The 121,896-nt window shown below is 44.1% G+C and overlaps 18 protein-coding genes and 1 pseudogene across 23 annotated transcripts; 8 read left to right on the top strand and 11 right to left on the bottom strand.

Annotated features, from left to right (window-relative positions):
- LOC8083314 (LIM domain-containing protein PLIM2c) lies at positions 11,252-12,762 on the top strand. The gene is made up of 5 exons (XM_002448183.2): positions 11,252-11,467; positions 11,627-11,726; positions 11,829-11,854; positions 11,971-12,060; positions 12,223-12,762. Exons 1-5 carry the CDS (start codon positions 11,333-11,335, stop codon positions 12,481-12,483), a joined length of 612 nt encoding a protein of 203 aa, XP_002448228.1. The 5' UTR covers positions 11,252-11,332; the 3' UTR covers positions 12,484-12,762.
- On the bottom strand, positions 12,878-15,001 carry LOC8083313 (salutaridine reductase). The gene is made up of 5 exons (XM_021463626.1): positions 14,961-15,001; positions 14,628-14,871; positions 13,842-13,910; positions 13,458-13,652; positions 12,878-13,348 (listed from the first exon to the last, which is right to left on the bottom strand). Exons 1-5 carry the CDS (start codon positions 14,999-15,001, stop codon positions 12,962-12,964), a joined length of 936 nt encoding a protein of 311 aa, XP_021319301.1. The 3' UTR covers positions 12,878-12,961.
- LOC8083006 ((+)-neomenthol dehydrogenase) lies at positions 18,303-20,196 on the bottom strand. Of its 2 annotated transcripts, XM_002446802.2 has the most exons (5): positions 19,900-20,137; positions 19,501-19,744; positions 19,353-19,409; positions 19,065-19,259; positions 18,303-18,894 (listed from the first exon to the last, which is right to left on the bottom strand). In XM_002446802.2, exons 1-5 carry the CDS (start codon positions 19,920-19,922, stop codon positions 18,514-18,516), a joined length of 900 nt encoding a protein of 299 aa, XP_002446847.1. In that variant the 5' UTR covers positions 19,923-20,137; the 3' UTR covers positions 18,303-18,513. The 2 variants fall into 2 exon arrangements, with proteins under 2 accessions (XP_002446847.1, XP_021318384.1); XM_021462709.1 differs by having other exon boundaries at positions 19,065-19,409; positions 19,900-20,196.
- On the bottom strand, positions 20,761-26,530 carry LOC8082885. The gene is made up of 9 exons (XM_002446800.2): positions 26,387-26,530; positions 26,036-26,279; positions 25,880-25,960; positions 25,523-25,717; positions 24,940-25,316; positions 21,872-22,115; positions 21,717-21,788; positions 21,378-21,572; positions 20,761-21,273 (listed from the first exon to the last, which is right to left on the bottom strand). The coding sequence occupies exons 1-9, from the start codon at positions 26,419-26,421 to the stop codon at positions 20,893-20,895; spliced, it is 1,824 nt and encodes a 607-aa protein (XP_002446845.2). The 5' UTR covers positions 26,422-26,530; the 3' UTR covers positions 20,761-20,892.
- LOC110436230 lies at positions 26,643-27,499 on the bottom strand (annotated as a pseudogene).
- On the bottom strand, positions 36,740-42,750 carry LOC8082884 ((+)-neomenthol dehydrogenase). Its single transcript, XM_021462710.1, has 6 exons — positions 42,541-42,750; positions 39,635-39,878; positions 39,258-39,332; positions 38,114-38,308; positions 37,597-38,000; positions 36,740-36,926 (listed from the first exon to the last, which is right to left on the bottom strand). The coding sequence occupies exons 1-5, from the start codon at positions 42,573-42,575 to the stop codon at positions 37,617-37,619; spliced, it is 933 nt and encodes a 310-aa protein (XP_021318385.1). The 5' UTR covers positions 42,576-42,750; the 3' UTR covers positions 36,740-36,926; positions 37,597-37,616.
- LOC8082883 (uncharacterized short-chain type dehydrogenase/reductase y4vI) lies at positions 45,126-50,408 on the bottom strand. The gene is made up of 11 exons (XM_002446798.2): positions 50,155-50,408; positions 49,819-50,065; positions 49,220-49,285; positions 48,652-48,846; positions 47,829-48,208; positions 47,356-47,390; positions 46,768-46,828; positions 46,440-46,683; positions 46,266-46,343; positions 45,868-46,062; positions 45,126-45,716 (listed from the first exon to the last, which is right to left on the bottom strand). Exons 1-11 carry the CDS (start codon positions 50,187-50,189, stop codon positions 45,333-45,335), a joined length of 1,920 nt encoding a protein of 639 aa, XP_002446843.2. The 5' UTR covers positions 50,190-50,408; the 3' UTR covers positions 45,126-45,332.
- On the bottom strand, positions 52,789-55,396 carry LOC8056046 (L-type lectin-domain containing receptor kinase IV.1). Its single transcript, XM_002446797.2, has one exon. The coding sequence runs from the start codon at positions 55,077-55,079 to the stop codon at positions 53,004-53,006; it is 2,076 nt and encodes a 691-aa protein (XP_002446842.1). The 5' UTR covers positions 55,080-55,396; the 3' UTR covers positions 52,789-53,003.
- Positions 56,510-58,941, top strand: LOC8082882 (L-type lectin-domain containing receptor kinase IV.1). The gene has a single exon (XM_002448182.2). It carries the CDS (start codon positions 56,677-56,679, stop codon positions 58,702-58,704), a length of 2,028 nt encoding a protein of 675 aa, XP_002448227.1. The 5' UTR covers positions 56,510-56,676; the 3' UTR covers positions 58,705-58,941.
- Positions 59,905-64,929, bottom strand: LOC8056045 (tRNA-dihydrouridine(20) synthase [NAD(P)+]-like). Its single transcript, XM_002446796.2, has 10 exons — positions 64,625-64,929; positions 63,805-63,910; positions 63,235-63,373; positions 62,986-63,094; positions 62,761-62,897; positions 62,434-62,570; positions 61,984-62,090; positions 61,678-61,805; positions 61,133-61,223; positions 59,905-60,323 (listed from the first exon to the last, which is right to left on the bottom strand). The coding sequence occupies exons 1-9, from the start codon at positions 64,667-64,669 to the stop codon at positions 61,169-61,171; spliced, it is 963 nt and encodes a 320-aa protein (XP_002446841.1). The 5' UTR covers positions 64,670-64,929; the 3' UTR covers positions 59,905-60,323; positions 61,133-61,168.
- Positions 68,327-69,276, top strand: LOC8082881. Its single transcript, XM_021464109.1, has one exon. The coding sequence runs from the start codon at positions 68,456-68,458 to the stop codon at positions 68,750-68,752; it is 297 nt and encodes a 98-aa protein (XP_021319784.1). The 5' UTR covers positions 68,327-68,455; the 3' UTR covers positions 68,753-69,276.
- On the bottom strand, positions 69,803-72,336 carry LOC8082880 (elicitor-responsive protein 3). The gene is made up of 5 exons (XM_002446795.2): positions 71,988-72,336; positions 71,722-71,787; positions 70,979-71,105; positions 70,456-70,570; positions 69,803-70,083 (listed from the first exon to the last, which is right to left on the bottom strand). Exons 1-5 carry the CDS (start codon positions 72,055-72,057, stop codon positions 70,060-70,062), a joined length of 402 nt encoding a protein of 133 aa, XP_002446840.1. The 5' UTR covers positions 72,058-72,336; the 3' UTR covers positions 69,803-70,059.
- On the bottom strand, positions 75,855-77,783 carry LOC8056044 (probable galacturonosyltransferase-like 3). The gene has a single exon (XM_002446793.2). The coding sequence runs from the start codon at positions 77,517-77,519 to the stop codon at positions 76,491-76,493; it is 1,029 nt and encodes a 342-aa protein (XP_002446838.1). The 5' UTR covers positions 77,520-77,783; the 3' UTR covers positions 75,855-76,490.
- Positions 80,062-83,856, top strand: LOC8056043 (probable beta-D-xylosidase 6). 2 transcript variants are annotated; one of them, XM_002448180.2, is made up of 6 exons: positions 80,065-80,834; positions 81,143-81,309; positions 81,456-81,553; positions 82,141-82,491; positions 82,573-82,989; positions 83,083-83,846. In XM_002448180.2, exons 1-6 carry the CDS (start codon positions 80,166-80,168, stop codon positions 83,679-83,681), a joined length of 2,301 nt encoding a protein of 766 aa, XP_002448225.1. In that variant the 5' UTR covers positions 80,065-80,165; the 3' UTR covers positions 83,682-83,846. The 2 variants fall into 2 exon arrangements, with proteins under 2 accessions (XP_021318482.1, XP_002448225.1); XM_021462807.1 differs by having other exon boundaries at positions 80,062-80,834; positions 82,141-82,989; positions 83,083-83,856.
- Positions 84,920-88,823, top strand: LOC8056042 (thioredoxin M2, chloroplastic). Its single transcript, XM_002448179.2, has 2 exons — positions 84,920-85,307; positions 88,232-88,823. Exons 1-2 carry the CDS (start codon positions 85,067-85,069, stop codon positions 88,549-88,551), a joined length of 561 nt encoding a protein of 186 aa, XP_002448224.1. The 5' UTR covers positions 84,920-85,066; the 3' UTR covers positions 88,552-88,823.
- LOC8056041 lies at positions 91,966-96,920 on the top strand. 4 transcript variants are annotated; one of them, XM_021463852.1, is made up of 8 exons: positions 91,966-92,313; positions 92,794-93,178; positions 93,257-93,641; positions 95,487-95,592; positions 95,752-95,823; positions 95,996-96,103; positions 96,222-96,278; positions 96,435-96,920. In XM_021463852.1, the coding sequence occupies exons 2-6, from the start codon at positions 92,805-92,807 to the stop codon at positions 96,058-96,060; spliced, it is 1,002 nt and encodes a 333-aa protein (XP_021319527.1). In that variant the 5' UTR covers positions 91,966-92,313; positions 92,794-92,804; the 3' UTR covers positions 96,061-96,103; positions 96,222-96,278; positions 96,435-96,920. The 4 variants fall into 4 exon arrangements, with proteins under 4 accessions (XP_021319527.1, XP_021319526.1, XP_021319525.1 ...); XM_021463851.1 differs by having other exon boundaries at positions 96,211-96,278; XM_021463850.1 differs by having other exon boundaries at positions 95,996-96,278.
- On the top strand, positions 99,253-102,788 carry LOC8082878 (E3 ubiquitin-protein ligase RMA1H1). The gene is made up of 2 exons (XM_002448177.2): positions 99,253-99,555; positions 101,620-102,788. Exon 2 carries the CDS (start codon positions 101,672-101,674, stop codon positions 102,452-102,454), a length of 783 nt encoding a protein of 260 aa, XP_002448222.1. The 5' UTR covers positions 99,253-99,555; positions 101,620-101,671; the 3' UTR covers positions 102,455-102,788.
- LOC8082877 (syntaxin-81) lies at positions 103,240-106,511 on the bottom strand. The gene is made up of 7 exons (XM_002446792.2): positions 106,243-106,511; positions 106,036-106,119; positions 105,842-105,946; positions 105,057-105,206; positions 104,208-104,465; positions 103,978-104,109; positions 103,240-103,484 (listed from the first exon to the last, which is right to left on the bottom strand). Exons 1-7 carry the CDS (start codon positions 106,318-106,320, stop codon positions 103,338-103,340), a joined length of 954 nt encoding a protein of 317 aa, XP_002446837.1. The 5' UTR covers positions 106,321-106,511; the 3' UTR covers positions 103,240-103,337.
- On the top strand, positions 106,648-109,946 carry LOC110436525 (vicilin-like seed storage protein At2g18540). The gene is made up of 8 exons (XM_021463706.1): positions 106,648-107,360; positions 107,864-107,909; positions 108,023-108,072; positions 108,197-108,238; positions 108,328-108,438; positions 108,710-108,788; positions 109,531-109,602; positions 109,689-109,946. The coding sequence occupies exons 1-8, from the start codon at positions 106,786-106,788 to the stop codon at positions 109,737-109,739; spliced, it is 1,026 nt and encodes a 341-aa protein (XP_021319381.1). The 5' UTR covers positions 106,648-106,785; the 3' UTR covers positions 109,740-109,946.

Below are 121,896 nucleotides of genomic sequence, written 5' to 3'. Positions count from 1 at the left end.
GCTTGTATATATCTAATCAATAATAGCAGAGAGTTGTATTTCAGCAGTCATTTATACACTTGCAGACAAATATGGGCATCCATTGTGCAGAAAGGAACTGCTCCAAGCGGCACCGTCCATGTATATGTATTACTCCCTCCGTCCACGAAAGAGCTAATTTCTAGAGTTGTTCTAAGTCAAACTTTTTAAACTTTGATCAAATTTCTAGAAAAAAATGCTAAGATTTATGGTATCAAATTAGTATCATTAGATTCATCATAGAATATATTTTCATATAATGTGTATTTTATATTATAGATGTTGCTATTTTTTTTTTATAAAGTTAGTCAAACTTTAAAAAATTTGACCGGCATGGATCCTAAGAATTAATTCTTTCGTGGACGGAGGAAGTATATAGTAGATATGCTTTAGTTAGCCAGAATGGCAGGATCTCACTGGGTCACAAACTAATGCTCAATACAGGATAGCATATATCGTCGGATGCACCAACTTTGTCTCATCATGCAGAAATGAACAAAAAAAAAACATGTCGCCTTGCAAGGACTTTGGACGGCAGTGGTCTTAATTAGCTTGGATTCATGCTAATTATAAGTCGTTAAATGTTAAATGTTACTCTCTTCTGCTCTAAATTTATAATTAAGTTATTTTAGCTTCCAGATATATAGTAACTAGAAAAACCAAAACGACTTATAATTTAGAAAAAAATGAGTACTTATTTTAGATCTACTACACCGTTCTTTCCTACAAGAATGTAAGTGCACCAATTTAGAGACTGAGCAGTGTAGTGATTCAGAGTAGTTTTTTGTTAGTGAACACCTGTATTATGTAGTTGTAACTGCTTGCTGAGGTAGCCAAGGCTGAAGGAGATTCAAGGCTACGCGACATTGACTGGTTTACACAATCCGAATCGTGCAATTGTTTTACGTGACTAAAAAGAATCCTGTGAATGATTGGGCATGCAGGACAGTGGTAATTTTTTTTCGGAGATTTGGGTGGGGGCGGGGGGATAATATGAAATTAAATGATCGATACACATATTCATTGTTCCTGTCCGCTTGCTTGGTCATGGTATGACTTGACCCAACGGAAAAGCATACCAACTAAAATTTAGGCCTTAGGAGGTGAAAAGTTTTTAGCATTTTTATTCTTATTTAGTAATTATTGTCTAACTATGAACTAATAGGTTTAAAAGATTTGTCTCGTAAATCAAAGACAAACTATGCAATTAATTATTATTTTTATATATTTAAGCCTTTGACGGCCTGCTCTACAAACAGGAATGTACCATCTGTCCATGAACAAAAGATTACCTGTCCTGAACTATCTTAAATTTTGATTTGTGAGACCAAGCTTGCGAAGGGTAGTCTCAGCAGGGTTTCTCTATTCCGTTTTTCATTTTTTTTTCCCACTCCCGAGAAATCACCGACAATTAGTGTACTATTTTTTTCTCTGAAAATTTTTACTCATTTTGATCTTTTTATGCTTACTAAATGTTCTATAGAATTGATATATAGTTACAACTGATTATGCAGACTAAAATCACCGACACATCTCTTGTTTTATCTCTGAAGAGGCTTCTTGTTCCCTAAGCAATGTACTCTTACATAATCCGCTCACGAGGGTCATCAATGCAATTGATCTACCAATTCTATTCCTCCTACATAAACATATAGCTTGAACTATGTGTGTTTGAGATACAAATTGGTACATATGCAGGGTATTTTTTAAATTATGAAAGATGTACATGTAACCTAGATGCATATTTAAGGATTCTTTATGTTATTCTAATAATAACAAAGGTGATATTATTTCTTATAATGGTGAAGGTGGTTAATTTATATGTGGGTTTGCTTTAATTTTTTTATAATATAAAAGGTGGATAGTTTAGATGAAATTTAGGGGTTATTTTAGATTAGTGTTTATAATAAAATACTTTGGTAGCACTTTAGGATTTTTTTCCATAATAGTGGACAAGGTAATTTATAAAATCTCTAAAGGGGCCTCTAATTACTAATTGTAATATTGGGCAGGCAGTCCTAGTTTCAAACTTAAATTCTCAAGTTCTTTTTATTGAAAATTTAGTGGAAGAAATTGTCAGTAAAATTAGTGTCCAATCCAGAAATCTCAATCCAAAGATTTTTTTGCGAATTACATAGTAAGATGCAGATACTTATAAATACGTACTTACACACACAATCCTACCCCTACAACTAAAAGTACAACACCCAGAAAATATATGTGCATAAGCATGTTCCACTGTAGAGAACCTAACCAATTCCACGCTCGTTTGCTTGTGCTTGCAAGATAAATGTTTCTTTTTTTTGCGAGCAGCAAGATAAATGTTTCTACAAGTAGCTAAGGAGTTTACTAGCTTATTCAACATATATGACACTGTTTAGTTCAAGTTTACTACTTCTTTCTACCAAAAGCATAGGCAGAGCTAGCTAGGTGGCTATATGGTCCATGACCACCCTAAAATTTGGTCAAGATTAAACCACTATAGATAAACTCTTTAAAATCATAAAATTTGCATATGAGTCACTCTATAATTTAGTTTTACATTTAAGATAAATCACCCCTGCTCTAGATTCTAGCTAGACGTAAGCTGACCAAAAGTATATTTTCTCGTCTGATATTTTCTCATCTAATATTTTCTTGTTCACGTACGAAAAACAAAAAATTTGGACGAATTTTGGTGGAAACATTGAACCCTCGGCTAGCTCTATGAACTTCCCCTACAATGAAGAGGTACAATTTGGAGACCACATTGCCAGCCAAAACCCGAAATCATGCAGAACTTGTGCGCCTCAAAGCAGCAAGGTATATGCAGCACGCAGCCATGGACAATATGCATCTCCGCGTGTGTCCCGGACCACGACCCTGAAAATCAAGTGCGACCACGACAGTGTCGGGGAAAATATGACCAAATTGGCATCATCGCTGAATTTTCTTTTCTAGCTCATGGAGTTGTTGATGCTAGTATTCTAATTCTAGGGTTAAGCAAATTAACATTTGGCAAGCGTTTCTCTCGAGTTTCAGCTATACCTTTTCTACAGCATACAATTAATTCAAGTGGTTGTGTATGTATGTCAAGTTGGTGCCGTCATGCCGTGGAACTCTGAGAACACTGCCGCTTGGACACGAACAGCGACGGTACAGTCTACAGTGTATTTAAGAGACGCTAATGATTTGTGTCAACAATGAGCAGCCAGAATATCTATTGCTGATGGCCAAGTCACCCGGCGACCTTTCACGGCCGGTGATGCGTGGCGATATCTTGTTCCCTGACGAATTGGCCGTCCAATGTTTGTCCAAGGCACTTGCGTTACACGTACGGGTCCTCACTCCGTCTGTCTGCCCCAATCATTCATCCAAGCCTCTGCGTAGGGTCACTAAATCGGATTTCTCTCTGTAGGGTCGTCGAGAAGGATGAAGAGTACAGTACTCCCCATGCACGCCACAGTGTTGAATATGCTTTGCATGGTCTCATCCTTTCACACGAGCCATGTGTCTCTGTTCCATTTGCCCAACCGTGTCTGCAGTCACTTCCAGCTCCAATTATTGAGGCCTTGTTTAGTTTAGTTCGTGAAATTTTTTAGATTGCGTTATTGTAGCATTTTCGTTTTTATTTGACAATTATTATCCAATCATATACTAACTAGATTTAAAAGATTCGTCTCGCAAATTACAGATAAATTGTATAATTAGTTATTTTTATCTATATTTAATATTTTATACATGTGCCGCAATATTCGATGTGACGGAGAATCTTAAAAAATTTTGGAAACTAAACAAGGGGTGAATGCTTTGGCATGACCATGCTGTCATACTAGCAGCTAGCACGGCATCATCTTCGCCGCCGGCGGCCGGCCCGGCATCCCCCCTGCAGGCTGCAGTGTCACACATGGCTAATCGTCCAGTCCTGCTTTTGCGCCTGGTGCATGAATGTTCTTCCAAACCGTACGTGTGAGCAGATGTGCTCTCTCTTTACGGTTCCCCGTTTACTACAGACTGCCAGCCTCTAAGGTTTGGTGTCGTCGTTAAGTTGATCACTGCACGTTACTGTGCTGTTATTATGTCGTGTTGATCAGCTGATGGTTGATCGAGTGCCCCACGTTGAATACGAGACTTGCGTCATTTGGTAGAACAGAACTGTAGCAATTATACGTTTGACTGTTTGAGCATGGATAGCTCACGCACAAAATCGCCAAAAAAAAAAACACAAGGAGGCAGAGAGAAAACAAGGCTAAAGTAGAAGCTATATGTAGGCCTGTTGGGCCTAATGGGTTGTATTTTTTCTGCGATGGGCTGAAAGAATGACCTTTTGGGCCAATCGTGATGGGCCTTAGGACACTGCCAAGGAGTAGCAGAAACCTTTTTTTTCATATAAGTTGCCATCTTGGTTTTTTTTGACAACTTTGCCATCTTGGTATTGTTTCATGAAGTTGCTATGCAACGTCATCTGAGTTTGTGACCAACTCCATACATAATTAGTAGCGGGTATATTAGTCCTATTTTGCAAAGCTTAGGTCCTGTTTGGATCTATGTGACTAATAATTAGTTGACTAGCTTTTATAGTCCATAATGATCCAAACATGTGGACTGATCTTTAGCTAAGTTCCTAACGAATTGTTAGTCCACTAGTTGGCAAAACCTAGCTAATTGGGACTAATAGGGGCAACCAATCTAAAAAGGTAAAACATACTCCTCCCTAACAACGACATAGCTAGCAAGAGGCAATGTGCATAAAGGTATTTGCATGGAAACAGTATTATCCATTAGTCCTAGGATCCAAATAGCACAAGACTAATTTTTAGCTAGATAACTATTTTTTATAAAACAGGAGAGGTTGAAACCCCTACTAAAATCTTATATTAAATAAAAATATGCAAAGTTACAAACAGGGAGTCAAGAGACAAAAGGTCAAAAAGAAATTTTGAAGGATTACACATAATTGTCTAGCTCAATAAGTGGATAAATTTCACTTTTGCTCTTAGAATAACTAGAACAAATTTCTTTGTTAAAACTGTTCTGCACCTTCAAACTGAATGTGGGATATTACTGAAGATAATGTTAGTCCAAATTGTCCAACTTATTATGATAATGATCTCCATAAAGAGCTAGGTAACTATTAGCCATCTAACAACTAGTTCTAGTCCAAGTCTGGACTAACAATTAGTACTAGTCCATTCGAACATGACCTTAAATAAAATGCCATTTTTATGGTTTGTGCACGTAAGCGGCTTTGTAAACAAGTTAATGTAATATAAGTTGAGATGTTACCTCGGTCGCTAGAGAATCTTGCGGAAGTTGAGAGTGACTAGAATTGAAGGTGAAGGCTCACCCAAAAGGGGTGGCACGCAGTCGAGCAGGGGTGTTGTCGATGGATGGACTTAGCACCAGTGTCCTTGGGGCTATTGGCATGGTTGTTTTGTCAGCAAATGCAGTGCTAGATGCAGATGAGGATGCTAGGGGGCATGCTCCTTACTCTCTTTCTGACAAATTTCTTTGTAAAAAACCTTTTGCACCTTCAAACTGAATGTGGGATATTACTGAAGATAATGTTAGTCCAAATTGTCTGATCTTATTATGATAATGATCTCCATAAAGAGCTAGGTAACTATTAGCCAATTACCAATTAGTTTTAGTCTAAGTCTGGACCAATAATTAGTTCTAGTCCATTCGAACATGACCTTAAATAAAATGCCATTTTTTCTGGTTTGTGCACGTAAGCGTCTTTGTAAATAAGTTGAGATGTTACTCGGTCGTTAGAGAATCTTGCAAAAGTTAAGAGTGGCTAGAATTGAAGGTGAAGGCTCACCCAAAAGGGTGGCGCGCAGTCGAGCATAGGTGTTGCTGATGTATGGACTTAGCACTGGTGTCCTTAAGGCTGTTGGCATGGTTGTTTTGTCGGCAAATGCAGTGCTAGATGTAGACGGAGATGCTAGGGGGCATGCTCCTTACTCTCTTTCTGACAAATTTCATTGTTAAAACTGTTCTGCACCTTCAAACTGAATGCGGGATATTACTGAAGATAATGTTAGTCCAAATTATCTAGCTCATTGTGATAATGATCTCCATAAAGAGTTACGTAACTATTATCCAATTAACAACTAGTTTTATTCCGAATCTGGACTAACAATTAGTTCTAGTCCATTTGAACATGACCTTAAATAAAATATCATTTTTCTGGTTGTTCACGTAAGTGGCTTTGTAAACAAGTTGCTATAAAATAAGTTGAGATGTTATCTCAGTCGCTAGAGAATCTTGCAGAAGTTGAGAGTGACTAGAATTGAAGGCGGAGGCTCACTGAAAAGGGGTGGAGCGCAATCGAGCAGAGGTGTTGCCGATGGATGGACTTAGCACCGTGTCCTTAGGGCTGTTGACATGGTTGTTTTGTCAGCAAATGCAGTGCTAGATTCAGACGAGGATGCTAGGGGGGCGTGCTCCTCAGTTTCTTTCTGCTCCAACCTTTTTTCTCGTTACTTTCGTCTTCCTACATCTAATTTTTTCACAAAAATGGAGGAAGGGTTCAAGGGGTTTCTATTGTATGGGGGGGCCGTGGTAGTATATTTCATTGTTTTAAATATATAGTTTTTTTTGATGTGGTTATTGTTAATATTTTTCTTTATAAGACAAATTCAGAAATGCTTACACTTGCGAACAAAATGAATATTTCACTACACCATCTTTTTCCTTAGAATCACTACGGGAGACAGAGGCTTTGCCGAGTGTCAAAAACACTCGGCAAAGGCCCAAATACACTCGGCAAAGCCTTTGCCGAGTGCCACACTCGGCAAAGAGCACACGGCAAAATTCTGGCCGGCAAAGAGGTCTTTGCCGAGTGTTTTTTATCGGGCACTCGGCAAAGGCTTTGCCGAGTGCCGACACTCGGTAAAGAAAAAAATAAAAAAAAGCCGAAAAATAGAAAAAAGAATTGTTTTTTTGGAAGGGCTACCCATCAGCTAGCACCCGCTAGCGCACCCTTCGCGTTTTTTAGCTTTTTTTCTACAAAATCAACAAATAGGCCGCGAGCAGGATTCGAACCTGCGACCGTGAGCTCAAGGAGCTCACTCCTTCACCACTGCACTATGATTACATTACGTTGTGGTTCCTCATGTATCATACTAAATTATATGTAAATTGATTATTTGAGCCTCTAAACGGTTTCAAATCAAAAAGTTATCAACTACAAAGTTTCATAACTTTTTGAGATCTATAATTTTTATTTAGGAAGTTTCTCCATTGAAAGGTCCTTGTTTGGTTTTGGTAATTGAGTGACAACTTAGGTGGACTAATAATGTTTATATGAGATACACAGAAGATTAGTCCACAGGTGAATATGTGATGATGAAGGAGCTCATTGCATATGAGACATGACATGGAGTCATGTGACCAAGGTGGAGAAGATCAAGATGAGACTTGGCTTGATGGACCGGTTGCAAGAGTGAAGGGCAAGTCGAAGGCTTTGAAGCGAGGGACCGCGTGTGACGGTGAAGCTTGAGCAAGACTTGGCGCCGATGGACCGAGACAACGGTGAAGAGCAAGTGAGGTCAAGATTGATGAACCAATACGGTCACGTGATGATATGAAGTAGATCATATCATTTGGTGATTGGTTGGTGCATGTGTTGCATCAACTTTGAAGGAGTTGGAATGGAAAGCACAAGGCAAAGGTATAACCTAGGGCATTTCCATTTCACCGGTCATAGGAGAGTAGAGAAGTGCTTGACCGGATTTAGGACAGATAATCGTACTATAAAGAGGGGAAATCTTTAATTGCAATGGTTATCTAGTGCCACTAAGTGTGAGTCTCATTTGCATATACCTAGCGCTTAGTGACGTGGTGAGTTGCATGAGAAAGCCTATAAAAATATTTGTGAAATGCTAACACATATGCACATGGTGGCGTACACTTGGTGGTGTTTGCACATTTGCGAAGGAGAAGGTGTTGGAGTTGATTTTGATCAACTTGGAGAAGAGAGAGAGAGGCTTTTCGGTGTTCTCCGGACATTAGGATGGATTTTAGATTGAAATACTACTTTGATCTATTATGATTTGGATTGAGTATCCATATGGATTGTATAGCCCTCTGATTAAGCTTTCCGAAATGTCCAAGATCATCGAATTCGAAGTTCGGAGCTAAAAGTTAGCATCCTAACAAGTTTTGAGATGGTGCTGAGAATGCAGGACCAGAAGTTCCGGTGGAACTTCCGATGGTACTTCCGGTGCCTGACCGGAAGTTCCGGTCAGCCTGACAGGATGTTCCAGATGGGCTGTGAGAGGTGCGCTCACGTTTGAGAAAACACTTCCGGTGTCTGACCGGAAGTTCCGGTCCTTGACCAGAAGTTCCGATCCATAACTGGAAGTTCCGGTCCATAACTGGAAGTTCCGGTCCATGAATGGAAGTCCGCACATGAGCCTTTGCGCATGGCCTCACATGTCAGGATTCACTTCCGGTCTCTGACCGGAAGTTCCGGTGGAACTTCCGATAGGTCCGAGTCTCTCACAACGGTCAGATCTGTTTGGCCACAATGGTCAGATCTGCTTGGACCGAGGCTCCAACGGTCAGATCTGGTCGGACCGGAAGTTCCGGTCTCAGGCACCAGAACTTCCGGTGGTACTCTATAAATACCGTTGGGAGCGCGAGCTGAGTGATTGGGGCTGCAGTTGCCTTCTTCCTCCTCACTTCTCTCCCCATTTGGAACGCAGGAAGTTAGGGTTCCTCCTCTCCTCTATCTCTCCCATGGATTTGAGTTGAAATTTCTTAGAGAGATTGAGAGCCCTTTGTGGGTGTGGATGAGAGGTTGAAGATCCACCATTTCCCCTTCATCTCCCTCTCATGCTTGGTGCTATTTTGAGTGAGGGAGTGAGTGCCTAGTGTGTGCATTCGAGATTTGCATTTGGTGGCACTAGGAAATCTTTGTGATTGGGGATTTCTTGTTACTCTTGGTGATTGCCATCACCTAGACGGTTTGGTGGATTGTGACTCCATTTGAAGCACGCAAGAGGATTGTGCGGTGCTCCGGAGGAGGATTTGTGAGGGGTACGGTGCTCACCCCGCGGGGATCGCGAATACCAACTTTATTGGATCGTGCGTGTCATTGAGCTACCTCACTTGTGGGTAGGTTCTTGCGGTGTCCTAGTGGGGACGAGGTTCGTGTAACACCTCTTAGCCGCCGAACCACCAAGTGTTGGTCGACACACGTAGCTTGGTGGCAACCAAGTGAACCTCGGGAGAAAATCATCGTATCAACTTTGTTCTTCCCGTTGGTTTGCAAGTCCCTAACACAAGCTTGTATTTACATTCATATATTTGTGCTTGTGTAGTTGCTCTTGTAATTAGTTAGCTTGTGTAGCTTGCTAGTTACCTTCTTGCTTGTGTAGCTAGAAGTAGTTCCCTTGCGTGACTAATTTGGTTTGTGTAACTTTGTTAGTCACATTTCTTAGTTTGTGTAGCTAAGTAAGTTGCGCTCTCTAATTTGGCATTAGTTGCCTTGTTATTGAGCTTGCTAGTGAGCTTAGCCTTTGTGCGCTTTGCCTCACTAGTTTGTGTAGGAGCTCCCCCGTTTGTAAAGTACTAGTTGCATAGGTTTGTGTAACCTTGTTTCTAGATTTGGTTAGGTGAGCTCTTGCTAAGGTAGCACCTTGCTTGTTTGTTTAGGATCTTTTCAAGGTGCTAGAGAACTTAGATAGAGGGGTGTAGTCTTGGCTAGACCGATAGTTTTAATTCCGCAACTGTTTTGGTTAGCCGGCGTGTTAAAGTTTTAGAAAGGACTATTCACCCCCCTCTCTAGTCCGCTATCTCGACCCTTCATCCATCTGAGGTCGTTTACAAAATTTGAATTTCAAATTTGAAAAATTTAAACGTAGTTTTTGCATGACAACATTATTTCAAATCAAAAAGTTATCAACTACAAAGTTTCATAACTTTTCGAGACCTACAAAGTTTCATAACTTTTCGAGACCTACAAAGTTTATTTAGTCAGTTTTTTCATCCGAGGTAATTCCAGAAAATCAAAATTAAAAATTTTCAAATAAAGACGCAGTTTTAAATGATAAGATAAACTCAAATAAAAAAATTGTCAACTATAAAATTTCATAACTTGTCAAAATCTATAAAGTTTATTTTGGTTGTTTGATCATTTGCTCATCTGACACGGTAATTCTAATATTTTTCACAAATCTTATATATCTCTCTTGTAGTTAAACTATAAGAGAGAGATAAAATTTGTGAACAAATTTATTTTCACTTTACCAAATGAAGAAATGGCCAAAATAAAGATTATAGATCTTGAGAAGTTATACAACTTTGTAGTTAAAAACTTTTTGATTTGAATTTGTTTAGGGCTTCAAATTTTGATTTGAAATTTTCTTTGCCGAGTGTTTCTTTTTTTTCACTCGGCAAAAAGGGTTCTTTGCCGAGTGTCAAAAAAAAAAACATTCGGCAAAGAGGGTTCTTTGCCGAGTGTCAAAAAAAACACTCGGCAAAGAGGGTCTTTGCCGAATGTTTTTTTTTAACACTCGGCAAAACACTCGGCAAAGAACCCTCTTTGCCGAATGTTTTTTTTTAACACTCGGCAAAGAACCCTCTTTGCCGAGTGTTTTTTTTTGCCGGGCGTTTTTTCTTTAGCACTCGGCAAAGAAGCTCTTTGCCGAGTGCCCGAAAAAAACACTCGGCAAACCACTAGATACTCGGCAAAGAGCCGGATTCCGGTAGTGAATTATACATTGCAGATCGGACTTTTTTTTTGGCAAAAGAATCTGTTGCCCCTGATCTTTCATAATATTTATATCTTTACCTCACCTCCCCCCCAACCCCAAAAAAAAAGACACTCTCTTAAAAATGCAATAAGCTAATTAAGAAACCCAAAACGATTACTGGGAAGAACTCAGAACAACTACCACCAAATCTTTTTGTCCAAATTGCGTGCACATACGTAGCTGACGTGTGTAACGCATGCAAGCAGTTCATTCGACTCATCCGAATTCCGAAATGAAGGGAGGAGAGGGCCACGCTAGAGAACATAAGGAAATGAAGGACGGTAGCGCATTATTCTTGTCCCGGCAATGTCCTGAGCTGAGATCACGCACCATCCCTCTCATTCTAAATCAAGCACTCGCTTGACCAAGTCTATGCGGCGCAGAGCCCGCCCGCTCCCTATGCTTGCTCCGGAGCTCTCGTTCGCTGCCGCGGCTTCTCCGTAGCCATCACTTATTATCCCCAATCCTAGCTTCGTCTATTTACTCGCTTACCCTAGCGGAGGAGAGAAACGATTGCGGATTGCATTGGGGGCGACGAGTGCGTGCGTGCAGCCACAGGCGTCGGCACCATGTCTTTCACCGGCACGCAGGACAAGTGCACGGCGTGCGACAAGACCGTCCATTTCATCGACCTCCTCACGGCCGACGGCGTCATCTACCACAAGACATGCTTCAAGTGCAGCCACTGCAAGGGGATCCTCTCGGTACGTGTGCATCATGCAAATATAATGTCCTGTCGTCCATGGCATAGAAAAACGATCGAGTTTATTTGCATCCCATCTCTGCGTGAATGCAAGCCACAAAAGCAAGAGTTTTTCTGACGCTGCAAACCGAGTGATGTATAATGCGTTGGTCGGCTGCAGATGTGCAGCTACTCTTCCATGGACGGTGTGCTGTACTGCAAGACCCACTTCGAGCAGCTCTTCAAGGAGACCGGGAGCTTCTCCAAGAAGTTCACGCCAGGTAATGCAGCACTACGACGTGATCTTCGGTTGTCACAACAATTCTGTTTAATTTGTCGTGCCGGAGAGAACATTATGCTGAAAACTTTGTTGTGTAATTCAGGTTGCAAGTCAGACAAGGGTGAACTGGTACAGCTACCCTCACAAGACTAGTATCATCATGATTGATTTTGGAATGTCTCTGTTTATTGTAGTAACTGGATAAATGTTTGCAATGCAAATTGGAATCCCTTTGCACTTTGCAGGCAAGGGCCCCAAGCAAGCTATCGTCTGCATTTTCTGGTACTCAGGATAAGTGTGCAGCATGCCAGAAAACAGTGTACCCGCTGGAGAAGGTACTGAAATGATGAATATTTTTTTCTTAGTACTTACTTCCCAATATCTAATAATAACAAATTGCCATACTTTTGGGAAACAGTAACAACAGTCAATAATTTCTCTTGCCCTACTAAATTCTAATGAATGTGTAACGCTAACAAAATTGTTCTATTGTTCAGTTAACTTTGGAAGGCGAGGCCTACCACAAGAGCTGCTTCAAGTGCTCACACGGGGGCTGCATCCTGACCACCTCCTCCTACGCCGCGCTCAACGGCGTCTTGTACTGCAAGATCCACTTCGGGCAGCTGTTCATGGAGAAGGGGAGCTACAACCACATGAAGAAGAAGAGCACGTCCCAGGAGGTGCTGCCGGACTTGGCTGCCGAGGAGCAACCTCCGCAACCAGCGGCACCGGAAGATGAGAAAGGAGAGGACAACTAGGAGCAAGCGATGATCCATATATATCACGCAGACAGAAGTTTGCGTCTGCCATTTTTCTTTACGACGCTTCTTTATTCCCTCCTCTTTTCTTTTCTTAATCTTTCTGTGAACTCGGTTTGTCATCAAGCTGTAAGTGTACCAGATGCCCTCGTTACGTCTGAGGCTCATGACAATGGCAATTTTGGCATGGAGCTGTGTTAGCCTCGCGGAAAAATTGTAACTTTGTAAGCAGAACTCTACTACTTTGAATATACGATCCTAACAATGTTGTCCTTATAATCCTTGTTAGCAGTGTTTTAATGCTTCCTGGCGAACTGTTTTCTATCATCGATTGAAGAGTGACAGTAGAAAATGATCGAAAATCACAGGTTTCTGAGGAGAACAGATTGTTCCAATGCAGTGCAGTTGTTCTCTATGACATAGTTCAGGCATGATGCCACCACATCCACATTCGTTACATCACAGAGTACTTCAAGAGTTACACAAAGGGTGCTTCTTCTGTGCGGAAGAAGAACACGCCAGTTGGGCCTCCTTCCGGCAATAGCGCCACCGAAACGATGCAACTAGCACCGTCTTCCGCGGTGTATTCGCCGGTGTCAAAGTTGATGTCAGTTTTGCAATAGCCAGGGTGCACGCTGTTGATGTGTAATTTCGGGAGCGCCTTCGCCAGTATCCTGGTATAGCCATTGGTCAGAGCCTTGGATACCTTGTAGGCCAGGTACTCAGAATCGGCAGGCCATCCATGAGATTTCAGCTGGCCATTCTTGTAGTCTTTCAGGAACAACTCCGACATCTCATCTAGCCTCTCTACCGTCAGGTTGTCAATATCGTTTAGCTCTTGCTTAAGATCTTCGCCACTGAAATACTGGAAAACAAACAAGAAGAATTGGATAACCAAATTGTAATTCTTTCTAAGGGTTAGTGCCGATTAATCTGTTGCATGATTGTTCAGGACTTCAGATAGGTATATATACCTGGAGTAGTCCGTAGTTGGATGATACATTGATGAGCCGTCCGTCAGAGGAGGACAGAAGGATTGGGAGGAGTGCTTCGGTCACATATTTGGTGCCGAAGTAGTTTATTTTCAGGCATTCTCTTGCTTCCTCGTAACTCTCCGTGGAGTGCTGCAGCAACCAGTGTAGCCTCTCCATGGCGTTCTTGCCTACGAGCTGCTTGATGCACCGGGTTAAGCCTAGTCTACCACTTCAGCTCAAGGGACCAAGAAAGGGAAACTACAAAGAGACCACTGCTACTGCAAGTTGCAATCTTGCAGATAGATAGTAGTGTCTTTTCAGTAGAGAGGCCATGACACTACCGTTGAATTGTAAACAATGGTCTTCGAGATTCAAAGGACTTACCTCTTCCTTAATTGATGTTGTATCAATCTCTGCACTTGCACTTGCACCTATAACCCCTGCATTATTGATCTGCACAGTTACTAGCGTCAGTTCGAGTCCATACTTCGTATAGAAAAAAAAGTCTAACACTATACTGGGACGATATATCTAGATATAGTAGATTAAGGGTCTGTGAGCCGTGAAAAAGATGTTGTAAGCTGTTGAAAAGCTATTGTAGCTATATGCTCTGAACAAGATGTAAGTTGTTTGGTTGAAACAACTAAAAAATCTACCCTCTCTCTTTAATTCCCTTAAAACAGCTGTAAAATGTCTCTCTATTTTCATCCATTTGAGAAAGCTAAAAGCCAAAAGACGAGTTCAAGATGCTGTGAATATTGTCATTCTGCATTTTTGGCAGCAGTGTGACTTTCCAGAAGCTTGAACCAAATACAACCTAAGATCATTCGTTATGGACCTAAACCTGTAAGTGTGTCACACAGTTTGACAATTGGTTTGGGGTAGACAAATACTCGAAGCCACTTCTACTGGTTTGGGTAGCCGAGTAGGGGCCAACAGGAATGAGTGGTGGAAGGAGGAAAATAGGAGGCAAATAAATTTGGAAGATTTAGTAGAGGGTCTGCTGGAGTGGATTTTTGACCTCCACTATCCAAATAGAGGATAGGAGGTCATTTAAATAATGTTATTGGAGATACTCTAGGCAATATACTTGTATGTAATTTTTCACAAGACTCAACAATAGATCGACCATATTAAATCAACTCTAATATTTCTGAAAAAAGATCTCACCAGGATATCTAGCCTGCCAAACTTCTCCCTGATAAATTCAGCCAGACGGGCAGTGTCAGTTGGATCACTGACATCCAGGCGGTGAAACTGTACATTAGGTAGTCCGGATCCATGAAGCATACCCACTGCTTTTGATCCTTTTCTCTCGTCCCGCGCCGTTAGGATCACCATGACACCCCTGGAGGCTAGCTGCCTGCATACTTCCAGCCCAATTCCTTTGTTCCCTCCGGTGACAACAGCAACCCTGAATAAAACAAATCCACACCAAATTGAGATGTTAATACAGGTTCGTAATCTCGTACACACGGACAAAAATCTAATCAGCATGGATGCCTTTTATCAGAAGAAGGGTCAGGGCAGGTGCTTCTTTCCATCAGCAACCCTTAATACTGCAGCAAGGCTAGAGGGAAGACAGACAGCTCGCTAATTGGGCTTTGGCAAAGGATTAGCGTGAATTCTCCAATATTCCAATGCCGATTGCTGAGTGGGAGTGGAGACAGGTATTAAAGGCTGAAATTGCAATGTGTGTTGCATTATCCTTCCAAGGCCGGCTGATTTCTTTAGACGAAGATTGATGTAACCCTGGACTTGTTTATACGAAGCTTGATGTAACCCTGGCCATAAAAGTCCAGTCGTTACTAGAGTCAGCAGAAAAGCAACTTGTCACAATTTTCTTAGCTCGTCCCCGGTGTGGGTGTGGCAGAGGCAGCACGGCGGAGGCAGGCTCCAATAATCCAATGCCGAGTGCCACATGAGCATCTCCAAGATTAGCCAAATTATTTTCTAAAAATAAATTTATCTATTATTTTTTTTGGTCTTTAACAGACTTTAACGACTCTCCAAATTTAGTAACTCTCCATCACATCTCATTCGCTCTCTACTTTTAGATAGTATACCTCACTAGTCATCTAGTATCTTGGTTTTACAGAGTCTTTTGGAGTAATCTAATGTTGTTTTAGTCAAATATATTTTAGAAAGTAGCTAAATCAGTAAACTTAGCTAGTCTTTTTAGCTAATTTCTTGGAGATGCTCTAAGTTGACGAACATAGAATTATAAATTTGGACTTGATACTACCTCCATTCACAAAAAAGTGCAATTATGAAAATCGTGCCTGTTAAACTAACTTAAATTTGACCAAATTTATAGTAAATAGTATTAGAATTTATGTCTCTAAATAAATTTATTATAAAACTATATTCTATAGTTAATTTAATAATACTTATTTTGTCTTATAAGTGTTAGTAATTTTTTAATATAAGTTTAGTCAAAATTTAAATTGAGTCCTCGAAATGTGATAGTTGTTTTTTTTTTGTGATGGATAGAGTACGTGATTAGCATGTGTATGTGATTAGAGAGAGCAAGAGCTTCTTTAAAGGGATGGAACAAAATTGAAATGAGCAAGAGAGAGAGCAGGGGAAGGGGGCGACCTGCTCAAGAACACTTAGCCTCGGTTCGATCTGATTGTTGGTGAAGGTTGCCCCTCGCACTAGAATTTCTTCATATTACGTGGAATTTTCAGGGCGGAACTGGTCACACTGACTGTTGAAGCAAGGACAAGTCTCACAATGAATTTCTTGTTTAGGAAGAATGAAATTCCACTTAAGATGTGGTTTTTAATAGAGGAGGTGTGCTCTGAAAATTGAAGGAGGTTGAGCAAGAAATTTCGAGAGTAGGCTTCTAGAAATTCTTGTTGAATGAAAAAAATTTTGGGTTGAGAACTATAAATAAGTCAAGGAGGATTTTTGAAAGGTGTCTAGAGAAACTATAAATGATCCTTTAAGCACTTAGGACACCTGCAGGTAATATAAATTTGATTCTTTGTAGTACACCATCCTATAACTCAGGGGAAGTTAAAATAAAATATAAACTAATTGCGAACTTCTCTCAAATTGAAGTGTGATGCTCTTTGAAGTAATAATTGAGCGGTCACACATTTCAATTGCACTTTACATATTGATATTTAACTGAAAATCTCATGAAACATCAATAGTTATATGCATTGTCATCTATTCACCAAAACCCATAAATAGGATTTGATGCACTACTTACACAAAAATGTGAACAATGATCTTCGAGAAATTGCGATGAAAAACTAATGTAGGTGATTTTTTTTGTGCAACAAAAATTTAAGCTTAAAAATTAAGAAGAAAAGCTTTTTGTTTTCAGGAAGGAAGCCATGTGACCCAAGAATATTGTTTTCTTATTCTTTTTAAGTATATTTTCTTATTCATTACGCTAGCTCTCTCTAGTATTTTGTGGCATGGAATCACGTGGCGAGGAGTTCGCTAGAGTATCCGAGAAATTCAGCAGGAACTTCAAGAGATTAAAGAATACAAAAGAATGGCACGGGAGAACTTTTGACGAAAAATGTATAGAAAAGATTGTAGCGGACTTCTATCACTTCATCATGCACGAATATATTCATCGAAATGACAATTACTTCTGCCGTGATAGCGAGCTAGCCAAGGAGGACAAGTTTGAGAAAATCAGAACGTGGGAGAAATTATGTATCAAAGATGATGCCCGGATCTGTTTTAGACACAAGGACTAAATATGACTTGAGACGCGTGAAATCTTAGCTTTGAGTTCAAAAAATGTTCACCGTGTACGTGTCGTTCGGTTCGCCGCAGCAAATTGCCTTGCCGCAGCCCGCGATGCCCTGACATGCTGGTAGTTTTCAAGTTTCGGGCTGGCACTGTTAGGAAACAGACCGTGGGCTCTAAGATGGCGTTGGGTGGCTGAATACTGTGGGCGCATTGTGTTGTTATCCTTTGGTTGAGTACTGGTCTTGGCCCAGGATAAAAAAAGAAGAGTACTGGGCTTGGCCCAAATAGGCGTAGGGGCTCGGCCTGGTATGTGTGATGACGTTTACTGGAAGAGTTGCAGTTATGTATTTTTGACGGAAATGAGAACGAACTCTCCTCCCTGACATAGTGAAATTCCTGCTTGTTCTTCCCTTCTTCCTCCTTCCAAGCTCCAAATTCTTGCTATTTTCTGCCATTCTACCTATATGTCGTGCTAGATCTTGACAGCCACCCGCGTGCGGCAGCAGATTTGTCGCCGGTTCGTCACGACCTCACGAGACTCTGCCTGTCACTGGCTCACTATGAACGCTCGTGTCCGTTGAGCACCAATGCCCAATGACCTTCACTGCTACAGGCGTAAACTATGCACACGACTTCAATTCAATGGTATTTTTTTTTGGGCGGGCGCGGGTAGCTCACTGAACAACTTTATCGGTGGAGCTAAAACTGTTTCGTTAAATCATTTAGCAAAGTAGCCACTATTTTTAGCTCTATCCCACCTCAAATCTTTGTAAGAGCATGATTTAATGGATTTATTGGGTGAATCTATTTCGTTTTATCTGTTTGACATAAAACGACTCTAAATAACTCTGAAGGCAGTGGAAAAGCCCGGCCAAATAGGGTCACGGTTCAAACTAAAAAAAGACACTTATCCGATATCTTTTTTTTTCGACTCAGGCCTTGTTTAGATTCAATTGTTTTTTTTTAGGTTTTAATACTGTAGCACTTTCGTTTTATTTGACAAATATTGTCCAATCATCGAGTAACTAGACTTAAAAAATTCGTCTCGCGATTTACAGGCAAACTATGTAATTAGTTTTTATTTTCATCTATATTTAAAGCTCTATGCATGTGTCACAAGATTTGATGTCATACGAAATCTCGAAAAGTTTTTGTTTCTTTTTTTGGGCGAACTAAACAAGGTATCCGACATCTGGGCAATTTTATTACCGAAGCTGCAACAATTCTTTATTCGCCGTCTCAAACCAGCGACTGCGCAGGTAGATACTAGCACTAGCACGGCGGTGGCGCAGTAGCGCTGGACCGGCCGTGCCCTAGTCTAGGGGGACATGGCGCACTGTCACACGAACGGCGCCTCCTGGCCTAACGCGAAGAAAGCGCCGGTCTGGCCACCTTCCGGAAGCAGCGCCACCTTCACGATGTTGGCCGCGCCCTCCGCGGGCGTCAGCAGGCCAGTCTGCCTGGTCATGTCGGTCTTCACGTACCCGGGATGCGCGCAGTTGATGCGCAGCTCCGGGTGCCTCCTCGCCAGCACCCTCGAGTACGAGTTCAGGGCCACCTTGGCCACCTTGTACGCCGAGAACTCCGTCGGCCACCCGCGGGCGTCCAGCGCGCCGGCCTCGAAGTCCCGGAGGAACGCGCTCAGCAGCTCGTCCAGCCTCTCCTCCGTCAGGTTCTCGATGTCGTCCAGCTCCTGCTTCACCTCCTCGTTCCTGATATGCTGCACGCCATTGGAATGATAGATTGATAGATACATCTTCATTCAGTTCAGCCTGTTCGCTTAGCTAAAAACACTGTTCGCTAATTTTTTTAAGAGAAAAATACTGCTAAATAGCTGATAAATTTGGAGTTTAAATTTAGATCTGTGTGATGAGAAATCAGAACACTTACACTTAGCAGGCCGAAGTCGGAGGAGACGTTGACGACCCTTCCGTCGGAGGAGGCTTGCAGCAGCGGCAGCAGCGCTTCGGTCACGTTCTTCACCCCGTAGTAGTTTGTCTGAATGCCTGCCTTAGCAGCGTCGCTTGTCGGCCGGCATTGTTTCCCCATCCATTGCATCATCTGAAACGCATCCAGGCCCTTGATCTGTTCCACACGCACCAACATCAATTCACATTGTGGCCTACGAGCTGAAAATCTGACAATACATATCGGAGGAGCATGTATGTATTGTAAAACCTCAGCAGGATTTTCGATGGGAAGTGTCTCAACCCCACCGATAGCGGCATTGTTTACCTACAAACAATGGCCTTCATTCATCAGTCACAGTCACCGGCCCTACCCTTCAAACCTTCAGAAATTAAGTTCGAAGAAAGAGGAGTGTTACCAGGATGTCTAGCTTTCCAAAACGCGCCTTCAAGAAACCGGCCAATCTAGCGATGCTCTGAGCATCGGTGACCTCCAGCTGATGGAAAATGACATCGGAGAGCCCCGCGTCTTTGAGCTCCTCTACGGCGGCTGCGCCCCTCTTCTCGTCCCTGGCTGTCAAGACGACGGTGATGCCATTGCTGGCCAGCTGCCTGCACACCTCCAGCCCGATACCTTTGTTCCCGCCGGTGACAACAGCAACCCTACCAAAGTACACGACAGTACTGCATGTTATGTTATTCCCCTAAAAAAGAACCGGGCTTACTGATGGACTCCCAATTTTTTTTAAGAAACTCCCAGTGCTAAAGCTAAACTTCCGTATAGATTACACGCCACCAGAACGTCGGATGGCACGTACCTTGTGCCGATAGCGGCCGCCATGAGCCTGTGCACCACGAGCTCGAGCAACAGGATGAGAGATGTATTCCTCACTCCTCAGTCCTCAGCCACTCGGTGAACTTGACGACAAGATCACAAGAGTGGGGACGACAGGGATAGCTGCTGGTTATTTATGTTGCCTAGCGAGGGGTTGGTGGTTGTTAGCAATACTACTTACGAAGAACAGGACGTTCGATGGATGTTTCGCCAGCTGCCGGCACCGTAGTAAACTTTTCTGCACACCAGAACCAATGAACGGTGGAAATATCTGGAGGCTTGGAGACTACGGTCCAGTCCAGGCAAGTGAAGAACGCACGCAGTGACGTAGATGACGACATTTTCCTCCCCAAATGAATAATGGTGACGGATCTTATAATGGCGTACTCAACGGCCAGCTATTTGGCTACCTGACTTTTTTTTCTCGGATAATGGAAGAAAATTCGGCTTCATCCTTGACATAGCCATGTTTCTAGTGGAGTAGTGGTCTGCAGGTTGTGGCTGGAGCGCAGGACCTTCGGTGCAAAAGGTCGAGCTCAGGACAAGAGGTTTTTCAGGTGGTTGTGGAGGATGCCAAGCTTCAGGATCGTGCGGGTTTTTGCCAAATTCATTCGCTCTTGTCATTTCTATATAGTTGCTCTTTAGCATTTCTGTGTTTTCCAAGCTCTTTTTTTTAATTTAAACTCTACTCCATCTTAATGAAATACATGCCGCGAAGGCATGATCTTGAAAAAAACCAAAAATACCAGCATCGTGTGCCAAAATTTTGGACCGCTCTGTTCGCTTGAGCTTATTATCTGCCGAATAGATCAGTCATTCAGTAGTGTTTTTCTCACACAACAAATCAGCGAACAGTATTTTCAACTATGACTTATGTATCAGAAGCGTTAGAGAGGAATAAAGGAGTCAGCAGTAAACGTTGATAACAGGCAGTTGGAGAACAACGAACAGAACATTAACGATGCATGGTGCTTTTTCACACAAAGGACGCCTCCACTCCCCACGCGAAGTATGCGCCGGTCGGGCCGCCTTCCGGCAGCAGCGCCACCTTCACCAAGTTGGCCGCGCCTTCCTCGGGCGTCAGGGGTCCGGTGTGGATGGTCATGTCGGTGCTCACGTAGCCGGGGTGCGCGCAGTTGATGCGCAGTTCGGGGTGCCTTCTTGCCAGGATCCTCGAGTACGCGTTCATGGCCACCTTGGCCACCTTGTACGCCGAGAAAGCCATCGGCCACCCACGCGCCTCCACCTCGCCGGCCTCGAAGTCTCTTAGGAACGTGGCCAGCACCTCGTCCAGCCTCTCCTCGGTCAGCTTCTCCACATCGTTCAGCTCCTGCCTTAGCTCCTCGTTGTTGATTAGCTACATATACACCAGGAATGAAGAACTTTTCATATTTAATGTCCGTTGTAGTGTAAGAGTAAGACGTACTGAGATCAGAGGTGTTGCCAAAAGAAGTTGATTACCCTTAGCAGCCCAAATTCAGAGGAGACATTGACGATCCTCCCATCGGAGGAAGCCTGCAGCAGAGGCAGTAAGGCTTCAATCACATGCTTTACGCCATAGTAGTTGGTCTTCACGCCTTCTCTTGCAGCGTCGTAGGTCTCCCGGACACCTTTAAACATGCATTCAAGCCTTTGGCCCTGATCCATGCCACTGAACTGTTGGGCACATATACAACAACAAAGCAAACTTTTGCATCAATTTGGCCTAATATAATTCACCAAAGATCAAATTTCAGGACCTGTCACCAAGGTTTAATTTTGTGCTTGAGAAGATGCTTTGAAGATCGATGTAAAGCTCACCTTTTCCTCGCTTGCTGGACTGTCGGCAGGATCTTGGACGTACTCAACAGCACCAATTGCGGCATTATTTATCTATACAAATAGTATCTCACCTATCATCCCTGGCCAAGTGGCCATATCAATCCTCTTCATCAAGTTATAAAAAGGCAACCTACCAGTATGTCTAGCTTCCCAAAACGAGTCTTGAGGAACTCAGCCAACCGAGCGATGCTCGGAGCATCAGTAATCTCCAGCTGATGGAAAATAACATTGGAGAGCCCTGCTTCTCTGAGCTTCTCTGCAGCGGCTGCGCCCCTCGTCTCGTCCCTGGCTGTTAAGACCACGGTGGCGCCGTCGCCGGCCAGCTGCCGGCAAACCTCTAGCCCAATCCCTTTGTTCCCGCCGGTGACCACGGCAATCCTGTCAAGGCCAGGGTCAATCACCACAAGTTGTATCTGTGTTACAATTTTTTACATATGACTTCTTCATAAACAAAACCTGGTAGGTTCCAGAATAGTTGAAGGGCCGCCGGCACTTGTTTTTTTGCAAAGACTGCACGAAAGAACGAAGCATGGAGGTATGGCACTTACCTTGTTTTCAGGGCACTGGGATTGGGAATAGCGGCCTCCATGAGCGTGCACCACGGGCTCCAGCGAGAGCAGAGCACTCAGGTAAATGGTCTGGACGATGACACTGCTCTGAGGGCTCAGTGAAAGAAAAAAAAATTGGCAACCGTGACCTGATATTTTCTACTCGAAATGGCATCTTGGTGGTGGCCACCACAAGTACCGAATCAATGACAACGGACAGACGACTGAACGAAATCCGCACAATCGGTTCGGAGGGGTGCTGGTGTCCACGATAGCTGTCGACTGTCGTTGTATGGTTGCACCTGCTCTACCCGAGGCCGGCGGCCCCACGCCGCAATGAGACTTTTGCGCCACGTGAGTAGGACTAGTCCCCACCCCCACGTTTACATTTTCTTTTTTTATTTTAACTATATTCATTCGTAGAAAAACATATTGATATTTATGATGCTGAATTAATATATTGAATTTGTCACATAATATAGTGATGTATATATATTTCATGTCATGAATGTTAATAATTTTCTCTATAAATTTAATCAAACTTATGATTTTTACATTTTAACTAAACCTATAAGATTATTATTTTTAGGATAGAAATTGTACGCCGTATAAAAAATGTTAAACTATCCCTTTTATAACTTTATACAATATATAAGTAACAAAAAAACATTTGTTGCTCTGTTCCTCTTCCTAAGAATTACACGCAAATGGGTTTTAGTGTTTAGAGAGTTTAGGTTACATAAAAGGTCGGGTTGTTAAGGGTTTAAGTTGAGCAACCGAAGGTAAAAGGCAAACTAGCCTCCATCTTCCTTTCATATCATGTGTACTCTTGGTCATCACGGGAGGAGACGATCTCCTTGAACTTTATTGACCATTTCGCCCATATGACCATATCTATAACTAAGCATTTTCCAAAAGAAAAAAAATCAGAATATATGTGAACAAAATGGTTACATAATTTGGTTTTCGACTGAATCATAGATTTCTCGAAGAACCATGGGCTTCGTGACCACATTTGGGTGGTCATACCTTGAGGCAAAATGCTTCACTACAGATGGCCAAACGAGAAGCATGAGTGCGAATATTCATGACACAACAAAACATGTAATACACAACCAATCTTGGGAGTGGGAAGTTTGTAAAATTTATAGTGTGTCATGCCAGCCGATGAACATGTAATACCTAGCCAATCATGGGAGTGGGAGAGGGTTTGTAAAATTCATGTATAAAAGTATAACCAGATTTTTTTTATTTGTTCTAGTTATCCAGGCATCCAGCACAAATATTCTCAACAAAATAGTCATTCAAAAAATTTATATGCAACTTATCCAGAACATTTTTTTTCTAATAATTTCTTCTGGATAAACTTCTCAACCAAAAAAAATTGTTCATAGTACATAGAAGAAAAGTGGGTAGATTACTAAAAAATAAGAAAGAAAAATAAAATGAAAGAAAAGAATGGAAGGAGAAAAGAGAGTGACAAAAACGACGAGCCTCTCAGATCGGATATCACGGCTGCGGAATCGTTGTAGAAAAGTTTGGTTCCTAAGGTAATGTAGGAAAAAGTTGTCAATAACTTTTGTCAAAAATATATTGACAAACTGTGATTAGGAGTTATGGTGATAATTTATGTCCTACAAAATATATTTATATACAAAAATTGTGAATATAACTTTTTAATTTTCTAAAAATATAAAAATCATAGAAATAATTTTTCAAAAAGATCACAGGGTTATCTTTGTTTGCTGGTTTTAAGTGCAGCGAACATTTGCTAATTTGAATTTGGGCGTAGGATGCAATCCGTCTGTAGTCCTGGGGGTTCCTTTTCTTTTTCTGGTTTTTTTATTTGTTATCTATTCTGTTTTTTTATTAGTTATCTATTCATTTTATAAAATTTAAAAATCAACGGCTATGATTTGTTTGAGGTACTCTTCTATCCCAAAAATAATGCAATTATGACAAACGTGTCAGTTAAACTAGTTCAACTTTGACTAAAGTTTAGGCCTTGTTTAGATCCAATTTTTTTTTTTGGATTTTGACACTAGCACTTTTGTTTTTATTTGACAAACATTGTCTAATCATGGAGTAACTAGGCTTAAAAGATTCGTCTCGCGATTTACAGGCAAACTGTACAATTAGTTTTTGTTTTTCATCGATCTATATTTAATGCTTCTTGCCGCAAGATTTGATGTGACGGAGAATCTTGAAAAGTTTTTAGTTTTTAGGATGAACTAAACAAGGCCTTACAGTAAATAATATTAGCATTTATGTCTCCAACTAAATTTATTATGACAATATATTCTATAATTAATAAAATGATACTTGTTTTGTTTTATGAGTATTAGCTTTCTTTTAGATGAAAATACTTTGTCACTACAACAGCTTTGATTTAACAAAGGCGTGTATTTTTGGGCATCAGTGATCCATAAAAAGAGACCATTTTGCAGTGGTGGTGGGGTTTGTTTGTCTCATTAATACAAAACGTCTACCTCTAAAAACGTTTTTGGCAGTAGTGTGCCTAGCTTTATTATTGAAGTTTAAGAGTTCAAAGGTTGAGCGCTGAGTTTAGACGCAAATGGGAAAAAAAATTGTAGCATCTTTCAGATGAATATCTATAGAGAATAGATGAGGTGCAGCTGCATGTTCAACATCACACGAACGAGGACTCTGCAAAGTCTTCAAAGAACGCGCCGGTCGGCCCGCCTTCCGGCAGCAGCGCCACCATGGCCACCCTGCTGCCGCCTTCCTCCGGCGTCAACAGCCCCGAGTGTATGGTCATGTCGGTCTTCACGTAGCCAGGATGCGCACAGTTGACGCGCAGCTCGGGGTGCCGCCTCGCCAGGATCCTCGAGTACGCGTTCATGGCCGCCTTGGCCACCTTGTACGCCGAGAAATACATCGGCCAGCCGTTGGATTCCACCGCGCCGGCCTCGAAGTCTTTCAGGAACATGTCCAGCAGGCCATCCAGCCTCTCCGGGGTGAGGTTATCAATGTCGTTCAGCTCCCGCTTCAGCTCCTCGTTTCGGAAAAGCTGCATAGGGGGGGCTTTTGTTACTGCAGTTTCATGCTCTAATTTGGAAATTCTAGAGGATAGGATCCTTCGAACATGAGATTCGATCGGCCTTGATAAGATTTGGAAGAAAACTTTCATATCTGAATTTTATCTCTCTTTTTTTTAGCATGAATGATGCACTGGCATTAGATTTTTGCACAAAGTGATCAGCATATCTCACTTACCCTGAGCTGCCCGAAGTGGGAGGAGACGTTAACGATCCTCCCATCGGAGGAGGCCTGCAGCAGAGGGAGTAAAACTTGGATTAGTTGCTTTGTGCCGTAGTAGTTTGTGCGCAGGCCTGTCTTTGCATCATCGTAAGTCTCCCGGCAATTTTGCCACAGCCATCCAAGCCTCTGATCCATATCCATGCCACTGAGCTGTTGCGCGCGTCAATATAGAACTATAGTTACAGGTTGGACTTTGGAGTACAAGCAATTAAAAGAGAGTTTGACAAACAAGTCTCCTGCTACATCGTCGTTTGATCAACACACACAGCTGAAAAGTCTACGCAAAAAAAATATACTATAAAAAAATCTCGCCTTTGCCTTTTCCTCGCTCGTTACTGAGTCACGATCTTGGTCATGAACATACTCAATCCCACCAATCGCGGCATTATTTACCTACGAAAAATATGTCAGCTATCCGGCGAGATATCTTGAACCTTCAAAAGTTACCGTAGACGGTTCAGTGATCACCAGGATATCTAGCTTCCCGAAACGGGTCTTGAGGAACTCAGCAATTCGAGCGATGCTCGGAGCATCGATAATGTCCAGTTGGTGGAAAAGGACATCGGAGAGCCCCAGGTCTCTGAGCTTCTCCACGGCCGCAGCGCCCCTCGCCTCGTCCCTGGCTGTTAAGACGACGGTGACCCCGTTGCCGGCCAGCTGCCGGCACACCTCCAGCCCGATCCCTTTGTTGCCGCCGGTGACCACGGCGACCCTGGCAGACGCAACCACCACAGTAGATTAGTACCACGGCCTACTTCATGGATTCACTGGCAATAATGGCAACTATCCACTGCAGGCAGTAAACGCGGCGTGGCGTACCTGGCGTTCGCAGGAGTGGGGAGATCGCCCTCCATCACGTAGGGCAACACTACTACGAGCTCGAACAACCCAAGGCGACACGTCTCGCTTAATTTGGCGCTCTGGAAGTGGTTCTCTTGAGCACCTGAAGTGACTTGAAGGGACTACCAGAAGGGGACTACTGCTGATTTTATATATTCTTGAAGCCGGAGCCGTGGATGTGATTAGGTGTACTAGTGAGATCACTCCCCACGTAACCGGCCTCAATCATACTCACGTATGTTGGCACGTGCTAGTATTTGGCAGCCGCTCTGGATAAACACAAACTGGTCAAACACCGAGGTCGATCGTGAGAACGGGCGCGCCGCGAGAGCAGCCGCAACAAGCCGACCAGCCGTGCCGTTCCTAAAAATCCGACTCTGATCACATGAACCTTGCCGCCGTCGCCGTCAAAGAACGCGCCGGTCGGCGCGCCTTCCGGAAGCAGCGCCACGGCCACCACCGTTCCGCGCGCCGGCCTCCTCGGGCGCGAGGAGCCCCGAGTTCCGTGTCATGTCGGTCCTCACGTACCCGGGGTCGACGCAGTTGACGCGCAGTGCCGGGTGCCTCCTCGCCAGGACGATCCGCGAGTACGCGTCCATGGCCGCCTTGGCCACCCTGTACGCCGAGAACTCCGCCGGCCACCCGCGGGCCTCCACCGCGCCGGCGGCCGGCCTCGAAGTCGTTCAGGAATGCGTCGAGTAACTCGTCCAGTCGCGCTCCTCGTCGAGGTTGTCGACGTCGTTCAGCTCCTGCTTCAGCTCATCGCTTCTGAAAAACTGCATAGGGGATTCAGGATATTCAGGCACACGTAATTAAGCTTGGTTCAGAAATCAGAATTCCTGATTGTTGACAATTCTTCCGTCGGAGGAGGAAGACAGCAGGAGCGGCAAGATGGCTTCGGTGACGTGCTTGCGGCGTCATGAGTTTGTCGGCAGTTTTTCCACATCCACTAAACTCTCTCATGTCATGCCCATCCATATGCCACTAAACTGCTAGCATCACTGATCGCTAACACCGCCGTGACTTTTTATCAAGTGTTAGAGGTTTAGTGGAGATGCCAGATCGAACGCTTAGCTTTTCCACCGCACTAATTGCAGCATTATTCACCTGAGATCGAACAAGAAGAGAGGGGATGATGATAATAGATGGTTAACGCACATCTGTGCTTGTTGTGAACGACGGTGGATAAATGACGAAAAACACAATATCAAATCACAGCGGAGACATAAGATTTAACGTGGAAAAATCTTTAAAGCAAAGAGGAAAAACCACGGGCGCCAGACAGGAACCACTCCTCATTATTCTCAATAGTTGGGTTACAACGTCGTGCGATGGCTTACAAGATCGTATCCTCCTTTATAATGTGCAACTAAATTTGGAACATATTCAACATTGCTACCATCGAACGAGATTGAAATACGGGAGTATACACTAGTATGGGAGGCGGTTCAGCAGATTCATCTCGACGATACCGGGAAGACACTATCGTATGGCGCTAGACAGCGGATGGTGAGTATATAGCTCAAAGTGCATACCGCATCCAATTCGAAGGGACTTTCTCTAAACTGAGGATCACACCGATCTGGAAAGCCAAAGCTAAATCAAAATGCAAATTTTCTGCTTGGACCCTGCTTCACAAAAAGATACTCATGATCAAAAAATAAACTGGCCAAAAGGAAATGAGCCGAAAACTCCAACACATCTTGGCTCATCTTGAGGTACTGGTTTGGACTTTCGATTATTGATGCAATTTGAGGTAAGCAGATCCCTTCACAAGTACTGGCGCAAAAGAAAATTTGATGGACTGTTTATCTACTTATGGTGGAATATTTGAAAGGAGAGAAACAGAATAATCTTCTAGAACATCATTCTTTAACTAAGTGAGGTGACCTTCTGTAACATCCCCGATGTTACGGTTACTAAAAACGGATCATGTCATCATGAGCATTGCATATTATAATTGTTAAGCACACCCTGATGCATTAACTTAAAATAAGTTTAAATTTGGTTGAATGTGCTTAGGAATTTAAGTGTGTTTATATTGTGTATGGATGCTTGTGTTGGTGTTTAAAACCCTTGGGTGAAAGTTTTCCGAGAGCTTAAGGGGGAAACCCTGATTTTCAATCCTAGTTTTTGCCCCCTTTTGTGTAATTCAAAAACCAAGCAAAATTTGAAGTTGAGTTCAAAAGCAAAGTTGTAGGTCTTGTCAAGATGTACAACTTTGGTGTTTTGAGTTTTTGAAGTTTCAGTACAAAATCCAAAGTAATTTTGAAAATACAGATTTCCGGAAAATGTCCCCTTTTCCAATTAGTATCCCCAATTCAAAATCTATTTGGAATTTTGAAAAATGGTCAACATGAAAGTTGTAGGGCTCAAAAAGTTGAACAACTTTCATGTTGGGAGTTTTTCAAGTTATTATGAAAAATCAAAAGTAATTTTAGAAACCCTGTTTTGTCCCCAATTCAAAAATTTGAATTTCTCTGAATTGAGTTTGAACTTCAAAACTGTTTTGGCAAAATCACTAGTTTCCACTCAGAATCAGCTTGGGACACCTAAATATATTTTGTAGCTCATAAAATTTTGCACAACTTTTATTTTGGCAGAATTTTGACTTCTGTCGACGAAAGCTAGTCGGCAGTCTACCTTGGGGTATACCCACGGTAGTAGTTTATCGGTAGACGGTGCGCAAACTACGAACTCGATGGTGACGCAAGACACGGACAAGCTTTTTATCCAGGTTCGGCCGTCGAGTTGGCGTAATACCTACGTCCTGCGTCTGGTTGTATTGGATTGTGTTGAGAGAATATGATGTTTGTATGACTTGTCCTCTAGGGGACCCCTGCCCCTCCTTATATATCCTGAAGGGACAGAGTTACAAGCAAAGTATCCTATTTGGTACAATATCTTGTAGCCTTGCAGTGCACGCCGACCAGTCGTGCGCCGCACGTCTTCATCCTGTGGGCCGAGCCACCTCTGATGGTGCGGCCCATATAGGCCCATGAGGGTATAGGGGTTTATACCCCCACAGCTAGTCCCCGAGCACCATGTATTGTGATGTAACACGCCGTCTTGAGCTTCTTCGATCAGTGAGGCTTGACGTCTTCGATAAGCAGGAAAGTCGTCCAAACAGTTGCAACGGTATTTTGACCGACTCAAAAGACAGTTGATCAACATTGACATCGAAGAAGCAGGTTGTTCGAAGAGTGCATGGTGCTCTTAATCAAAAAAGATTTCTTTCCTGGTGAAGTGTGCCCACTTTACTTTTCTGAAAAGTATAGCCTTTCAAAAAGCAAGCATATTCACCGCAAGGTGAAGTGTGCCCACTTAGTCCCCGAGCCTGGTAGTAGGTGACGTAGGCACGTGGTGCTAGGATCAAAAGAAAAGTCCTCAAAAAAATTCTGAAACTGAGATGCATCGTCAGATGCATCGTACCGATGTAGTCCCCGAGTTTGCTGGAAGGCGAAGTATGAGCCTTGTAGCAAGGTCTAAAAAATTGAATTTACCAGTCCCCGAGCATATCATGCTCGTCTGCAATTGAATAGACTAATCGACCAGTCCCCGAGCATATAATGCTCGGTGGTCGGTACAGTCCCCGAATTCTCAAATTGGTGGGCTGGTCGACCAGTCCCCGAGCGTATAGTGCTCGGTGGTCGGTGCAGTCCCCAAACTCTTAAATTGGTGAGCTGGTCGACCAGTCCCCGAGCGTATAGTGCTCGGTGGTCGGCACAGTCTTCGAGCACAACATAGAGAGTAGTCGACAAGTCCCCGAGCGTGGTTGGAAACGTAAACGTGCTCGGTGCTCGGAGCAGTCCCCGGGCACAGCGTAGGGAATAGTCGACGAGTCTCCGAGCGTAGCTTGTCGACTGGGCCAAACTCCTGAAAAATAAATATAGAGAAAATAGGTAGTACATGATGTATAAATAAATTCTAGATAAAAAATCAGCACTAAGGTAAGTTTTAGATTTTTTATTATAAAATTAGCACAAGTAGTTAATTCATCCTAGAGCTTGTACCAGCTCTGGTCTAGCCAACAATCAGCATGAGGTGCGGAACCTAGACACGCGTGGGATTATCAGCCTCGCCAGAGAGCTACTGCCGACCACCCGGAACGCAGAGGGCGGATCTCGTGCACGTGTAGGGAGGAGTCGGAGACAGTACCGGCTCTGGAAAGCTCGTGTAGGAGAAAAAACTAGTGTGGCTAAAAAAAAGTTTTTTTTGAATGATAATAAAAAATATTATGCCAAAAATAAATAAGATATTAGAAGTGTACTTATCTTTGGATGAAAGTCTAGTCGGTGACGACAAAATTGTCCGGCCCTCGAGCTTTTCGACTTGTCATGACGGTGGTCGCTGTTGTCGTAGCGTCGTTCTTCGCGGTGATTATCATTGCGACACGATAGGTGGTCGAAGGATGTAAGCTGAGCAGCTGACTAGACCGCTTGAAGGATCGCTAGGAAGCTTGAACAAAGTTTAGCGGTTTGCTTGACAACTATAACTTTTGAGAGAGTCGGAACTCGCGATTAAGACAGAGTTGAAGTCAAACTCGGCGGTGCGTAGCTGATGGTCTTTTTCTCAGTCTTGAACCGAGCCTGCAAGACCGTTGCTTTTTGTAGTCGACGAGATCTATGCCGCTAGCATGAGACAATATGGAACAACTGCGAATATAGTTTAGCTTTGTCAGATGCCTAGCGGGATTGACTTGCACCTTGCATGCCTTTGTAGTAGATGCGTTTAAGCTCTTCATTGCTTTGTTGTGTGAGATTGGAGATACACGCAAGAGTGTACTGCCGCATGGTGTGCCAGAAGTTTCATCCCATCGGGGCTTCAAGGCGTCACGGGTCTTCACGGTCGTGATGTACGACGCTGCTGCCATGACATGTTGTCGAAGAACGCTCGTCGCAAGAAGCCGAGTCGCTGACTTGGTCAATAGTTTCGAGTAGCCGCGAGAAGTTGAGTCGTGACATTGTCGGAGTGGGGGTGAAACCGACGTGGTCAGGGCAAGTAGACCAAACAATTTGGTCGATAGCCCGAGCAGGTCGGTGTTGTCGATCTGCCTCCCTTTGTAGCAGAGAAGCGGGTGACGCGTTGTCGGCGTGGTCGTAGACGTTGCTGGAGTAGTCGGAGTCGTAGCCAGCGTGGTTGAAGCCGCCGCCGACGTCGATGAAGAAGTGGTTGGCGCAGATCGGATCTACACCTCCTCTGTGGTCGTGGCGGTGAAGCTGTTGAAGCTGACGGTGAACGTGAAGTCGCCCGCCATGGCCACGAAGTCGGGGATGATGACCATCTCGTTCGTCGGAGAAGTTGTACGCACACCCCTACCTGGCGCGCCACTGTCGACGAAAGCTAGTCGGCAGTCTACCTTGGGGTATACCCACGGTAGTAGTTTATCGGTAGACGGTGCGCAAACTACGAACTCGATGGTGACGCAAGACACGGACAAGCTTTTTATCCAGGTTCGGCCGCCGAGTTGACGTAATACCTACGTCCTGCGTCTGGTTGTATTGGATTGTGTTGAGAGAATATGATGTTTGTATGACTTGTCCTCTAGGGGACCCCTGCCCCTCCTTATATATCCTGAAGGGACAGAGTTACAAGCAAAGTATCCTATTTGGTACAATATCTTGTAGCCTTGCAGTGCACGCCGACCAGTCGTGCGCCGCACGTCTTCATCCTGTGGGCCGAGCCACCTCTGATGGTGCGGCCCATGAGGGTATAGGGGTTTATACCCCCACAACTTCTATTCAAATTTTGGTCGATTTTCGCATAAAAACAAATGAGAGGAGATAAGGGAGAGCTACAGTGATCCAATGGGGATCACGAGCTCGTCCACTGCGGCTGCAGGGCGGGCAGGCACCGCTCTCGCGCGCGCTGCCACGCACCGGACCACGCAGCTGCTTGGCTGCGCGTGTCCGCCGTGAAGCGGACACGGCCCCGACGTGCTCATCCCTTCTCCTCGGTGATCCCCCTGAGCGGCCGTCTTGTTTTCTTCTTCTCACCCAACTCCGACAACCTCTCTGCGCCATAAAATTTCACCGTGGTCGTAGCTTCTTCGCCCCCGAGCTCTCGCTCCCAACTTCGCCAAGTTCTCCGCAGTCGATTGCGCCCCCGAGCGCAAGCGCTAACCCACCAGAGCCCTCCATCCGATCCGTTCTTCTCCAACCCCGGCTGAAACGCCGCCGTGGACGCTCCACCGTGACCAGCTTCGCTCCGCGCCTTTCCTCTGCCGCTTCTTGCTCGGTTGAAGTCGCGGTGAGCTCCGAAAGCTTTTGCGTTGCTCAATTCGCGCTCTACTCGCCTGGGGCGGCCGGCGTTTGCTCGGCCGAGGCGGCTATCCGCCGTGCCCGTGGTCGCGGAGGCTAGGCTAGAGGAGAGCGGGTGTAAAGGGGGTCTACGGGTGCGCGAGGAAATGGGGAAGCTAGCGCGCCTCGCTGCGGAAGCCGGGAGCTCACCGGCGTTGAGCTGGAGCCCACCGGAGTGGAGGCGGGAGGAAGAAGAAGCTTCTGACGGGTGGCCGTAGGAGAGAAGCAGCGCCCGCGCGCGACGCGGGAAGGCTTCCGGGCCGACTTGGGTCGTGCCCAAGCGGGCCGCCTGCGTACAGTGCTGTTTTTCTTTTTCTTTTTGATTAAAAATGCTTGATGTTTGAATTTATGTTGTAAATTGTGTAGTGATTCAAAAATGATGAAAATTTTTGTGTAGGTTACATAAATTTATTAGAACACAGGAAAAATATTAGACTTTATTTTATGATAGTTTGCATGTATCTATAAATTGCCTCTGTTTATTAATAAATAAATCTTCCATGATTTTTAATAATTTATGGGTATATCCAAAAATCATGAAATTTGACATGTGAACTTGTGTTACTGTTATCTAACTTCATGAATAATTTCACCTCTTTTTGATAAAGTATGCTCTGTTTCTTAATAAAGCTATTTAAAATGATTATAAAAGAAATAGAAATAATTAATCCTTTTAGGATTTGAGTGGTATTTTGGATTGACAACCAGTGGTTACTTAGCATGATATGCTCCCTGGTTATGGATTATTTTATATAAATGATCTTTGTTGTTTGATAGCTACACAACATTGCTTAATAAAGATGATAAAATTGGTTTAGTAATAATCCATGCTTTGATAGCTAGATTAGTTTGTTTCTTTACCATGAAGTTAAATTGTACTCGAGATAGTTATGTTTGTTGTTATCATCCAAGAACATGTACCCTGTCCTTATCATGCCATGAGTATCTCATAATCATGCATATGCACTTTTACGTATAGACTACGTTCCGGAGGAATCTGATCCTCAGTGGGTTGCTTCCGAGTTTGTGGATCCTTCTGGTGTTGCTGAGTTGTCGGACTTCCCTTCCGGTCAAGGCAAGCCCCGGACATTAAACCCTATCCTTGTATTTTCATAAAGTTATTTATATCACTTGAGTTAATATGATGCATTAGGTGAATAGGAGTTGAGTGAATCCCATTTGCTGCATTATCCACCTTGATGATTTCCATATTAACCTTGATACTTGTTTAATGAAAATACTTAGTATGCTTAGCCCTGCTTATTAGATAGGTTTTCAAATGAGAAAGTTTGAAGGGTTGTTGTGGAATACTTTTATGGTCAATAATGTTTAAACTTGAGACCGGTCGGTGGACTTGCTTTAAGAATGGAGTCTTAAAGTAGTGTCTCCAACTGTGTCGATTAAGGACCGTTCCGTTGTTGGCCTGTTGTGATTGAGACCTTTGAGTACAGCCCACATGCGGTGGTAAGCCTTACCTATAGCTATTCCGATACTTGAGAACGGCTAACCGCGTACTGGGAGTGGAGAGATGGCGAGAGTAGCGTGTACCCACCTTACGGATCTGAGATGACCGGGAAACATCTAGATTGACTGTAGGATGGTGGTGTACTGTACTCTCGGGTGACGCTGGACCCGTTCTTGTATGGGAGGATCTATAGAAACAGGTTGACATATGCAAGATTAAGTTCTACATATGTCGTGTGGAACTGAATCCCCAGCTGGGTTTAATCGATTCGAATCGCCGTGTTTCCTCGGATATGGAGCCTCAATCCTCACACCATCATCGTAGTAATAAGTGAATCTTTGGTATAAGAAAGATATGGTTTGCTTATGAAAGTTTGATAAGAATTTGGTTAGTCATAAATGATAACCTTAAGTTAAAACTTGAAAGTAGGTTTGAATCTTAGTAAGCTTCTATGCAAAAGGAATGCTTTGATCTTGCTAAAGCTTTACCTTGAATCCCTATAGCCTGCATACCTGAGTCTTCACCTCTTTTATGGTCGGTTAAGTCTTGTTGAGTACTTTTGTACTCAGGGTTTATTAACCCCTGTTGCAGGTGAACCCTTTGATAATCCTTTTGATGGTCGTTGTTACTTTACTCTTGTGGAGGAGAGTGATGATGATGAATCTGATGTGTGACCTTGGGCAAGTAAAGCAAGTTGTGTGACTTATGGTTTATGTAATATAAAGTTCCGAACCTTTTATGTACTAATACTTATGGTTTGTAACCGTTGGACTTAAGTTTCAATCTATGTTATGTAACCTTTCCGCTTTTACTCTGATTTATCTTATCTATGAAAATGTTGTAATGCTGTAATGCTTAATGAGGGAATTCCTGGAAAGAATATAACGTGGATGATTCGGGTTTCCCGAGGACATTCGACAGACTCCTTGAGTCATTTGGAACTCGTGCATGCCGATCAGAAGTCTTTGAGACAATGATGGGTGCAGGTGGGCCACTTAACTCAGGAGGTTCTGCCACAGCTTCCTTTACAAAGAAAAGTTTAACAAGTTTCAGTGGACCATCCATTCACATGCTGATCTTCGTTAGTAGGTTTTTCTTCGTTTTTCTCTCTTTTATTTTATTTTTCGGTTTTTTTGGGGCTTCTCCCTCTTTTCTAGGTGGTGGCCTAGTCTTTTTTTGAGTAGTTTCCTATAAGTTTGTTTTTTGGGTCCTGTACTCTCTGTTTTGTTTTTTCTTTTATCTAATAAAAATCTAACAAAAACTTTTTGCTACTCTTTGAAAAAAAATCATTTGCTGAGATGCAGCACTACTGCATGCAGCAGTGCCACGGTTATGCGTTGTTGTCCACTGGTAAATAAATAAACAGAAATCCGTACCTTTCGGTTCGATAAATCTTCAAGATGACAAATGGCAGCTGCCATGTGCCGGTTTGCCCGCAGCTATTGCCTACGTACGTACTCCCTACTGGTATACAGTATTTTACTTCTGGCCTTGTTTAGTTCTAAAATTTTTGGTAAAATGGATACTATAGCATTTTTGTTTATATTTGATAAATATTGTCTAATTATGAAATAGCTAGACTTAAAAGATTCGTCTCACAAATTATAGGCAAACTGTGTAATTAGTTATTTGTTTTATTTATATTTAATGCTCTATACATATGCCGCAAGATTCGATATGACAGAAAATCTGAAAATTTTTACAAATTTTTTTAGAAGTAGACCCACAGATTTTTAAGAAACAACTAAGTCAACAAATCTCAGGATTAGCACAGGCAACTGATTGTCGTAGGGCACGCGGCTGCCGTAAAAAACAATATTTCTAAATCTTAAAATAATTTAAAAAAATACGAGCATTTATATCAAATTAAAGACTTGAATCTAAATGGATATGTTTTACCATAAAAAATCCTACTAGCTAAATTATAGTTAGTTCGCATGCATACAAATCTTAACATGACTATAAATTAGAGGCATTCATCAAGTCTCTCATTACCCTCAGAAGATGTAATAGAAAAAAATACAATAAATGCTTAGAAATATCATAAAGATCTAGGCTTCAACTAATAGACTATAATCATTATTACCAACAATAAAAATTAAATTTATTATGTTTTCTAAAAGAATTACCATACCATTGTGAAGAAACATAAACTAACAGCCTGAATTTATATTTAAATTGTCGTTATGAAATATAATTTATAATAACCTCTTAAATTTGTGTCTAAATCAACCACCTCTTCCATTATAAAAGATAACAATAAATTTGCATCTAAATTACTCACATTAGTCGGACACCTACATGCTAAAGTTCAACGCTTTGAAGAATTGATGCTACTGTCTATGCACCTACGAGTGGAGGCACCATTCAAATGAACAGAAAGGACAATCAGGTGAGAAGGAAGAAGGAAGCACGCTAAAAAAACCTAAAGTCCATATCATGCTAGTTAGAGGCAATGTAATTTGTGAAACGAATCTAAGTGACCCAACTCACTCCCTCTTGGGATCATAGAAAGCAAAATGTTGTTAGATCCTAAAATAAATTTAGAAAAATATAGACACCTGCATCAAACAAAGCCAAAAATTAAATGACATACATCATCAGGTAGGTATTCAGGTCATCACCACAACCCGTTCACAAACATAATCAGTCTATTACCAGGATCGTTTAGCATCCTGCACCACACTCTCAAACAAGCAAAATACCGAGAGCACCGTGACCGTGAGCTCACGCGATGGCAAGCAGCAGCAGCGAGGAGCAGTGCCGGCCCTAAGGGGTGGGCAGCAGGTGCGACGGCCGAGGGCCCAAGCAAGATAGGGGCCCAAGTCCAAATATATAAGACCTCATACCATTTAGTTATAGTCCATTAGAACTTAGGATTAACGAGAAAGTGCAGCGGCTCATCAGCAAAAGGAGTTTTTTTTGAGACGGCGAGACATAGGTACGCAGTACCAATAAGATCACCACATGATTAGCATCATCAGCATTGATCATCAACGTTCCGATGCTCGAGTTCCAGAATCCAAACGACGACATTCTAGATGTCAACTAGGCAGCTGACTAGCTGAGGCAAAGCTTTATGTCCTTGTGTCCTTTTTGTGATTTGTGAATGTTGATTCTAAATCAATTTACGTCTAAATTGTATAGGTCCTAGGTTTTTTCTTTGTTCAATTTTTGTCTAGTACTTTGTACTCATATAGTTATGTTTTTCTTAGCAAATTAGAATGCTTGAGCTTATCTACCGAATCTATCATTCATTCAACAGTGTTTTTCTCTCGTAATAAATCAATGAACAGTACTTTCAGCTATAGCTTTTTAGACAAGCGAATAGACCTTGTATAATATAAGATTTTATGATCTACAAGGGCCATCACACGACAAATTCGCCAGAGGGCCCTCAAAATCATAGGGCCGGCACTGGCGAGGAGCCAAGCCGATCCAGACATCACACGAAGGAGGCCAGCTCCTTGCCCTCTTCAAAGAAAGCGCCGGTCACCCCGCCGTCCGGCAGCAGCGCTACCTTCACCACATTCCTCGCGCCCTCCTCGGGCGCCAGGAGCCCCGAGTGCAAGGTTATGTCACTCTTGACGTAGCCAGGATGCACGCAGTTAACGCGCAGCGCGGGATGCTTCGCCGCTAGGATCCTCGAGTAGGCGTTCACGGCCGCCTTGCCCACCTTGTACGCCGTGAACGCCACTGGCCACCCGCGCGCTTCTGCTCTGCCGGCCTTGAAGTCTCTCAGGAACAGGTCCAGCAGCTCGTCCAGCCTCGCCTCGGTGAGCTTGCCGACGTCATCCAGCTCTTGCTTCAGATCCTCGTTTGTGAAATGCTGCATTGATGAAGAACTTCGGTTCAGACGACTGACGGCCACTGATTCAATCGGGGAGTGGCCTATCAATGGCTGGATTGGATGGTGAATTTGATCAATAACAAGCTAGGTACCCTTAGCAACCCAAAGTCGGAGGAGACATTAACGATTCTTCCATCGTCAGAGGCTTTCAGCAGAGGCAGCAAGGCTTCGATCACATGCTTTGTGCCGTAGTAGTTTGTCTGCAGGCCTTCCTTTGCAGCGTCGTAGGTCTCCCGGCAGTTTCGCCATAACCATTCAAGCCTCTGTTCCCTATCCATAAGACTGAACTGTCGCACACATCAACAGAAAAGCTTGTTCAGTAGACAATTAAGGCAAGGTTTCTTTACATTGTTGTTAACCATGAAAGATATGGGTTATATTTAGATACAGATTCATAGAGTTAATTTTAAATTATTTTAAATAATGACATACATGAATAATCTAGACACAGAACTAGAAGGCTATTTCAAAAAAAGAAAAAAATAATAACGATAGAGGTAGGCAACTTATATGCAAATCTAGAGTATTATTTTAGGTTAAATTTTATAATAAATCTAGATGTTACTCACTTCTATCACTATTAATATAGAAAAATTAAAAGTATGCATGCATAAATGTGTGTCACTATTAGACCCTATAAGCATCTACATTGAATTGAGTCAAATACATAGCTGAATCCAAGGTTTCAACCGAACACATATTGAGTACATGGATATGAATGTGTCATGCAAAGGGGAAAATATTGATAGCGATGGGGAAATATATAAGGTAATTGATAATTAAAGTCTATCACAGGTGGAGAAAGATTAGAAAGTAGCAATATAAATATTCTGTTATAGTATACAACACATGAGGAGTATCTACTGAACATATGTCAAACACAAATGAAAATGTGGTGCAAATGGTGAAAACATGAATGAGGATGGAAAAATGTATTACTGAACCATGAGGTGGCACTAGTAGATGGACTAGCATATCCTGGTTTAGTTCCAAAATTTTTTGGAAAATCGATACTGTAGCACTTTCGTTTGTATTTGACAAATATTGTCCATTCATAGACTAACTAGGCTCAAAAGATTCGTCTTCTCAATTTCGACCAAACTGTGCGATTAGTTTTTTATTTTTGTCTATATTTAATACGCCATGCATATGTCTAAAGATTCGATGTGACGGGGAATCTAAAAAATTTTGTAAAATTTTTTAGGAACTAAACAAGGCAGAAAATATAAACCTCACCTTTTCCTCTCTTGGTTCTAGATCATCAACAGAATCTTGAGAGAACACAACCCCACCAACCGCGGCATTATTTACCTACATACAAATACAAGTGAAGTAGGAGTACTACTCCCTCCGAGTTTTTTAAGTATTACATTTTGTTTGTTATATCTTTAACCATTAATTTTAAAAATTTTATATAGTTTCATGTAGCTTTATATTTTTTTAGATTTATTGTGAGAAATACTATCATAACATATAATTCATATATTATGAAATTATAAGGATTTTTAAAAAATAATTAGTCAAAGATTACAAATATGACACTTAAAAAACAGAGGGAGTATTAATCACCGGCGGCCCAGTCAAGATTTTGAGACACCAGAAAGATGACTTACCAGGATATCTAACTTCCCGAATTGGGTATTCAAGAAGTTGGCTAACCGAGCAATGCTAGAAAGGTCCGTGATATCAAGCTGGTGAAAAAGAACATCGGAGAGAGCCAGCCCTTTGAGCTTCTCGACGGCTTCCACGCCCATCCCCTCGTCCATTGCCGTCAAAACGACGGTGACGCCATGGCCAGCCAGCTGTCGGCACACCTCTAGGCCGATACCTCTGTTCGCACCGGTGACCACGGCAATTCTGCTAAAGCACCAATCACAACAGTACTGAGCTTGAGCCTTGTTGTAGTAATTTTGAGTAAATTATGTTTCAAAATTTTTTTTTGAGTAAAATAAATTACCCTGGTCATTCAACTTGAGCCTTGTTGTAGTAATTTTGAGTAAATTAAATTACCCTGGGTCATTCAACTTGGATTCGTAAACTCTAAAGAGGAATTTCTTGATAAAGAAAGATTTTATTAATTTTGAAGGATATTACATCAAGGTGAAACAAAATCTTGAAAAAGTCTTTCGGCCCCTCTGCTTGAATCACACAACCTCAAAAAGATAGAAACCCACGAATATTTATCCTTAAACTTTAAGTGACTCACTCTACGTTTATTCTAAATTTATCTAGACCCTGATTCTCATTTGGAGTGAACCATTGCTTAAAAAGTAAGAACCCCATGTTTTATTTGAAAGGATAGTAAACGTTTTATATAATTTTTAATTTATTAGATAAAATAGGAGTGTTGACTTAATAGAATTTAGTGTGGGGGTGGGGGGAGGGGCTAAAATCCTCCTCACAACCACCCAACCAATAGGGCAACGCTATAACTTTGTTGTGGATTGTTAGGACGTGTTTGGTTGTCCTGACTAAGCCTAGCTAGGCTCCTTAGATGCAGGCATTGCGTTGTGTTGGATACTTGTGCTCGGCCACGGGCCTGACTCAGCCCATGCAACAAGCCACCCCTCCCCTAGTCTATCTCTTGGGAAACGAATTTAGATCTGTTTTTGTCGGGTCTAGTTGGTGCGCGTGTACAGGTATAATAAGGCCTTGTTTAGATCCAAAAAAGTTTTGAATTTTGACACTATAGCACTTTTATTTTTATTTGATAAATATTGTCTAATCATAGAGTAATTAGACTTAAAAGATTTGTCTTGCTATTTACAGGTAAACCGTGCAATTAGTTTTTGTTTTCATCTAGATTTAATGCTCCATGCATATGCCGCAAGATTCGATGTGACAGGAAACTTTGAAAAGTTTTTGGTTTTTTGGATGAACTAAACAAGGCCTTAGTGAGCACATGCACGAGGTAAGAGGGAAGTATGCTAAGTCGCCAACCAATCAATTAAGGTTCCATGCGGGCGCCTGCATGCAACGCAAACCAAACAACTGAGGTTGCCTGGCTTCAAGATGCAAGCCTAAGAGCAACTCCAACAGCTTTGCTATTCTTATTATGAAGATCTTTTAGAACTTGTATAGCAGAAAAATAGCCTCCAACAGATGTGCTATTTGGTTTTGTAAAATAGAAAGTTTGCTATTCCTTGATTTTCGTTGCCCATATATAGCCAACCACTGACACTAGCTATCTGATAGCAAGGCTGTTGTGGATCTCTTTTTTTAAAAAAAAAAATTTATTTTACAAAATGGCTAAACATTAGAATTTGGCAACTAATTTTAGCCAAGCTCTTGGAGATGCTCTAACTACCTAGAGATGAGAACCAAATAGGTCTTTAGAGCACAACAACCCAACTCAAAAGACCTGCACCAGATGCATCACTAAGCATGAACTAAACAACTCAAAAACACATCCCAACAACTACGCCTAAGAAGACATTTAGGAAAAAAACTTATTGCATTGCCATTAAGGAATAACACTGAAGACCACCAAGATCTTCATACAAGCCAGAGTTAAATTTTCATCCGAAGATGCATTGATATTGGCAGGAGGTTAGAAGTGCCATCACAACACCTCAACAAAGAGGATCAGCGTCGCCATGCCGACACTAGCACGAAACTAATTAGAGCTACAACATGCACCCATGGGTCACTCTGGGCATGAAAAACCAAATAAACGAAACCAAACCGAAAGAACCGGAAACCAAAACCGAACTAACTGAACTGATCGGTTTCGGTTCATGTTTGGTTCCAGCTTCTCAGGAACCAAATTTAGTACGGTTATTTCGGTTCTAGGCCTCGGTTAACCGAAATAACCCGAAATATATGCAACCCATAGGAAATGTGTACTGAAAAATAGCCCAGCGAATTGTTGCTTGTTTGCCTTAGCATTTGAGTGAACTATGACATATATGTGTGCTATTGTTTTCATTCTTCATTGTTCTTTAAATTGTCCTATTGGGTGCATGAAATGAGGGGAAATGCTGCTGAAATTTACCTTTGAGTCAGCTGTTTTTTCATTCTCTGGAAATTTCGATTAGAACCGAAACCGAACCGAAATACTCGAAACAAAAAAACTTCAGTTCCATCAGTGCCGAGTTTCTAAGTAACCAAATTAGGTAATTACCCGAAGAACCGAACCGATCGGTTTCGGTTAACCGAACGCCCAGAGTGACCCATGGGGGCCACTCTCCCCCGGATCCGACTGTAGGTGCCCCATCGATGAGTTGCTCCCAAGGATGGGTCTGCCACATTTATCCCTCGTGCGTGGCATTCGTTGGATCTGAGAGAAACAAAATTAAGTGCCTCGCCGTCACACAGCCCTTGCATGGGAGAGGCGTGTTAAGGCAAGCTCGCTCGAGCGGAGGCCGGAGGCCGCAGCGGGACCTTTTGACGGTTATTAAGTTACACGGAAAAGTTTAAGGGACTCCGATACACTCTCTTAATTATCCTCTTAGGACACGATCGACACGCGAGCAATGAGCATGGCGATATCATATTCATATATGGCATGGACACGTACCTTGTGTTGCGAGGACAGGAGATAGCGTCTTCCATGACCGTGGAGCAGCAGGCATGGGAGACGTGTCTTTGCCTAAAACTGATTTCGATCTGGGGCAGATATGGTTTAGAGAAGAACAGGGGAATGAACACGCATCTCGTAGACGATGATGATATATTTCGAAAGTTTGTAGGTTAGCAGTATTAATCAGTGGACCATCACGACTATGACAAGACAGACGATGGACCGTGGATTTGTGGAACACTGGAACGTGATACATGCAACAGCTGTGCCTTGTGTGGTCTCCGTTCACGAGCCTGTCTACCAGCAGACATCGAGTTGACGATTGGTTGCCAAAACCTGTCCTTCACCATTCCGCCCAGGTGGCAGAGGTACACGTGAACGTGACAATGGTCCATCGTCTTGTTCTTCTTTCTTTGCGAAAAAAAATGGCCCGTCTTCAGATTAGCCCAAGCTCACACAACGGTGAGAATATGGACACTGTTTGGATCACCAGAAAGTTTAGTCCGTTGTTGTATATAATCATAGGCTAGATGGAATAGTTATTTCTTTCTAATAATGAGTTCTACTCATCAGTTAGCGTCTATTAGTTTTTGTTAGACCATAATTAGTTAATATTTACACTTAATTAGTACTTGGCATCCAAAACATGGACTAAGGTCTTGTTTACTTCGACCCTAAAACCCAAATTTTTTTAAGATTCTCCATCACATCGAATCTTTAGACGCATGTATGGAGTATTAAATATAGACGAAAATAAAAACTAATTGCACAGTTTGGTCAAAATTTACGAGACGAATATTTTGAGCTATAGTTAGTCTGGACAATAATTACTACACATAAACGAAAGTACTACAGTGTCGTGAAATTTTTTCTTTTAGAAACTAAACACGGCCTAAGCCATCCAAACGACCCAGAGTCTCGGACGTCTAATCTGATGTGTCGCATCGGAGTATGGGTCTCATAACTGTCCATTCATGTCACATACTTTCCTGTCTTTTTTTTATCCGTCGTTCATACTTTTTGATAAATCAAACGTAGTCAACTTTGATTAAATTTAAAAAAAATATTAAGATAGTGTATCTGAGTCATCTCATGTGCAGCTTTTGGTCTAATTCCATTATCATCAGCTATTTTGATTTCAAAAGCTTGCAATTCTGAAATTTTTCTTTGTGAAGCCAACAAGTGGCGAGTTTCTGGTAAGTGAAGCAAGTGATTGTGTTCAAGCACAACATCAGTGACTTCATAATTATCTTGTCCTCGATCTAAAGTAAGGGTCATTCGAGCTTTGCAACCAGTTCTTGTTTCAGCTCTAAAACACTTTGTCACATGATCTGTTTGTCCTTTTCTTCAATGACCCTCATTGGAACAAACATATCTGCATGAAGTCATCTTCCTGTCAAAAGTGCTTACATTTTTGTACCTTTTTCTCACATCAAAGCCTATACGACCACCATATGCAACCCAGAACTGTCAAGCCTCATCTGGATTTCTAAACCTCAAACCCAGTTCCGGTATCACCTTGACAAATTCCTCCATTCCTATCCGCAACACTCACAGTTGCATAAAATAGTGTTTTGGAATCCAAACAATACTAGTTTGTAACCCTAACAATGATCATGATAATTAGTTGAATCTTAAATTAGTAAGCTGAATGCCTAAATCTAAAATTAGTAAGTTGAAATGCCTGAGTATGAAATTCGTAAGCTGAATGCCTTAGATGGTTCATTGAATCTGAAATTAGTAAGCTGAATGCCTGAATCTGAAACTTGTAAACAAACGTAGAGATGAAGGGTGTACCAGCAGCAGCACGACTTCGACCAACACCTAGCAAGGCAGGGCGGCTCTGGAGACGCTCCACGGGTCTGGACTCCCGAGCGCACGAGCTCCTCCTCCCTCTCCTTCGAACTCGGGGATGAACGGCGAGTCCGCGATGAGGTGCGCAGCAGGAAGGTTGGGAGAGGGTGAGGGTGACGCCAGGAGGGACGTGTGGCACGGCGTGCGGCAGTGTGGCGTGCGGCAGCGTGGGAGAGCAGAGGGACGCACGGCACCGGCACAGAGTCCTCCCAGCGCGAGGGAGGAGAGCGGCGCGGGAAGAAATTGCGAGTGCGCGTGCTATGCCGTGCAGATCTCCCGCCGGGTGAAAAATGAGCTCTTTTTTTTTTGCCACCAGTGAAAAAGGGCCTCCTCGGCAGCCGTTGGATGGCAAGTTTACGGTAGAGATAGGCAGTTATGATACGTGGTACCTTGAAGAAGAAGCTAAGACACTAGCCTTGTTTAGATCTAAAAAGTTTTTGGATTTTGACCCTGTAGTATTTTTGTTTTTATTTAACAAACATTGTCCAATCATGGAGTAACTAGACTTAAAAGATTCGTCTCGCGATTTATAGGCAAACTGTGCAATTAGTTTTTATTTTCATATGTAGTTAATGCTCCATGTATGTGTCACAATGTTCGATGTTATGAGGAATCTTGAATTTTTTTTTTTGTTTTTGGGATGAACTAAACAAGGCCTGAATCTGTGTCCAGCAGTGACGCCATGCCGAAGCAAACGCAACGTTAAGCAAGTGGTTTCCCATGCCAAGTTTTGAAAAATCCAGACTAGGAGCCCGTCATTGATCCCATGCCAATACAATGGAGTATGCTATTCATCAATCATCATCCATTGTTCTTAACCGGAGACGGGTAGTAGTTTAAAATTCAGACTGTATGCAAGCATGCAGCTTAGAATTAATGCACATCAGCACCAGTTCCATCTTTTTTGAATTCTGAATGCGAGTCCACAAATAACTTCACACGAACGACGCCTCCTCGCTGTCTTCAAAGAAGAAGGCGCCGGTGACCCCGCCTTCCGGCAGCAGCGCCACCTTCACCACGTTGGCCGCGCCTTCCTCGGGCGTCAGGAGCCCCGAGTGCAAGGTTATATCAGTCTTGATGTAGCCAGGATGCACGCAGTTGACGCGCAGCGCCGGCTGCTTCGTCGCCAGGATCCTCGAGTACGCGTTCATGGCCGCCTTGGCCACCTTGTACGCGCTGAACGCTGCCGGCCACCCGCGCGCGTCAACCTCGCCGGCCTCAAAGTCTTTCAGGAACATGTCCAGCAGCTCGTCCAGCCTCTCCTCGGTTAACTTGTCGACGTTGTACAGCTCTTGCTTCAGCTCCTCGTTTCTGAAATACTGCATTTGCAAGAAATAATTTTCTCTGTCAACAAAATTAGGGAGATAAATTGAAAGAAAAAGTTTCCTGTTTATAACGTCTCTTGTATATAACTATGATGCATTGGTATTCGGCCAGAATTTGGAACAGCAAGTGATCAAAAGAAGTTACCCTAAGCAGCCCAAAGTCGGAGGAGACGTTAACAATCCTTCCATCAGAGGAGGCTTGGAGCAGAGGCAGTAACGCTTCAATCACATGCTTCGTGCCGTAGTAGTTTGTCTGCAGGCCTTTCTTTGCAGCGTCATAAGTCTCCCGGGTATTTCTCCACAACCATTCAAGCCTTTGATCCCTATCCATGCCACTCAACTACCACATGCATCAACAAAGTTCAGTTTAGCCTACGGGCAAAATGTTCAAAAAGCTCATGTAGAGTCTTCTACGTTTTTTTTTTTTGACTGGAATAGACTCTTCTACGTTGCTCCTGATGTGCTGATTGCTCTGCATCGAGGCCTCGAGCAGAGCACACTAAGAAGTAAAAACCTCCGATTAGCTAAAGACGTAGAGCTCACCTCTTCTTCGCTTGTTACTGACCCATCACCAGCAGGATCCCGAGCGTATTCGACGCCACCAAATGCAGCATTATTTATCTATGTATGTACAAAAAGCACCTTCATCAACCAATCATGCAGTATCACCATACCTTCTGCCAAAGCAAACCTTCAAAACTTGGAAAGAAGGCTTACCAGAATGTCTAGCCTCCCAAAACGGGTCTTCAAGAAATCGGCTAGCCTAGCAATGCTCGATGCATCTGTGATGTCTAGCTGGTGGAACATGACATCGGAGAGGCCCAGCTCTCTGAGCTCCTCAACGGCAGCCGCGCCCCTCGTCTCGTCCCTAGCTGTTAAGACAACGGTGGTGCCATTCCTGGCCAGCTGCCTGCACACCTCTAGCCCAATACCTTTGTTTCCGCCGGTGACCACAGCAATCCTAGCAAATCATGCAACCGCGATGACTCTGTAACACAGATCAGATCGTAGTGAGACTAGTACATGTCAAGAGTGAAGTGCATACCTTGCGCTTGGGAAAGTAGAGATGGCTCCCTCCATTAGCGTGCACCACGAGCTCTGCTTATCTGGTCAACCTGGGGGCTGGTGTTGTATGCGTTGGTCTTATCAACAAGCTAAAATAAGTTATATATACACTACTCTTTAATATTGTGGAATGACAAGTGGCCGAGTTCAGATTGCAGGTTCACATTGGGCATGTATAGACAGGACAAAAGTCCTCGTTTGGAACAGATCAAGGTGGCATCATCAGATCTCATATAAAGATATAAAGAATCCGATCAAAGCCTAAAGAAAGCAGATGTCAGCTGCCGTCATCATTCAGAACCAATGACCAAAAAAGTTAGCATGCTAATAACAGGTAAGCACTGAAGCATGCAGAACGAAAAGAATGAAAACAATGTCCCCAAGAAATCTCTCAGACCAGCCAGACAGGAGAAGCTCTTTTGCATGATATAAGTTTGGTGAGTACCCAACAACTTGCTAGACTATATTCAATAACTCAGAACTCAGAAGCAATACGTCCTGATTCTGAATCCAGCTTCAACCAATTTCTGGAGGCCAACAAGTAAGAGCTGGCCATGTAACTTCTCACCTATGTTCTGCTTGTGAACATATTCACCATCACCCCTAGAGAAGTCAAAACGACATAAGCTTATAGCCGCTACACGCCCACATTCATCGAAACAACAGCCCAGAATAAAGAAGCGACAGCATATTAAGTAATGCCCTCTCAAGGACGTTTGGTTCAGCGCCTTTTCCCCTTGTAATTAACAGTGCCATCACTTTAATGTTTGGTTGTGCAAGCAGGTGACGACTCCGGAGGGCATTACAAGTTTGCCAACCAAACACTACCTAGTGCCACCAAATCTGTGAAGCATGGTTCACTGCAAATATATAATCATCACCAGGGATATTATACAGAAGACGAGGAATCCAGGAGTTGAGCTCTACGGTTTGCTCAACGTGCTAGTTTGAGTACACAAGTCTCAACTATAATAATAATTGGCACTAACTATTTTATAGCTCTTCGTTTTATTCTGAAGCTCAAAAGAGAAATATCATCACACAAAGGACGCCTCGCCATTCAGATCAAAATACGCACCAGTTGGTCCATCATCAGGCAAGAGAGCAACCTTCACAGGGTTGCGAGCACCCTCCTCAAGTGTTAATACTCCCATGTGCATACAAATATCAGTCTTGACATAACCAGGTGTCAGACAATTGATATGCAATGTAGGATATTTCTTGGCAAGAATCCTAGTATATGCATTAAGTGCCGCTTTGGCAACTTTATAGGCTGAAGATCCACCTGTTGGCCACCCATGTGCCTCTACTAAGTTGGCCTTAAAATCCTCTAGGAACTTATTCAACAGTTCCTCTAGTTTATTTTCAGTAAGATTGTCAATGTCATCAAACTCTTTCTTAAGGTCTTCACTGTTGAAGTTCTGCTCAAAAAGAAGGAATGGCACAATCGTCAGTAACTAAAAGTGCACAGAAAGAAGGGAAGACAAGTGGAATGAAACTAAGAGAGCATTTCATTGCATGCAAACCCTAGTAGAAATGATATTTTGTGACATTTGAAATGAGCAGACTCAGTAAGGCAGTATCTATTAACATTTTATCACAAAAATGAACATCGAACACAGCTCAGTGGCAACAATGTGGAACCAAGTAGCACCAAAAGAATATGGAATGTAGATGTAAACAAGAATAATGTTTTCCCCAAAGAGCAACAGACATCTTCCAAAAATTAAATAAGACTCTAGCATAGAGGTACAATTAAATCAACCATGCTACTGCAAAAGTATTCTGGCAAACACTATGCTATAGATGAGATGTGATAATCATTTACTTTTCTGTCTAATTATATGAGATTTACAGAACTTACTCTCAGTAACCCAAAGCCTGACGAAACATTAACAATTCTTCCAGAGGAGGATAACTGAAGAAGAGGAAGTAGTGCCTCTGTGACCAGCTTGGCACCATAGTAGTTTGTTCTCATACATTGTATAGCTTCGTCATATGTTTCTTTTGAATTTTCTCTCATCCATTCTACTCTCTGATCTACATCCATGCCATCAACCTATGCATTGCATGGACATGTTAATCATTCTAGAACTATACAGATCCTTTTTTCTGGTACAATATAATTATGCAATTCAGTGCACAGTTAGTAAGGTCAGACAAAGATTTAACACTCAAATCGCTTTAGCAACATGGTAGCTCAATTGCATAATTTAGGAATTATCAACGTCCAACGAAGATGTTTATATCCTAACCACTATTCTTCAAGCTATATTGTACAAGAGTTACTACAAAAAGGTGCTTTGAAACTGTGAAATACAATTACATTAGCCTCAATGTGCCTCATTGCGAAATCTAAGAAGTGCATGAGAATCGTTCACAGACTTCATAGATGCAGTTCTTTGTGATATTTTTCTTGAGATTAAGGGTACCTTATCCTTGACTGCAGCAAACAAAACTGGATCACGATCAACACCTGAAATTCCTGCATTGTTGATCTGCAAACAACAAACACCACAAGATGATGGTGCCATGGTGGTGCATTGCAAACAATACAAAAAAAAAAGAATTACTTGAACCAAAGATTGAAGTGTACTTAAGGAATGTTCAGAGGTGCAAAAACCAAGCAATAATTTGATTCCATGCTTTGTTTTCTGGAATTGTGAAGCGAAACTGCCATTCACTGTTGTATCCAGAACTCATAAGATTTGTGGTTAGTAAAGCCAAAATTAGATTTTATTGCTGGCTCAGAATGTCCAAAACATAACGAAACAGCCATGCATAGTAAAGTAGTGACCAATAAGATTTTTTGTTAGTACTGCCAAAAATAACCCTATGGGTATATCCATGTTCGGAACTCAAAAAGAATCATCTAATTCTCCTGCTGCATCAGAATGTTCAAAACATATGCTACCTCCATCAGTCCCACCCCAAAAATCTTAAGCGGAACAGTATCACTTGTTCTGCCTACCCAAATTCACTAAGCACCAACAGAGAGCGCGATAAGAGAGTGAGAAGGGGTTGCAAATACCAGGATGTCAAGCCTGCCGAATTGATCCCTAACGAACTCCGCGAGCCGGGCGGCGCTGGAGGGGTCGGTGACATCGAGCTGGTGGAAGAAAACCTCGGCGTCGCCGCTGGCCCACCGGATGCGCTCGACCGCTTCCAAACCCCTCGCCTCATTCCTCGCCGTCAGGACGACCCTGAGCCCCTTGGACGCCAGCTGCCGGCACGTCTCCAGCCCGATCCCCTTGTTCCCTCCGGTCACCAGCGCGATCCTGATTGCACCGGCAAGAAGGCTACGGGATTACATGTTCAGTGGCATATAGACCAAAAGGGGGCGAGGAGGGAGATTCATCCGGCGCACCTCTTGCTCGAGGGGCTCGAAACCGCCGCGTCCATGGCTGCTCTCCGGTTCGGGGTGCGGAATACGGAGTTGGAGAGGATTCAGGCGCCCGCACCTTTCCCCGAGAACGGCGTCTTCCTGTGTTGCTGCCAGACTGCTCGCAGCCCGCCAATGGCAAGCCCGTCGTCGCAGACTGCTCGCAGGCTCGCAGCCGCCGTCGGTTCTCACGAGAGCTTTGGGTGGGCTTTGGGTGCGCACGAAGGCCCAATGCTTCACCTTGGGCTGGCTGCTTTGCGGCAACAGCGCAGCAGATTATCGGCCTTTGGTTTCTTAACCCGTCACAAGGCATATGCTCTCCAGTTAATTAATCCATAGAGGAGTGACGTGTCTAATCTACAAATAATAAATAAATTGACCGATCGGCCGATCTGAATCCCCATCTCGCCGAAAGATACAAGAAAATCAATGTGTTTTTTACCAGTGTGCCCATGTATCGCCATCCAAGACCACCATGTGGACGCTGGATGTTTTAACGCACCCATGTGCAGTAGTCTGTAGAGTCTATCCAAAAGATCTTTTTCCGACGTGTTAGGCCTTGTTTAGTTCAAAAAAATTGTAAAATTTTTCATATTTTTCGTCACACCAAATCTTTAGACGGATACATAGAGTATTAAATATAGACGAAAATAAAAACTAATTGTACAGTTTGGTCGGAATTGACGAAACGAATCTTTTGAGTCTAGACAATATTTGTCAAATACAAACGAAAGTGCTACGGTATCGATTTCTCAAAAATTTTCGGAACTAAACAAAGCCTTATTTATCTGCTGAATCCCCATCGCTTGCATTGCAGAATTTGGTGCCGACAACTCCTGTCCTGAACTACGGCTTCTCCTGGTCCAGGATTTCAGGGTCATCAGATCGCGTACGCAGGAAACCTTGCGTCCGTGCACGCTTACTGACACACAGAAAAACGTGAAATTGCACGAGGATGATGTCAAAGCTTGGACATCATTGCACCTTGTACATGCCCTGCTGACTAAATTCTCCGTGCCAACGTACCCACACCAAATCTGCAGCGCACCCAGCTAAAATCCTGCTTTTACATAAAAGCAAATACTTGTTGACGTTTTCTTTGATAGTGTTCGGTGAGAAAAGTAACAAACCAACAACTCAAGAGAAAGAATCCAAGGTGCCCAGACAATCATCTTATCTTACTATTACTAATTAGAGACCCCAACATGAGCGCATTAATAATAATAGTAGTATTAGATCAATTCTCTTTTCTAAATAATTATCCACTTCTGATATTGTGTGAAACAATATAATCTAACTCATTACTCTAAGCTCTGTGACTTATCTTAAGTGGTATAGTGCACGTTTTAAATAATGGCCTATGCTATTGTAGCACTTAAGAACATATGCTATGACCTAAAATCCTTATTTTTAAAAATGCAAAAAAGGAGAATTAATGAAAGATTCAATAAGAACAAGAATTTCAACTTAAACTGAGGGACGAAAAAATCTATAGCACTTGATAAGAATAAAATTTTAACAAATCAAAATCTAAATTCATGACTTCATAAGATACATGATGCAATAAGAGCCACCATAATTAAGGTTTTAAAGTAATTGCATCTTTAAAAAATAGGTGTTATCGAGAAAAAAAATGTGAATGCGAGTAAATAAAATATAGAGTACTTCCTTGAAATAAGTTTATGATTACCAGATTGATATAGCTACAGAGTATCTATTATGGCCATCCTTTAAGAAAATAAACAAAGAGAAAAACATATAATTTAATATATATATATATATATGAATATACTTAATTATTAGTCAGATGTACTCTCTCCATTCCAAACTATAAAGTGTTTTGACTTTTTTAAATACATAGCTTTTGCTACACACTTAGATGTATTATCTAGATACTCTCTCCAGGTTTCTAAAGAAATCATTTTTTAAGACAAGGCTTAAGTCAAACATTAGAAAATAAATTATAGATAATTTTTAAGTTGTTGAGTTTAAAAATATGAAAATCATATCAATAGATTTATCTTGAGAAGTACTTTTATTATTAAAAATAAAAAGTCAAAGTTAAGCTTTTGAGACCGTATCGCTATTAAAATGACTTTTTTTGAAAACTTGGGGATAGTATATATAGTAAAAACATGCTATATATATATATATAAGTTAAAAGTGTCTTACAATTTAGAAGTAAGAGATTATTAAATATATAATATGTATATCTTCTAAAATTATAGTCCGTGCGAGAGCACGGGTTGATGAACTAATATGAACAATCAAAGTACATCTCTGACCCTGATCCACTCTTTTTTTAGAAAAAAAAAGGACATCTCTGGCTAATAAAATGTGCTGAAAATAGGAATTTTATAGTAGAAAACAATGACCTCGGCAGCCTGGGGGCCCGGGCGTGCGCGCTCTAGCTATCCCTTCGCGCAGCCCGATGCCAGAAGAAAACAACAGCCGTTGTGATCATCTTCTGGCCGCGACGAGCACGCCGTGCCCGTGCCGTCCTGATAACCTATAAGATATTCAAGTACCACGCGTCGGCCACGGCGGCCGCCAGTGCCGAGTGCGATGCCAGCCAACGGCCGCGCCGCCGTGCTCTGAGGTCAAAAGAGATGATAGAGATGCTGCGATGCTGATGTTTCTCGTGACGTCGAATCATTGATCGCATGTCACAGATCACAGTCACACTCGGAGAGTATTTTACTTACCAGTACAATTGTACAAAATCAGTACGGCGAGAAATTTACCACTCGGTGTTACAGTACCACTATATATTGTCAACAACGCAAGTCGGGCAAAACCGCAAAAGTCTACTCCGACAGCGACCGTCTAATTATTCACCTCCCGCCGGAGAGTCCGGACACCGAAGAGAACCCGCCGGAGACAGGGCTGACGCTCGACGAGACCGTGGACGGGAACGACATGGCGGCGAAGGAGTCGAACCCGTCGTTCTGCATCAGCGCCAGCATGGTGTAGCTCACGTACGTCGGCGCCACCTCGGGCATCGCCGTGTCGCCCTCCAGGTACTGCACGACCTGCCGCATGCCGGGCCGCGCGTCGGGCAAAGGGTGCGCGCACATCAGCCCCAGCCTGATCACCAGCCGGGCCTCGTCGGCGTCGTACTTGCCGCACAGCCGCGCGTCCACCGTGTCGAGGGCGGCCCCCTTGCGGTCGTGCTCCTGCACCCAGTCCAGCAGCACGCTCTGCTCGTCGGGCGCGATGCATCCGAGCGGCCGGCGGCCGCAGGCCACCTCCAGCACGAACACGCCGAAGGCGAACACGTCCGTCACCGGGGTCGCCTTCCCCGTGCGCACCAGCTCCGGGGCGAGGTACCCCATGGTGCCCACCACGTGCGTCGTCTGCGGGTCCACGCCGTGGTCGTACAGCCTCGCCAGCCCGAAGTCGCCCAGCCGGCCGTTCATGTCGCCGTCGAGGAGCACGTTGCTGGCCTTGATGTCCCGGTGGATGACGATCTTCTCCCAGTCCTCGTGGAGGTAGAGCAGGCCGGAGGCGACGCCCTTGATGATGTGGAACCTCTGCTCCCAGTCCAGGACGACGGGCCTGGTCTTGTCGTGCAGGTACTTGTCCAGGCTGCCGTTGGACATGTAGTCGTACACCAGCAGCAGCTCGCCCTTCCGCCGGCAGTAGCCCAGCAGCTGCACCAGGTTCCGGTGGCGGAGGTGGCCGATGCTGACCACCTCCGCGATGAACTCCTTCATCCCCTGCTTCGAGTCGTGGGAGACCCTCTTCACGGCGATCTCGAGTTTGGACTTGGGGAGCACGCCCTTGTACACCCTCCCGAAGCCGCCGGTGCCCAGCAGCATCTTGTTCTTGAACCCCTTGGTCGCGTGGTAGAGCTCCTTGTACGAGAAGCGGTGGGGACCGAACTCCACCTCCCAGTCCTCGCGCACCTCGGCGTACCTCACCCGCCTCCGCACCCACAGGAAGGCGACGACGACCAGCGCGAGGACGAACGCCGCGGTGGCGATCGGGAGCACGATCTCCAGCACCTTGGACCGGGGCTTGGGCCCGAACCGCGGCAGCGCCGGGAGCTTCGAGATGTCCAGCGCCGGGGCCGCCGCGCCGTCCGTGGCGAAGCTCCAGCCCAGAACGTAGTGGCGCGTGTAGATGACGCCCGTGGCCGCCGAGAAGCCGACGTAGGCGGTGTCGTCCGCCCCGACCGCCGAGAGGTTGACCGGCGCGGAGATGAGCGGCTTCCTGGGCCTGGGCACGTCGACGGGCGCCATGGTCACGTCGACGGGCGCCATGGTCACGTCGAGCCGCGTGGTGGCGCCGTCGTAGTCGACCCAGACCTGCATGGGCTGGCGGCTGATGAGGCTGAGGTTGTTGAACACCCCCGTGGCGTCGTCGTAGTAGCCGGCGCTGTGGTTCTGCAGCGACCTCATGCTGTTGACGTTGACGCCGAGGTGGTTGCTGTTCATGTCCTGGAACTCCGGGTTGAGCATGGTGTCGAGCTCGACGAACAGCACGCGGTTGCCGTCCTTGCCGTTGTCGGTGACGTTGAGGATGCCCAGGTACTGCCCGGCGTTGAAGGTGGACAGCCTGGTGCTGGGCGCCACCACGAACGCCATGCCGTTGTCGCTGAGCACGGTGAAGTTGGAGACGATGGCGAAGACGAACGCCGCCGAGAAGGACCTGACGGCACCGCCGGGCCCGTCCCGCAGGCGGACGGGCGCCGGGTGGAACGCGTGCCCGGCCATCTGGCTGGTCCCGTTGCTCAGCACCAGGAGGCCGTTCGGCGCCACCACGGACATGCCGTCGAGCGAGAGGTTGGCGTCGCCGAAGCCGTTGTAGGTGAATTCCTCGGCGGCGGCGAGCATGGCCGCGTGGTCAGAGCAGACCGCGGCGAGGAGCAGGAAGATTGGGAGGAGGGGCAAGCTGGGGCGACCCATCGCGTCCGCGTTCGCGAGCCGCGTTACGCTGCAACGCAGGCGTTCTTCTGGATCGGGAGCGATTGGAGTGGAAGTAATAGAAGAGTAGTAGTAGTAGTCGTCGTCTACGACCGAACTTCACTCTGGGCGTTTCGGTGTGAACGATCCGATGCTGTGAGCCTTTGACCTCGACGGCGACTTCTTGACTTTCTTGTTCAAAACCGCTCGCATAATAGTACTAATCACAAGAGATTCAAGAGGGGGTTGATTGGTAGGCTGCCTCGCGGTGGGGCGAGGCAATCAGACCCGTCCACGGTCACGGTAGGAGGCACATGTCGCTTGCCCCCCCTCTTGCCACGCCAACCGCGTCCCACTGAATTTCAACGACATTGCTGATCGAAGTCAAGGTCAAGGAAACGCCGATAAAATATAACCAGCCATGACAGGAGTGAGTGGTTAAGTGTCACATTGCAACACAGCAGGCTTGGATTAGAGCAGGTAGCCAGCCAGCCAGGTGCAAACTAGTGAGAGTAACCAAGTTGGCTTGGTGTCGTCTGGTGCCTGGTGGTGGGCTGCGCCCTTTTGACTCTGCGCCACTATCTTTTCCTACACTTTCCGTGGCCAGGTTAGTCGACATGATCCAGAAACGCAGGTAGTCAAAAGGACTGGCTTATTGTACTGACGCTAAAATCTCGCAGTAGATGAGTGTGAACCTGGGCCTTGTTTAGTTCCTCAAAAATTTTACAATCGAATCTTTAGACGTATGCATAAAGTATTAAATATAGATAAAAATAAAAACTAATTGCACAGTTTGGTCGGAATTGACGAGACGAATCTTTTAAGCCTAGTTAGTCCATAATTGGACAATATTTATCAAATATAAACGAAAGTGCTACTATTCCTATTTTGTAAAATTTTTTGAAGTAAACAAGGCGCTGGTGGCTTTATATTGTCCAACTACCGCAGAAAATGAGGGCACTGGAAGCGGACAATCGACAAGCCCCGCCCCCCACAGTAGAAGCTTCGTGTGACCACGCGGTACGGGAAGCCAGCCACCACCACGGCAGCGGGAAACCAACAACCTGTGGGCATGCGGGCCTGCGCGGCGGCAGGTGTGCGACGAGCGGCTGAGATGGCGAGTAATTGCGCTCACGTAATCGCGTCGTCCTCGGCGACTTTAATCCGTGGGGACGCGAAAATCGGCCGGAAACGTTGACGCTGCGGCTGATCATTGACCTCCCGGATCGTATCCGCGGCTGGTAGAGGCGTCCGCGTCCCGCTTGCACAAGCATCCGCAACAGCGACGGCTCGAGATGAGATTTTACGGATGCTACTCCACTCACCATCCGGCGTCGCGCGTACTAGATTGATGATGAAGCCATGAAGGATTGGTTACTCACTGATGACGTGCGAATCTGGTCAGCTTCACACTGCCAAAGGGCTTTTTTTTTTTGACAACACTGCCAAAGGACTTAAGGACCCCAAAAGGTAAAGACGCATACGGCTGCCGCGTTAAACACCGGGAGCCTGCCCGTGACCTGACGACGCCACAGAGGCCAAATCATTCCCCACACTCGCCACTCCCCAACCGTTCGAGCGAGGCTCAGAACTAGCAGCCATGCCGCCGCCACACCTCATCCGTCTTCTCTTCCTCGGCCTCGGCGGGGTGCTGCTGCCTGCGGCGTGGGCCGCCGACGAGCAGTTCGTCTTCGACGGCTTCAAGGGCGCGAACCTCAGCTTCGACGGGATGGCCACGGTCACGCCGGACGGGCTGCTCATGCTCACCAACGGCACCAACCAGCTCAAGGGCCACGCCTTCTACCCGGCGCCGCTCCGGTTACACCGCGCGCCCAACGGCAGCACGGCCACGGCGGCGATGCAGTCCTTCTCCACGGCCTTCGTCATCGGCATCATCGGCGCGTACGAGGACCTCAGCAGCCACGGCATGGCGTTCGTGGTCGCCAAGAGCAGCAACTTCACCTCCGCGCTGCCGGGCCAGTTCATGGGGCTCGTCAGCTCCGCCACCAACGGCAACGCCACCAACCACCTGTTCGCCGTCGAGTTCGACACCATCCTCAACTCCGAGTTCAACGACATGAGCGGCAACCACGTCGGGGTCGACGTGAACGGGCTCAACTCCGTCGACGCCGACAACGCCGGCTACTACGACGACGCCACGGGCGCGTTCAGGAACATGAGCCTGGTGAGCCGTAAGGCGATGCAGGTGTGGGTGGACTTCGACGGCCAGACCATGCAGGTCAATGTCACCATGGCGCCCCTGGAGGCGGTGGCCCGGCCCAAGAAGCCCCTGCTCTCCACCACCGTCAACCTCTCCTCCGTCATCGACGACACCGCCTACGTCGGCTTCTCGTCGGCCACCGGCATCCTCTTCTGCCGGCACTACGTGTTGGGATGGAGCTTCAAGATGAACGGCGCCGCCCCGGCGCTCAACATCTCCGCCCTGCCCACCCTGCCGGTCACGTTCCCGAAGCCGAGGTCCAAGACGCTGGAGATCGTGCTGCCGATCGCGTCCGCGGTGCTCGTCTTCGCGGTGGCCGCCGTCGTCTTCGCGTTCCTGCGGAGGCGGCGCATGTACGCGGAGGTCAAGGAGGAGTGGGAGGCCTCGTTCGGGCCGCACAGGTTCTCCTACAAGGATCTGTTCCACGCCACCGACGGGTTCAGCGACACGCGGCTGCTGGGCATCGGCGGCTTCGGCAGGGTGTACCGGGGCGTGCTGGCGTCGTCCAAGATGGAGGTGGCGGTGAAGAAGGTGGCGCACGGGTCGAGGCAGGGGATGAGGGAGTTCGTGGCCGAGGTCGTCAGCATCGGCCGCCTCCGGCACCGCAACCTCGTGCAGCTGCTCGGCTACTGCCGGCGCAAGGGCGAGCTGCTGCTGGTCTACGACTACATGCCCAACGGCAGCCTGGACAAGTACCTCTACGACCAGAGCAAGATCACGCTGGACTGGGGCCAGAGGTTCCGCATCCTCAAGGGCGTCGCGTCCGGCCTGCTGTACCTCCACGAGGACTGGGAGAAGGTGGTGGTGCACCGGGACATCAAGGCCAGCAACGTGCTGCTGGACAGGGAGATGAACGCGCGGCTGGGTGACTTCGGGCTGGCGCGGCTGTACGACCACGGCACCGACCCGCACACCACGCACGTCGTGGGCACCATGGGGTACATGGCGCCGGAGCTCGGGCACACGGGCAGGGCCTCCAAGGCGTCGGACGTGTTCGCGTTCGGCGCCTTCATGCTGGAGGTGGCGTGCGGGCGGAAGCCCGTGGTGCAGGACGCGCGCGACAACCGCCTGGTGCTGGTGGACTGGGTGCTGGACCGCTGGCGCGCCGGCTCCGTCACGGACACCGTGGATCCGCGCCTGCGGGGCGACTTCGTCGAGCGCGAGGCGAGCCTGGTGCTCAGGCTCGGCCTGCTCTGCTCGCACCCGCTGCCCGGCGCGCGCCCGGGCATGCGTCAGATCGTCCAGTACCTCGACGGCGACGCGCCGCTGCCGGAGCTGTCGCCGACGTACCAGGGTCTCAACATGTTGTCGCTCATGCAGGACCAGGGCTTCGACCCCTACATCATGTCGTTCCCGATGACGTCGACGGGGACCAGCACCATATCTGACCTGTCCGGAGGGAGATGAGTGTTGATCGTCTTGAAGGTTTAGTTACCGTACCCAGTGTCTACTGGAGTTCACTCCTGTTCTGTACCTGGCGCGTGTAAGTTCAGAACCTGGTGCGTGTAGTGTAGCGCAGCAGTGAGCAGTGCTACTGAATGTAGTGTGGATGACTTGACTGTAAAGATATGCTCGGGATAGCTTGGTGTTCAGATTATAATAAATTACTAATCACACCTGGAGATTGAGGTTTGATATCCCAAATCCCAAGCCACTGCACATGACTGAGTGACTGCCTGAACTTGCATTGAGGTCTCAAGGGAGCGTCCGAGCGTGCAGGGTTCATCCATTTATAATAACTGCTAAGCCTTCAAGTTGAAGACGAACTTAAGAACTCACTAGTACACGTTCCAATGGTATCAAAAAGTTATTTGGCCCGCATTTTGTGGCATAGTAACCATTTCGATCCAAGAGAATTGAAGGCTAGGTTTGGCTTGTCAACAAAGTTAGGTCTCGACTGTTCTTCGGTGCCTTCGATTTGCACGACATTTCTGCATCTTGGGTAACTCAAAGATGGCGTCTTTTATTATATAAAACACCAATAATTGCTCTACCTGCAGAATATATGGAGTATGAATGAGATATTACTGATTTGTGGAAGGGGAATACCATGCATGCATATTAGTATGAGGTGATTCAGGCTTTGAGGTCATGGCTGATGCAGGTCTTATGATGTCATGGCTGATGCAGGCTTTGCGCCTTTGCCCATCCAGATACAGAGCATGTGTGAAGTAGATTGGAGCTCCACCAAAGATAAAAAAAAAGATGTGCTGTGAGATCAACTGCATTGAATTAATTTTACATTAAGAGCAACCATGCCGCAACAAGTGTCAGAGCACAATTGTTTGGGGGCAGTGGAGGTGCCAAAGCACTTTCCCTCGAAAAGTTAGTTAAGCCTACATAAACAGGAAAAAAAAACAATTCATTGTAAGGTTGATCTAGGAACCGAACCCTAAACCCTGTAAAGCAGAAATAGATATCGGTTCGGTATAGGCTTTCTTGGTCTTGGTCGTTTTTTTCACTTACTTTCTGTGGAGCGTGTTAACCTAGTTATGTGTTTTTCTTCCTCCTTGCCCCTAGCGGCATTGTGTAGACTGTTCTTAATACAATAATACGTAGCAATGCGTCGAGAAAAAAAACATAAAGACATTACCATACTGCATGAGGTGAGTTGCAAATATTAAGTGCCAGGCTAAATACCAGTCAAAGACATATCATGAAAACTCTGTTAGACCACAGGGCCATAACAGTACAGTCAACATGTCGAAGTCTATTTGAATTCCCCCAAAAGCACCATAGTATCTCCACCAACAATACATGACAAAATTTCCATGGTCTAGATTAGTATCAGTTTTTTTAAAAAATCTGGTGTTTGATTAATTCCAGCCGTATGCACCTATCTATTACCAGTAGAAGGGAAAGATCAGCAGCTCCAGTGTCTTTTTTTTCCCCCAATTTGAAAACCCTTACTGGACTAGTGGTCCTACGTCCAGACAGCGCAAAAATGGCGAATCGTTTTCCTTGGTGACAGGGCAGATTCCTCCTAATCCCAGTAATAAAAAGTGAGATAGGAATCCAAGCAGAAGCTGCAAAAACAAAAATAAAATAATAAAAAAATCTGTTAGCTTAGAAAGCTGGCAAATAAAAAATTAAAAGACCATTAATAGTTTAACAGGCCCAAAGAACTGAAAATTGCTATGCATTTTCAAGACTGCAAGACAACTCGTGACAAGTAATGATGGGAATATTTGGACTTGTCACATTGAGCTCAGCAATTACATTACAATATGTTTCTCTTGGTAATATTATTTTTCTGAGATACGCAGATTGATTCAGCAGATATACAGGTTCTTAGTAGTACATTTTTAGAGAGGGAGAGAAACTATCAGACTAAGATTGTTAGGCAGACATACAGGTTCAGCAAATCATGAAGTTGAGAGTGCTGCTACATTACCCATTGATCACTAATTATTGCAACCTTTTATTATGAAAAAACCTTTTGAATTTACATTGTGGGTGCCTCTGATTTGCAATTTAATCATGCAAGTGAACAACATCGTTCTTCAAGTTTCAGGCAGGTTTCACCAATTTTGCTGGGTCGGGGAAAATACCATTTAGTTTAGCCAGTTCTTTACATCTTAATCAGTATCATACATTTACAAACCCTAATCGCTAATTTACAGAACTACTAGGAGTGGCTAGCTGGCCAAGGACCTGGAACCAGTTTTAGTTTTGAAATCCTTGTCAACAAACATACTTATTTTGCAAATAATTGTTATTTGCAGGAACAAGTACCACATGTGCACGACATGAAACACTATAACTTTCATCAATTTCACAGAATACTATTTCCTTTTTCACTAGCTCTAGACCCACTGTATTTCAAAATAGATACCTGATACACATGAAAGCTCACAGCACCAAACTGTATTCATTTCCTATTTGAAACAACAAAATTATAGTAGTCCTCCTCCCCATATAGTCTCCTGCAAGATTAGAAGAAATTGGTCATTACGATGAACTAACAAGGAAGGATATGTGGACAGTACATGTTGCAGAATAAGTGATGTACAGTTAAGAAAATAAGATCTGCTGAATTTTCATAAGGACATGTGGATAGCAACGGCAGGCTTTTCAATGTGGATTTCGAAAATCAACAGACCAAGGTGATATGAATCCACTATTTTCAAAGAGTGTGGGTGGATTGGGGGGAGGCGGTTGGAGTATCAGAAACATGACATGGATGGATAGTTAGCATCCTGGACCTACCGTGAAAGTAAGGTGATATCGTATTTTTACCATAGCACAAATTTTAGTAACACAGATGGACACAACAATCAGTGGATAACATTGTTCATGAGTAAACTAGTAACATGTTGCAAACCTCCAAGTAGCATCGATGGACATATAATGCAAAAACATACAGTTGTCTGAACTTACGCTAAATCTTCTGATGTATCACACTTAATAACACCTTTCCCCTCAGGAAGTTCAAGGCAAGAATAGTGCATTATCATTTCTTTCAAGGTATGTTTCGTGCTCTTCACATCGTTGTCCCACAATATGCTCTGCCACATAGTTATAACGCAATATGATGTCAGTGCCAAATGTAAGGCTGAAAAAGAGGGAAAAAGTGCACATAACTCCGAACTTTTGATAGACACTCATAGAAGTTTCAGTATGTTTTTGTACCCATGCAGAATGAACAGGATATCCTCTCACAAACACAACAGTAAAATTAAATACCTTTCGTACATACTCTCTCTTGACATCCTCCCAAGGTGTTTTTCCTTTGGCACAAAAGATAGAGGCATTCCACATGGCACCTCTAGCAACCATAATAGAAGCAGCACCTAACAGTTATAGGAACAATATCAAGTACAATTGAAAATAACAAGAAACGAAGGTCCATCTACCAATACACATTTGACAACATGTAGCAAGGATGAAAGTATCTCAGAGTCACTTATTCAGAAACCATTTTATATGCATTCATCATGAAAAATGAAGTGATAGCTACTTCAGCTGTTTAATGGCATACAGCGTTCAGGAAACGATTAAAGTTTTGTGGCAGTCTGAATAGATGCATATTAAAAAAAAGCAGTTTCAAGATTGCTAACTGACAGAGGTGAAGACCCAAATTAAACAGAGCAAACTAACAGATGACAGGGCAAATAGAAAGTTAGAAACAAAAACCTGTAGCATCTTTAATTCTCTTAAAATCCTCATACTCAAAGACATCTCCATTAGCTATAACAGGAATTGACAGCGCTGACACAACATCGGCTATCTCATCCCACTTGGCAGGATCTCTTGGTCTATCTTTAATCTTTCTGCGGTTTCAAAGAGGAGCAACATAAGCAAAACCAATTAGAAAAGGGCATACTCAAGAAAAGCGGTGGAGATATTGACATCACTGAAAAATGCAGATAGTAATTGCATGCTTCCAAAGCTAGAGTAAGAATTGTTTCGATTATCTACCAGATCACCATAACTCAAAATACAAATTCTATGTGTCATTACCTTCCATGGACAGCAAGAGCTGGAACACCAGTTTTCTCAATCCGGCGCGCCAACTCCACAGTGTCTTTAGGTGTGTTCAGAAGACGGATTTTACATGTCACTGTTGTGTCCAAGTTCCTCCGCAATGTTGTCAAAATCTATATTGTATACTATGCATAGCCTGAGTAAGAGCAGTGGGTATATGGGGGTATAGAGAAGGCAAAAGGAATCAATTAAGAAATGTACATCATGTATAAGCTCAGGCTTGGAGAGTAATGCAGCACCCATCCCTCCACTAAGCGAAAAAGACTTTGGACAGCCCATGTTGATATCTATAGCAGTAACATCCTGACACCTGTGAGGACAAAATACTATGGTTAAAGAAATATGTAAAGCAAAAGTATGTAGCCCAATGCTATCGATTGGTACAAACACAGAATTTATGTTAGAAACTTCAGGATTTGGATACTAAAAGGTCTCAGAAATAGAGCTTACACAAGCTGAGCAGCTTTAAGTGCCCTCACAGCATTTGATGTGCCCATTTGGAATACAACCCTACCCCTTTCTTCTGGGCATGTACGGAAAACTACACTGTCAGTCCCTTTCTCCACAAAATCAGTAGTCCCAAGAGATTCTGGTAAACAATGTGCCACATGATTAGGATGTGCCGAATCATACAGCCCAGAGCAATGCAATAACTCTTAACAACATACGGAATAAATAAGACAAATACTGGAAGTGCTATGAAGCCACCCAAGCTTCACATTTCAAATAGCTTTCTCTTCACTTCATGAAGCACTCATAAAGTTATTCTAGCATTCGTCCAATCGTTCCCCAATCCCCAACTACAAGAATTTTATCATCCAATAGTCCTTTAAGATGAATATACCCAATTATCGACTTCAGATGCAACATTATTGGGGTAAAGTTGTTTGCAGTCCTATGGTACTCAACATATTAGATCTTAAAAGCAGGTGATAAGTAGACTAAAACACTAATGCAGCGGAGATAGTTGTCGGACCAATAGACCACATCAGATGCCAAATATCAATTGAACTATAATACCATTTGTAACACGCTCACACTTCAACAATTTGTGATCAATAATCTCTTCTCCATAAGTAATATCAGCACCATATTCAGCAGCCAGTAGCCTAAATGGCAAGGTGCCCTGCAAAAATAATTAACGAAATAAGGCAGATGCTACATTTGATAGTAAGTTTGCAAAGGAAAAATTCAGAAGCATGGACTAGAACTAGAACAATCGAAAAATTCATAGCCATGAGATGAACAACATGACACAAGCTAAAGGGGGGTGATGATGCTCTTGAGCTGTTAATCAAAACCTTTTGAACTTGTGATCAGTAACTAAAATTTAAGGGAAACGGTGCGTGTTCATTTACTAAATGATATTGTCTATTCATAAAATTCAACAGAATACAGAAGAACCTAAAGTCAAAAATAACTAAACCCCTAAGGTCTAGACTCTAGAGTTTATTTGATCAACTTAGTACTTGTTTCCACCAATGATTCATAATTGCATTCCTTCACTGGAAGCAGGAAAAGCGAAAGGTTAAGTCACAATCTAGTCGCATGCTTGCTACGGTCATCTATCGGACAGCACCCATATTAAGTCACAACCTAGTCTCATACTTGTTCCACTTCTGAGTTCTGACATAAAACGGAACGCGTAAAGCTTTCCAGTTCTAGAATCTAGATCGAGAGGCATGAAGCTAGGTTCATATAAGAAAGCAGATGCCCAAAATCCAGGGATCCAGACGCTTCGAACTAGCTCAAATCCAAAGTCCTACGCCCCGGAAGGGAATCGGCTAACAAAATTCCAGCCAACGGATTCGTGGGAGGGGCTCGGATCGAGAGGAGTTACCACGCGGACCATGGGCGCGAGCACCAGCTTGTCGCGGTACTCCATCCCCACCTCGTCGCCGTGCCGGTGCCGCAGCGCAGACCGCGACTGCTCTGGCTAGCAACCTTCGCCCCCCGCGAAACTTGGAGACGGGACGAGGGAGGGAGTACGCGGTGGAAGTTGCTGTAGAGGAGACTTGACGGCGCGCACGCGCTTGTGGTGCGGGGCGGGGGAGCCGGGAGCACAGCAGACGGCAGTGCCGTGTCTTCTCCGGTCCCCTCGCAATCGCTCGCGTCTGTCCATGTGCTTTGGTTGGGTCGGGCATCGGAAATGCGTGGCTACTGGCTGGCCTCATCTGGACCGAGAGGCCCAAACCCGGCAAACCTGGTGGGCATGTCATGTCATGAAAGCCGCCTGCGGCCTGCCTTTTGGGGGCTTTGGAGACAAGTCGGTCTGGCCCGCTGCCGCAGAAACCACTGTGAATTGACTTGGGTGCAAGCTCTGCTGCCTTGTTTAGTTCCCTAAAAATTTTGCAAAATTTTTTAAATTCTTCATCACATCGAATCTTTAGACGTATGTATGGAGTATTAAATATAGATAAAAATAAAAACTAATTGCACAGTTTGGTCGGAATTGACGAGACAAATCTTTTGAGCCTAGTTAGTCCATAATTGGACAATATTTGTCAAATACAAACGAAAGTGCTACTATTCCTATTTTGCAAAATTTTTGGGAAGTAAACAAGGTATACTCCGTACTTGTCATTCATTATGCGATAATTTGCATATTTAAATCTGTTCGTTTCACTGAAATTTAGTTTATACTGATGGTTATACTAATTCTAAAAATGTTGTAAGAGAAAAATAATATTCTTTTTGCTGAAAAATACTATTGAAGCAGTGTTGATGACAGGGCAGGTATAAAGTTGATGTAAGACCGATGGAAATGGGATAAAAGCAAACAATAGTGGAATGCAGAAGTGTCACGTTGAAGCTTTTCTGTATAAAATACAAGCACCAGGTATCTACTTTCAAGCGAAGTGTAACAATTGGGTTCCGGTCTGTCAACGCCAAGCGCATTAGGCCTTGTTTAGTTACTTCTCGAATTTTTTTCGTGACACCGTAGCACTTTCGTTTGTTTATGGTAATTATTGTCCAATCATAGACTAACTAGACTTAAAAGATTCGTCTCATAAATTTCGACCAAACTGTACAATTAGTTTTTATTTTCGTTTATTCGTTTATATTTAATACTCCATGCATGTGTTTAAAGATTCGATGTGACAGAAATCTTGAAAAGTTTTGAATTTTGGGTAGAAGTAAACAAGGCCTTAGTAAAGGCCTCTAAGGGCCTGTACAACGCCAGGCGCTTATTGACCGGTACAACAAATTTCTTTGCCAGCGTGGAGTCTTGCATGCGAGCATGCAGCAAGCCCGGCGCTTACGGACGCACGCGGCGCTTCGCGAAGCAGCGGCGCCGGGACAGGTTCTTCACAATCTCGCGGAGAAGGATGCACGCAACGACTGGCAGTTGAGCACATGCAAGCGTTTCACACCATTGTGGGTTAATTTTTTTTAGAGACACTTATAATGGTTTAGTATTTTTCTCTCTTTCTATAAGAGCCTATGCATTGTACAAGCCCTAAGGCGCTCTACGAAGCTGGGCCGAACGCTTCCAACATCAAAGCGTTGTGAGCGCTCTTCCAAGATGTCAAAAATGAGTCGTGCTGGTAGTAGTGGAGGCGCAAGCTCACTCCTTTCTGCTTTTTTTCTCGGTTGTCATTTGTGTAATATCGAAATTTAAATCTATATATGCTAGGATGGTCCAGCTCATAATTATAATTTTTTAGATTTTCTAGGGCACTTGCTACAAGTGTGTTGTTTATATGGTCAAACATTTCTACCTTAAGTAGGAGGATTCTTTGCGTGTTGCCGCGGTATAAAAGGAATATAATAGTGTTGGTAATACAACAATATATGTTAATAAATAATATGATTTGCTGATGTGAATAGCTTTATCGAAGACATAATGACATGTTAGTTGAATATGTTAATGGATGATGATGTTGACACTTTGCATGATGAGATAGTTAAATGCCCTAGTGGATGCTGATGTGGACACTTTGCATGGCACTAGAAATAGCTAGTGAAGTTTGTCTTTATAAGAGATATAGATTATAATAATATGTAAATCTTTTGCGTATTTAAGAAAAAAATCATCCATCGTCATCACAACTCCATCAGAATAGTGTTGTTTAGACAATGTAAATATTATGAGCCCAAGAGCAACTTCAGCAGAGCACCCAAATCAGGGCTCCTACTTTGGATTTGGGTGCTCATCCCTATTTTTGTTGATCCAACAAATTTATTTTACTCCAGCAGTAACACCTAAACTAAGGCCTTGTTTAGTTCCGAAAACTTTTTGGTTTTCGAAACTGTAGCACTTTCGTTTTTATTTGACAAACATTGTCCAATCATGAAGTAACTAGGCTTAAAAAATTCATCTCGCGATTTACAGGTAAACTGTGCAATTAGTTTTTATTTTCGTCTATATTTAGTGCTTCATGCATGTGCCGTAAGATTCGATATGACGAGGAATCTTGAAAAGTTTTTGGATTTTGGGGTGAACTAAATAAGGCCTAAGCCCCCCCCCCCCTCCCCCCTCAATTGCATATCAACACACAATGACACAACAGACCCACATGTCATTGGGTCACACCTTACTTCCCCATCCTATGCACACAGATTTTGTCTGTGCATCAAATGGAGGCAGCTTCACGGCTGGGCAGTGCGCCCGAGCGGCTGGGAAGCTCACCCACGCGATAGAGGGAGGCACAGCTGTGCTACTCTGGCACGGTAGAGGGCGAAGGGAGGTGCCGCGAGCAGGGGCTGCGACGACCATGGCAGGGAGGTGGGCGTCCATGGCTAGGGAGGCCGACAGACATGGCAGCGGCTAGGGAAGCGCGCCGTGACAGAGGTGCGGTCGTGCTGCTACGGCGTGGCGGAGAGAGGCGCGAATGTGTTGCTCCGTCGCGATGGAGGAAGGCGTGGCCAGCGGGGGTCGCTCCCACAACGACCATGGCAGGGTACCGCTCTTGAGCTCGCTAGAGGGGCTACTCGCGGTGGAGGGAGAGGGGGCGCTCGTGGGGAAGGGAGGGGGTGCAATGTGAGCACGGCGTGGGGAGAAAACAAGCAGAAGAGGCCCAAGGATGAGCCCTATTATTCTACGGGAATGGAGGTAGATTTGGGTGTCCAACCTAAATTGAGAGGCTTGAGTTGGGATTCTACCAGAGTGTGTTTTTTATCAGAGCCTCCTATATTTAGCTATAGAGGCTTAAGTAGAAGGAAGCGGGTTACTGTGTACATAGTCATCTCTCGAAAATCAATCGTCTATAACTGTACATTCCACTCATCCACTGACCACTCAGACAGATACAGGGACATGACACGCACAGTTTTAGGCAAAATTAGACGCAACGACGACTACCGCGGCCCGGCACGTCGGCAAGCTTGTCTCGCGATCAGGCATCAGCCACATGAAATGAGATTTGCGCGACACGAACATGGGTTAGGTCGGCTGTTGTTTCAGCGAGTCAAGTGACCACCTCTCCATCGGACAAGAACAACCTTTCTTTCACACTGACTCCAGAGTCAGACTAACGGTGACCGGCCCCATCTTTTCTTTATTAGCAGCGCGCGCCGGCCGGCACCGGCACCACTCGCCTACGACACGCAGCGCACAACTACCAGACCAGAGCGCTTGGCGTCCTCGTCCTCCCCCCTCCCAGCAGCCTCGCTCGCTCCGCGCCACATCCCCGGCGCCCGGCCCGACGGCCCCGAAACCCGATCGAACATGGAGAGACACGGCATGAGCGCACGGCTACCAGCCATGCTGCTGGCAATGCTTCTGCTGCTGGCGACCGAGCTCGCCTCCTTCGGCTGCTGCGGCCACAGGATTCCCAGAGCGGACGTGGCGGCGTGGAGGCACGGGCGAGTGGCTTTGTCGGCGGCGGCGGCGGCGGCGACGACGACGATGGCAGGCGCGAGGGCTACGTCCCCCTCCCCCACGTCGGCAGCCCGGGACGCTGAGGCGGTGCTCGGCGAGTCCAAGAGGCTGGTGCCGCAGGGCTCCAACCCGCTGCACAACTAGGAGGAAGCAAGCGCGTGCAGGCAGGTTCTTCGATTCGTTCGGCTAGCTTCCATATGTTTTCTCCCTGGCTCAACCACACACAGTAGTGATAGATGTGCGCCTGTAACTGTAATTAGCTAGCGCCGCAGCAATATAGGGTAGGGCTCTGGATCCACTCCAACACAGAGCAAGAGCAAGAGTGTACATTAACATACATGCATGCTTCTTTTGCCATGTTCTTCCGATCCGATCGAGCAAATATTTCGATTCATTAGATAGGGATTAGGCCATTAGGGAGGAAGCAATGATTGCGAGTTGCTGTGTTTGGTTCTTTGCTGCGAGAGCTGGGAGCGGAGCAGCTGGCCGGGCTGCCGGCTGGGCCTGTTTTCTTCTTCTCCCGGAGTTCCGGGCAGCAGTGTGCAGTGCAGGGTGTTTAGCGTCATTTCCGCTCGCCGCCGCGGCGACGTCGTAGTGAGCTAGCGGACATGGGAGCCCGGACAAGCTGGTGCTTTGTCGCGCCTCGCTGAAACTATGATTTCGAGTTACTAGCCTTTTTGTTCGCTTGCGAGCATGCACGCCAACGCCATCCTCAGCGGCATGCCGGCATCCTACATATCTTATCACCCAGATGCCAGATCGATCACATGGCAAGGATCGTCGTCTAGGACATAAAAAATTCGCTAGTGATCTATTGGCAGAGGGAGGCAGAGAGATACGGCCATGAAGTGCATGCAGTTAGCCGGAGCCCGGAAGGAAGGTCAAAGAAGACCCCGGGGGCCGGCCGGCGTCCGGGGCCGCTCTACCATCTCTGCATGCGAATGCGGTTGAGTGAACGCTAAGCCATGGTCTAGTCTCATCATCCGAGACATGGATGTCAGAGGAAGGCATGCTGCACGGTGCTGATTACCATGCTACCTCCATGCACGAGATGTCCAGTCTCGTAGAGCAAGATGATTTCAGTGATCCTGCATTCCTGTCCCCGTTGAACACGGAATGGAGACCCTTCAGGGCTCAGGGCCAGGGGAAAGGAAGAGGAGACAGGTGATATCTTTGCAGCAGTCACACGGCCTCTTGTAATCGCGACAAGTTAACTGAACATCAAGAGTGGGGGTCAGCCGTAGCTCACGCAAGTGGCCAGCACCATTATTACAGGTTTCAGTACAGGACAAGGGATCAAATACAGGAACTGTCGAACTGGTTTTTAGAGTAATATAAGTTGCAGGGTTCTTATAAGACGACTGATGAACTGCAGTAATAATACATCAGTAGGAAGAATCGGTCTGCTTCTTATAAGACGACTGCGTGCTTCCAGCCACGCCAACTTATCCTCAGAAACCCTGATCACGAGAATCCTGCTCATAGAAGGGACATTTCAGTTTCAGCAGGCTGTAGATAAATTCAGAACAAAACCCAGCTCCTAATCTTCAGGGAAATGGAAAAAAACAACAGAAAAGATAGATAAGGGACGCACTATCGCAAAGTGCATATATATTGTTGCCACGGACAGAAGGAAAAGCAAAAGCAGGCAAAAGAAACATCCACACCCGGCGGCAGCTATCACATAAATTTTTAGGAAAAAGCAATCTGATAAACTTGCCTCTGGTTTGATGAAAACAAACTTTTACATATTAAATCACAAAAGCATTTTTATAATAGATTATAGATAGAGACTTCTGAGTGTCAGCTTTTAACATGGATGTGAGTGGGCTATGTGAGATAGTTACCTCTGGAGTGAATGTGAGACCAACTTTGATTTCTCCGCGGTATTCTTCGTCTTTCACAACATTGTAAACAGTTGGAGGGATGCTTCCTTCTGTATAAACTGCTTCCAGGGGAATCCTGCAAAAACAGAGCAGCGCACTCGATTGAAATAAGCATTGCGAACGCTAAAACTGAGGCCTTGTTTAGTTGGCAAAATTTTTGTATTTTGGGTACTGTAGCACTTTCGTTTGTTTGTGGCAAATATTATTCAATCATAAACTAATTAGTGTTAAAAGATTCATCTCACGATTTACAGACAAACTGTGTAATTAGTTTTTGTTTTCGTTTAAATTTAATACTCCATGCATGTGCCGCAAGATTCGATGTGACGGGAAATCTTGAAATTTTTTGGGAACTAAACAAGGCCTGAATCCCAAAACATCTCCAAAACTGCAAACCGCGAGAGGGAGGCGCCAAACTACCGTCGCTGTCAGTAGTTGCAGGCCGGATTGGTCGAGCTACAACTTACAGAATGTGATTACTTACGTTGCTTCACCAACAAAATCGTCATCAGTGCCACCGTCACTGTCGAGGAGCTTGATGAATAGCTCTGTTGCGCCATCGGAGACGGTGAACACAAAGGTCTCGTTCCATTCTGGCTCACATCCTTTGCCTGCAGTGCCCAGTGCACAAACAGATCAAGTTACAAATTGCTCTCCGGCCATTTGCAGCAGGGCCAATCAAAAGTTACAAATTGGTAGGGAGGCCAAAGGCTGAAGGATCCGGGCTTCAGAAAGGGGAGGCTAGCAAGCCGGGGATTTGTTCATTGGTTGTGTGTTTAGCGTGTTTTTCAGCCCGTGTTAATATTTCTGAGCCCGTCTAAGCAGGTTGCGAACTGTAAATAAACTTCTTTCTTTCCTTCCTTAATTGAGAGGCAGCGCTCCTGCCGTTTGCTTCAAATGGCTAAAGGATCCATAGAGGTACAGAACGGCGAGTAATTTTCTAAAACGTCTTCAACTCTTCAAGTGTGCTGCCTTATTACTTGCACAGTGTATGTGCCTAGAGTCACATGAGATGACACGGTAACTTGAGCATATAGTTTTTTAGCTTTAACAGCACTAGAGTTCTATGTTTCTGAGCTAGAACTACCTGCTATCTTAAGTCTTAACTCTAATTTTGGCTTTTGCAGACAGCAGACTCTCGATTACTAGTAAAACGTAACTTACAAAAGCAATAATTTCAACGGATTAAAGTATCTAATATGAAGCTGAACAGATACGTATATATACCAGATGCAACGCTGCTCTTCTGCTCATGGGAGCGACATTGCAGAAGCGCGTAGGGATCCATGTTACCTGCGACCAGCCACACCAAAAAAAAAAAAAATCGTTAGCAAGAACTCACACCCCTTCTTCGAGAGCAGTGGAGCTACAAATGTTCAGGCAAGGTCACTTATTTTGCAGCCGAGTTTTAGTCGAAGTCGACCATAAAACAGGGGGGGGGGGGGGGGGGGGGGGGGGGGAGAGAGAGAGAAGACGTGCCGAAGCGTACGTACTCAGGTAATCGGTGTTCTCGAGGCCCTTGGCTCCGACGAGCAGCACCTCCAGCGTCCCCTGCTGCGCCATCACCCTCCTCCGGCCTCCGCGGTCGGCCCTGTCTGGTTGCTGGATCGACCACGAACTTGCAGCGAAGACAGGAGGAGAGAAAACGCCTAGATTGCGAGAGATGGATAATCCGATCCAACTCGACAGGGGTATTTATATAAACTATAGAAGGCGCTCGCGTTTGCTTCCCCACATGGAGGCGGCGGCGTTGCGTGTGCAATGCAAGTCAACGGCCCAGCCGCACCGACGGGTAATCAGAGGATGATGGCTTGTCGCGCCTGTTTCGCGCCTTGCTTGAAAGCCGGTTCGGTAGCTCGTGGCAAAGGAGGGTTTGACTGTCACCGACGCACACAAACGGTTCATGCTCTACTGGCTTGCTGCTCCGTCGAAGCACCGTGGTCCGTGGCGTCCTGGCCTCCTGGGGAAGAGACGTGATATGGTCGTATGGACAAGCTGGCTGATGTTTGCATTACTAGGCCGGGCGACGGCCTAGGCTAAGTTCGCACTGTGCTGATGGTGTCCTGGACCAGACGTGTAGATTTAGGGCATGTTGCAGCCAAACAGCCAAAAATTTTGGAAAAATGAGCACTTTTAGAAGAATGGATCTAAACATGGATTTATAAAACTTGGCGGTAAAGATTTAGAATTTGGGACCTTGGAGCCCCAAAACTGTGTAAACTTGCTTAGGGACCCGTGTCATATGTCTTGCAGACCAAAAAATTTAGGAAGCATCTAAACACCTATTTGAATGTAAAGTTTGCAGCCAAAAGTTTTGAGATGTAAAGATTTGGGATCTAGACAGGCCCTTAGCCCTTTTCGACTAGCCTAAAAACTAAAAACTTTTTAAGATTTTTCGTCACATTAAATCTTGTGATACAGGTATAGAATATTAAATATAGATAAAAACAAAAATTAATTATACAGTTTGTCTGTATATCTTGAGACGAAACTTTTAAGCCTAGTTACTCCATAATTGGATGATGTTTGTCAAATAAAAACGAAAGTGCTACAGTGTCAAAATCTAAAACTTTTTAAATCTAAACTGACAAGGTAAATTGAGCTATTTCCTAATTTCCAGTAAATATGCAACGGCGACTCAGCGAAGATGAAGTTTGCTCGCATGGGTGTCACTCTCTCGAAAGGGATCTTGTGCCACACTAGCGTGCACCATGCTGCGATTTAGGACATCTTTGAAATGTAAGAATTTTAAAACAAATGAATAAACAAAATATAGAACTGTAAATTGAGAACGAAAACATAGAAATTGCACTTATTAGACTTTCATAAATTGAGAACAAAAACACATAAATCAGAAAGAGAGAAGCAAAGTAAACTAAGATGGTTTTGATAAGATTGGACCTCTCATGTTAGACTTCCTACAGAAGATCACATATGGATTAAGCCATTTCATAAGAAATTTGTTGGATTTCAGAATTCAATCATTTGTTCAAAGGCCATGGGAAAAATACACTACATACAGTATAGGACTTTAGTGCTAATACCAAATTCATTTATAAATTCTATTCATTTCGTCCTGAAAATAATATAATTTTAGCATAGTATCAAATCAAACTATCGACTAAATTTATTAAAAAAGGGTATCAATACTTATGATACCGAATAAGAATCACTATATTTGTCTTGGAATATATTTTCATAGTATAGTTCTTTTATGTAATAAGTATTGATATTTTTTTCAAAAAAAAAGTTAAATATCTTGATAAGGATGTAACTTCAATTACATTGTTTTCAAGACAGAGGAGGTACTTCCTCCGTTCAAAACAGATTGCTTTAATAAATCTAGTCAAAATCAAATTACATTAACTCGGACTGAATTATTAAAAATAAAGTCAGCAGTTATTATTTTAATTATTTATACTTTGAAAATATTTCATGGTACTTATTTGGTATCACATATATTATTAATTTTCAAATAAAAAAATCACGCTAAAGATGGACTGCAATGTAGTTGGAATTATATATTGCCATATTTGGGATAGAGAGTAGCACTCCCTAGGTAGTAATATTTATGATACATAAAAAAGTAGTAATGCAGTTTTCATTGAGTCAAACAATCTTTATAATGTTTATGATAAATTTATTTAGAGATATAAAGTTGATATTAATTTTTATAAACATAGGCCTTGTTTAGTTTCGATAACATTTTGGTTTTTGGAAGTGTAGCACCGTCGTTTTTATTTGAAAAACACTGCCTAATCATGGAGTAAATAGGCTTAAAAGATTCATCTCGCGATTTACAGGTAAACTGTGCAATTAATTTTTATTTTCGTCTATATTTAGTGCTCCATGAATGTGCTGTAAGATTCGATGTGACAAAAAATCTTAAAAAGTTTTTTTTAGCCTTGTTTAGTTCGCAAAAATTTAGACTGGATTTTGCCAACTAAACAATTGGGGTGAACTAACAAGGCCTATAGTCAAGCGGTGGCCTGCTAGCTGCTGGTCCACTGGAATAGTGGAACAGTGCATCTGCATGGCAATTGGCAACATGTTGGCGCTTGTCCCATCCCTGGTAAAATGCAAGACTGTCGGTGGCACTTTTGTCAGTTCGGTGACCGATCCGCCCTCTGCTTACTTTCAAATTTTTTTCAAAATATAAATAGTAGTATTTTCGTTTTTATTTGACAAATATTGTCTAATTATGGACTAATTAGGCTTAAAAGATTCGCCTCGTCAATTCCGACCAAACTGTGCAATTAGTTTTTATTTTCGTCTATATTTAATACTCTATGCATACAGATAAAGATTCGATGTGACCGAGAATTTGAAAAATTTTGCAAAATTTTAGGCCTTACAGCACTACAGTAGCAGCACCGCAGTCCGCAGGGAGTAGCGGCCGCGGAAGTTGGGCGGGGGGCGATCAGTTTTGAAGGACGTCATATCATCACCATCTAAGCACCTTTGGATGGTCTGTCAGCTGTCACCGCTGCAGCCTGCAGTAATCCTGCACGAAGCACCATTCCCGTCGACAGCATCACGCTCGCACGCTACCACAGTCGCTTCGAAATCTAAAAAATTTTTAAGGCCTTGTTTAGTTCCGAAAAGTGAAAAGATTTTGGTACGGTAGCACTTTCGTTTGTTTGTGACAAATATTATCCAATCATGGACTAACTATGATCAAAAGATTCGTCTCGTAATTTACAGCTAAACTGTGTAATTAGTTTTTGTTTTCGTCTATATTTAATGTTTCATGCATGTGCCACAATATTCGATGTGACGAGGAATCTTGAAAACTTTTTGGTTTTCAGGGTGAACTAAACAAGGCCTAAGATTGCCTGTCGCATCGAATCTTGTGTCATATGTATGAAGCATTAAATATAAACAAAAACAAAAACTAATTACATAGTTTATCTGTAAATTACGAGACAAATATTTTAATTCTAGTTAATTCATGATTAGACAATATTTGTCAAATAAAAATGATAGTGTTACGGTAGCGAAATCCGATTTTTTTTTCAGAACTAAACAAGGCCCGAGGAGAAAAGGCCGAAAGGAACCGGACCAGGACTTGGACCCCTTTTCTCCCCTCTCGCGCTCGCGCACGGGAGTAGCAAAGAATTTGCTGCCTTTTCTTTTTTACAAAGAAGATCCCCTCGAGCACTTGGCAAGCGCCCATTTGAAGAATCACATGGCACCAAACTCCACTGAAAATCATCCGTGGATCAGGCTTTAAACAAAAGCGGTAAAGTCAGGTCAGATTCCTGATTTGTGCCACCAGACAACATCTCCAATTAGTTTTTTTTTGCTGCTATAAAAGTTAGAAGAGCAGCATTTCTTTTCATTCTGAGAACAAAACGACATCTCAAATCTGGCTAGCTGTGCACTGCGATCAACGAATTAAAAATAGCAGCCTTGCATTCGTACAAAAATAATAATAAAAACTACACCAAGCGGCATTTCCCAAGAACAACTCCACCTGCTAGCCCTAACCTCTGACGATCATATACAAATATATAACCCTAATAATTCCAAATATACCCAGTTTTATTCCATGGTGATAAACCTGTGGCTTGCCTATTATATGGAAGTAGATTCAAGAATTTATAACAAGAACAAAATAAAGAATAGAATCTATAGATCTACTATTGTCCCAACAGGCCAAAAAACAAAACAACAGCTGTACACAGCCATGTCTGCATTTCACCTCGGCCCCCACCCCAAAATCCCCATCCGCCACCAACGTGTGGGCCCGACGAATTTCAGTACCGACAGGGCCACTCGAACCAACGCCGTTACGACTGACAGCATGGACTGATCAGGGACCCACCCGGAGTGTCCAGGTGGGTCTAACGTGTCATTGACTCGGCGCCCCGACGCCGACACCCACCCGTGGGAGGGGCGAAGCGAGCGGAGGCGGAGCAGCCAAGCGCCGTGGCATATGATCCGATCGGACGCGAACAAATCGATCGCGCTCCAGCGATGTGGGGCCAGCATTGTCAGGCGACGGCGGCGAGGAGGTCGTCCCGGGCGCCGCGGTGGCGAAGGAGGTCGTAGGGTGCCCAGAGCGCGTCGAGCGGGCACGGCCGGCCGGCGTCCAGCCGCAGCCACGGCTTCCCCTTCCCGCTCCAGTGCAGCAAGCTGACCGGACCGGGGTGCAGCTCCCGGCACTGCCCGGCCACGTTGTCGCCGCCGAGCCCGTGCTGGTTCCACCGGTGCTCCACGGCCTTCACCTCGCCGGCAAACACCAGGAGGAACGGCGGGAGGGAGCCCAGCTCGTAAATCCTGGCCTCCTGCTTCTGCACCTCCATCCAGTACTCCAGCTTCGCAGTGTACCCGCCGGAGCGCCACCTGTCCAGGTCGATGACCATGACCCCGGTGTTGAAGTAGCAGGGGACGCGCGTCCGGTTGGCGAATACGGCGGCGTACTCGGGGTGGCGCCAGAACGTGTCGGTGAAATAGGAGGTGAAGTTGGCGTGGCAGTACTCGGGGGCGGCGAGGGCGGCGTCGGGGCCGAGGTCGGTGGCCCAGAGACGGGCGACGTCGTCGACCACGAGGAGGTCGGAGTCGAGGTAGAGGACGCGGGAGACGGAGCGCGGCAGGAGGTCCGCGAGGTAGATGCGGGCGTAGTTGAGGGGCTGGTCGAGCGCGCGCCGGACGGAGGATGAGATCTTGCCCCGGACGAGGCGTGCGTCGAAGCGGTGCACGGTGGCCGGGAGCGTGGGGAAGGCGGCCGCCAGCGCGCGGCGGAGCGAGTCGAGGCGGCGCGCCGGGGAGGCCGAGGAGGCGACGAAGTGGAAGGCGATGGACTCCGGGCAGGCGGCGTGGCGGAGCACGGAGAGGACGCCCGCGAGGGAGCCCCGCAGGTAGGTGGCGTCCAGCGTCATCGCGATGTGGATCGTCGGCGCGCCCGCGCAGGCCGCGCCGTTGCGGAACGCCGGAGCCTCGCGGAACTCCGGAAGCTCCCCGCCGCCTCCGGCCGCCGCCGCGCACGCTGCGGCGAGGAGGACCACGGCGAGGACGCGCATTGCGTCCCCGGGATGTCCTTCAGCTACCCTCCCCCTCTCGGAGAATCGAGCGGAAGGGAATTTGATGGGTACGGGTGTGGCCGTGTGGGGAAGACGAGATTGGAAGGGGGTGATGCGGAGTTTAAGAGACGGGGGACCGGAGACAGGCTGGAGCTGGACGGAGGAAGACGTGTGACGGTGTGAGGTTTCCCTGTGGTTTTACGGGGTTTTTAGTTGGGTTTCTGCGATTTCCCGGATGTTTGGTTGGTATGCAGAGAAACGAACGATCCCGTGGACTGCGGCTAGGCCCAAGCCCAAACGTTTGGCTCGAAGCCCGTGACTCCGCGAGTTGAACTGGACGACATCCTACGTTTTCAAAATTTCCAAATGTCCCACACCAGCTGGATCCGTTTGAAATACAGATACAGGATTTACAAGAAAACATATAACTTTTTTTATAGAAATTAGCGCGATGTTATAGAAAAAATATTCAATAAAATATTCCGCATTTAGAAAACATCTCTTTTTCACTCACTCAACTATCGTCACGGTCTAGGTTTTCTTCTCAAACTCCAAAACTAAACTAGGTAAGTTTCCTCCCTCAACCCCAAAACCAATTAAATCACCTTGTTATATTGTTAGAAGTGGTTTTCGAGATGGATTTACCATTTTATAAATATTTTTTGTTGGTAAACTTTGAATAAGGTTTTCAAACTCCAAAAAAATAGCGTGACCATGTGTGCGCCTTCTTTCTATGTTGATTAATGAGTTTGGTTGCTGCAGCAAGCAGCAACAAGAGTCATTGTCGCTTCGTCTAAAATCCCTAGGCTTATTAAAATTCCAAGAAAATCCTAGAGAAGGATTAGGGCATGATAAGTCCAAATAAAAAGGTTAGAGAACATGAAAATATATCTAGAAGTTTCTAGAAATTAGATTTATATCAAGGAAATAGGGAAGAATACCCCTATAGATCTAAAAAAACCAAACATTTTAATCAATGTCTTAAAGTGTTTTAAAAACTTTGTAAAATAAAAATGCAAGATATAACCAACATGAATGCATTTGACATTAACGTATGTTGCATCTAAGTTGGTTTCTTGTCAGGTTTTGTGCGGAAAGTTTTAGAAACACATTTATACTTGGATTGAATTTTTTATAATTTTTTTCATCTCCCTTATATCTACCCATTTTTATATAGCTAAAACCATTTTTTGAAGCTTCTATATATACATTTTAATGATTTCTAAATAACTTATTTAGGTTTAAGTGTGCTCTATATCTCTTATTTTTACTCAATATTTTTAAAAGCTCAAAGATCATTTTTGTGGTTTTAAAAATATTATTAAGTATTTACCGTGACTTTAATTAAAAATAACAATGCACCCAAAAACTCAGAGGAAAGAGGTAACTAAAACACTTTTTAGGCTGAGAGTTAGTTTGCCTAATTTTAGAGATAGATGTGAAAAAATGAAACCACAATAGTTCATGGAAGAAAAAAAAAGACCTTTTCACCCTATTCCATCTAAAGGATATGTTGGCGCCACATCTTCTAAGCCAAGTGTTGAATTTAGGACGTGTCTTGACTTGGTGGAGTGGGTTCTTCCTTCTTTGTTAAGGTTTTTGCCATGGTTATTGGTTTTGTTGCTGAAGCACATGTTAAGTAAGTTGTTGTTAGCAGAGTTATAAGTCGTGGCAACGGCTGGTCAGCTATTGTTTTTTCGTTGTAAACCCTTGTTTAGGTATAGGTCAATGTTCATGCTAATGTCATACTTTTTATCATATATAATATGAGTTTTATTTTTCTCAAACATAAGAATACAACTGCAAGGTTGAAAGTGTACCATCAACATGTTTATCCATGATAGTTCATGGGAACTATAAGATTAGAACAAAAGCCCACAAAACATCTTGTATTTAGAGCTTGCTCGCTTCATCGAGTCTGCATATTGGGCTCATAAGTCATCAAAACTATCAAGCCTCATTAGAGAATATATAAATTTGCACTATACATGTGAATATGATGGCGCAAAGTGTGATTGCATGGCAGCATCATGATTTCCCTTGAACTAGAGAGCGAGAGCTTGAGCCAAGAAGAACGAGATACAGTGTGACAGAAAATGGCCGACACCTACCGTGATAGGAGTAGGAGTACTACAACTCATCCGCACAGCACCTTCACAAAAAAGCAAAAAAACCAAGAACTGCCATCAGCCCATCCCTTAACAAAAGACGGTGAACAGAGCATCGAGCATTAACAAAACAAGAAAGAAAATCAAGAATATCTTGTTGCGGGTCCAAACACGATTCCTGACCCCCCTTGATCGATATGCCAAATCGTGACTGTACTGTTTCAAGTGGCCATGCTTATCCAAAATGAATTACGCATGGGCCGTGCTAGCAAGCAACTGATCCTCGTCATACACTGGGCAACGGGCAGCTAACCCTCCACTCCACGACGCAACCATCCGGCCCCACACGCCGGAGTCTCCGTTCGTGGCGTCGTCCCAGTCTCCGCGCCGTCCCGTGACAACACTGCAGCTACTACTAGCTCAGTGGGTCATCGCTTAAACGGCAAGCCACTCGACCCGAGTGCACGCCCCAAAATTGTAGCGTTGGCACCGAAATCCGGATCCTCCCCACCTAACGGCTACGGCCCGCCAATTCGCCATGCCTCTCGCCCTCCTCCTCTGCCTCCTCGCCTGCGGCGCAGCAGGCGCCGCCGCCACCGCGCGCCCGTGCGCGTCGCCTTATTCCGGCAGCAGCGCCTACCCGTTCTGCGACGCGTCGCTCTCCATCCCGGCCCGCGCGCGCGCGCTCGTCTCGCTGCTCACCCTGGACGAGAAGATCGCGCAGCTGTCCAACACGGCGGGCGGGGTCCCGCGCCTGGGCATCCCGCCCTACCAGTGGTGGTCCGAGTCGCTCCACGGCCTCGCCGACAACGGGCCCGGGGTCAACTTCTCCTCGGGCCCCGTCCGCGCCGCCACCACGTTCCCGCAGGTCATCCTGTCCACCGCCGCCTTCAACCGCTCGCTGTGGCGCGCCGTCGCCGAGGCCGTTGCGACGGAGGCGCTCGGCATGCACAACGCCGGCCAGGCCGGCCTCACGTACTGGGCGCCCAACATCAACATCTTCCGAGACCCGAGGTGGGGCCGTGGCCAGGAGACGTCCGGGGAGGACCCCGCTGTCGCCGCCGCGTACTCCCTCGAGTATGTCAAGGGCTTCCAGGGGGAGCAAGGGGAGGAAGGCAGAATCAGGCTCTCTGCGTGCTGCAAGCACTATACAGCGTATGACATGGAGAAATGGGAAGGATTCTCGAGGTACACCTTCAATGCCAAGGTGAACACATTCACGTCTCTTCATTACTCTGAACTTGTATAATCTTGATTAAACAAGTTCCATAGATAGCCACCGCTCACCAGCCAATCTTATCTTGGCTCACGCACGCATAGAGAAACACTGACATGTTCTGCTCTAGGGCGTATGTTAAGATGTTCGTGGAAAACTGAACTGAAAAAAAAAAATCAAAAACTCTCTTCATATACTCTACTTAGCAATATATATACTCAATTCAAAAGTCGAAGTACAGGCAGCCTTGGAATCACCATATTTCTTTGCAAGTCGGGATTGTAATCCACTGCTCGCAGGTAAATGCACAAGATTTGGAAGACACGTACCAGCCGCCTTTCAAGACCTGCATCCAGGAGGCTCGTGCTAGCTGCTTGATGTGTGCATATAACCAGGTCAATGGCGTGCCTATGTGTGCTAACAAAGATCTTCTACAGAAGACCAGGGATGAATGGGGCTTCCAGGGGTATGCTACCAGTTCTTCCTCTGAATTTACCTCTATTGAGACTTGGACCACAGAATATTTCAGGAATGATAAGGAATTTCATTATATGAACCACCAAATCCAGCATTTCCATTTTTGTTTACCTGTGTTTATTTGATTCTCTCAAGGTATATTACATCTGATTGTGATGCTGTGGCAATTATTCATGAAAACCAGACATACACTAAATCAGATGAAGATTCGATAGCAATTGTTCTTAAGGCAGGTTAGTACCCTCAAGCCTTCTCTCTTATACTGAGAAACACATGATTTGTTTCTCTTTGTAGACTAGAAGTGGCTTCTCAGTCAAACCTAGCATTCCAAAAGTAGATACTATGAGTGTGTAGGAAAAAATGCTAGTCAAGTCCAACTGGTGTATAAGCCTTGTTTTGGTAACCACCAATATTGCAAAGATATTTACATACTTCCGTTTTGATGCTTCTCCTTTCTGTTTCTAGTGATTCCTTGAGAACCTTGCTGTTCGGAGGTTTCGGCGTCTTGTCGAACTAAATTTCTTAGAACATCATCTGCCATCTGACCATTTATGTCTTCAATGCTAGTCAAGTCCAACTGATGTATAAGCCTTGTTTTGGTAACCACCAATATTGCAAAGATATTTACATACTTCCGTTTTGAGGCTTCTCCTTTCTGTTTCCAGTGATTCCTTGAGAACCTTGCTGTTCGGAGGTTTCGACGTCTTGTCGAACTAAATTTCATAGAACATCATCTGCCATCTGACCATTTATGTCTTGAATCTGTCAGCTAATCTTTTGCTGAGGTGTTAGAATTACTCCTTTTTTTTCTTTTTTGAAGGAATGGATATCAACTGTGGTTCTTTCCTAGTTCGGCATACTAAGTCAGCAGTTGAGAAGGGAAAGGTTCAAGAACAAGATATCGACCGTGCCCTTTTTAATCTATTCTCTGTTCAATTGCGTCTTGGAATATTTGATAAGCCCAACAACAACCAATGGTCCACTCAACTAGGGCCCAACAATGTGTGCACGAAAGAGCATAGAGAGCTTGCAGCAGAAGCTGTAAGGCAGGGTGCTGTCCTTCTGAAGAATGACCATAGTTTTTTGCCTCTGAAGAGAAGCGAAGTTAGACATGTTGCCATCATTGGACCATCTGCAAATGATGTGTATGCGATGGGTGGAGACTATACAGGTTTCACATCACTACCTCAAATGAACATTTTCTTAACTTACTATTTTGCATACATTTTAACATTATATTCACTTTATTCAGGTGTAGCCTGCAACCCGACGACCTTCCTTAAGGGCATTCAAGCCTATGCTACACAAACAACCTTTGCCGCTGGATGCAAGGATGTTTCCTGTAACTCAACAGAATTGTTTGGCGAAGCTATTGCTGCAGCTAAAAGAGCCGATATTGTTGTTGTAGTTGCTGGCTTGAACCTGACAGAAGAGCGTGAAGACTTCGATAGAGTGAGCCTTCTCCTTCCAGGCAAGCAGATGAGCCTCATACATGCCGTTGCTAGTGTAGCGAAGAAGCCCCTTGTGTTGGTTCTCTTAGGTGGTGGTCCTGTTGATGTTTCATTTGCTAAGCAAGATCCACGAATTGCAAGCATTCTTTGGCTCGGATATCCTGGTGAGGTTGGTGGACAGGTCCTTCCGGAAATTCTTTTTGGAGAGTACAACCCAGGTGAGTAAATAACCTCTTAAAAGAAAATATGATTGTTGCAATGAAAAAATTGTGGTGGCTGCTGGACTAATTTAGTGGGTGCTGTAATAACAGGAGGAAAGCTGGCTATGACTTGGTATCCCGAATCCTTTACTGCTATTCCGATGACTGATATGAACATGAGAGCTGACCCTTCACGAGGCTACCCTGGGAGAACATATCGATTTTACACTGGCGATGTAGTGTATGGTTTTGGATACGGTTTAAGTTACTCCAAATATTCGTATAGCATCTTGTCGGCTCCAAAGAAGATCACCATGTCGCGTTCATCAGTTTTGGACATTATTAGTAGAAAGCCTTCATACATAAGGAGGGATGGACTAGACTTCGTGAAAACTGAAGATATTGCATCATGTGAAGCTCTGGCATTCTCTGTTCATGTCGCTGTTTCAAATCATGGTAGCATGGATGGGAGTCATGCTGTTCTTCTGTTTGCGAGATCGAAATCAAGCGTTCCGGGCTTTCCTATCAAACAGCTGGTTGGGTTCGAGCGTGTCCACACGGCGGCTGGCAGTGCATCCAATGTGGAGATTAGCGTCGACCCTTGCAAGCATATGAGCGCAGCCAATCCTGAAGGCAAAAGGGTACTGTTATTGGGTGACCATGTTCTGACGGTGGGTGATGAAGAGTTCGAATTATTCATTGAACTCTGACAGGGATGTACCAAGCCTTACCATTTACGGATCTGAAATTTGGAATAATCTGATGAATAAAACTTGTAAAGAAACACGCTGTAAAGATTCATCATTGAACTGGATGCAAGTACAGTAAACATGCTGTAAAGATTCATCATTGAGTTGGATGATAATACAGTTGCAGCCATTGCAGTATAAAACTTGCCAGAAATACATCCAGCACACTACTCTGAATAGACGCAAATAAACGTCTGTTTAGATTGGCTGCGCTACCAGGCGGCTAACAGTGCGCTAGTGCAGATGTTCGAATAGACGCAAATAAACGTCTGTTTAGATTGGAGATGAAAATTTTTTGGATGTCATATCGGATGTGTCGGAAGAATGTCGGGAGGGGTTTTTAGAGACTAATAAAAAAACAAATTACATAGCCCATCAGAAAACTACAAGACAAATCTATTAAGCATAATTAATCTATCATTAGCACATGTCATATCGGATGTGTCGGAAGAATGTCGGGAGGGGTTTTTAGAGACTAATAAAAAACAAATTACATAGCCCATCAGAAAACTACAAGACAAATCTATTAAGCATAATTAATCTATCATTAGCACATGTGAGTTACTGTAGCACTTAAGGCTAATCATGGAGTAACTAGGCTTAAAAGATTCGTCTCATATTTTTCAATCAAACTGTGTAATTAGTTTATTTTTTATGTACATTTAATGTTCCATGCATGTGTCCAAAGATTCGATGGGATGGACGAAAAAATTTTGGGTGGGGAACTAAATAGGGCCCTAGTATTCAGGCCTTGTTTAGATGTGAAATGTTTTTGGATTTCGCTACTGTAGCATTTTCGTTTGTTTATGATAAATATTGTTCAATCATAGACTAACTAGGATCAAAAGATTCGTCTCATGATTTACAGATAAACTGTGTAATTAGTTTTCGTTTTCGTCTATATTTAATGCTTCATGTATGTGTCGCAAGATTTGATGTGACGGGGAATCTCGAAAACTCTAAACAAGGCCTCAGTTTTTTTGTGAGTGCGAATGCTATCTCGCTTGTTCAGAACGAGCCCTTCCAGGCGCTTTGTCGTGCCATACTCGTTTTCGGAGCAACGGGCTCATCGACAAGTTGCAATCAGCCCCAGCTGACGCGCGAGGGCGAGGTGGCACCGCCGCGCCGCACCACCGCCCAAGGGCAACTGGATCGGAACTAGTACCGGAACTAGTACACATGCTTTTCTTTCCCTCACATTCCCCTGTCTGTCTCCCTCTCGTCTCGTCGCATCGCACTCGGCCACTCGCACTCGCACGGTCCGGGCACCCGCACCGCAACAAAAAACGTGCCCCCGCCTTGCGTTGCCTTCTCGAACTCTCCCCCCGTCCCCGTCGCGGATCGCCATGGCCGCCGGCCTCGCCTTCCCCGTCCCCGCCGCCTCCTCTCCACTCGCCCGCGTCTCCTCACCTGCCCACACCGCGCACCGCATCTGCTGCGCGATCCCGTCGTCGTCCTCGCCCCGCACCGTCAAATACCCGCCGCTCCGTGCGGCTACCGTCCTCTCCGGGAACAGACGGGGCACGGGCCGTGGCGCGTCCGTAGTGTGCGCCGTCCAAGGCCAGGACGCGAACGCGACCATCCAAGGTACCCGAGTGGCCGAGTGGCGTGTTGTGTATGAGGATTAATTATTACTCCGTACGTAGAATTGTAGAAATGATACATAGATTTGGTTGATTGGAGTGCGATTACATATTTGATTCTAGGAATCGGCAAATAGGATAGGAGGATGCTGTGTCGTTTAGGTTGCGTAGGCAACTATTCGGAGTAATTTGTAATTAGCAGGAATTAGCTAGGGGATCAAAGGTTACGACACCAAGGGCACCGCTGGGCAGCATTCTGGATAGCAACTCCACGCAACGGCAAGCAGCTGTTGACGTCTGTGTTTTTTTTTTGTGAATGTCTACCTTCATGCATGCACCATCATGTACTCATGTAGATGTAGTGCGTTCCTGTGATAGAGACAGCACATCTACTTGCATTTGCTTCGATCACATATTTGCAATTGTGTTCCCCTGGTAAGATGAAGCACATGTGTATTTACTATTTATTAGTACCTATGCTGTGTTGGAAGCAACAACACAGCTATATCGCTGGACTCTTAAGTCTTTATTGTTGGGAAAGCACCACCATCCCGGTTTGGAGCATGCAATTTTCCCTCTGTAATCAGCCTACTTTGTAATCTGTTTGAGTGCCATTTCTTTTAAATGCACTCAATGAAAATCAGATGGGGCAAGTCTCCTTCACCTCTGCAGACCTGTCCAAAACAAAGCACGTTTTGGTGTATCCAGGGATTCATGCATGTGCATGGGTGACTTGTTTTATCAGTTGTTTGAATAATCCCCTCCTCAAGAGGATTGAAGGGGATGAGGGGGGTTTTGAATTGAAAGGGATTTAATCCCACTCAATCCTTTTCAATCCCCACCAAACCGAACAAGCTCTTATGGTTTGTATCACAATTACCAATATTGTCGAGAAGGGGCACTATAATCCAAATATGGAAGTATACAACTTTGGAGTCCTAAATTGTTTGGTATTAGTTAAATACTTAAATGTATAGATTCATGTATGATCCACGTGGGTCATGTACCACTTTTTATTTTGTCAATTTGTTATGGCATCGTGTAGCACCCTTTGGTTTGATGAGGATGTATCACATTGTTAATACTTGGTAATTGAATGCCTTTCTTATCAGTCCCTTTAGAGTGGTTGCTTTATCCACAATTATAGGTTTAACATAGAAGTTGTTTGCTAAAGTGTTGCAAAGACTAAAACCAGAAATGCTTACTTCTTAGCCTTGATTGAATAATAGCTTAGGAGATTGCTTCTTGTTTTTTTAATAACTATGACAGTTGCAACACACCTTTTGCACAAAGCAAGGCATACACGAACTGTTCAAATGCATCATATTGGGATAGACATATCATGTTAGATTCAATTGTAGATTTTTAATTGTGTTTCCTTGGGAATGTCAAGCACATGGTTATCTACTGTCTAGTACCTGTGTTGTGTGCTTGTGTTGGAGTTGGAGACGACAACCTTTATGTTGTTGGAGCTTTGCTTTGCTGGGAAAGCATCAAAACAGCATCCAGTTCTCCTATGGTGCATCCAGAGATCCATGCATGCGCACGGGTGGCTTGCTTTATTATGGTATAAAGTATAAATTACAATTACTAATGTTGCTAACCACCCATTTCCTTTTGTGTAAAGGCGCTATAATCCAAATATGGAAGCATACAATTGTCAAATCTGGGCTGCTATAAGCCATAAATTGTTCAGTAGTAGTTAAATCTCGGATGCTATAAGCGCTAAGTTGTCAAATCTGGGCTGCTATAAGGGCACTCACAATGCAAGACTCTATCACAGAGTCCAAGACACTTAATTACATATTATTTATGGTATTTTGCTGATGTGGCAGCATATTTATTGAAGAAAGAGGTAGAAAAAATAAGACTCCAAATCTTATTTAGACTCCAAGTCCACATTGTTCGAGGTAATAAATAACTTTAGACTCTATGATAGAGTCTGCATTGTGAGTGCCCTAAGCATACTATGTATGTATGATTCACGTGGGTCATGCACCCTTGTTATCTTGCCAATTTTGTTATTGCCTTAATAACTTATGGTGGTGTGAAAAACACAACTCCTTTTGATTTGATGAGAATGTATGTCATCTATCACATTATTTATCACTGACAAGATTGAATGCATTTTCTGTCAGTCCCTTTACTCTTGTTGTTTTACCCACGATTCTGTTGAGGCTTAACATAAAAGCTGTTAGTAAGTTAAATTTGAAAGATTAAAACCAGCAATGCTTACTGCTTAGCCATGATTGAATAGTATCTCGGGAGGTTGCTTACTTGTTTCGTTTTAATAATTATGGCAAAGTTGCAACATGCTTTTTGCACAAAGTGAGGCATACTGTATCTGTTTAGATGCATCATACTGGGACAAGCATATCATGTCGTGCTCCCATTTTGGCAACTGGTGTTTGTAGATTGTTCTTACTTTAATTTTAGCACCTTCATTTATACATCCATCTCCTTATGTTCCAATATTTGGTTCCATGTTTGTCAAATTATTGATTCAAATCAATGTGGTTCAATTAAACTATTTCCTTTTTTGAACCTAATTTCCCTAAACTTCAGTTTTTTTTTTGTTTTGTTTTTTTTTTTTTTTTGCAAAAAAACAACTCTCCTTTGCAATTTTGCATAGGATTTGAACTAATGTTGGTTAAGTATGAAAAAACTGGGCATACCTAATCATTATATTGCTCTGCCTAGGACTGTAGTTGCACAGGTATAAAGTGGCCCTGTATTATTACTACTAGTATTTCAAAAAACTAATTCTGAGAAAATTACCTCCCCTGCAAGCTGGATGCTGTTGCGATTTTATTTCAATCGCTCACGAAAATCTTTTATCTTTGGTGTTATATCTTGACATTTCTTTGTTGTCGGTACTATACCTATGGATCACTTGACGTTTTCTCGTTTTCAACTGTTCAATTGTAGTCCCAGATGTGACAAAGTCAACATGGCAATCACTTGTGATTGAGAGCGAGCTTCCTGTCCTTGTTGAGTTCTGGGCTTCATGGTGCGGGCCATGCAAAATGATAGATCCAGTTGTTGGCAAGCTCTCAAAGGACTACGAGGGAAAGCTGAGATGCTACAAGCTCAACACAGATGAGAACCCAGACATAGCAAGCCAGTACGGGGTCCGGAGCATCCCCACCCTGATGATACTCAAGAATGGCGAGAAAAAGGAGTCGGTCATTGGGGCTGTGCCTGAGAGCACACTGGTCACATGCATCGAGAAATTTGTTGAGAGGTAAAATGCGCAGTGGATCTCTTTCTCTTGAGCACAGTTTCCTTTCAATCAAAAGGAACCACTTGAGCCATACGGAGAACAGTTCTATAATAACTGCCTGTAGATAATGGGATTATATATATGTTCGATTATTGTTTGAGGAAAGCGGCATGAACACCCCAGCCTGGTTTTATTCTCTTACTATTCTTTAGAGCTCTGAAATGTGTAACGTGGACGTCAGAGAACCTCGTTCGATTCTCGTTAATATAAGAATACACACATCATTGCTTATGGCCATTTCCAATTGTATATATATGCTTGAGAATTGCTTATGGCCATTTCCAATTATATATAATACTAGCAGGGAACCCGCGCGTTGCCGCGGGAACATGTACCGTTGAGTACGGGACCTGTACTGTTCAGCCATATCGGGTGGTGGATACTATTCATTAAGATCCGTTACTGTTTTATGGAGCCCGTTACTGTTCAGCCATATCGGGTTTGTACTGTTCATAAGATCCGTTAATGAAACCCGTTACTGTTTAGCCATATCGGTGTATATAGTGTTTTATCGGGTGTTCATAGGACCCATTACTGTTGCCAGAACAGTGTTTCTGTGAGGGGGCACTATTGATCTACAGTACTCTGTGAGAGGAGGCGCGATCTCCAGCTATTGGAGTATAGGATAGATGCTTGAGATATACATCTTGTTTACGAGATTTCATCTGATTAGTATCTATCATACGTGGGCCCAACTCGGGATTGTGTTGCATTCAGAATGGCAACATGTGCTTTACTGCTGCACCTTGGGCCTCTTGGTATGTTAGCCCTGTTTAGTTTCTTACCCAAAATTTTTTCATCCATCCCATCAAATCTTTGACACATACATGGAATATTAAATATACATAAAAAATAAACTAATTACACAGTTTGGTTAAAAATCGCTAGACGAATCTTTTAAGCCTAGTTACTTCATGATTAGCCTTAAGCCCTTAAGTGCTACAGTAACTTAAATGTGCTAATGATAGATTAATTATGCTTAATAGATTTGTCTTGCAGTTTTCTGACGAGCTATGTAATTTGTTTTTTTATTAGTTTCTAAAAGCTCATTCCGACATCCTTCCGACACATCCGATATGACACCAAAAAAATTTCATCTCCAATCTAAACAGGGCCTTAGGCCAGTCTCAATGCATAGTTTCATGACACAGTTACCAAGACTATAAACTAGGTAACTGAGCCATAGGAGTTTTATGGAGATGAAACTCCTCTCTCATCTGATGAAACTCCTTCATTTAATAATCCTGCCAAGTCAGCAATTTTGCTTATGTGGCACTCTATTTAATGTGCATGACACTCTCATGAAACATGCATTGAGAGTGATCTTAGTACATGAATTTCTTCGTTACGGACAAAGCTTTAAAATCCTACAGTAAATCCCTTGGGGGCATGTCTTGTCAAGTCTTGTGGAAACCTTAGCAGGACCACGGGGAGTGAGGGAAGAATCATCGACCTGTGGATCCATTCCGTGGTCCGTCGGAGTGTTGCGGGAACGTGTAATCCACTGGCAGAGGCTGCAAAACAGCGGGCGGTCTGTAATGTCTGGATCTGCGATTGTAGGCCCTTCCCTAGATTCAATGCAGGCCTAACCTTTGGTCCCATCGATGGTACGCGCTCGTACTGGGCCTTGTTTAGTTCCGGTACTGTAGCATTTTCGTTTGTTGACAAATATTATTTAATTATAGACTAACTAGGATCAAAAGATTCGTCTCGCGATTTTCAACTAAACTGTGTAATTAGTTTTTGCTTTCGTCTATATTTAATGCTTCATGCATGTGCCGCAAGATTCGATGTGACGGGAAATCTTAAAATTTTTTTGCTTTTTGGGGTGAACTAAACAAGGCCCTGGTAGCGCCATCCAACCTGCAACAGTGTGGCCACATAAATGCACGCACCTGTGGAGCGATTAAACAAGAGGTCACCCTCCGCGCGAGCTGCCGGGCGGGTGCTAAACGTGCGTCGGCGCCAGGATCAGGGCAAAGCGTCCGGCAGGGCGATTTCGATCACATGACTGAACTCCCAGCCTTCCTTCCTTCCACCGTCGCCTAGCAGTGGCAGGTGGCCTCCGCGCTCCGCCCGTCGTCGCCCGTCGGCGTGGCGGAACGCGGCAGGTCGCGACGCACCCTCTGGGCTCTCTCCGCAACGACCGGACCCAGGGCGAATGATTGCTCGTGCGCGGGGCAGGGCAGCCGGCAGCGTGCCCCCAATATCTTATCATGCCACGGACGGCCGACCGGATGAGACCGCCACAGGGCCACACCAACTCGCACCGATGTGGCCACTGTTCGCATTCGGTGACGGGATCGGGGATCCTATCTATCTCGGCGACGTCGACGAACGACGCACGCGGCAGGCACCGTACCTCGCCGCGCTTAAACAAGACCTGGTGGCGGGCACGGCGGCAGATTAAACAAGACATGAAGAAGCGAGCCCGTGACCCGCGAGGCAACCACCGCGCTGCGCTGATCTGGTCCTGGTGGTCCGCGCGGGGAGCCGGTGCCCGTCTGACGCTAGTCTGAAGCCTGAAGGCCACGCGAATCTGCCGGCCCGGTCGGTCGTTTGACCATTGGAGCAAGCGACGGTTGCAGCTTTTGCTTCGGACGATGGCGTGGCGTGCTCGGCCACGCAAGACGCGGACGGAAACTAGTCACGGAACGGATCGGCGGCCGCTGCCAAAGGCGCGCGCACATGACTACATGAGGTTTCGCGGGTCCGAGCAGGGAACGCGGGCGGGGGCCGGCACGGCACGGAGGCGCGCGGCTACAGGCAATGCGCCAATGCCATCGGTTCTGCTTGGACGTTGGACGACCCCAGACCCCTAGTTTTCACTAGGGCCTTGTTTAGTTCAACCTAAAAACCAAAAAGTTTTTAAGATTCCACGTCATATCGAATCTTATGGTAATTACATGAAACATTAAATATAGACGAAAACAAAAACTAATTACACAGTTTAGCTGTAAATCACGAGACGAATCTTTTGATCCTAGTTAGTCTATGATTAAATAATATTTGTCACAGACAAACGAAAGTGCTACAGTACCGAAAACAAGGCCTAGGCAGTTCTGCTGGGGTTTTCCCGTCGTCCGTGTGGTGCAAGTGGGCAGTAGCACACTGGTTTGTGGAAGACGGTGGCTGATTGGTCAGGCGACTCTTCGCCACTGACCGCGACAGCTCACTTGTGACCCTGTGAGCCTATCTGGCCGCCGTACTAGTACGTGTCTGCGCAGCCATTCTCCCAACGTTTCCAGCGTCAAATCTTGTGGGCGGAAGTTTTGACATGAACATGTTGTTTACTCCCTCCGTCCCAATATATCTGTCGTCGTAGCAACAGTGGGACGTCCCAAAATAAATGTCGCTGCCTATTCTCAGTCGTAGCTGTATACTGCACCGCACCACGCGCTGTCGGCCAAGCTTATCTCTTCCCTCTCCCCCTCGCAGCCTCCCACACCACTGAAACTTTTTTTTCTAAAAAAAACCCACCCTCCCCAATCTCGCCGCTCTCACCCGCAACCTCCGGATTCCTTCGGCCGATCCGCAACCTCGCCGTCGCAGCTGCACTCCGGCGACTCCCCTCTGCCAACATCGTCTTGCGCCAGGCCACGGTACCAGGGAGCACGGGCTGTTCCCCCGCCGCCGCCGCCGAGGACCATCTGAAAGCGCAGGGGCAAGCACGGCGTTCGATCCGACCCACAGAAACTCGCCGCCCACGCTATCGGCAAACATACAGGTACGTATTTGCTATTTGTATACCACGCAGCTCGCATTGTTTAGATTTTAGACTTAGATCTAGGACCTACTAGGATTCTACTACTACCAGGCATGTCCGTCTTTTCCCCAGATTTGCACTTTACATTGTGTATACTATACTAGATGTCTTTTGGAATACTCTGCCTGCAGCTTTAGTATGCGACAATGAGAAATCAAGTTGACGCAGCTTAATACTATACTACTACGTGCTTGCTAGGAGTAGTTTTTTTTTGACAAGTTTGCTAGGAGTAGTTGATAAGAACATGACAATCACTGCACAGCTCCAACTTTCTAGCTCTTTGAAGATTATCTCTCCCTTTTTTTAGGAAAGATTATCTCTTCGGCTTGCTGTGTATGAAAGGAAATATTAATTATTACCATTCCCATTGGCATATCTAGATTTACTGATTCTACCGACGTTTGTAAAATGAGGTTTGAGATTTTTTTCCTTGTGCCGCAGGTGATCCTTTGATGACAGGCGGCAAGGGGGCACATGGGGGTAGCCGGTTCATTCGTCACATGCGGATGAAGCATGCCTTGGGGCTCCCATATAGCTATAAGATGTGGCCCGCAAAGCGGATGCGCGGCCGGGATCGTCGTCGTGGTACTTGGTGGGACCGCAAGCGGAACTGCATAGCCATCGAAGGAGTGGACTTTGCTCAAGATACACAGGAAGGGGGTGCAGATGAATTTGAGTTGATACCTGATTCGGATGAAGAAGGAGTTGCTAAGGGTTCATCTTTGCTTGGTGATGACGATGAGTACGTACCTGAGACGGAGCCGCAAGATGTTATTGTGAGCACAATTACTGGGCCGTGCGCCAACCAAGGTCGTCAGCGTTTGGGGTTAGCCATCTTAACATTGCCTTGCAATTTTGTTGTCATACTGGTACCTTACTCATTTTGTGTACAAATTATGTGCAGTACTTTGCTTCACGAGTGGAAACGACTTATTTCGGATGTCGAGAATGAGAGTGGCAAGGTGGACATGGAGAGCGCCAAGGTGCAGATGGACAGTGTAAAGGTGGAGATGGAGAGCGACAAGTTGGAGATGTGTGCCAAGGTGCAAATGGACAATGTGAAGTTGGAGAAGGACACTGCCAAGGTGGAGATGGACAATCTGAAGTTGGAGAAGGAGAGTGTCAAGGTGGAGATGGACAGTGTCAAGGCGGAGATGGATACTGGCAAGGAGCTGGACCATAGGGCTAGCTTCTCTGATATTGAAACCGATGATGAGGCATGTTGGGTTCAGGATGGTGTGGACTTGCGAGGCCATTCGCAGGTGGAAGATGACGACTTTAATGAACAGGTAACTGAAGTATTTTGGTTCTAACTCTACCCTAGTGTTGCTTTTGTTGTTAGCTGTGATCGAAGGAACCTGCAATATTTTCGTTGTAACCCTACCCTAGTGTTGCTTTTGTTGTTAGTTGTGCTGGAAGGAACCTGTAGAAGGGAATATGTACTGACAGTATTGATGGTCTGTTGGTTGCGTGCCTGATGGTTTATGTTTGACCAGCTTGGTTCATTTTGATTTATGGTGCTTGTACGTATTTATATGGTATGCATCGTTTAATTTGTGATTTGCAATGTGAAATACATACAACAACGAATTAGTTTGCCACAGCCACATAAAGTTTTAATTATTGCAGCAGCAGGTCATACAACCACATGAGTGTTAAATACGAAAAAAGCAACTTAAACCTTGTTTATATATACAACAGCAATTAAGTGTTCAACAACGCAAAAGCATCATAAGCGATGTTTACATGAACATAACCATTAAGTGTTCAACAACTCAAAAGCCCTTCGAACTAGTTGGCTATCACAACTTAGAGCTTCAGGGAGCATGTGTAGTGCCTCTAGCCTTTCTTTATTCATGTGAGGAATCTTGTACCTATTGCCTCCACTATCTTTCATAACTTCAATCATGCATCCTTGTAGTGTGAGGAACACCCTATTTAGAATGACGGGGTTGTAGTTTTGATATTCCGTGCACACATTCTGGATAAGCTCATCCATGTTTCTAGATGTCGTTCTATCAGTTATCGACTGAAGAGAAGCAAAAAAACCAAGGTCAAGGCAGTTCATATCAGGTGAATTAGCAGGCTGGTTAGTTAGGCGTATATCAAGGCCTGTTTGGGCTACTGCTAGAGCAAAATCTGCATCATCTGCTCGTACATGAGAAGGAGCATTGTCCTGTTGTATCCATATTGTCTCATGCCTTGCTTCTCTAGGCCAACAAGCTTGTATAGCTGGTATTAGTTTTGTGATCATATAAGATCTAATTGTTTGTCTATCAACCTTCATGGTCTTTGTGATAGGTGTGCCCCTCGGTCTATTGCCACTTCTTCTTTTTGCTGGTTCCTACAATTATAAAGATTGTTAAGCCAAATAGCTTAAAATGGATTGCAAGTACTATGTACAGAATGACTAGTACCTCACGCACAAAAGGCCATATGCCTATCTTCCCATCAAAATAGCATCTTCCTTCAGCATCAAACCTAGGCCTTCCCACCGCAGAATAAAACATGACTTTGTGAATGGCATTCTTGTTTTGCACGGTTCTATGTGGGTCTTCTTCATCTGGATGCATGTACATGGTCATATTCTTCTGTGTCCCATTGAACCACTTCTCATCGGAGTGAATAATATTTTTCATATCACGAAATTTTGGATTGTTTGGCAGAGTACTTTGATCTAGCATAGAGAAAACCCACCGCAACCTTGCATGTTTGTTTTCTTCCTTCAAATAAGGCCTCAGCGCATTGGAGTGTCGTCGCAGCAAGCCTTCTTTGAACAACCTGTGTAGAGTGCTTTTACTGATTTCAAGAGCATATGCCAGTGACCTTATGGTTCCCCTTCTGTTTAAGGGAATATCAACGACCCTCATGAGGTCTACTTGTATTTTTTTACGGCCACAATTCTTAGCTCTTAAAGAATTGACATCTACTGGTATGCCTTGTGCCAAACAATCTTTTGCTCTTTTCCATACCCGTTGTACTGTACGCACATGAACATTGTACTTTGCAGCAATAAGTGTTGTGCTGTTTCGCTGTAATGTGCCATTAGTGCTTATCTGAAGCAAATCTTTATATATGTCTTGCCTTTGTCTTTGTGTCAAATTCTTGAGCACATTTGTTGCTTCTTCTTGCAGGGGTTGCTGATAGTCTTCGTCATCCGAGTCAGACAACTCCTCTTCGTCAAATATGATGTGAACGGCATCTGTATACACGCCAAAGTCATGTATGACATCATCCAAGGTATCTTGTTGTTCTTGGAAGCCAATGTAGTCATCTCCTACAATAAAAAATGTAGATAGTGTGCTGATTGTGAGTAAATTGATTATGAAACCTTTTGACATGGACAATTATTGTCGCAAACATTACTTGGACATGAGGGAAATAATCACCTGCATGCAGGTTTTCTTGATCTTCTAGTGGATCATTTAAATCAAATGGATGCCCAGCGCTATCACCTGGTACAGAAGCAAGGTGATGATTATGAAAATGCATTGTCACGCACACATAGATAAATAATGTTGCTTGCAATTTTATGTGACAGACACTAAACCAGTTGAATTATAAGACAGTTGATACTGATTTTAGTTGAGATAAATACTACGATTATGACTTGAACATCAGGAAAATAATCACCTGCATGCAGGTTTTGTTGTTCTTCGTGTGGATCATTTGAATGAAATGGATGCGCAGCATTGTGACCTGGTATAGAAGCAAGCTGATGTTAATGAGAATGCATTGTCATCGCACACATGTGAGTTATTCTCCTATCTCACTCTAATTTAATTTAGAACTTGAAGCAAAAAAATGAGTTGCATGCCTTACACACAAAAATTAACTAACATTGCTTGTGATTTTGAGAGGATACAAAGGAGCATGTATACTACTTTAGGACACAGACGAGAACATCTGCTACACAAGAGTTTTAGGTGAGAAAATACTAGCAGTAACTAAATTCCTTGTTGTTGCTTGTGATTTTAGGAGGGTGAAATAAACTAGCTTTCCAATTTTAGGGGAGAGAGAGAGAGAGAGACCAAAGTGTTTACCTTGATGATGAATTTGTTCTTGTTCTTCATTCTGAACAGGATGGAGACCAAAGTGATCAGCTCCTCCAACTTCAACTACAGCCACTACATCTTCCAAGGGATTGTGATCCTCTTCATGTTCAGCAGGACTCTTGTTGAGATCAGGCACCTTCTCTCCTTCCTCCTCTGGTAGTGTGTTTAGGTCTATTGCCATGGGAAATGGATGAGAGGTGAATGAATCAAATGAAGGCAACGAGACGGTTGGTAGGCTTTCAATGCCACATGTTTAGAGAAATGGCGCTGGGGCAATAGTTTGAAATTTCAGTTTGCTTTTGCTGTGTAAAAATGGAGCACAAGATTTGTTTTGGCGCCAGGTGGAGTTTGCCGCCGAGTGAAATGCACTTTTTGGTGTCATCTTTGATTTGTTTAAGGCCAAAATCCTGTACTGCATGTTTAGCTGTGAAAGTGGATGTGAACTCTGATTTGTTTAATGTAACAAAAAGATTCAGTGGGTGGTGCTTCTCGTGCATTAATGGCATGTCTGTTCAAATGGTACAGGTCACAAATCATTTATAGATAGGGGTGGCAGGGTCTTTTGCCACTTGCGTTGGTTACTGGATCAAGTCCTCCAACGACAGATATATTGGGACGGAGGGAGTAGATGCGAAAAGTTTTTAGATTTTGACACCGTAATATTTTTATTTGACAAATATTATCTAATTATGGATTAAATAGGCTTAAAAGATCCGTCTCGTGATTTACAGAGAAACTATGTAATTAGTTTTTTTATATCTATATTTACTGTTTCATGTATATGCCGCAAAATTTGATGTGACGGAAAATCTTGAAAAGTTTTTGGTTTTTGGGTGAACTAAGGCCTTGTTTAGATGCGAAAAGATTTTGGATTTTGCTAGTGTAGCACGTTCGTTTGTTTGTGACAAATATTGTCCAATTATGGATTAACTAGAATCAAAAGATTCGTCTCGCGATTTACAGGTAATTGTGCAATTAGTTTTTATTTTCGTTTGTATTTAACGCTTCATGCATATGTCAAAAGATTCGATGTGACGGAGAATCTTGAAAACTTTTTGGTTTTTGGGGTGAACTAAACGAGGCCTAAAGCCTTGTTTAGATAAAAAAAAACTTTTGGATTTGACACTGTAGCACTTTCATTTTTATTTGACAAATATTGTCCAATCATAGAGTAACTAGACTTAAAAGATTTGTCTCGCAATTTACAGGCAAACTGTACAATTAATTTTTATTTTTATCTATATTTGATGCTCTATACATGTGCCGCAAGATTTGATGTAACAGAGAATTTTGAAATGTTTTTGGTATTTGAGGTGAATTAAACAAGGCCTAAACAAAGGCCATGATGATGCGGCGAACAGATTGCTCGTCTGCTTCTGCCCGCCCGGGGATGCACAGTACCGTGGCAGTCGCAGCCCTCATGATAATATAGGGCCAAAAAAGGGCAAGAAGATAACAAAAGGAGTCATGATTGTATGTACCGTGAATGATTAGTGGCAAACAAATTCTTTTTTAGATTAGTGGCAAACAAATTCTGCAAATGCTATCTTTACCCAAAAACAAATACAAATGTTTATGATATAAAATATATGTCATTAGATTAGTGACCAAGTACATATTGTCAGGAATTATTGATACTGTTTATAAACTTAAACAAACTAGAAATAATTTGACTAATCATATTGCCCTACTTGAACTTATCAGCACAACTTTTTAATAAATAAATAGTATTTTTCTCTCACCATTTTTTAGCAGCAGCTGAACTTCATCGAGCCAAACAGGCGTACATATTGTTTCTTTTGAAACTAAATCTTGCGATCTCGGTTCGAGATAATGGACGGGACACCCGTTGCAAAAGAAGGTGAGCATAGGCAGGAGTGGCCAAGCGGGGAACACTTTAGCACCAAGTGCATAAAACACTTTTGTTTCGTGTCGCTCAGCGCTCCCAAAGCGGCAAAATGGTGGTGACTGGTGACTCGGGAGATGGCAAAATGGTGGAACGCCACGCTGGAGCGGATAGGCCTTATCTGGAGTACTATACTATTATTATCTTCGTCCGATTAGTACGGACGGAGCGGCAATATCCCATATTATCGGTTCCGAAATCTTGGACTTCCCCCGTTGACGGGCACCACCGACAATGCGCGACCGTGCTGATGGTTCCTGGCGCCAGTGCGCTACGGCTGGCTCGAGAACGACGAAGCCAATGGATTTAAAGCCTTAATCACCATAGCCAAATGGCTAGTGCAACCTGTGTGCGGCGTGGTTTTCCCTCTCCCGTCCGACTTTCGAGTTTTATAAAGCTATATAATAAATTATTAGAAACCATTTAAATATAAAACGATAAAATAGAGGCCTCTCATTTAGTTTATTCGCTTGATTGATATAACAAATATTTTAATAACTATTTTATTTTTAAGGCCCTGTTTAGTTCCCACTCAAATTTTTTCGTCCATTCCATCGAATCTTTGGACACATGCATGGAATATTAAATGTACATAAAAAAATAAACTAATTACACAGTTTGATTGAAAAATGTGAGACGAATCTTTTAAGCCTAGTTACTCCATGATTAGCCTTAAGTGCTACAGTAACTCATATGTGCTAATGATAGATTAATTATGTTTAATAGATTTGTCTTGTAGTTTCCTGATGAGTTATGTAATTTGTTTTTTTATTAGTTTGTAAAAACCCCTCTCGACATCCTTCCGACACATCCGATGTGACACCTAAAAAATTTTTATCTCCAATCTAAACAGGCCAAGCGAAGCTTTTTTTTTTTTCCCACCTTCCCCTCGTTTAGCCGAGCCGAATCCCCAACTCATTATATACCCCTCGACGGAGCCTCCCACCGAAATCCGCCTCCTCTGCTCATCTCTCCCTCCTGCCATATTATCGCCGGCTGCCGTGCCGCAGCGTCCTGCTCCTCCCTCCCCGTCGCCCGAAGCACCGCCGCGGCCTCGCGCCACCGCCCAGAAACCATCTTCCCCTTGCCGCGCCGCCGAGCCTATCCCCGGGGCCTCGTTCCACCGAAGCGCGTTGTGTCAAATTTCTGCGACCTAGCCGCTGCCGCCGCCGTCGTCATCATCCTCGCTGGTGGTGCTGAGCGCAGATCCATTCCAGCTCGGATTGATTTCTTCCTTTGCTGGTAAGGAACCCTATTAACTTGGCTTGCACGGCTTGTTCTTCCCTTGTTCGTTAATTGGGCGGATTGCTCCATTAGTCTGTTTTGTTCGGTCTCGTTCGTTGTACTTGATAAGCCAAATCTGAACCTCCCTTTCTGAGACGGATTCTCCAACCCGTCCATTCTTCTTCTTGTGGTGGATTCGTGTGCACCTATCAGTTTAGTTGTGTCCCAAAATGTTTCATCCGACCCATCTTCCTGGGGTTACAATACAAATTGCATCGATTTGCATATCTGTTTGAAGCTAGCATTTAATACCTGGCTCTGAAGAAATTGCTCTTGTATAGTGCGTATGCTTGATACCCATGTGGTTATTTTCTGAAATTACTAGTATCAATTCACGATACATATGGAATATAATGTAGACAACCTAATTCACTGGCATGCCTAAATTTAGATCAAATTATTTGGAAACGTGCTTAGAAAACATACTATGCTAGCTCATACACGTCCAGCCTAGCGTCTTGTTTATTTCTGGAGTTTCACGGCTTCTGTTTGTCAAGCACCAACTTCACCTTCAGTATCAATTCTTACTGCTGTCAATATCTATTAGGCTTAGGCCAGTCATGAACCGCAAAACAAAACAAAACAAAACTGTAGGAAAATGATCTCTTTGAGCTTCATTTGTGGGTACTTGATGTAATTAAGATGCGTTTTAATAACTTAGAAAAGACTTGCTGAAGCTTTACTTGTATATAAAAATGATGGCCGTGGCACATATGGGACGAGTGAGTTAGAAATTTCCACGAAGCTGGCGGACAAACTATTCAATGTTTCCTGATCAGAGTACAGTGGGTGCAATTATCACTGGGTTATTCTAGTTTTTGTTGATTACTAAATGTTTATAAATGATGATCTTTTCAGTGTGTTTGGTTCCATTGAATATGCCAACTGTTGTGCCTACTGTACCATTGTTGCAGTCCACATCAGTACCCCCACCTATTGTTTTTGAATGATGCTCCTTTGGAAGAAGCTCCACAACCACAAAAATATCATCGTGTCACCGCAAGCATATATTGGAGATTAGGGACAGACACCTTTAGCCTATCTCATACTTCCCTTTGTTTATTCATAATATCTGCTCTTTTGGTCTTCCCCATCCGTTTGTCTGGATATAAAATTTGTTAGGATCTCTGGTAATCTGTTCAGACCTGCCAGCCTTGCCAAAGTCCACGTTTGCAAGCTTTTTAAAACTCGAATAGTTCTTATTTTATACCCGAGGCAATTTCGAGCTGGCAATGATTGTTCTTACCTTCAACAAGGGGCCGAGTCTTGGAGTTAATATTATGCTGCCATGCACATTGCAGATAAGCGAGTGGTTTCATTTCCTTGCTGACATAAGTTTCCTAATCTCTGATATATAGATTCTTGGATAACTTATCAATAGCACAAAAAGTAGCACGCGGATAACTATCTAACAAAAGGGATAGAAACAAAGCGCAGCAGTTGTAGTCCCCAGTACTAAATTATTGGAGAATCCATGACTGCTGACTCACACTGCTAGGTACTAAAATATTGGAGAATCTATCACGGCTGACTTGGGCCACTAGGAAAGATGATGGATTCTTGGGTTTAAAAGCAACCAGCATAGACTCTCAAGGACATTTGCCTCTTAACACGTTTTGGAGATTTACCTAACATTTTCTTTAGTTGTCACACTTGTTCAGTTTATTCGGATAGACTCCCCAGGACAGGATGATGTGGTGTGGGCCTAAATGCTGCTTATTACATGGACCCCCCTATTTAGTTCAATTGTTATTGTCTGTACACTTGGCTCCACCTCTTCCTCAGAATTCAGCATATATTAAAAACTAGAAATGTGGTTTGTGGTTTGCTTTGTTGCTTCCAGTCTCCTTTCTTGTACTTCTTTAGTCCACACGGTTAGGCAGGCGTTCGAATATCATGAACATTTTCAATGCTTAGACTCCCTTATCATTTTGTGCAATGAGCTCTGGGCCTCTAGCGTGTTGCTTTATCAATTGTATGTATATTCCTACTGACCTCCTTTCGTTTCTCCGTCTATTGCAGTGCTGTCATAACTGAACTAGAACAGTTTCTGAGAGCAAGCATCACGATTGTTATGGAAGCTGGGAGAGTGGATCAGCCTTGCATGGCTGCTACCAATAGCCAACCTTTCGTGGCTGATATTGAGCCAGTGAAGAAAGCCAGTGGGGACATGCCTGTGACAACAGGAAGCGGATGCTTTGACTGCAACATCTGCCTTGATTTTGCAGCAGAACCAGTGGTTACTCTCTGTGGCCATCTATACTGCTGGCCTTGTATCTATGAGTGGCTGCGCCCTGGGGTGGAGTCGACTGCCAGCGACAACAGCAGTTCGGCAAGGCGGCAATGTCCTGTATGCAAGGCAACACTCTCAACGGACACCCTTGTGCCACTATATGGCCGTGGAGGGGACTCAAAGAAGTCACCTAATAGCATTGCCATCCCGCGCCGCCCCATGGTACACCGGGAGACTGTTGAGCAACAGAATGCACAGAGCAACGCCAATGATCAGCACTACCACCAGAGCATGGAAGACAACCCTCAGCATCGGCCGTTGCCGCACGCACAGCACTATCCCATTCCCACTGGACTTGACTTCATCTACCCTCCAGCACCAGTAGGGCGTGGCTTGATCCACTCAACTGCTGGAGGGGTGCTCGGAGGGATGGCAGAGGTTGTGCTTCCTTGGGCGTTCCGTGGCCAGCTGCCAGCGAGCTTGTACTACATGAGCCCATACCATGTTGCGACGCAGAACATGAATCCCAGGCTGAGGCGGCATCAGATGGAACTCGAGAGGTCCCTGCACCAGATCTGGTTCTTCCTCTTTGTGTTTGTGGTGCTGTGCCTGCTCTTGTTCTGAGACAAGACTGTTCTATATACCTCTTTGTAGATATTGAAAGTGGGAGGGGGATACTAATGGATGATGCGTATAGTAAACAGGGTAATGGTCTGTGTCGACAAGCATGTGCTTAAGCATGCTGATATAGAGTTGTAATATGATGAGACATGGAGGTGAAATGCATATTTCATTCTTCTCGTAACGTCAACAATTCCCTGGTCTATCACTGTCGGCCTGTTAGGTTGCCTACCTGACATCTTCATGTTAGGTTGACCATCATCTGTTGTGCATTGGTTGGTGTCACTGCCAAACGGCCGTTTGATTTGTATATAAATCGAAAATGATGTTTTGCCTACCAATGTCTGCCCTGTTCCTGTTCTAAAATTGACGCTGCAATTTTGTAGCCAGGACGGCAGGCTCATAAGTACATTTTCCTTCTTTATGCGATGCATGCATCTGATGCTAACCGGAGCCAATATAGATTGCTTCTGTATGTGATACATGCATCTGACGCTGATCGGAGCCAATACAAGATTGCGTCAAAGCTTAACAGCTTAAGGTACTCTGGAGTCTGGACGACGACGCTGTTGAGACTTGAGACTGCTAATGACCTGATCAGTAAGGAATTGACGGCCCAGGTTCTGCAGAGAGACGTTGAACCTTGTTTGTCCTCTCTAGTCTCTACAAGTGCCTAAAAGCTCCGTACATGGCCCTAGTACAGTGCCCATCGCGTCTGCAGCTTGCATGCCAGAAATGAAATGACAAATCCCAGCATATTTCAGATAACATAACATTGGACAGTATGCTTGGGAAGTAACAGACCACCTAAAAGGTCAGAACTTTAAATAGACAGACAGCCTTCATAATTTGATCATTTCCCACAAATACGTCTTCGTATACTATTTCAGTTGTTGTACCAGTCAAGAAAAAGAACGGAGAAAGTGAGAACAAAGAAGAAGAGGAGGAGAAAGGTTCTACTGCTGCTGTTGCGCTGGATTGCCTGGGATAGTTCCTTGTTCCCACGCTCCACATTATTTGTAGCTTCAACAGCCTGCGCAGAAGATGTTCTATGAGGACATACAGATAACAATCAGGTCATGTAGTGCATATCCAAATCATGCGTTCTTTCAGTTAAGAGGGGGATCTTAGGCTTTGTTTAGTTCCCAAAAAATTTCAAGATTCCTCGTCACATCGAATCTTTGGACGTATGCATGGAACATTAGATATAGATAAAAAAACTAATTATACAGTTGTAATTTGCGAGACAAATCTTTTGAGCCTAGTTAGTTCATGGTTAGACAATAATTGCCAAATACAAACGAAAATGCTACGGTAGCCGAACCCAAAAGTTTTCGCGAACTAAAGCCTTAGCATGGAGGCAATTATTTAATTCTAAACTGTGTTACAAAACTCTTTCATGGACATAAGCTTCATGCGACCATTATAATTTTCAGGTTGACTCTGACAGTCCGTAGGTTTATGTTCATGTAGGAAAACACAAGTAACATATAAACTAGTACAATACGATTAAACGAATCCTATACCTGGTCATATAAATACTGAACCTGTTGAGCTTGTTGTAGAACATGTGTTGACATAAGATGATTAAGTGCTGACATTTCTATCATCTTTGTCTCCGTTTCTTGGACAGCATCAAGAAGACTTGTCAACTCCACCTGAGGAGAGTTTCAGGATACAAATGATGCATGGTAGTTTAAGTAAAATAGCCAAGTTTTTTCACTAAAGAATAGTTTATATTCCATCCACATATTACCTGAAGGGCTTTTGTTTCATCATCCAAAAGTTGCTCTTGAACTCTCATAGGTGCTGGGGATACTTCCTGATCTACAATCTTTGATACATCAGATTTTAGAACAAGATTGGACTTCGACGGTTCAGCAGGTTTGATTTCAGGTCTCTTCAGAATCTTCTTCCTTGGCATTGCTCTGTTAATAGCATCTTGAAAACGCATGGACCGAAGACGGTCAAATTGTGCAGTTACCGAGTGGAGACGCTCACTCAAAATTAGAACCTGGTAAAGTTGAACACAAAACAAACAGTTTACTGGAGCTGGGCACAAGAAATGAAGAAAATCCCAGGGTGGTTCAGACTTCAGAACTGATGATTGACTGCTACTCGGGGGAGGGGCGACAAAGAAAAGTAGAGGTATGTGTTCGCCTGTACATGCTCTTACCTGATGCAGCCCTGAACAAGAAAATGAAAGTAGATATTATTCAAGTTCAAGTCCACCTGTTTCGACTGGGCAATCTGTCTTCTACAATCACACAACACAATTTTTTATCCTACCAAATGAAATCAATCAATCGAAGTCTGGTATCCTACTACCAACTAGTGAAATATACACCCAACTCAAAAAATCAGAAAGAAAATGTTGAAAACAATCAATCCTCAACAGGATGACCTTTCAATTGGCTCTCATAAAAGGAAATCTTGGATCATAATACACGTTGCACCGTAACAGGTACCTAAGAAATTACTTTGCCTCATCCTCAAAATGCAATTCATTGAGGTCAGTTCTACTGCTAACTACCTCAAAAAAACAAATTAATCCAGCAGATTTTTTTTTAACTTACAACAGCAACGGCAAGGAGAATAACCATACCACACCATGCTGATGAGCTATCAAGTCCAACCGGGAACTCTCATCCCTAGTGCCAAGCCATGTCTTTCCACTTCCATTCTTCTCTTCTTCATGGATCCTATTCTTCAGGATATCAATCTGTTCCTTGCATGCTTTTACAAAAACACCAATCTAATATGCATTGAGTAGTTACAAAATAAGTAATAAATTGAGAATAGAAAGCAGGTTATATGAATCAATGTTCGGCATGCCAGTATGAATATAGGTTTTCAAAACTAAATAGTCTATACAAGAGGAACAACACATCACTATATCCAAACATAGATTAATAGTATGAACAGAGAGAAGCACAACCTACATTAAGTGAATATCTGAGCATCAAGGAGGACATATGATTGTGCATATATTTAGCCTCTTCAACAAACTTTTTAGGGCTACAGTCTTCGATAATTGCACTCCAAGACTAGATCTGTACAGTTGTGTTTTTTTTTTTTTTTAAAACCAAGTAGATTTTACAAAACGGTACATGAAATGGTACATCAATAGGTATCATTTGTGCCATTGAGTTTCGGCCTTCAGGCATAAAAGCTTGCATTGAAGCTTTCAAACATTGAAGGCTTCAAGCATATTAAAATGCTAGAGAACTGTAATGCAAAGCCAAACGGGCAAACAACGCACTAGACAATTCTTTTTTGAACACTAAGCACATAGGTTGAGTAACACACACATTTAAGATTTCATGCATGCATCATCACACGAAAAGCGATAGCAAATCAAAACAAACAACAACACAGTGTGCAACTTACTTCATGCTCAATGTTATCCCTCTCTTGCTCGGTAGTGCGATGCAGGTCCACATAATCCCTCCTATGCTTCACTATGAATCTCTCGAGTTCCCTGATGCTCTCAAGCTACACATCAACAAAACCCATCAAACAATTACAGTGCCAACCTGTCTCACCACATGAAAACAGGAACACAATCCACCACAGGCTCCTACCGTCTTGATCGCGGCATTAGTGAACGCTGACTTGGGCGACGGCTTCCGGATGATGAAAGACGACATGAGCGCGGCCAGTTGGGCCTTCATAGAATACACAAACCAACACAATCAGTCAATGCGCATGAATAATCGAGGACCATTCGTGAGGCTTCATCACTACGCTGAGGAAGGGGTGCGGATGGAGAGGCCGTGGCCGCAACTCACCTCCGTGTATCCATGGGAGAGCGCGGCGACTCGGACGGCCTCTTTGAAGTCCTCCGTCCTGTCCCGAACCCTCGACATCGCCGAGGGAGCAGCAGCAGCAGCAGCCGCGGCCTCTTCCGGTCAGATCCACGGATGCTCTTGAGCTGGCGAGATGCGCAGGTCGTGCAATTATGGGACGCAAGCGCAGGGGATCTGCAGGAAGAGCCGACTGCTGCACTTCGGATCGACAACGCCCGGTCGCCGGCAATCCAGCGCGTCGGATCGGGCGGCGAGGTGGAAGATGGGTCGTCAAGATGGGCAGACGTGTCCAGCGTGCCGAGGCATCGCGGCCTATGACCAGTGGGACCCACATCTTGACAAAGTAGACCCGCATGTCAGTGGAGTCCGTGGAAAACAGGGTGAGAGTTCGTGGCTTCGTCGTCGCACCGTCCAGGCGTCCAGTGAGTCCCAGGCGGCCACCACTTGCGGCACAGTCGCGGGCCGATCTGTGTCTCTCACTAGCCATCTCGCCTCCGCGGCGCGAAACCCTAGGTTCGTGACGCCATGGCTGCCTCTGGGTCGCCCCGTGATGGTCGAGGCGCCGAGGAGGACGAGGCGGCGCGCAGCGGCAGCAAGTCGCTAGACGCCGAATGTAACGACCGCTCAAAGGGGAGCCGGGACCGGGACCACCGCGGCAAGTCGAAGCGGCGGGAGGAGGAGGAGGAGGAGAGCGAGAGCTCCGGAGAGGACTCCGGCGAGCGACGGAAACGGCGTAGAAAGGAGAAAGAGCGGCGGCGCCGGCGCCGCAGCCGCAGCGAGAGCTCGGGCTCGTCGTCAGAGTCGGAGTCGGAGTCGTCGTACTCGGGGTCCAGCGCGGAGTCTGAGAGCGAGTCGGAGTTGGATTCGGAGGAGGAGAGGCGGCGGCGGCGGCGCAAGAGGAGGAAGGAGAGGGAGGAGGAGGAGAGGAGGCGGAGGAGGAAGGAGAAGGAGAGGAGGAAGAGGAAGGAGAAGGAAAAGGAGAAGGAGAGGAGGAGGAAGGAGAAGAAGAAGAGGAAGGAGGAGAAGAAGAATTTGGGGAAGAAGGGCGCCGTGACTAACTCGTGGGGGAAATATGGCATCATCCGTGAGGTCGATATGTGGTGAGTAGCTTCATTCCTAGTTTCAGAGTTTGACATAAGACATGAATTGCATGAGATTTCAGTTGTGATTTGTTATTTTTGTGCTAGGAGATATAGTTCAATCTGAAATAAGGAAATGACATCTCCAATTCATGTAGCTTACTGAAAGCAAAGATGAAATATAAGTCAATCGGAAAACTTTGATTGGATTGGAATGCATGAAACAGTAGCCTTATCACTGCAATGTTAATCTGATAAGAGCTTATAATGCTCCTATTCTACTAGCTTTGAAGCAAAGTCTGCAAGCTCACCTTTAAAAGTTCATAGTATGATAACATAGAAAATTGTAGTTATGTTTCACCATCCATTCACTTTTAAGCAATGCTAGCTTATCCCAACGTTATAGCCAGCATCATGTAGTATCTTTTGCGAATGAGATGAGTTTGGACTCTAAATAATTAATGATATGAAGTACTAATGTTATTTCTACTACAGTCCTTTGAATTTTCCAATGTGTTTTGTAGGAACAAGCGACCAGAGTTCACTGCATGGCTATCAGAAGTCAAGCAGGTATACTTCTTTCTGTTATTCTGTATGTGTTGAATTGTTGATACACAGTGAGGCAGAGGTCTATGTAGATCCATGGCATTGTTCAATTTAGTTTTTTGTTAATGTGAACCCAGGTTAATTTGGAGGCATTATCAAATTGGGAAGAGAAGCAAATGTTCAAGGAGTAAGATACTCTACTGTCATGAAATTGCTTCAATAATTACAGACCTTGTGGTGAACTTAGAAAAGAAATAGCTACTGTATCATTGATGTTCCAAGGTGTCTAACATATTGTGTTTGTATCTCAGATTCATGGAGGATCACAATACAGCGACTTTCCCGTCAAAAAAGTAATGGCTCTCATCTTTTGGGTATAACTTTTATTATATGACAGTTGAGGAAAAGGATTTATGATTTCTCTCCTTGTGTTCTCTTTCAGATATTATAATTTAGATGCTTATCATCGCAAAGCGATGGAGAAAGAGAAAAAGAAGGGTTTAAAGGTGTCTGTGACAGAACGTACAGTATTTAATGATGAGGAACAGCGAAGGTACGTAAAAATGAAACTGTTCTGAAAAAGAAAAACATTTGTTGGTTTCCACATTGTCCAGATACTTTTCTTAAAACATGGGACATCAATAAAGTTGCTAGTGTCTTTTTTAGATCTACCAGATTATGGTTTGTGCAATATTATCTTTACACTAATCTTTTGGATGGTCTATGAAGGGAATATTATGAAACCCTTGTATTTTAATTGGGTTTTTAGTTTTTCTGTGTTGAGTAGTTCCTTTAATTATTTTTTTTTTGAAAAAATCATGCAGATTAGAATTGTTGAAGGAGCGTGAACGACGAAAGGAGGAAGAAGTGGAAGCTTTAAAACGCTCTATGCAAGCTGGACTGGTTAGATTATCTTTCTGTTTCTTTTGGCAGTTCTGATTTCTCTTGTAGTCATCATTTAAATTCTAGAATGCTCATGGATTATGTTTTCTGCCCTTGTTGAAAGTTTTTTCTATTAGTAGTTTTAAGATAGTGGCCCAGTATTAAGTGGATATAGCCTATATATAGTTTTTTTAGTGCCATGCATAGATTTGGCCAAAGAGCATAGCTATTCATCATGGGAAGTAGTATGCAATGGACATAGAATGTGCAATGTGTTCTAAGTGATAGATTTACTGGTCAGCACATAACGGTCCTTTCTTGAATATGTATATGAAGACTTCGTAGTTGACATCTATTACTTGTGTAATTGTGTGCCACCGAATTTGATTTCACAGGTGGCCCAATCGTACAAATGTAACATTTGAAGATCTTCTGTTGTATCATAGTCTCGTATATATGTCCATTCCTTACCTGAAATAAATGTAGTGGCAAGTAGTGCTTTGGACCTTATGTTGGAATACTTTGAGTCCATGGTATCACAAGTTTATTTTCCTTTTTCATATTCAGTCCTTGTGTTTTTTTAATGTGTGTTCTAGGCATTATTTTCTATCTCTAGATTTTCTTAGATAGTATCCCTAGCAGTGTATTTTTTTTCGTGTATACATTGCGGAAGGAATAAGCCATGGCATGGTAATTGAAAGCAGAACTTGTTTCTTTCTGTCATCTAAGCTGTGTCTGTCTTCTGTGTTTTGCTCATTCTTAGGCTCAAGACATGAAGGAGCAGGCCCGTCTACGCGAAGAAATGAACTACCAATACAGGTTGGGCAATTTTCAGGTAGGTTCGCTCTTTCTAAACTTTGCAAGCCTTGCAATTTTCAGGTATACACACTCTGACTTAAATCACACCTTTCCTGGTATCAGGCTGCAGCTGCAATCCAGAAAAGATTGGATCCTGATGCTCCTTTGCAGTAGTAGGCTTGTGGATATCCCAATTCCCTGCAGTTGTTCCTTGGCTTTCCTCAACACTGTAGGACAACGAGCATACCTTAGCATGTTGAACTGCTGTCAGCTGCTACAAAGTTTTTAACATAGTGTGTCAGATGCTACTATTGTATTGTATCGGCAGAATTTTGAATTCCAGTTATTCACACTCTCTGCATTGCCTTCCGTCATTCATCACATGCAGTGTGCTCTGCTGTTGCATTATTTTTGGACCTGCCCGACCTGTCGTCTCCAGCGTTGCCGTTGTGCACGGCCCCATACACAAACGGCACCAGGTGTGTTAGCATGATGAATCAGGATCCATGTGGACTGGCATGGTTTTTTTAATTACACAGTAAACTGTTCACAACATGCATGCATACTCATCTCTGTAAACACACATACGCGAATTCTACCTCCACCCCTACGATGAGGCGATTTGATTCTGTAGCTTTCTTGCGTTCGAAACGTTCCATTGTCTTTCATGTGTCCCTAATTTCAATATCATGGTGATGACCCGAACTTAGGACACCTAAGCACCCGATCCCTTGCGTGTTTCTGTGTTCCCTTGATGAGTTTGGACTTTGGAGATCCGAACTTAGGACGCCGATCCCTTACGTGTTTTTGTGTTCGCTTGATATGATTTTGGACTTTGGAGCAAGACCGGTGGGTGCGATCATTCGTGAACGTGACACATCAATGTTCGGTTTTTCCTTAGTATAAGTTTTTTTTTGGAAAACATAATAATTAAATTTTAGCGCAGATTGTTTCAATGTTGCCGGTTAGGAAGCAAGGACCGACCCTACGTTGCATTTGCGAAGACGTAGAAATTTTTTGTAAAAAATTTCGCGATGAACATCCAGACCCGAGAGTTCGTTGGCACACTTGGCAGCCAAATAAAGATCTATCCGCTACAACAAATTAACAAAAATAACAACTAAATCCGCCACCGGAAGAAAAAGCATGAAGAGGATCACGACGAACACGAGAGCAGAAAAATACTATGCATTCACGTACATACATACAGACGATGTTCACACATCATGTATTTCAAGTTGCTCAAATAAATAGATCCAACAAAATAAACCAAAAAGCCCAAATCTACCACAACTCAGGAAACCACGCACGCTGCAATCCCATCCATCTCCACCACGGCCACGGAAGTCCTCGCGACGCCGCCGCCGCCTAGGCGCCTAGCGCTTGATGCTGCTCCTGACCTTGCTCCACGCCTTCTTGCACGACTCGCCGGCGGCCTTGATGCCCTTCACCGCCGCGGTCTTGAGGTGCTTCAGCTCCTTGGTCCGCTCCTTCACCTGCTGATCGAACCCGCCCATCTCTCCTCGACTCCTTCCTTGCCCTCCTCCTCCTCTCACTCGCGCTCTCGAGAAAGATGAGAAGGAAAAATGAGAGGCGGCGGCGTTGCTGACTTGTCGCGCGTCTGGATCGCGACGAGGAGGACTATATAAACGAAAGGTAGCGGCGCGGTGCGGTGTGGTGGTGAACTCGGGGCTGATCTGTAAAGCTCTGGAAATGAGTTGTGCGGCCACTCTGGCCAGCGGCCGCGTCGGCGTTCCAGGGAACGGTCAAGGGGCGGCGGTTGACGTTTGAATCACGCGATTGGAGGGTGCGATGCGAAACAGTCTGTGTGGAATTGCCTAACGTAGGCCATGTTTAGTTCCGAAAAGTGAAAAGTTTTCGGTACTGTAACATTTTCGTTTGTTTGTGACAAATATTCATAGACTAACTAGAATCAAAAGATTTGTCTCGTGATTTACAGTTAAACTGTGTAATTAGTTTTTGTTTTCGTCTACATTTAATGTTTCATGCATGTGCCACAAGATTCGATGTGACGGAGAATCTTGAAAACTTTTTGCTTGTCAGGGTGAACTAAACAAGCCTCTAGCCATCGAGTGATGAGTGTGTGCTGAGGTACATGTGACTGGCATGTGGGTCTGACGCATGGCTGGAGCTTTATGGGGCCCGTTTGCCAGTCCGTGCTAATTGCCCCAGGCCAATTGTTGTCCTTTCTAGCCTTCTAGTTCTAGGTTCTGTTTAACGAGAAAATTGCTCTTCTTTCTGGAAGAAAAACGAAAAAGGCAGTGGTCGATGCTTCTTCTTCTTTAAGATGAAAGGAAGCGCGTACACTGGTCCTGTGAGACTTTCGGCGGATCCGTGAGGTTAGGTTTAAGCCTGGGCAAAGAATCCATTTTCCCAACCGAAACATTGGGTAAACAAGGTGAGATTCCTCGGGGGTTCCTTCCTATTGGCCGGTGCTGCTAGTTTTTACGTTTGATCATCACAGAAGTAACAACAACCTGGAACTGGAACGAACTCTGGGTGTGAAGTGTGAACGCGCCGCTCGTGCTGGGACGTTGGGTGGATTCAGCACGAAAAAACTCCGTCGGCTGCGACGGCACACAGCGTCGTCGTTTTCTCGTTACCTCTGGCTCCCGGCGTCGTGGGCCGGCGCAACCAACGGTCTCGTGCGCTCGTGACTTCACCGCGTTCTGCGCTCGGCGCACCGAGACTCGTTTTTTTTTTTTTTTGGATTAGCTCACCATGAATCACAGGTTGACGCAAACATGTGGGCCGGTGTGCAGACACCTGCAAGCCACCGTTGCGGTCCGCTTGCTGCAAGCCTGCTGGCTACAACAGCACACTAGGCCCAGTGGCAGACCTGCAAGGTTTATTTTTTAGAAAAATGAGAACGATAACATTAAATTAATGAACTACTTTACTCACGTATAATTTATAAATATCACCAAATCATACAAAAAGCAAGTTAGTACTAAAATATAATCACTCTATAGGAATAAGTGTAAAATGACTATGTATTATTACATTCAGACGTCATAATACATAAATTACTCAGAAGGAATAAGTACAAAATATGGCATAATTGGTGCTGAACATAAATTAAATTACTCTTTCACTTGCTCAAAATGGCTTGTGGAATGAACATGAAAGTTGCATTTCTTGAGGGCATCAATTCTCTCCGCAAGATGAACACATATAGAGATAACGTGTGTTCAGCAGTAAGACATGTCATGCCCAAAGATAACATGACAGACTTCAACACTAGGGCACGTGAAATTGCATTCCCATTCTAGATGGATCAACATATTAGCATACATGCATATCAAATTATTGCGCCTCAATGGATTGCAAAAGGTAGTGGGTTTCACATAGCACAACTAGTGCCATAGCATGCTATTCTGCTCAAAAAAGTGTGAATGATGCATGAACTCAAATATACTTTGTGCAATGAAGATCAATGTTTCAGGTTCATTAAAGTCTCAAATAGAAACCAACTAGACACGATCAAATAGAAACCAACCAGACAAAAAGTTGAGTTCCATAATTGCCATGGTCATGAGAGCCTGGATGAGCAGCTCCACTCCAGAGGCTGCATGACAATGACCTTTGTGGGCTGAGTGATGATGACCTTTGCAGACCAAGTGCCAGTGACCTCTGCAGGTCAAGTGCCGATGACCTTGGTCGCACAACCAATGGAGACACTAGTAGTCTCATCATTGGGGACCCCATCACTACAGGAGAGTTCAGCTTCCTTGTCATTGGAGGCTTAAACCACTTGGTTGCCGAAGACTTTACCACTAACCTTTTGCGCTTTGTTCCAGAAGAGGCGATCAAAGGAGAGGTTGTCGATGAGCACCTAGCCGAACACTCACCCCCTCACTACCTCTTTTTTTAACTAGGGGAACAAAAGTGGCATTAAGTAATAATCAGAATCTCTTCTAGATTGAGTATAGAGTATAATTCAGTGTTTCAAACCACTGAAAGCCCAAGTTTGGTTTTGGTAATTAATGACACCAAGTTGCTAATGCCTCGTGTTTAAGTGATTTGAGTTAGGCATAGCAACACATGTGATGAAGGTGCATGGTGGCATGGAAAGGTGGCCACATGATCACAAAGGGATGAAGCATAAAGTAAAGATCATGGTGATAGACGAGGAGCAAAGTGATCAAGGCAAAGGTACAAACATAGGGTTTTATTTTTGCCGGTCTAAGATGAGTAGAGAAGTAATTGACCGGGTTTAGGATAGATAGCCGACTATCAAGAGGGGAAATCACGGTTATCTCTCGAATCAAGTGCTACTAGGTCCATATCTTGAGCATATGCATTAGGATCTAGTAAAGTGCTAACCTAACTCCTTTGGGAAAATGTTTGTGAAAAGCTAACACACATGCACTTTGGTGGTGGACACTTGTTGGTGTTAGCACATTTGCAAAGGAGGTGGAGTTCCTAGGGTTGAGAGGGGTTTGGGTTCCTAGGGTTCGGCGCTTTTGAAAAAAATAAGTGTATATTTTCTATTGCGCCGGTGAGAAATTTAGAGAAGTCGTGGGAGTGTTTTCTCACTGAGAAACACTCACCGGACGCTGAGTGCGGAGGCACCGGACGCTGGCCTTAGAGTCCGGTGTGCTTGACCCTGCTAGGGTTGAGCACCGGACGCACTCTGAGAGCGTCCGGTGGTTAGCGTCCGGTGTGCGGGCGTTTTGCGACCCTCTCTGCGCATGGGTCCGGTGAGCACCGGACGCTACCGGTGCTTAGCGTCCGGTGACCCTGCGGTTTGTGGAACTCTCTGCGCATGAGTCCGGTGTGCACCGGACGCGTCCGGTGTGCACCGGACGCGTCCGGTGTGGACTTGCATACCGTCTGGTGTGTTGCAGGTAGCCGTTAGAATCTGACACGCGAGATTCAAGAAGGACACGTGGCTAACCCCAGTGCACCGGACGTTGGGGGTCGAGCGTCCGGTGCCCCCGTTTTCAGCCTAATGAAAACAGCCAACGGCTAGTTTCTTTGAGGGGCTTATAAATAGTTGGTGGCCGGCTTTGGGAGGTTCTCTCTTGCGCTTTTGATTACTTGAGACATACATTGAGCTAGAGAACACTCCCTCCACTCATCTCCTTGCTTGTTTGCTCATCCTAGTGAGATTGAGTGAGATTCAAGTGCATTGCTTTGAGAGTTGCATTTAGTGGCACTTGATTCTTGAGTTTGCTGCAGATTTCTTGTTACTCTTGGGTGTTTCCCGACGCCCTAGACGGCTTGGAGCAGCGGTGGTGTTGAGCTCGTGATTGGAGATTGTTTCGAGCCTCGCCAAGAGATTTGTGAGGGGTTCTTGAGCTTTCTCCGTGGGAGATCGCAATTGGCTACTCTAGTGGATTGCTCGTGACTTGGAGGATCCCCATCTTGTGAGTGGATGTGCGGCACCCGCTGAGGGTTTGGCTTTGGATTGCCAATTAGCTCGTGATCCATCAAGTGGGTGTATCGCCACAACGAGGAGTAGCTTGCCGGGAAGCAAGTGAACCTCGGTAAAAAAATCTTGTGTCATCTCTTGCCGAGGTCTCTCTTGTGATTGTGTACGTGATTGATTGGATATATCTCATCTCTACAACGTCGGTATAACAATCACTCTCTTCTCTTTACATACTTGCCTACCTTGTTAGTGTTGACGGTCCTTAAGTATCAAATTTAATTATCAAATAAATAAAGAAAAGGATCCAAATGAAATCAACATCTAGACTTAGGGTTTTATCTGACAGAATTCCACGAGTTTTGGTGTTTGTCTATTTCTGCAGGGGGTTATCAGGAAATATGGAAGAAAGGCCCACACGTCGGGATTACGTAAAGATATTAACGTGCTGCGCAATTATCTTACATCTAGAAGACTCCAGAAGCCACGAGACCGAAGCGGAGACGAAACGGGGCCAGAGGCAGGGCGCCCGCCCTGTCCTACTGGGCGCCCGCCCCCTCCCTGAGTCCAATCAGGACTCTGCTTCGCGGGAGATCTCTACCGACCTAAAGGATGAATCTAAACCATACAATCTATGTCGGTTTGATCCAACGGCCTGTATTCACTTGAAGGGACTATAAAACCAGACCCCCTGGCCCCTGGAGGAGAGAGCCTCTCAACCCTAATTCATTGTTCCTCAAGGGAGAAGAAGCCTCTGATCAAGATTAGAGCCACCACATCAATTAGATATCTAGATTAGCATAGCTACATAGGATTAGAACTAGAAGGAGTCAATCTTCGATTGGTTTCCGGATCTGTCAGGAGGATTCTTGGTAATTCTCTAATTGTGCTTCTAATTGCTTTCTAATTATCTTTGTTCTTCAATATTATGAATATGACTTTGTTCTACTTCAATATATTGCTTATGACTTTGCTCTACTTGCTTATATTCAAGATTATATTGTTCTTAGTTTATCATGGTTACGTACTTGGCTTAGTTAGATTGGATCTATATACATGCTTAGGATCGTATAGCGTTTATCCATCGGATCCATGGGTAAATGATAGATATTGTGTAGGCGTGGTGCTTATACCGTATTTATCTGCGATTGTACCCAATATGCCAGATCGTGGGGTGGTTCGTGATAGTGACAGCTTCATTGATTCTTATATAGTCCCCCTCTCGTGTATTGGGCTGGCAGAGCAACATTATTACAGGGGAGTGATTGCTATGTTTCTCATATTCCTTGCTAATATCACTATGCATGGGCGTAGTCTTGTCTCACAATGATTGCTAAGTATGCTTGCACTAACTATGATAATGCTAGACTATATAGTTGAGAATAACTTAGGGAATATTCTTGTAGTTCGTTCTAATACCATGCTAATGACTTTCTAGAGTATCTAATTGAGGTGCTTATCATATTTATTATGTGGCTAGATCAGACTAATTATCTTTGTCACTATTATTATTTTATATATCTTTTATGTGACACTTATCCCTGTGTGAAGAGTTAGATATAATGTTCTCAATTATACATGCAATGATAGATGCTCTATCTCATATTCTATTCTGTAATCAATATTGATGATTGCTAATCCCTTCCCAGTGGTAAAAATATAAATAACGATACCTGGAATACTTCCCGGTTAAAATGCTGCATCGGTATTAATCTGTGCGCTTGCAGATCCCATTCATTATTTATTTAGAAGAGCAATTGCATATTTCAATACCGCGTCTCTTATATCATGCTGGGGATGACAACTTGGCTTAAGTGGTGTAAGGGATAGGTTTGGCATTTTTGGCACCGTTACTAGATTTAGAGAACATAGTCTACTTTTGGTAATGATGTTAAGAATACCCAACAAGCATTTTTGGCGCCGTTGCCGGGAGGTTGATTACTAATCAAGAATGGAATAAAAGATTTTGAGTTATCATTCGCATCACTAATATGATTGAGCTTATCTATTCTCTCATACAGTTTTACCCCGATATTTTCCTATTTTATCTTACGCAGGGGAATGTATGAATAGAAGACATCTTCCAGGAAATTTTGTTGACAATCCCGAAGCATTATTCAAGAAGACGAGAGCCAAGCTCAAGAGATCATCAACACTTCAGCAAGAAGCTTCATCCAATCAAGAAAATCACTGGAACTTGTCTTCAGAGTTCGAAGCCATGGCGAACAAATCAATCCGCGAGTTCTCAGCTCCCACTACGGACAACATCCGCACTGGACCTGCTGCAGAGATCGATGGCAACTTTGAGCTCAAGCCTGGACTTATCAACATGGTGCAATCCAACCAGTTCTGTGGGAAGGCACACGAAGATGCTAGTGCTCATTTACAACACTTCCTGGAGATTTGCAACACATTCACCATATCAGGAGTTTTCAAAGATGCTATATTACTTCGCCTCTTCCCATTCTCACTGTTAGGAAGAGCGAAGTAGTGGTTCTACGCTATAAAGGAGAAGAATACTACGTGGGCACTCTGCTCAACAAACTTCCTGGCAAAGTTCTTTCCCATGGGCAAGACCAATGCTCTCCGTGGGAAGATTACAAGTTTTCAGCAACAAAATGATGAATCTGTTCCAGAAGCATGGGAGCGCTTTCAAGACTACATCCTAGAATGTCCCCATCATGGAATGGAGAGTTGGCTACTGATGCAGACATTTTATCATGGGCTCGGCAACAGTGCCCGAGAAACCATGGATGCTGCAGCTGGAGGAGCATTCTTATCACTTACTATACCACAAGCTACAGCTCTTGTGGAGAAGATGGCGTCCAACCAAAGCTGGAATGAAGAGAGGACCCAGACACGCAAGAGAGGTGGAGGTATGCATCAGCTCAAGGAGGTAGACATGCTGTCTGCAAAGCTAGACCTGCTCATGAAGAAGCTCGATGATAGAGCTGGAGACAAGAAAGAAGTTATGCACATCTACGACTCTCACATGACTTGTGAGGAGTGTGGAGACACTGGACACTCAGGCAACCACTGCCCTGAGATACTTGAGGATGTGAACTACATCAACAACAACTACTACTACTACTACAATCGTCCTCAACAAAATCAAGGTTGGAATCAACAGAGGCCTAACTACTCATGTAATTATCAAGGTAACAATTCTTACAACAATAACAATAATTTTCCACCTTTGAGAGAGTTAGTGTCTAATCAAGGAAAGCTAATAGATAACCTATCTAAGAAATTGGCATCAAATGATAAAATGCTAGAAAATATAAATAATAGAATGGATAATTTCTCTACTGCCATCAAGAATCAAATTAGCTTTAATAAAATGATTGAATCTCAGTTAAATCAAATAGCTGCTGCTGTTCCTACTACTAATCCCGGTATACCATCACAACCGGAAGGATTAGAATCTGCAAATCTTGTAGACATGTTTGATGCAGGTAATTGGAGTAACCCCATCACTGAATTCTCTACTGACCTTCTGCCGGTCAAGAGAGGCGATCCAGGACGCCCCGTCATCCCGATCTCCATCGGCATGGTGGATGTCCCAGAAGCACTCTGTGACTTTGGCTCCAGTGTCAACATTATACCCAGGGTATTCTATGAAAAATTCTTTACATATCCTTTATTAGAAACAACCATGTGTTTGCAGTTTGCAGATCAGACGATAACTTTTCCAAAAGGAATCGTGAGGAACCTTTGTGTCCGAGTTGGTACCTTATATGCCCCAGCAGACTTCGTAGTAGTAGAGACCGGAAATGATGAGAGGGCACCTATCATCTTAGGGAGGCCATTCTTGAACACCACGGGAGCTATCATCTACGCTAGTGCTGCCAAGATCAGTTTCTACGTCAAAGGGAAGAAGGAGACATTTTTCTTCAAGAACAAGACTACACAAATTCCAAATCAATCCAGACGTGAGTCAAGGAAGAGGACCAACAGGAAGAATAGGAACAAGCAAGTATGGACCGAGTCAGCTAAGATGGTCACTGTAGTTCATGGAGGTCAAGATCACAAACTTAAGTCACCGTTTTTGACCAAGAAGGACGACCCAAGAATGCCAAGCATTTACTGCTCCATACATGGATATAGCTTCTACAAGACGATTTGCGACACCGGATCGGGCGTCAACATAATGGCCGCAGTCACCTATCGGCTCTTGTTCGGAACCATGCCACTAAGACCAACATACATTCAGCTCCAGATGGCAGATCAGGCATTTTGAGAAGTTAAAGGAACACTAACTGATGTCCCAGTCAAAATAGACGATCACTTTGTCTACACAGACTTTCAAGTTGTTGACATGGGAGAAGATGAGTATGATCCACCCATCATCCTTAGAAGACCGTTCCTCAGCACCGTTAAAGCAATTATCTACATTGGAACCGGAGAAGTCCATATGCACTTCCCCTCAGAGAAGGTACGCCGTTACTTTACTGACCCTAACTATATCGTTGAAGAATCTAAGCAGGTAAGAAAGAGACGCAACCGCAACCAGAGGAGGCAGATCATCAAGGACGGATGGGCAGACTATGAAGGAGAAGTTGTAAGATCAGAAGACGTTGAGTTTAAACAGAATTATCCAGAGGAAATTGAAGCACCGAGTCAGGTATGGAAAATAAAGATAACTATACAAGAAGAGGAGGCGCTGCCGGAAGTACCGACTACGCCACCCAACGAACCTCAGGACGATTAAAGAAAATGGAGAGTCCCGTTCGGAGGACTTAAAAACACTGAACGTCTTGCCAAGAGATAAACTTGGTAGTTATCCTTTCCCTTTCAATTATTTCAAATAGTTTACTTAGTTAATCATATTCACACTATCTTAAAAAGAAAATAAAAATGTGAAAAATAGTAAGCCCCATGTGAGTATGCGAGTGGCATAAAACCCATACGTACATTCACAGTGGCATAAAAATAAAATAAATATTTTTCTGCTTTATAAAATAAAAATATAAAACAGGGAGTAACAATTATTAAGGAGTCTCAAGATGATGAAGGCTAGATATTTATGCTAATACTTAATCAGTTCCACAAGCTTTGTTGTCTATTTGAGCTCCACAGAATTTAAGAAGACTAGCAGACGGAGGACATTCTAATCGCTGTCAGAATGCTGCTGACTTTCAAATACACCTCTGCCACCTGCTAGCTACATCAAGAGAAATTACGTCAAAATTCAGCTTGGGGGAGAGCACCCCCATTTATCACGATAAGTATTTCTATCTATCTATCTTTATACTTATACTATTTTAGAATACTAAAATACATAAACTATGAAAAACCAAATAAAGATTTTATGCTTATATATATATATTTTTTGCTTAGTGTGTTTAATAAATAAATAAAGTGGCTATGCTAATCTGTATCTAAATAAAACTTAAGCATGGATATGATGAATAGTTGCTCTGCCTAACTTGCACATTTTAAGTTCTCTCTCAAGTTTAGATATAACTGTTATAATTTAAAGCTTGCCCTAGACCTAAACTTGTGGGATGAAAACTTGATCTGAAGTCTATGTTGTTAACGAATATGATATGGGAAGGTTGAGCTGCTGTTTATCTGTTCCTAGAGATGCTAGAATTCTGGAGAATTTTATCTTTGAAAATCTTTAAAATATTGCATGATGAGTTCCTGTATGATGAGAGTTTAAATTCCTACCACAGCCATATATACATGCTTGCTAGACTTTGAGCCACACATTTACTATTTACTGCTTGTGAGCATTGAGTGTAGTCAAGCTGTGTAGACCCTTAGGAGCTTGTCATGTGGTTAAATCAAGATTTCACTTGCACGTTCACTCATATATGCTACTTCTACTCCGGAAGTACCATCCACATATATCCACCCATTTCCATCTCCAGAACCACTCAAAAATATTCTACTCCTAATCCGGGAGAGAATAACCAAAAACATTTCTGTTTTCCCTTATGAAATAAATGCTCAAGTTATCTTGTTACTACCACTTGCTATATTATCTCAAGAGATGAATGCTCTGAAAAAAAAAAAATAAAAAAAAATAAAACGAGGAAATAAAAAGGAGCAAGTGCTCGGAACCTCGAAAGAAAAGAAAAAGTGAGATGAGAGGTAAAAATGGATAAGTGTCCGACAGTAGAATTAGGGGTGCAAGATACCCACCTGAGAGAAAAGAAAAAAGAAGAGCATCTCATTCTCCTCATAAAGTTTCAAAAAGCAAGGAAGGTATGTATTCCCTCAAAAGAGCAAAGTAGAATTAGACTTCCACCGCCATTGTTTTCACCATTGTTATCACCATTACCACCATACATCATTCATTCGCCACACATGCACATCTTGATTTGACTTATTGATTTGTTTCTTTGGATCCATGGTTTGACTATGCAATAAATGTCTTGTAAGTATGTATACTTTATCTCCCACCTATGAGCTCCAGATATTAAAGTCTTATTAGAGTAGGGTGAGAGAGAAGGCAATGTCACTATGCTTTATACCACAAATACTACATATCTTGAGAGAAGGCATATACCATCACTGCCTTGGTAAGGATCCAGAAATACCACAAAAGAGAGATTTAAAGAGTCATACAAGGAATCTCTGAGTTTTATTTGAAAATCTGCAAAAACCCCAGAGCTATAGCTGATCAAGAATAAGAGACATGGCACTTGACTAGACTGTTCTATCTTTTAACCACTCAAGACAGAAGTGACGGTTACAAGTCCCATGGTAAAGGTAAAGTAAGTAAGTTTTAAGTCTTGACAGTTTACTCTAACTCAGAGATGAGATCTTATTTAAAAGCATGTGTACCGTCAAATTTTAAAGATATTGCAACAACTTCTGATCCATAGCGAAGTCTATCCTTGCTCAGGGACGAGCAAGAGGTACGCTTGGGGGAATTTGTTGACGGTCCTTAAGTATCAAATTTAATTATCAAATAAATAAAGAAAA

The sequence above is a fragment of the Sorghum bicolor genome, chromosome 6 (genome assembly GCF_000003195.3).
Source record: "Sorghum bicolor cultivar BTx623 chromosome 6, Sorghum_bicolor_NCBIv3, whole genome shotgun sequence".
NCBI classification, from domain to species: domain Eukaryota; kingdom Viridiplantae; phylum Streptophyta; class Magnoliopsida; order Poales; family Poaceae; genus Sorghum; species Sorghum bicolor.
This window is presented reverse-complemented; position numbering and strand designations above follow the sequence as displayed.

Bases quoted from the DNA above. Each gene is read 5' to 3' on its own strand.
- LOC8056043 (XM_021462807.1), top strand. From the start codon at position 80,166: ATGCCTCTCGCCCTCCTCCTCTGCCTCCTCGCCTGCGGCGCAGCAGGC. The intron at 80,835-81,142 runs GTGAACACATTC...CACTGCTCGCAG, and splicing joins GGTACACCTTCAATGCCAAG to GTAAATGCACAAGATTTGGA. The intron at 81,310-81,455 runs GTATGCTACCAG...GATTCTCTCAAG, and splicing joins GATGAATGGGGCTTCCAGGG to GTATATTACATCTGATTGTG.
- LOC8082883 (XM_002446798.2), bottom strand. From the start codon at position 50,189: ATGGACGCGGCGGTTTCGAGCCCCTCGAGCAAGAG. The intron at 48,847-49,219 runs GTACCCTTAATC...TGCAATGCATAG, and splicing joins TTGCTGCAGTCAAGGATAAG to GTTGATGGCATGGATGTAGA. The intron at 48,209-48,651 runs GTAAGTTCTGTA...CTTTTTGAGCAG, and splicing joins CAGGCTTTGGGTTACTGAGA to AACTTCAACAGTGAAGACCT.
- LOC8082885 (XM_002446800.2), bottom strand. From the start codon at position 26,421: ATGGAGGGCGATCTCCCCACTCCTGCGAACGCCAG. The intron at 25,961-26,035 runs GTGATCACTGAA...TATTTTTCGTAG, and splicing joins TCGGGAAGCTAGATATCCTG to GTAAATAATGCCGCGATTGG. The intron at 21,789-21,871 runs GTAGGTTGCCTT...CTATTTGTATAG, and splicing joins TTGGGAAGCTAGACATACTG to ATAAATAATGCCGCAATTGG.
- LOC8056042 (XM_002448179.2), top strand. From the start codon at position 85,067: ATGGCCGCCGGCCTCGCCTTCCCCGTCCCCGCCGCCTCCTCTCCACTC. The intron at 85,308-88,231 runs GTACCCGAGTGG...GTTCAATTGTAG, and splicing joins CGCGAACGCGACCATCCAAG to TCCCAGATGTGACAAAGTCA.
- LOC8082882 (XM_002448182.2), top strand. From the start codon at position 56,677: ATGCCGCCGCCACACCTCATCCGTCTTCTCTTCCTCGGCCTCGGCGGG.
- LOC8082877 (XM_002446792.2), bottom strand. From the start codon at position 106,320: ATGTCGAGGGTTCGGGACAGGACGGAGGACTTCAAAGAGGCCGTCCGA. The intron at 105,947-106,035 runs GTAGGAGCCTGT...GTTGATGTGTAG, and splicing joins CTAATGCCGCGATCAAGACG to CTTGAGAGCATCAGGGAACT. The intron at 103,485-103,977 runs GTATAGGATTCG...TCTTCTGCGCAG, and splicing joins TTCAGTATTTATATGACCAG to GCTGTTGAAGCTACAAATAA.
- LOC8056044 (XM_002446793.2), bottom strand. From the start codon at position 77,519: ATGCGCGTCCTCGCCGTGGTCCTCCTCGCCGCAGCGTGCGCGGCGGCG.
- LOC8082880 (XM_002446795.2), bottom strand. From the start codon at position 72,057: ATGGCGCAGCAGGGGACGCTGGAGGTGCTGCTCGTCGGAGCCAAGGGC. The intron at 71,106-71,721 runs GTATATATACGT...TGGGCACTGCAG, and splicing joins GAAGAGCAGCGTTGCATCTG to GCAAAGGATGTGAGCCAGAA. The intron at 70,571-70,978 runs GTAAGTAATCAC...CTGTTTTTGCAG, and splicing joins GATTTTGTTGGTGAAGCAAC to GATTCCCCTGGAAGCAGTTT.
- LOC8056046 (XM_002446797.2), bottom strand. From the start codon at position 55,079: ATGGGTCGCCCCAGCTTGCCCCTCCTCCCAATCTTCCTGCTCCTCGCC.
- LOC8083314 (XM_002448183.2), top strand. From the start codon at position 11,333: ATGTCTTTCACCGGCACGCAGGACAAGTGCACGGCGTGCGACAAGACC. The intron at 11,468-11,626 runs GTACGTGTGCAT...GGTCGGCTGCAG, and splicing joins ACTGCAAGGGGATCCTCTCG to ATGTGCAGCTACTCTTCCAT. The intron at 11,855-11,970 runs GTACAGCTACCC...TGCACTTTGCAG, and splicing joins AGTCAGACAAGGGTGAACTG to GCAAGGGCCCCAAGCAAGCT.
- LOC8083313 (XM_021463626.1), bottom strand. From the start codon at position 15,001: ATGGAAAGAAGCACCTGCCCTGACCCTTCTTCTGATAAAAG. The intron at 14,872-14,960 runs GCATCCATGCTG...TGTTTTATTCAG, and splicing joins GACCCTTCTTCTGATAAAAG to GGTTGCTGTTGTCACCGGAG. The intron at 13,653-13,841 runs GTAAGTCCTTTG...TGCATCAAGCAG, and splicing joins CAACATCAATTAAGGAAGAG to CTCGTAGGCAAGAACGCCAT.
- LOC110436525 (XM_021463706.1), top strand. From the start codon at position 106,786: ATGGCTGCCTCTGGGTCGCCCCGTGATGGTCGAGGCGCCGAGGAGGAC. The intron at 107,361-107,863 runs GTGAGTAGCTTC...TGTGTTTTGTAG, and splicing joins ATCCGTGAGGTCGATATGTG to GAACAAGCGACCAGAGTTCA. The intron at 108,789-109,530 runs GTTAGATTATCT...GCTCATTCTTAG, and splicing joins GCTCTATGCAAGCTGGACTG to GCTCAAGACATGAAGGAGCA.
- LOC8082881 (XM_021464109.1), top strand. From the start codon at position 68,456: ATGGAGAGACACGGCATGAGCGCACGGCTACCAGCCATGCTGCTGGCA.
- LOC8056045 (XM_002446796.2), bottom strand. From the start codon at position 64,669: ATGGAGTACCGCGACAAGCTGGTGCTCGCGCCCATGGTCCGCGTG. The intron at 63,374-63,804 runs GTATTATAGTTC...ATTGTTTACCAG, and splicing joins GTGTGAGCGTGTTACAAATG to AATCTCTTGGGACTACTGAT. The intron at 62,571-62,760 runs GTAATGACACAT...TTGAAACCGCAG, and splicing joins GCTCTTGCTGTCCATGGAAG to AAAGATTAAAGATAGACCAA.
- LOC8083006 (XM_021462709.1), bottom strand. From the start codon at position 19,922: ATGGCGGCCGCTATCGGCACAAG. The intron at 19,745-19,899 runs GTACGTGCCATC...GTACTTTGGTAG, and splicing joins GCGGCCGCTATCGGCACAAG to GGTTGCTGTTGTCACCGGCG. The intron at 18,895-19,064 runs GTAAGTGTTCTG...AATGGCGTGCAG, and splicing joins CCGACTTCGGCCTGCTAAGT to CATATCAGGAACGAGGAGGT.
- LOC8082878 (XM_002448177.2), top strand. From the start codon at position 101,672: ATGGAAGCTGGGAGAGTGGATCAGCCTTGCATGGCTGCTACCAATAGC.
- LOC8056041 (XM_021463852.1), top strand. From the start codon at position 92,805: ATGACAGGCGGCAAGGGGGCACATGGGGGTAGCCGGTTCATTCGTCAC. The intron at 95,593-95,751 runs GTATCTTGTTGT...ACCTGCATGCAG, and splicing joins CATGTATGACATCATCCAAG to GTTTTCTTGATCTTCTAGTG. The intron at 95,824-95,995 runs GTGATGATTATG...ACCTGCATGCAG, and splicing joins TCACCTGGTACAGAAGCAAG to GTTTTGTTGTTCTTCGTGTG.
- LOC8082884 (XM_021462710.1), bottom strand. From the start codon at position 42,575: ATGGAAGACGCTATCTCCTGTCCTCGCAACACAAG. The intron at 38,309-39,257 runs GTGAGGTTTATA...TGTGTGCGACAG, and splicing joins TAGAACCAAGAGAGGAAAAG to TTCAGTCTTATGGATAGGGA. The intron at 38,001-38,113 runs GTACCTAGCTTG...TCATCAATGCAG, and splicing joins CCGACTTTGGGTTGCTAAGG to CATTTCACAAACGAGGATCT.